At 38.9% G+C, this 144,179-nt stretch overlaps 1 protein-coding gene across 3 annotated transcripts; it reads right to left on the bottom strand.

Annotated features, from left to right (window-relative positions):
- Window positions 1–23,027: 23,027 nt before the first annotated feature.
- LOC116584934 (cytosolic beta-glucosidase) lies at window positions 23,028–139,465 on the bottom strand. 3 transcript variants are annotated; one of them, XR_004283387.1, is made up of 6 exons: window positions 139,298–139,465; window positions 98,214–98,441; window positions 86,456–87,255; window positions 85,610–85,733; window positions 75,075–75,163; window positions 23,732–23,813 (listed from the first exon to the last, which is right to left on the bottom strand). XR_004283387.1 is itself a non-coding variant. In XM_032333986.1 (5 exons), the coding sequence occupies exons 1-5, from the start codon at window positions 139,353–139,355 to the stop codon at window positions 23,599–23,601; spliced, it is 1,425 nt and encodes a 474-aa protein (XP_032189877.1). In that variant the 5' UTR covers window positions 139,356–139,465; the 3' UTR covers window positions 23,028–23,598. The 3 variants fall into 3 exon arrangements, 2 of the variants coding, with proteins under 2 accessions (XP_032189877.1, XP_032189878.1); XM_032333986.1 differs by lacking the exon at window positions 75,075–75,163 and having other exon boundaries at window positions 23,028–23,813; XM_032333987.1 differs by lacking the exons at window positions 75,075–75,163; window positions 85,610–85,733 and having other exon boundaries at window positions 23,028–23,813.
- Window positions 139,466–144,179: the final 4,714 nt, after the last annotated feature.

The raw sequence follows: 144,179 nt of genomic DNA, 5'->3' as shown, positions 1-144,179 counted from the left end.
TGCCTTCCAGGTGACGGAAACCTAGTGGGGAAGGCAGGTAAAATCAGGAGATGAATAATTGCTCTACAAAGGCTAAGTGTCATGATAACAGTACACAGAGTGGTGCTTTGGAAATACACAGGAGGGCTACTACCTCATGGTGGAGAAGTCAGGGAAGGCTTCTAGGAGGAAATGCCGGGTGAAGTGAGCCTAGGGAGTTAGGAAATACAGGCAAATACTGTATTTTAACTCACTGCTCAGGCTATAACCTAAGGTTAAGAGATCATAACTGATTCTTATCCAATGGCATGTATTTTGGGGAACATGGCAGGGTATACGAATGAAAGTAATTAATGTAATAAATCAATAAAATCATAGGAACAGCATTTAATCTTGTTAAGCACAAGGAATGTTTAACTGATTAATCATGCACAATGAACATTTATCAAGGGCTATGCATCAAAGAAGCTTCAAGATAATTTTCAGAAGTGCCAGGACTGTGTCCAGTGGGATTTCCACCTTGAAAAGGGGTTAGAATGGGTCCTGTTTCCCTAAGTCCCTTTGAATACTGAGGTCCCATTTCTGCCACCTCCCTGCTCAAGAAGCTTATAACCTAATTGGATGAAGCAGATTTTTCATGTTGGAAAAGAACAGAGGGCTAAAAGGGCTTATACAAAAGTACAAGTAAGTAGTTTGGTGCAAACCGAAACTTCCATGGGGTTTCTGAGAGATGAGCTGAGAAAAGTGGACTAAAGCATCCCAGACAGAGGGAATATTCTGGGCCTGAGGACCTAGGAAGGAGCAGAAGAGTGGCTCTTATCTCTCTCTTCCTTCCTGCCTTCCATCCTCCCCCTCTTTCTTTTCTTCTTCCAATGGGTATTCATTAAACCTCTAATTCCTCTTTTAATCAAAACCTATTTCTTCACCACAATTTGCTTACAGTTTCCACAAAGCGACACCAAAAGGAGAAATTATGCTGCCCTTCTTTTCTCCTAAAATTAATTCCAATCTTCTGGAGACAGGAACAGGGCATTGACCAGGGGATAGATCCCAAAAGAGCTGATGCTCAAACTAAATCGCAAAGGAGCCTAGAAGCTATGCCAGGCGGAGCAATAGCTCACACCAAGCAAAACACAGAGCGTGGCATATTCCAGGAATTACCAGGATCTGACTAGCGCAGAGGCTTAGGGTACTAGAAAGAGGAGAGGGGTGGGGTCCAAGAAGCAGTGCAGTAATGACTCCCAGGACAGGAGAAAGACCAGGCTCAAGGCAGGAGCCGTAGGAGAGAAGGCTGAATAGGTCATCTAAGGTCCTACAGGCTGGAGACAGCAAACAGACTTGCCATAAACAGGTTCCTGCTAGTCCTCCAGAACTGTGTTTGCTACGCATTTTTTCACACTTAAAAGCAATCTGGGTACACTTAGGCCTTCTGACTATAGTTGGTATTACCTGTAATTATTATTAATTAAGGCAGAGATTCGCGTATATGAAAGGAGTGTGGAAATCTGCAGGGTTCATTTTTGTATTTGTCAACTTTTATTTGAAAACAGCAGGTGAAATTCTGATTTGAGCAATGTTTAGCCTCAAACTATCATGCAGATTGTTTTGGTATCTATGTAATTGCAAAAGGCTGCTTTGGTCGAAGCTCCTGAACACTTTTTATTGCTAATTTTGGCAATAAACCTGTTAATTAGTTAATTGTAAAACATTAGTGAATCAAGCAAAAAGAATCCATCTGTTTATAAAATTTCAAAGATCTCTTCTGGGCATAACATTTAAAAACAAGAGCTGGCTTGCACTCTCTTGCCTACCAACTACAAACCATCTCTTTGGAATATTGGTTCAGCCTCCACTTAGGACTAAGAGGTGATATTTGAATGCAATCATTTGCCATATTTGAAGGCGATTTTGTAGGCACATGGTGTTGCATACAAAGTTTTCCAGAAAATGAAAAATTATTGAGGGATATACAACATTTTCATCTATATCCCAAGTTGAACGTAGAAATAATTAGCCAGGCAGGAAAAGAACCAGAAGGACATTCCACACAGAACCGCACACTTACAAAAGCCAAGTCAGAAAAGCAACAACAACAACAACAGAAAACTGCAAAAATTCCTAACAAAGAAAATCTGTAGTATACATAGGAAAAGTACAACAGAGAAGACCAGTGAGTGGGACAGGGACCATACTGTAAACGACTTAAATTTCCGTAAAGAAGAAACTTCCTGCAACTTTACCAACAAAGTTAGGGGAATCCATTGAAAATCTTCCCTCTAGTGAGTGTGATGAAAAATTTGTTTTTAAGAAACTTTGCTAATCTTCCATCTGGAAAGCTATGAAGAGTCCCAAGGTCTTCCTTGCCCCCGTTCCCAGAGGGAGGTGTAGTGGGAAGCCCAGGAAAACCCTGGGCACCCATGAATGAAGTAGGAGAAAAGGTCACCAACTAAAAGCCAGACTGACTAGCCAGGGGGCAAAACCGTGTAGTTCACCTTCCCCAGAGCTCTACTTTTCTTTATAAACGGAGAAGTTGTTTGAGGACACATTTAGCGTGGGTTTAAGGGGCTAGGTTGATATGGTTGTCTTCACAGTCCCTTCTGTGTAGAGCTACGTTATTGTGAGCCATCAGGATGTGAGGATGGCTTTAAGGAATTCCTCCCATCCAAAATAACAATTAATCCAATCTCCCGACATGAAGCTGCAGGCCCAGAGGCCTTATGGCAATATGAGCAAAAGCACCCATAGCTGGAAATATGGAGGTTTAGGGGAGGAAACAAGGTTATGAGTGTAAGACTACCAGAAGCTAGTCTGTGGCCTAAAATCACATACAGATGATGTAGTTTTGATGGGAACCTATTCATAATGGAAGTTACTATATTTGCTATAATCCAAATTTTTTATTGTAACTTACATCTTAATATCAGAATGATTTTCTTTGTTGTTGTTTTTTTTATTTGCCGATCTTCTTCATAGATTTTTTTTTTATATTCCATTAATTATCTGAATTTAATCTTGGATCTTTAATAAATAAAAGTAAAGATAACAAAGTACCCTACATGTATATAGCCGTCTAAATCACTTGTTTTCTTTCTTTCAACATCTGAAAACATCTTAAATACCTTTCTAAAATGAGTATAAAGTAGGCTTCTGGAGAAGAGCATCAAAGGACCCCAAACTCTCAAACATTCTCCTTCATTTATGTTTTTCCCTTGCTGCAGACTTTATTCTGTCCTGATACAACTAGTTATTTTGACATTATGAGGGTCCCAGCCACCAATAATTCCCATGCTTATATTTTTGCCTTATCATAGATTACCTAGTTGTAAGTCGGAATTCCATTTATTTCCTTATTTTAAGACCTTCTGGCTTGACATTCCCAACTGGGGCAGGGTGGGGGGAGGTTCTAGTGGGCATTAGTTATTAAGTACTCTGATTTATTCATGAAGTCCTCACTTAAATATTCAACAAAACTTGAAGAAGTTAAGTTATCATGATGCAATGAAGTAAAAGGAGCACTGAGTTAGAATTCAGGAGGCGGGTACGTCTTGAAGGCTGGGTAGCCTTGAATAATGCATATAATCATCTTCAGCCCGGTTTCCCCAACTATAAAAACAGGGATGGACCAGCTATCATTTTAGATTTCCTCCAGTTAAAACATTCTGAAATTTGATTTCCCAGGCTGCTTTTGGGATCATCCATTTGCTTCCAGCCCGGCAAGCAGAGGCCAATGCTATTATAACCTGACAGCTGGAGAGATAGACAAAGAATAAAAGCTTCCCTAAGTGCTCCTGGTCCTCCTTTTCTGTAAATAAATGAAAAGACTTCATTTCGCAGAGCAAATCCTGAGTCACAAATGCCATTTTTTTTCTTCATGGGGAGGTAAAAAAAAAAAATTAGCATTTAAAAATATGCCAGCATGTAACATTTCGTTTGTTTCCATAATGTCTGATTTAAGGATAAAGATCTTTTTTCAACACTGAAAGCAAAACCTCCTAATTCATCTGGCTTACAGGATCATTTACATATCCAATGGAACGTTTATTTTATCTGACCAGAATTGAAGATGATACAACATTCTCAGCTGAGATTAAAAATATATAAGGATGGAATATTGATGGCAATACACAATATAGAGAAGAACGGCCCAGATGATGCACTGTGGATGATAAGAATGAAACAGTGCCTCGCTAAAGTAAGATGATAACCTCAAAAGATATAGATTAATGACAGTAGTTTCTCAGATTGAAAAAGGAGAGGCAAGGATAAAAGAGGAATAAATTTAAGCATTTCAACAAAGGATGGAGAAATTTAAAGGATAATGTTAATTGAATTATGTGTTGTAACCAGATAATACTCTATTATACAGAGATGAAAGCCACAGTCATATCAAACCATCTAGTCGCAAGACGCCAACTCGAATCTGCAAGGGTTATTTTTAAAGTGGCAGACTCTAATAGGAGTCTGAATTTCAGGAGTACAATTTTAGTTTAAGCCTTTTAATTTATAATGGTGATTGACTTAGTTTGATTGCTCAGGAACATATTTCCAGATTTATAACAACACCAGGGTAACTGAATGCCTTGTTACTTTTCATCTAGAATTCACTGATTCATTTTATGGCTATTTACTGAGTTCGCCTATGAATTTTCCATAATCCCAAATGGCCCAAAGGGCCCTGTTTTTTCAACCTTCATTCACACAACTAACCTTTCCTAAGTACTTTCTGTGTAGAAAGCACTGCGGAAGGTTCAGAGCCTAAAAGACATTGATACACTTTTTGAGGACAAAAGCTATATCATCTTTACATTTCCATGCCTAGCAAGAGGGGCTGACCTAATTTTTGTACCTGGTAAATATTAAGATGAACTGAACATTTTAGGGAAGCAGATATACATGAAACTATGAATAAGAAAATCAAATAATATTTTATGTGCTTAGAATCATAAACTAAGGAAGTTGGAAGAGATCGTATATGTTGTTGGATCTAATGTTTCCTAACTTTGTTTCATGGAATAAAAATAATGGATGTTACTAAAACAAAAGGGGGTGAGAGAGATTCCTTGGTCAAATAAGTTTGGAAGGCAGCTATGCTCACCCTTGAACCACCAGTGCTGCACAGCACAGGTTGAAAAAGTTTGGAAAAAACAGAATCAAGCAAGTTTCTTTATTTCTCAAAGACTTTAACATGCTAAAATTGTGTGTTTCTCTCAAAATCAGACACAACACATATCATTTTCAACTTTATTTATCCAGGGGGCACTTTTACCAAGCCCCATCTTGTGAACAAATATTCTGACCTGGGAAGGGCTCAACAGGTCCATTTTCCTGGCTTTATCCTTCAATCCCAACTATCTTTCACCTAGCAAAAGAGAACTTTGTAACTCTGCTTCAATAATTCTATGAAGAAGTGATTTATCCTATTTTTAAATTTAAATTCCATTGAATTAACAAACTCTGTATTATTAATTTCAGAAGTAGATTTCAGTGATTCTTCAATTGCCTACAACACCCAGTGCTCATTACTTCATATGCCCTTCTAATTGCCCATCACCAGTTACCTCATTCCCCCATCCCCTCCAGCACCCTCAGTTTGTTTCCTAGAGTTGAGTCTTTTATGATTTGCCTCTCTTTCTACTTTCATCTTATTTTATTTTTCCTTCCCTTCCCCTATATTCATCTGTTTTTGTTTCTTAAATTTCACATGTGAGTAAAATGATATGGTATTTGTCTTTCTTTGACAGACTTATTTCACTTAGCATAATACTAGTTCTATCCATGTCATTGCAAATGGCAAGATTTCATTCTTTTTAGTGGCTGAGTAATATTCCATTATGTATCTATCTATCTATCTATCTATCTACACACCACCTTTTCTTTATCCATTCATCTGTGAATGGACATCTGGACTCTTTCCATAGTTAAGTTGTTGTGGGCTATTCATTTATTTATTTATTTTTCCAGGGAAGTCCAGAGGCATTTATTGACCATCTTCTAGGGCAGCACTCAACTAAGTGCTGCAGGAGGACATGTGCCCCTTCGAATCACTATATTTGTATTCTTTTTTTTTCTTTGAAGATTTTATTTATTTAGTTAGTTAGTTGACATAGAGAGAAGAAAGAGAGAGACAGCAAGAGAAGGAGAAGCAGGCTTCCTGCTGAGCAGAGAGCCCGAAGCAGGGCTTGATCCCAGAATCCTGGGATCATGACTTGAACTGAAGGCAGAAACTTAACAACTGAGCCACCCAGGTGCCCCTGTGTGTATCCTTTGGATACATTTCTCTAGTAGAGATGTGGGAAAAGGGGAACCCTCTTATACTGTTGGAGGGAATGCAAACTGGTGCAGCCACTCTGGAAAACATTATGGAGGTTCCTCAAAAAGTTAAAATAGAATTATCCAGAACCCAGAAATTGCACTATTAGGTATTTATTCAAAGGATTCATCTCATTTTTTTAAGCAAACTGTTTCTATCATTGAATAACCATTGGAGATTTCCTGAATTTGAGCTGAAATCATCTCACAGTTCACTAAGAAAAGGTGTTAGCAAACAATGGTCTGCAGGAAAAAAGCCCCATCACCTACTTTTGCTTGGTTCTCAAGCTAAGAACGGTCTTTATATACATATTTTTAAAGACTGTAAAATAAAAAAAAACAAGAATATGCAACAATGATTATATGTTACCCACCCAGCTTAAAATATTCACAATCTAGACCTTTATAAAAGAGTTTGCAGAACCCGTGCTCTAAAGAAATAGTCTCCAGAGTTTTTGAACATGCACTCTGGGCTAAGCAACCTCAAAGGTAGTCCCAAAAGATCCCTGCATCTTTGTGTTCAAGTCCTTGTATAATCTCTTCCCCTTGAACACAGATTAGATTTAGCAACTCACTTCTATTCTATGCTATTCGATAACATTCCCTTCCATTCCACTCAATTCCATTCCATTCTACCTTATTCAACAGACTTGTTTCTATTCTGTTGTGCTGAATAGAATATGACAAAAGTGATGGAATGTCTCTTCTAAGATTAAGTATTAAAAAGACCAGCTTCTGACCTGGATGTTCTCTTGGCCTCTCTCACTCCCCCACTCTGTGGAAAGCCAGCTGCCCTTTTGTGAAATATGGCCATGTTTCTGACCCTTGAAAAGGGGAAGGAAAGCAGAAAGATCTCTAGTCAACAGCTAAGGAGGAACTATGGTTTTCAGTCCAACAGTCTGCAGGGAACTGGATCTTGCTTACAACAAGATAAGTGAACTTGAAATGGATCCACCTTTAGCTGATCCTTCAAATAGGACTACAGCACTGGCCAACAGCTTTATTTCAAGTTCATGAGAGAATTCAAGCTAGAGGCAGACAACTAAATTACACCCAGATCCTGATCCATAACACTGTAAGATAATGAATGTTTGTTCTTTTTAGACGTCATATTTTGGGATAATTATTGCCTAGCAAGAGATAACTAACACACATTCCTATTAGTAAATATTTTTAGAGTGGCTAGTCCAGTCCCAATGCATGTATATTTACTTATGAATTATAAACATGCACTCCTACACACTTTTACTTTAATTACTAGAAAAGTTTACATTCTTTAAAAAAAGTTTAAGTAAAAATAAATACAGAGGTAAGCTTTAATAACTTTTTATGGGTATGGACTTCACTGGATTGGTTTGTCCATCCCCTGATGTGCTCATGTCACTATGATAGAATAACACACAAGATCAACATAAACACTCTCCAAAGTTGTAAAGATAAAATTTTATTTGTATGATCACTATATCCTTTCCAATAGGATCAGATTTTTCTGTCTAAAATATTTTATTTGTTCAGAAGTGTTCTTCATTCTTGTTAATCAGTGGACAACTCATCACAGATGTCACCTTGGAAACCTATACTTAGGTCTGTAGAAAAATTTCAGATGTCTGAGAGAGTTTGTTCCTGTCTTAAGGGTTGCTTGGCCACTGAAGAGGAATGTTAACAGCTGTGGGAGAAGCAATTAGTGTCCATTCTATCCTGATTGACAATTCTGTAAAATGCCCAGTAGCATTTTCTATGGTTTTACAAAATGGCGACCTTCTGTTTCAGAGTGCTGGGTAGCTATTGAGTCCCGGGTATAGTTATCATCATGTGGATGCCCCATGTGGCTTCCAATTAGAGAATTGAGCCTAATTTCACTCCCAACCAGACTGAAATATAAAAGAGACAGATAAGACCTTCACAGTGAAGCATGGACAGATTTCAGGCAAGCAGAATACATGAATATCAACTTTTAGGAGCATTCGATTAAAAATGCAAAGGCAGAGCTCTCTGAGAAACTGGGAGACTCTGGATGAAAGGAGAGAGATTAGGGAGGACGCTGCCATGAATGCACTGTTTTCATACAATGCCCTAATCAGGAGGACAAGTGGCAGTCGTTATGAAGCAGTGAGATTCAGAACAATGCCTTTCCCAAGGAAGTAGTCACTACAAAACAAGGCCTGCAGTAGGACAATACTGACTTGTACACGTGAAAAAGAATAATTAGTTTAATACATGAGGCCTGATATTTAGTGAGCTCCCTTAGTCAAAAAACAAAAATATAGAAACTGGAAAGTAGTGGGTTATTTTTCCCTGGCCTCCGAACTTCCTTATTTCTCACTATGCATTTCATATTATCCCAATTATCTAAGTTAGTGCATTAATATAGAAATACTATGATCTTCCATTTTCCCTAATTAAGACTATTAGGAAGACATTTTATGCTCTTATTTTTTTAATGAAATTCAATTTAAAGTCACTGTATCAGATCTTATTAGCTGCTACATTGTAACATATAATATTTCATTGGGGGCAAAATGCCTAAATCAAAAATTAGATCCAAACTTCAAAAATACAAACTATGATAGTAACATAGTCATGGCCCTTTGCATATATTTCATCCTGTATAAAATAAAACTTTCCTTGTGTCAAGTTTTAATCAAGAATGTCCCCAGGAAATACTATGGCATGGAAGATCTAGGAAGAAATTGTACCATTCCATCTTTTTAATAATAGGGTGTCCAAATTAAAGGTTGTGAATATTTTAAAGACGGTCTGAGAGGTGAATAAAGGAGTTGAGCTACCCCATACTGTTAGGGTCTGTGATCAAAGGAGCGAGACTGATACAAAGCGAAGGTCAAGCAAAACTTTATTTTGCACCAACATCGAGAATCAAACAGACTGGTCGGGCCCGCCTCTTACAGAGAGAGTGACCCCTCCCAGCCTCACAGACTAACTTTTATAGAGCAAAGGCCATGTGGTTGAGCCTGGCCACACACAGGTGGCCAATGAGATTGTAACACACAGAGAAAGTTGCATAGTCATGCTAGGTCACACACGGGTGGCCAATTGAATTACAATTTACCCTATAGTAGCTATTTGAACTAGCTTATCACCTTGGTCAGAATTGGCACCCAAAAGGCGCCCAAAAGGCAGGGCCCACATTCTTTGGTGATTAGGGAGGTGCTTTAATGATGGGATGTCTCCACCTGGCCTGACTTGTACTTGTATTGGGGCTCTGTTATCAGGGACTGGTCGACCATATTTTACTGGTTTCCCGGACTTGCTTCTAAGTAAGTTCCCCGGGGGGCGGGGGGGGGGGGGGGGCGGCAGGGTCAGTTTAAGTTTTACTGCATAAACAACAAAATTACTGTTTAACTGAGATGGAATCGCTCTGGCTAAATAGGCCCTTACAATACCATTTTTTAAAAAGCAAAGTGGGAAAATTTCATTTGGTTATACTGAAATATTAAGTGCATGTCTAGCATGAAACTAGTCACAGTGGGAAAGGATAACATCTTGGAGGAAGATGCCTCCTGTGTCCAGCACACAGTAGTTGCTCCATACAAGATTTTTAAATAAATGGATAAAGACCTTCCTCCTTTTTCCAAAGAAATATACAACCTAGTTGGAATTAACAGACATTTCTTCATGTAATCTTCACCAGATGTCTGTGAGGAAAGAAATATTTTTAAGCTAATTTTTTTAAAGGAAGAGACTGAGGTTCTGCATCTCAAAGTCAGGGACCTAGAAGGTGGTAGAACAGGGACTTTCACCCTGTCTGTCTGCCTCTGGAGTCCAGGGATTAACATGGACTTGCATCTTCAGCTACTGGTGTATGCTGTTCTAAGAGAAGGACTGCCCTCGGTGATCTCCTGAGAGTCCTTCAATCCTGGACTCTTTCTCATGTTTTCTTCCCTTGTCTATTACTCTCCCTTAGAAATGCTATAGAATAACAATTCAGTCTCCTGCGGGAAATCTTCCAGCCGTAATTATTAAAACACAAGTAAACATGTACCTCTGAAGCTGGAGGGAAAACCATATTTCAAGTCAAACCTTGGGGGCTACCTGAAAAGCCACTTGGCATGTACCCAGGTCTCAGAACAGCCACCACCAGAACAATTGATACTCAGGAATGTTTTCTTTGTCATTGCTGGACAGGAGGGACCTTTCTCAATGATTTTCTGTCACCACGTGGAAGTGATAAGTTCTATGAACGGTTTAATGGCCAAATAAAGGATTTCTGGATACCCCATAGAGGGGATTCTCAATTTTGCTGTGCTCCCAGTACATCTCGAGGACACATCGATGTTCAAATTTCCACGAGGGCTCAGAATTGTCTATTTCTCTTGGAACATCTCAGCACTGGCAGGGCTCAGCTGAGACAAAGGACAAAGCACCTTAGGAAGTTGACAGTCAATAAAATATGGGGCCTTGTTTCTCGCTAATGGGCACAAAAATATTCTCATATAAGGTCTGATTTTTTTAAAGCCTTAGTAAATTTGAATAAAAGGAACTTTACATTAGGTAAATATGCCAGAAAATAAAAGGACCCCTGGGATTCCTCAGCTACCAGGAATGAGTGACCTCACGTAGCCACAATAGCTTCTTGCTTTTTATTTTTGTTTTTGTTTCTGCAACATTAACTACTCAAATTATACCTTTCCTTGTTAGCACTTTACCACTCTTGAAGGAGGACAAACCACTCTTGGCCAATAGGTTTCATTCATTCACCCAGAACTGAATCTGACTGAGAATATGGGCAACTCTGATTCCCAAAAAATTAACAGATTGCCAACTATAACAAAGATATGACCTTCTAGAAACACCAAAGAATTGCCATACCCAAATTTCTTTAATGTCTGTTTGTAGCATATTGATATCTGTACTGAATTCTTCCAATAACCATGGTGGTTGGAGGTTACAGTTTTGCTCTCCACAGCCTCTAGGTTGCATTATCCAGTCTCTGGACCTCTGTTTTTCAGACATGTTTGATAGAGGGATATAATGATGACGAGAGTTAAGCAAAAGTTTTAAATCTCAGAAGTTATTTTCTAAATTTACAAAAGGCTTTCAGATATATAATTTGGTTCTTGTAACAACTTTATTATGATAACATGCATTCTTCAATGAGGGAAAAAATCTGGAGACATTCAATGACAAATAAAGATGAGTAAGGCATTGGAGCTCCTGGGTGGCTTAATGGTTTAAGCATCAGACTCTTTCTTTTCTTTTCTTTTTTTTTTTCTTTTTTTGTTTTTTTTTTTTTAAGATTTTATTTATTTACTGGACACAGAGAGTGAGTGTACACAATCAAAAGAAGCACTAGAGAGAGAGAGAAAAACAGTCTCCCCATTGAGCATGGAACCCTGTGTGGGGCTCCATCCCAGGACCTGAGCTGAAAACAAACGCTTAACCAACTGAGCCACCCAGGCATTCAAGCATCAGATTCTTGATTTCAGCTCATGTCATGATCTCAGAGTCATGAGACTGAGGCATGGAGCCTGCTTGGGATTCTCTCTCTCCCTCTTCCTTCTATGGCCCCTCCCTGCTTCCCCTTTGTGCACTCCCTCCTTCTCTCTCTCTCTATCTCTCTCAAATAAATAAATAAAAGATGACCAAGACATTTAAACAGTGGTGCTGGGAATCTACTTAGGTCTTCTGATTCTTAGACCAATACTGTTTCCACGTCCCTACGACTGAGGTTAGTTGACTCAACGACATATACCAGGGGCTCTCAAAGTATGGAGCAACAGCAGCAGCATTTGGCGACTCGTGAGACATGAAAATTCTCAGGTGCCTCCCCAGACCTGCTGAGTCAGAAACTCTCAGACGGGGCCCAGCAATCCAGGTTATTACAAACTCTCTGGGTGATACTGATGCCCACCAATGTTTGAGAACCACTGGCATACAATTCCTACATATATGGTATCATAAAGTCATCCCAGAGACAGATCTTCTATCAGTAGTCCTTCTAAGACTTTCCAGAAGACTTCAAAGCCATGAGGGAGCAGAATGTTTAAAGCTCATCCATATTATGCAGGCGCTATGGCCTTTTCTTGCAGCTTTTCTTCCTGCTATCTCTATCATCTGTGAATAAAGGAAGTGGTTTTCATTTCTTGAAGTCAAGATCATCCAACTATTCAATTTTGTTGCCAAAAAACAAAACAAAACAAAACCTTTATTCTATGGAAGTTCTTTCTCAAGGGTCCTCATGTCCTCCTCAGTCTGCCCAGAATAGTGTTTTTATCCAATTCATGCGCCGCCAGAGGAGTGACTCTCTCTCCCACCACTCACCTACTCCAGGCACACCATAAACACCTACTTTTTCAGGGGCTTTTTCCACTAGTTGAAATGTGCATGTCTTGGATTTCATCGAGAAAATAGAGGGAGGTTAGGCTCCCCTGTCATATGCTCCACAGCACTCTCTAGTTCTCCTTTACAGTGCTCATCACATTTCTAATTACTTGTTCAATGTCACTGTCTAATTACTTGTTCCCCACATGTTCTCTATTAAGACTTTTAGAGGCCCTAAGCTCTGACAAGATAATGGTGTCTCCTCCAACACCATATGGATTTTGAAATTAGGAAAAACATCAAAACTTTCAAATAAGTTTGAAGGTGTCCAACAGGTTTTGATATTGCCTGTGATGACTGCGTCAATGTTTTCCTCCAAATAACATAGACTGAGCATACTTTTTTTTTAAATGGGGAGGTGGGGGCTACTCCTCCTTTGCTGGTGCCCTAAGCACAGGGGTCTTCCTGTTAGGTAAGCCAGCCCCATTTCCGCATAAACTGTAAGTTTCATGAGGATCAAGCCACATCTTTCTTAGTCACAGCATGGTCCCAATGCCTGAGCCAAGTTAGGTTCTTAGGAAATGTTCGATGAAAGAATAGAGTGAGTGAGTGGATGGATGGAGCAGGACGAAGAGAATGAGGTAGAAAAGTTAAAGTGACAGGGAGGAAAGGAGGAGAGAGAATTGGGGGTAGTGATGAGCAGGCAGGGAGAGAAGGCAGAAAGACAGGAGACAAATGCAGTTGGTTACTATCTTCATTTTGCGGTAGTTTAAGAGAGAGAGGTCCTAGTACTAAACTCCCTAGTCTATTGCTAGATCTCAAAGAGTCATCTGTTTCATTACTGTTTAATTCTAGAATAAATGTTGCCATCATCCTTTTATAGAATTATGAACTGGGTCTTTATTTACTTACACGGCACAATTTTCAAATACGTGGCAGCCCATTGCTCATGTCTTTGTCATGGAATTAGGGAAATGTAGCATAAGCTTTAAATTTGCAGCTGCTGTCCAATCTTGAGGAGGGCCCACCCTTCAGATAACGCTGTGATGCTTGACGTTAGCTATTCAACAGTTGCAGTCCTTGGGACTTTTGATTTCTGTCACCCTGGAAAATGAACAGCATTTGTGCTGACAGGTTTTTTTTTTCCCCAATTCACCCCTTTCTAATGAATCTATTCTAAACCATGTTACGCATTTAAATAAATTTTACACGCCATATCAAAACAGCAATATTAACAGTACTTGTCGCCACAAAATCCCACGCAAATTACAGAGAACTTCCACATGCAATACATTTAGCCAAAATGGGACTTTTAGATGACAGCAATCTTATAAGGTGTCAACACACAGCAATGATATGCAGACCCTACTTTCTACTTTTTCCTGATGAGAACAAAAGTATGCTTTGGCACAGCATTCAAATTCATCAAATAAGCACCCAAGAATGGATTTATTGCACAGGCTAAAGTTGAGTAAAGAAGGCCCATATGCTGTGTAAAAAAGCTTCTATATCTTTAGGTCCCCAGATCCTAATGTGACAAGGATATTATTATCCACTAGAGTCATAAAGCCTTTTATAGAGATATTTCCCCCCTTAGCCCTGTTATTTTAATTTGTGCACAGATTTTAGCACAGGCAATTTCCCCCTGCAAGGGCTTTTCACTAATAGAATTATACTGTCTTAGCTCAAAATGGCCTTTGGTTCTTAGTCCACTGGGCTCAAAAGATTATTTTCTTGTGTGGAGAGCTCTCCACACCACCCGGGAGCCCACCATTATCTGCACCGAACACCCCAATCCTCTACATCCTTCAAGAGGCTACACAGCTGGGCCCAGCATGAAAATGACAACCATTCAAAAGCTCCACGAGTTTATTTTCCTCTGGCTGGGCATCTCGGCTTCTGGACTCCCGTCAACGCCATCACAACACATGCCTTTCAATAAAAAGTGATCCTAACAGGATTAAATGTAATTTAGAGTCAATAAGGAGAAGTTTGCCATCGGGCGGAATTATAATAGACAGTATGATCAGAAGGTAGAAAATCTGGAAGGTTTTCAGGGGTGCATTCTACTGTAAAAAAATGAAACAGAGAAGAGAAAAAAATTTATTTTCAGCCAAATCCTCTCGCTGGTTCCATCTCTCACGCACATCAATTCACAGTCTATTAAGGTAATAAGAACCATGTACTATAATTTACAGAGAGGAAAAAAGAGAGAGAGATTTCTGGGAGAATGGAAAACACGATGGGATCTCTCCGCCCGTTCTTCGTTGGGATGTGCATGGTAAGTAAAATGCTTTCCGTTCTGTGTGACATGGAGGGCACAAAGGGCACATGGCACCCACGACAGCATTTACTTTGGCTGCAGGACAGTTCCCAAATCGTCACTCTGCAGGCAGCAGCACAGGGAAGGCCGTCACTCTTCTAGAAGGCAGCCCGCTATCTCCTGTACAGGGTGGGCCTAGAAAAGTCATGGGAGAAGCGAGCACTGGAATGAACTGTACCCCAGGGAAGAAGGAGCCTCCATTGCAGGAAGGATGAGCTGCTTCCTGGAAGCTGCCAGTGGATTCCCTTTGTTGAATCACTACTTTAGTACAGAGGGAAGAAATAAGGAAGGAAGATAGGCATGTAGCAAGAATGCATTGCCTGAAATCATTTCCCTGATTTACAGTCTTCACATTACTATTAACAGAAAATAATAGGTACCATTTATAAGACATTGTAATTACCACCTAGTGGAGAAGGCTTTAAGTTATCTGTCCTCTATCATCTCACTTAATTTTCACAGCAGCCCTATAAAGGAGCTACTTTTATTCTTTTTTTTTTTTTTTAAGATTTATTTATTTATTTTTGAGAGAGAGAGAGAGAGAGAGAGCGAGCATGCCAGGGGGATGGGAGGGGGGTTGACAGAGGGAGAGAGAATCCCAAGCAGACTGTCCACTGAGTGAGGAGCCTGACACAGAGCTTGATCCCACTACCCTGAGATCATGACATTAGCTGAAACCACAAGTCAGACACTTACCCAACTGCACCCCCCAGGTGCTCCCAAGCTAGTTTATTTTAGTTCTCATTTCAAAGATGAGGGAAACAAAAAACAGAGATATGAGTGAGTTGCTTGAGGTCCTGCAGTTCACAAATTTTAGAACTGCAATGAATCCCGGGATTATGTGTCTCGACCCATGTGCTTAACCCCCATATCTGCCCAATTGTTGACTGAAAATGAGACACTTTCTCCCCCCGCCTTTTTTACGCTGAAGTATAGTTGACACACAATATTCTATTAGTTTCAGGTGTACAATGTAGTGATTCAATAATTCTATATAATATGCTATACTCACCATAATGAGACTAGCTACCATCCGTCACCAGACAACATTATTACAATACTATTAACTGTATTTCCAATATTGTACTTTTCATCCCTATCACTTAATTATTCTACAACTGTAAGTTTGTACCTCCTAATCCCCTTCAATTATTTGTCCATCCCCTCAATTCCCTCCCTTCTGATAACCACGAAGCTGTTCTCTGTATTTATGATTCTGTTTCTAGTTTTTTGTTTGTTTGTTTGTTTGTTTTGTTTTTTAGATTCCACATACAAGTAAAACATATGGTATTTGTCTTTCTCTGGCTTGCTAACATCACTAGGCATACTACCCTCTAGGTCCATCCAGTTTGGCACAAACGGCAGAAGATCATTCTTTTTTTTCAGCTGAGTAATATTCCATTGTATATGTATACCACATCTTTATTCATTCATCTATCAGTGGACACTTGGTTTGCTTCCATATCTCAGTTATTATAAATAATGCGGCAATAAACATAGGGATGCATATATCTTTTTGAATTAGGCTTTTGACGTCTCGTACTGAAATAAAGTTCTCAGGTACTTATCTGAGCAGACATGCAGGACTGCCTCTGTGAGACACAGCAGCAGCAGCTGGATTCTACATATAGCTTTTAATTTACTTTTTGTCAGAAAAGTAAGGAAAAATTCATCAAAACATGGGAAAGGAGGGGCGCCTGGGTGGCTCAGTGGATTAAAGCCTCTGCCTTTGGCTCAGGTCATGATCTCAGGGTCCTGGGATGGAGCCCCGCCTCGGGCTCTCTGCTCAGCAGGGAGCCTGCCTCCCCCCGCTTCTCTGCCTGCCTCTCTGCCTACTTGTGTCTCTGTCAAATAAATAAATAAAATCTTTAAATTAAAAAAAAAATTAAATTAAAAAAAAATGGGAAAGGAATTACTGGATCATATTGATGAGGGAACAGAAGGCAAACTAAGGACAAAGCATAAGCCAACACCCTGTAACCTCCCTCACTCTTGGATGGAACATGTGTGACATTCTTCCAGAAATCTCCCAACTCTCTTAATGTTAATACCTTGCTAGAGAGGAGATTAACCTTAACTTAACAATGGCAAGGCCTCTGGTATCTCACAGGTAACTTGTAGGTCAGTCCTCTTTAGTACATGAGAGTTCCTTTGAAACTTCCCTATCCTTACTTCCCCCAATCCCCAAGTATGTAATCACCAATCCTCAAGATCCTGGTGCACCAGCTCTTTCTGCCCATGGGTCCTGCCCCTATGCTTTAATAAACCACCATTTTGCACCAAAGATGTCTCAAGAATTCTTTTTTTCTTTTTTTAAAGATTTTATTTATTTATTGGACAGAGAGAGAGACAGCAAGAGAGGGAACACAAGCAGGGGGAGTGGGAGAGGGAGAAGCAGGCTTCCTGCTGAGCAGAGAGCCCAATGTGGGGTTCCATCCCAGGACCCTGACATCATGACCTGAACTGAAGGCAGACACTTAAAAACTGAGCCACACAGGCACCACCATCACAAGAATTCTTTCTTGGTCATCAGCTCTGGACCTGACCCCACTCTGATAGCTGTGAGGCAATACCTCACTGTGTTTTTGATTGTAAATTCAGCACCTTTATCATGGGAGAAATTTTATTTTGGTAAAGGCCATTGCTGGGAAGAGTAACCAGTTTCTTAGAAGACAGGATTCAAAAACAACATGGCCTGGATGAGTGCAGAAGCAAAGAAAACGTTTAATATGGACAACAGTAGTCTTAGGAAAGAAAGAAACTACACATCTACCACTTTATGAAATGAGTAGGTATGGAAAATCAGCTGAACTTTTAGAGACATGGAGGATTTACACTGAAACATTGCAGTTTGGTTAAATTATGTGTCAGGATGGCCTATTGAAAATAACCAGGGAACCAGGCCTGATTCTGCCACAAGGGTATCAGGAAAGAATATGAAGTAGGTTTTTGATGTTTGGAAACAGATACATGGGTTGCAATGCTGGCTCCACTGTTTACTAGCTCTGTGGCTTAGATGAGTTATTTAACGTTCTCTCTGCCTCAACTTACTCATCTATAAAACAGGGATATTAGCTATAGAATTTACCTCATATGGCTCTTGTAAGGATTAAGCAAGTCAATCTGTATCTTGGGTTTCCATTGCAAATAAGAATTTGACTACCTAACAACCACGGATTAGTTATTTAATACACATTTATAAATTGCAGAGAATTGCCAGATATCATGCAAGGAACTGGAAATATTAAGATACATAAGACCTCAAGTTGTGGTCACCTGGGTGGCTCAATCAGTTAAGCGTCTGCCTTCAGCTCAGGGGGTGATCTCAGAGTCCTGGGATCAAGCCCTGTGTCGGGTTCTCTGCTCACTAATGAGTCTGCTTCTCCCTCTCCCTCCGTGATCTCTCTCACTTTTGCTCTCTCAAATAAATAAATAAAATCTTTAGGGGAAAAATTTTTTTCTAATAATAAAAGAAAACAGAAGCTAACAAAATTTCAAGAGTAAATTATAGGGAAGAAAAAATTAACCATAATAGGACAACTCCAAGAGAGAGAAAAAAAGGACATATCAGGACATTAACAGTGGTTATAATAGTGGTTATAAAAGCAAGCTGTCATTTATCTTGGTATATGTAGGTTATAATATATTCTTATACCTAATATATTCTCTGAATATATTATTAACTCTTCCATGTACATTTTTCCAGGCTTTTGGGAGAAACAATTTTAGATTTGTTCTAAACTCAGAAGAGTTTCAAAAGGAGTACAGAGTATTTCATGCATTCTTCACCCAGCTTTCTCTAACATTAGCATCTTACTTGACCATGCTTTATTTATTCACCTAAGGAGTTAACAATGGCAAAGCACCATTAATTAAACTAAAGATTTTATGTGAATTTCCCAGTTTTTCCACTAATCTCTTTTTCTGTTCCAGGATCTGATCCAAGAGACCATGTTGCATTTAAGATCCTGTATACTATCCTTACATTAATTAAAATTATATATTAACTTTTCATATATGTACTTCCTACCTTAAATAAAGCCCTGAACACATCAACTATATTCTGCTATAAGCAGTTTTCTAACTGGTTCCTACACCTGAGTTTCTTTGCCATCTTTCAAAATATTGCTTTTAAATCTTCACCATCCTGCTCAAAAATCTTCATCTTGTTCCAAGAGAAAACCAAGACCAAGAACATCAGACTGTCCACATCCAACCTTCTCATTCCCTTCCCTAAGGTGAACTGGCCTGGGCACTGCCTTCCACACCCAGGGCTTCGTGCTCTCCACTTCCGTGTTTTAACTTGCATTATTTATATTATCATATTGTTTTTAATATTTTTAACGTTTAAAATATTTATTTATTTTTAAGTAATCTACACCCAGCATGAGGCTTGAACTCAGGACCCTGAGATCAAGAGCCACATATTTTTCCAACTGAGCCAGCCAGGCACTCCTGCTTTTAATAATATATTATTTCCCTTGTCCAGGAAGCCATATTTGCCCATCTAGCAGAGAGTTCGTCCTACTCCTACTGTCTAGAAAATTCTCCTGGCATCATCTGTTACTGTTTCATGTCTCCGTTCTAGTCCTCCAACCCAGCCGTGAACTTCTCTGGGGAAGAAGCTCTGTCTTGTGTGCAGCTCGGTATCTCCACAACCTATTTTACAGTTTAGTTTAATAAATATGTTCTGATTGGGCTGCTAGAAACCTTCAATTCTAATGATTACAAAAATAATGGCAATTTTCTGTTTCTGGCCCAATACGTAAGGAGCTTGGAAGTTACTGCTCCTCTCCTAACAAGAAAAAAGGCAAACAAACTGAAAATTAGCCATTCTTCTTAGATCAGTACAAGAATTGAGGTCACAAGGAAAACCACTGCCACAACAACTGGAGGGAGAGAAAATCGGAGTGACAGTGAATCTCAACTGACCAGAGCAGAAACGTCTGCAGGACACGGAGGTAGAACCAGAGTAAGAAAAACCTAAACTGTAATTGACAAATTGCTGGAGGATCAGTGTGAACGAATCAGAAAGTGAAAAACAATGGCCCACACTAACTGTGCCCTTACTGTGTTCTGGGAACTGTCTAAGCATGTTACATTTATCAGATTACTTGTGTCTCCCAATAGCTTTAAGGGGAACCCATGTTACAGGTAGAAAAACTGAGGTACAGGGAAGTTCAGTAAGTGCCTTGATTAGTAAATGTCAGAGCCAGGATTTAAATCCAGATGAACCAGCTCCAGAGCCCACATTGTTAATACCTACACTACATTTGCCTCATACCAGTTACCAGTAGCCTCTTGAGCAAGGTCACATAAGCCAGTCATGTGTCAGGTGAAACTCTGGGAAAACCTAAGACAATAGGACATTTACTCTCTACAAGAAGCACTCATTACCTCTCACCATTAAGGACCACTCTTTCCAATGACCCTAACCCAGTGCTTCTACAACATCTCCCCATCTCACCGCTGCCACAATTAATAAGGTGTATTCTCACTTCATGAAGGCCACCATAAAGTGTCTCTATGTCAAATTTTCTTCTAATTTCATTCTTTAAGGCTCATCATGCTTTGTGCTAAGTACTATATCCCTCCCAGGACAACTAGAGCCTAAAATATTGTCATCGGTGATGAATATGTGTTCTCCAGGTAAGGTGTATTGCTAGTAATTAAACAGTATTAATTCCATCAGCTTTGATTTATTCTGCTCTCTCAGTAATGAAGCTCAGTATTCTATTTTCTCTCTGCCTAGCACTGAGCAATAGAATTGGTGTTTAAGGATTATCATATAAATCTACTTTTTGGTCAGTCAGTGTTGGGGAATTTTTTCAATATATTACAAATGTATTCATTATTCCCTCGTTCATAAAAATAATTAAAAGCTACGGCCGAACACAAATTCCCAGAGCACAAAAGCCTGACTGGCAGGCCACTGCCAAATACCAAGGTTGCCAGCTTCTTAGTTTACGGGTTTCTTAATGAGAACTCGTACCTTCTCATTCAATAAAGGGCTTAGGTGGACATTTCCTGCTAGTGTTCACAGGAGTTATAAAACTGAAGCCCTACACATCAAAATGAAAATGGGCTTCTGTTATTTTCTGTATGTTCTTAGCAATTCAGAAATAACTTACCCTAAAATAAAAACTACCCCCCTCCAAAACAAAATCCCAGAATTCTTTAGAAGCTATGCCCAGGATGCTAATAACATGTGTTCACATTCTCTTAAAATAAAACTAAATAAAGAAAGAAAGAATAAAGCAAGGAAGGAAGGTAAAAGGAAATACAAGTAGATCCAGTCCATCATTGTGATAGCCAAGTTTCTCCTTAGATAAAACAGACATAAAACATGTACTTTACAAGCCTCAGATGACCTTTAAGACACCTGAGTACAGTTATCTATGGATTTTTAAGTATAATTAACGACTTCTGTTTTTCCATTTAAAGAATCAGAGTTCTGTTTCCTTGACAGGCAAAAGCCAATCAATCTTGTTTTCAAATGCTAATACAAGCAATTACAAATAACATTAATTAAAATACTACAGGAGCTGTTAGAGCTTGGGTGGTAGAGCTTTTTTTCTCCACTGAAACTCATGAGGATTCTAATTTGCGGGTCGAATTGAGGAAGCACCCTTGGTTTGATCCATTTCTGGGAGGAAGAGCTGGCCCTTGAAACCCAGCTGAAAGCTGCAGAAATCCCCCGGTCTGTGAGGAATCCCGGGCCTACAGAAGCCACGATGCTTATCGTACACCTAGTAGACCAAACGTGACAGATCACTTTATTTACAGCGTGAATATTAATTTTCTGGTTTTGGTAACGAAAATACAGTGCTCATTTGTATTGTTGTAAAACTTGTAAATATGCCCCGTAGGATAAATAATATCCAAACAACATCCTAATTAAAAGGAAAACTCAGTTGTCTTGCAAGATAATGTAAGGAGGGTACATAAATTGTAAGTAAGATACATGGTAAAAATGAAAAAGACAGACTGGATAGGAGGGGAATGAAATAAGATTTGGAAATGTGCTTTTTAAATGAACACAAATTGTGAGATAATGTCTCACTGAACAATAAAAATAACAAAACAGTGGCAAAGATGTAATAGAATTTCCTGTGTACACCATTTTAATCTTAATATAATTTTCCCTAGTGCCTCCACGATTACTGAACTACTACGACCATTTCCTTCTCACTCTGTCCAAAGGTACCAAGACGGTGTTCTTTGCTGCAAATAATTCCCTGATTATGAACATGAAAATGATCTAGAATTTGACCACAGTGGTTTTTAAAAATGACCTAGTGTCTGCTCAGGGCCAAAGGCCTTAGGGAATGGCAAAGTATGGGTAATTTCCTCAAGGAAACAGAATGAGAACACGGAAAAATACTTCCCCACTTCCTCCTGATTAAGGCAACCCCACATTCTTGCTGTTGTTGTTCTTTGGCTCCTGTATTCAAAAGAAGGAGAAAAGATTTCTACACATATCTGGACCTACAGTGTGCTGGAGCACAGAGCTGATGCCAAAGAAATTCTGGGTTTGGGAAACAAGTACCGACTATATGACCTGAGGAAAATTCACATCAGTGCATCCTCAGTTTCTCATTATGCAAAATGGGGGTGATAATATTTATCTCTTAGGTTCACACATGATACACAAATGAATGTTGAGTAAATGCTACTCCAATATGGAGGTAAGGGTCCAAATATGATTGTGAAAGGTTTCCTGGTGTAGACACATTACGACCAGAGGAAACTCTACATCTACTACTGACCCCAACTGAGGAAGCTCAATAAAATATTCAACTCCAATCCAACCCCATATACATCTCAGATATGTGCAGACATCTCATACTCATGTAGGTCTTTCAAGTTATGCATGTATCCTGGGAGTCATCAATGTTGTTATAGATCTTAAACTTTAAAAAAATACTCAAAAGTAGAGACCATGCCCTACTTATTATTTTGCCTTTCATTTGGTGTCACTCTGGAGTAGGAATCCTGTTTTTGCTAAACATCCACTCAAATACTTTTTCTTTCATTCGGAATCTAATTTGTTTTATTAATATATTATTTTTCAAAAATAATTCATCAGGCAAGAGAAAGATATACTTGCTCATGCATAGAGAAAATATGTGCCAAATACATCAACAAATCCATTTTATTAAACGTGCCATCAATTAATCCCTTTGTTGAATAGAATGCATAACTATATAATGTGACTAACATTTAGTTTTGATTTTTTATACTAGATTAAACAGTAGAAGAATTTTGGACCACATGAAAATGGATCTGCAAAACAAAGCTGACATAACCAGAAAAGCTAGGCTCATAAATAAGTATTCTTATATGTGATCTTGCTATTAGAGCTGCAAATCATGAACACACTATATTTATGAATTTTGCATTATTTTTTTCTAGAAAAATTCTAAGGATTTAAATTGAAGTTTTCAAGTCTATCTGATTTCTTAATATAAAAATCAATTTCAGTGGTTTTTTTATTCTGGTTTTTTTTTTTTTAAAGCCTCATTGATCCAAATGCAAATAGAGTATAGGCTATCATTAAATACATCCCCAGGCATTCCATACTCAGACTTCATAATCATGGATCAGCTGGTAGGAGATGATTACAAAGGCAATTTGAGATTGTCTAAAAGATCACCAAAGCGGATTTCTTTTCCAAAACCAGAGTCCTCTTCTCCAGGAGATGTGGGTCAGCCATCTTTTATGGATGCTCCCTCTAGTCCATTGTTTTGGATGATCTTGGCATACTCCTTGGCAGATGTGTAAGGCACTCGAGGTCTAGCAGGATCCTCAAAATCAACATGGAAGAGACCAAACCGGCTGCTATACCCTTGGATCCACTCAAAATTATCCAGAAGAGACCATACACAATATATTTTGCAATTGACTTTATCAAGCTGGATAGCTAATTAAAAAAAAATGAGAGAAAAGGAAAGAAAAAAAGGAGAAAAATTATATCTTTGGGAAGTTTTTCTTGAACATACAAAATTGCTGACAACTAGATCTTTCTCTTGCAGAGGATCACAGGAAAAAAAAAAAAAAAAACCTCTCAATTCTCTTTTCCAATTTTCTCTTTTCACCAAGTAGGGGTTCCATTCAAGAAGTTAAATTACATATCATTCTAATTGTTTGGTTATTCATTCATTTTGATGAATATTTTATTCATCCATTCATTTACTCAATAAATGTCTTTTTCAATATCTACTACTTTTCATACACAAAGAAACACAAACACACACAGAGTTTCTCCCTGGTACCTAGAATTATATTCATTAAAGACACTGCTCAGCTCTCACTCTTCACAGATGACGTGATATGCTGTGTGGAAAACACAAAAGGCTCCACCCCAAAATTGCCGGATCTCATACAAGAATTCAGCAATGTGGCAGGATATAAAATCAAAGCACAGAAATCAGTTGCATTACATACACTAATAATGAATGAAACAGAAGAAAGAAAAACTAAGGTATCTATCCCAATTACAATTGCAGCAAAAACCATAAGATACTAGGAATAAACCTCACCAAAGAGGAAAAGGATTTGTACTCTGAAAATTATAGAACACTCGTGAAAAAAATTGAGGAAGACACAAAGAGATAGAAAAACACTCCATATTCATGGATTGGGAAAACAAATATTGTGAAAACGCTATGTTACCTAGAGCAATCAATATATTCAAAGCAATCCCTCTCAAAATACCATCAACTTTTTTCACAGGTCTAGAACAATTAATCCTAAAATTTGTAAGAAAAGATCCCAAATAGCCAGAGGAATGTTGAAAAAGAAAGCCAAAGTTGGTGGCATCACAGTTCTGGACTTCAAGCTATATTACAAAGCTGTAATCATCAAGACAGTATGGTACCAGCACAAAAACAGACACATAGATCCATGGAACAGACTAGAGAACCTAGAAATGGACACTCAACTCTATAGTCAACTAATCTTTGACAACACAGGAAAGAATATCCAATGGGGAAAAAAACAGCCTCTCTAACAAATGGTGTTGGGGAAATTGGATAGCCACATGCAGAAGAATGAAACTGGACCAATTTTTGAACCATACAAAAAAAGACGTTCAAAATAGATGAAAGACCTAAATGTGAGACAGGAATCCATCAAAATCCTCGGGGAGAACATAGACAGCCACCTCTGTGACCTCAGCTGCAGCACCTTCTTGCTAAACAGGTCTCCAAGCGAGACAAAAGGCAAGGGAGACAAAAGCAAAAATGAAGTTTTGGGACTTCATCTAGATAAAAAGTTTTTGCACATCAAAGGAAATAGTCCACAAAACCAAAAGACAACCTACAGAAACGGAGAAGTTATTTACAAATAAATGTCTTATCAGGCTAGTATCCAAGATCTACAAAGAATTTATCAAACTCCACACTCAAAAAAACAAATAATCCCGTCAAGAAATGGGCAGAAAACATGAAAAGATATTTCTCCAAAGAAGTCATACAAATGGCCAACAGAAGCATAGAAAAATGTTCAACATCACTAGGCATCAGGGAAATACAAATCAAAACTACAAAACTACAAAACTACTACACTACACCAGTCAAAATGACTAAAATTAACAAGACAGGAAACAACAAATGCTGACCAGGATGCAGAGAAAGGGGAACCCTTTTACACTGCTGGTGGGAATGCAAGCCTGTGCAGCCACTCTGGAAAACAGTATGGAGGTTCCTCGAAAAGTGAAAAACAGACTTTCCCTATGACCTGGCAATTGCACTACTGGGTATTTACCCCAAAGATACAGATGTAGTGAAAAGAAGGGGCACATGTACCCCAATATTCATAGTTGCAATGTCCACAATAGCCTAACTATGGAAAGAGCCCAGATGTCCACCAACAGATGAATGGATAAAAAAAAAAACATGGTATATACACATACACACACTCACACACACACACAATGGAATATTACACAGCCACCAAAAAAATGCAATCTTACCATTTAATGACATGGATGGAACTGTGGATACCCTAAATCTCATCCAGAAACTCCTATAGTAAGATGTCAAAATATGGAGAATTTTCTAAGTGGCTTTACACTGATTTCTATCATGGTAGGAAATTTAACTCATTTTTTAGTATTTTAAGCATTTTACTAATATTACTTTTGCATTAATATTTATTAATTAGTATTTTCATTTAATATTTCAAGTTGGTGGGGGGAGGAAAGAAAAACCTCTGGGGTCGCATGAATTGTTGCATTGAACATTTCTTTTAAAACCAGAATAAGTAAACTCTATATATGGGATGCACTAAAATCTATTTCCCAGTACAGAAATTAAATAAAAAGACAAGTTTCCCTTATAAGATAGACATACTCCTAAATAAATTGGGTGAAAATGAGCCTTCGTATGATATACTAAATTTTAACAGTATTAGGGGTCGCTCTCAACCACAATGACTCCTCTAGCATTAGCAAAGCAAGATCCACTCTACCTTTTTCTTTGTACATCTGTACTTTTGGAATCTCTTAGAGGAACTATATCCATAAACCATGACACATGTGTACATTCTGAATAATTTTGGAATTTATTTATTTATTTATTTAACTACTGATACTCCATAGACAAAAGTTTCCTGAGCAGTTAATTGGTGCCTAATCCCTCTACCTTTGTGCATGGAGGCATGCAAAATGCTGTACTTAGAGAGTGCCTTATGAATGGCCTCAAGGCAGGAATTCAGCCAAACTAGATTGGCTCTTTTTAAATAAAGTATGATTGGAAAATGAAACATATAATATTCGAGCACATCAAGCTTTGTAGGAATTAAACCATGTATAGATACTCCTTCTTCTACTGGTCCACATTTCCATTTGTGTCTCCTCCCCTCTCTGTCAACTACAATTACAAAATACCAATTCTTTTTTTTTTTTTTTTTTTAGATTTTACTTATTTATTTGACAGACAGAGATCACAAGTAGGCAGAGAGGCAGGCAGAGAGAGAGGAGGAAGCAGACTCCCTGCTGAGCAGAGAGGCTTATGTGGGGCTTGATCCCAGGACCCTGAGATCATGACCTGAGCCAAAGGCAGAGACTTAACCCACTGAGCCACCCAGGTGCCCCGCAAAATACCAATTCTTAAAAATAATTTTATAACTAACTTAAGTTTGACATGGCATATACCTCAGAATTAAAATAACCAAAACCAAGTACCAGGTCAGAAAACAACTATCTCCTTTGACTGCCTTAGAATTCAGTGTAGAGACATGGGAGAATCTTGCATAGCTTTTTTCTCATTTGCAGAACTACTGCCCAACACAAAAGCCTGCCAGGTAGAAAGCCAGACAGCTTCTGCAAACATGCACAGTACCACGGAACACGCACAAAGGATTGATTCATATGCTCAACCAGGGGATAAAAATGATGCCTAGCCTGCTTGCAAGGGAACAAAAGGGAGACGCTGACAAGTTCATTGTTAACTGCCAGGAGTTCAGCGGCAGGTACTAAACTGCCCCAGTGACACTGTGGGTGTCTCTGCGTTTTCATTGCAGGAACATTCAAATAGAGAATTACGTGGTTAGGGCTGAGGAGCTGGCCGGCTGGAATCCTTCTTGTTGTGCTACCACAGGGAAAAATGACAAAACCATGCTAGAGCCTACATGCCTCTCCTCTTCCAATCTCCTCAAGAACAGAAAGAGACCATCATCACATTTCTTGTCAATGTGATTTACGAGGTCCCACATCTGAGAAGGGAAAAATAACTTCTGCGTGTTCACTTTCTATCTTGAACCAGAGTAGCAGGCGAAGTATACACAGACTGGCAGGGACTATGGGTGGGTACAAACACACTGGGATAAAAATTACAAACATACAGAGCCAGAGTTTGGTTTGGGACACAAAGGCCAGTGGGAAAAGCCTTGAAGTCAGCATGTTGCATAAAAGATGCAAGGCAAAAATGTCTAAGACTTGCTAATATAGTAAAGTCTGTTCTAATTAGAAGAACCCTGTGCCAGAGTTGTTCTACACACACACACACACACACACACACACACACAATGCCCAGTTTTAGCCAAACTGAGAAGGTTGAGGGAATAGCCTTTCATCAGACCACCCTCATTTCTGGCAAAACTACAAGGTCATGGGGGTCCCCAAACCATCTTCAGTTTCAATAATTCACTAGAAGAACTCGCAAACCTCTCTGAAACCCACTATACTCACAGTTGTGGCTTATTATGGCGAAGGTTACAAGTTTACATCAGCCAAAGGAAGAGATGCTAGGTCAGAGATGGTGGGGGTGGGGAGGGGCACTCCAAACATGAAGCTTCCATCATCGCCTCGCCAAGGAGTCCTGGGATGGACATGTGGCAATATGCACAAAGCACTGCCAAGCAGAGAAGTTTACCTGAGCTTCAGTGTCCAGAGTTTTTATGGTGACTTCCTTACACTGGCATGATGGATTACTTGGTTGTCCATGTGGATGAACTTAGACTCCAAGCCAAGTGATACCATGTTACCTCAAACCCCACCTTCAATCATATTGTTGGTCTTTCTGATGTTAATAGCCCCCACCCTTAACAAGAACATTCCTTCAGGTATGACATAGATTTTCCCCCCAAAAGCTGAGGACAAAGACCAAGTTGTTATTTGGACAAAACCCAATTCTTTACTACACACACATGTACACATACACAGAGATATACACCTATTTTAGAAGCTCATTATTTCATAATGCTGAGCAGAATCTTCTCATATATTGCTTTATGAAGTGCCATGTTTTGCCAGTGTTTGTCACATTACAAAAGGCTAAAAATTGGGCACTTGGCTTCACTGGGATTTATTTCCCAACAATTTATAAACAGAGATAGCCTTTGCTTTCAGAATTACCTAGGACTGTATAAGACATACATGACTATGGCAAAATAGTTCAACTATCAAACAAATGACTCATCTACAGACTTAAGCTGCTGTGGTGAGAACCAGTGGAAAGGTTCCAAACAGTGTTCTAGGCAGCAGTCCCACAGTAGAAAAATGACGGAGAGAAAACCCCAGGAAGGAGTGAGAAGAAAAAATAGAAGCACCTAGATTTCTATGTTCTGGTAATGGCAGATGACATTATTTGAGCAAGCTCTCGTAATGAAAACAAGTAAGCATGATGCATAGAATTTTAAAAGCAGACCTTCAAAACAATGAAAAGCTGACAATTTCATAGGGAATTACTAGGCCAAAGCAAAATGAAGAAATGAAGATTGCTAGGCATGGCAGCTACTTTCACTTCATGGAGTTTTCCCGCCTTAGGAAATCCAAATCTTTTCCTGTTTCCCAGGATGTGAGGCTAAGTGTCAAAGCCCAGAGATACATAACAGGAAATCTGGGACCCCACACAGATAAAACTAAGATCTCCAAAGACTAATCCCTCAGGGGAAGGGTGAGCCAGAAGAAAAGAAGTCACTGAAAGTCTCAAGCCATCTGAGGGTTCAGAAAATGTAAAGTCCAGAAGTCGGACAGAGGTGGTCTGGGGTCACCCTGGTGCCTGGAAGACGCACATTTAAATACTTTCTGAAAGGAAATACCCATATTCTAAACCTTCAACCATTAGCACAAATATTTTTAAGTATAATCATCAGCTCATTATCCAATATAACCAGAAAGACATGGGAAAACAATGACAACTGGAAAACCAACAAAATGAACAGACAACAGAAACAGGGGTACCTGGGTGGCTCAGTCAGTTAAGAGTCTGACTTCAGCTCAGGTCATGATCTCACTGAGATCATGAATGAGCCTGATCAGGCTCCGCACTGAGTGGGAAGTCTACTTCTCCTTCTTCCTCTCCCTTTGCCTCTCCCACTATCCCACTCTTTCACTCTCTCTCTCTCTCTTTCTCTCAAAATAAATAAATAAATAAATAAATAAATAAATAAAATCTTTAAAAAATGAAACAAAACAAAAATAACCAGAAAGGCATGGAAAAACAATGACAATTAGAAAACCAGCAAACTCAACAGACAACAGAAACAGACCCACAAAGAAATCAGTTATTAGAACTGTCAGACAGACTATAAAATATCCATGTCACTATGTTTATATTGTAGAGATAAACTTGAAATATCTTCAAGGTTCAGGAACCCATAAAAAATGATGTGGCAAATTTGAGTAAGGAAACTAACACTTGGGTTTGAATCTGAGATGCAGAGGGGGCCTCCAGTTTCTCATGAGTACAATGTAGACACTAATATCTACTCCTAGAGCTGCTATAAAGATTAAATGAGATAGCATGGACCCCAGCACAATACCTCACTATGTCCTTTTCTTCTCTGGCCAGTCCTTAGGAGAATACAGAACCCAAAGTAAAAATATATTTTGATGTGCCCTCTCTCCACCAATCCAGATACTTTGATGAAATCAAAACTGGGTTTAAATGAGTATCTGGGATAATGTAAAAGGGGAAGAGGTGTCAGAAGGACAAACTTAAGTCTAAGAAAGTGTAAGGACAGAGGGAGAGGCATAGATCGACTGTATAAATCTGAGAACAGGGCTCCTTACATTAGTTAAGAAACTCCTTTCTTTCTCCAGGGTGACATCCCAAGGTCACTGCCTGGCTTCCTGCTTTCCTGCATCCCAGGAAGCAGTTCAGAGACCCCTGCAACTCTGAATTTCAGGTTTCCAAGCTCTTAAAATTTTAAGATGTTAGTTGAACAGCTACATGCCCTACTTTGGGCAGCAAATCTGATCCTAGATATGGAAAACACTAAGAGCTGAGTCTGAGTCAAAATCCTTAAGTAGTATGTGGCTAAGTCAATATCATAACAAGTCCAAAAGGCAGACGCAAAACAAGCTCAGATTCAAAGTCTCTGACATAGAATGGGAACAGATCAAAGACAAAGACAGAAGTTGCAGAGCAGTCTTGAGGAGTGTCTGCAAAGGGTCATGAAGTGTTTTCTATTTACATTAACTTACTGCTGAATATGTAGCACACAGAAGAACTGGGCTGATGAAAAAATATGGAGTCAAAGCAATCATCAGTATAATTACTAATCCAGCAGGGCATTGTTTCTCAATGTTGACTCTGACCACCTGAACCACTTGGAATTACCTAGGGCATAGCTAAAAAAAAAATGTGTTAACCCCACAACAGACCTACTAAAATCAGATCTCTTGGGTAGTGTTATGAGCTAATTATAGCTCATATAGCCCCAATAAATACAGCTAATTATAGCCCCAACATCCATATTGTTGAAGCCCCAGCCCCTAGTACCTCAGCATATGACCTTATGTGGACATAAAGATTTTAAAGAGGTGATTAAGTTAAATTGGAGGGGGAGACAAACCATGAGAGACAGTGGACTCTGAGAAACAAACTAAGGGTTTTGGAGGGGAGAAGGTGGGAGATGGGGTGAGCCTGGTGGCAGGTGTTAAGGAGGGCACATACTGCATGGTACACTGGGTGTGGTGCATAAACAATGAATATTGGAACGCTGGAAAAATATAAATAAATAAATAGGTGATTATGTTAAAATGAAGTTGTTAGGGTGGGCCCTAATCCAATGGGACTGGTGTCCTTCTAGGAAGAGAGAAGTCACTAGAGGTATGTATGAACAGAGAAAGACCAATGAGGACACAGTGAGAAACTGGTTATCTGAAAGCCAAAAAGAGAAAGCTCAGGAGAAATCAAAATCAAACTTGCTGACACCTCAATCCTACACTTCCAGCTTCTAGAGACCTGCAAGAAAATAAATCACTGTTATTTAAGCCACTTGGTTGGTGGCATTTTCTTATGGCAGCTCTGAGCAAACTAGGTTGAGATCTGAGAATTTCTGTTTTAATAAACAACCTGAGTGATTGTTACATTTTCTCAAACAGTCCAGTTTGAGACTACTAAGCCTAGAATAAGCTCTAATAGTCCACTACAATTTTTTGAACAGAGGTATCCCTCTCAAGGTTATAAATGTAGATGACTCCCTCAGCCCCTCAACACTCATAGCCGGAGATGCCCTATGCCAAAAGACACCACAGTGTGCAGGCCAGGCCACCCTACCTTTCAGAAATAGGAGACCACTGAGAGATCAAGGTGGGAATCCTGCAAGTTCAAGAGTGCCAAATGCCTGTCATCACCACTTAATCAAAGCCTCACCTTAGTCAAGTGGATCATGAGACACCTTCCCAATTCACCATGTGTAACTGGTTGACTGGTGTCTCCCCGTGAAGATCTATCCATACAAAACCCGTGAATGTGAACTTACTTGGAAAAAGGGACTTTGTAAATGTAGCTAAAAATGATCTCGAGATGAGAGGGGTGCCTGGCTGCCTCAGTCAGAAAAGCATGCAACTCTTGATCTCCAGGTTATGAGTTGGAGCCCCACATTGAATGTGGAGATTAGTTAAATAAATAAAACTTTAAAAAAAGAGAAAAGGATCTCATGATGAGATCATCCTAGATAATGTTGAGTCCAAAATGCAATGACCAATGTCCTTAGAAGAGAAGAGAAGGGGAGAAGACACACAGGGAAGAAGGTAATGTGAAGAAACAGGCAGAGATTAGAGTGATAAGTCTGGAAACCAAAGAATGCCAAGACAGCCACTGGAAGTTGGTGGACAAGCGTGGCACAGATTCTCTCTCAGAGCCTCCAGAAGGAACCAGTCCTACTGGCACCTTAATTTTAGATTTCTGGCCTCCAGGACTGTGAGAGAATAAATGTTGTTTTAAGGCACGTTTATAGTAATTTGTTACAGCAGCACCAGATCATGTACCATACTCTTTGTAGAGTAGTTGCCAACGGGGCTCCAAGTCCCAAACCACCCACCTGATCTTGCTGAGAGCTTGTGAGAACCTTTTCTCAAGGCCAAAGAGAGAGAAGTCCTTCCCAGGACACAGTTTGAAGCAGATTTTCTGGCAATTGCCCCCACCAACCTTGCAAATGTGTTTCTCTGAGCTTGGATGAATTGCACAGAGCCCCATAACTGGAGGACAGCTTTAGCAGGATAAGAGTGCCTGCAAGGGAACTGGCTCACTGTCTTTCCCTTTCTTCGGAAAAATAAATAAATAAATAAAATAAGGTAGAACAACACCAGGAAGTTCTAAACATAGAAAATGCACACTAAGCCCCCCACCCTAACTCCAGGTGAGTATCAATAGCTAGACAGCATCTGTGAAAAGGCCCAAATAATCCCAACACAGGAGGTCCCACCTGCACATAGGAACTCCTAGTAACAAAACCTATGACTCTCTGAAAAAAGAACCTGAAAACCAAAAGCTAAGTTTTAAATATTTTATAGGAAAATGCCAATTAACCAGAAATACACTGTAAGGATTTCTTAATTATCTGTATTGTTCCTGTTACTTACATTAGATTTGGGAGAAAAAAAGGCCACAAATAGCAAGCAGTTGAAAGGTATTAAAAAATATATTTTTATTTAGCTATAAAACTGATCTGAGGATAGGTATACACTCAGTGTCACCTTCTATAATGTCTCCATCAGTATTACTTTCACAGTTACCTCTGTGAAATAGATAAGTTCTTATGAAACCCAAAGTTCTGAGCAAGTGAAACTCTCTTCTAGGGATGCCTGGTGGCTCAGTCGGTTAGGCATCTGCCTTCAGCTCAGGTCATGATTCCAGGGTCCTGGGACTGGAATCGAGCCCTAAGTCTGGCCCCCTGCTCAGTAGGAGCCTGCTTCTCCCTCTGCCCCTCCTCCACTCAGTCTCTCTCAAATAAAATTTAAAAAAAAAAAAAAAAGAAAAAGAAAAAAATGAAACTCTCTTCTACCAGAAAACCTTCCTTCCTTCTCCTTTTCCTTCTTCCTTCCTCCCCTTCTTACTTTCCTTCCAGGACTTTCCCCTTCTTGTAAAATGGGGCTAACAAAATCTTTTTATGAGGATTATAGTATTAAATAAATTAATACATATAAACCTGTGAATAATACTAAGTTTATAGTAAACACTCAACACATTCTACTTGTTGGTATGGTATGGTTGTTTCTTCTCTCTGGAAGGGCAATGACTGAAATCTGTTTTATCTCTGCCTCCCATCTGGCTTCAAACAGCTTTCAGAGGGTGTAGAGTCAGCAAAAAATGTTCAGTGCTGAGAACCAGAGAAATCAGGGCATCAAGGGAAAGAGCAGCATCTGGGCCAGGGTTTGTGCTCTGTGGGAAAGGGTCAGTTGTGGGTCACAAAAAATAAATCACTAAAGACAAGGACCTTGGGGGAGGGGGGCAGACCACCGGGAACACCGGATGCTGCAGAAGCCTCCTGGCCTCAGTGTGCTGGGAGGTGGGGACCACATCGCTCAGTGTTTCCAGGATCCTACAACAGCCACCCCACACTTATTAAATAAATATATATTGTGCTAGCAATTGGGAATATAATGGAGAGCAAAATAAACAACCCCTCTTTTTATAGAGCTTAACAGCACATGTGGAAGACATATCTTAATCCAATTACCACCCCGTGAGCCTTTAATTACAATCTGTGAAGAGTATTATGGAAGGAAAGACATGGGAACTGTGAGAAAGAACAACGTATCAGCTCACATTTATTGAGCATTTAGGTACTGATTCCAGCATTTTGTGTACGCTGAACTCATTTCCTCTTTACCATAAACCTATGAGATAGATACTATTATTGTCCCCATTTTACAGATAAGGGAATTGATGCATGGAGATGTGAGGTAAGATTTACAAGATTCATACAGCAAGTAAGGGAAAGAGTTGGGGTCGGAATCCAAGAGAGATAACCAGAGGCTGCATGCTGAGCCACAATACTCCATTGAGTCCTGACCCCTGTAGTGGGAAGATCTAGCTCAGTCAACAAGGGTGGGAGAAGAAGGGGAATGGAGCCATCTCCTGGAGCAAACTAGAGCTGAGAGCTCAGCATTCATTGGGGTTATCTACTGCCATCAGCCAGGGTTCTCTCATAACTGTAAATGACAGAAACTGACCTTGCCTGATGAAGCATAGAAGGGTCAAGTTGGAAAAGCAGACTCAAACAAAGCTTTCAGGACCAGCCAAAAACACAACACAGAACTGGTGGAAGGAAGAAACTTCCTTAACAGCTACTGACGCAATGGGCACTAAGTCCTGCAGCGTACTGCTGCCAAGAACTAACTTCCTGCAAGCAGACCAGCCAGAAGCTTCTGCACCAGAAGCTGCACCTTATAACCAGTCATTCTCAAAAGGGGGATACCCATGCTGCTTTGCTCACCAGCACGATAGGTTCTGCCTGCCTCAAGCTGTTCACTTTCATATTATCTTCTCAGGTGGATAAGTCTGATGGGCAGAGACTAGATCACGTGTGTGCCCTGCCCTGACAAAACCTGGAGAATATCGTTCTTTACCTGGGCCAGACAAAGCTCTCAGATGTAGCCAGGGTGTTCAACAGGTGCTAGGCAACCAGAAAACATGACAAGTGTCCACTTCACTAGATGAACAAGGACAAGAGAAACCCAAGAAAAATGAACCACGTATGTGCAAGATCAGACATGGGAAACTTCACAACATATTTAAGGAACTCCCGGAAGGTGGTTCAATGGATCATAGAGACTTATCAAGAATTCATAGAAATAGAGAATAGAACAGTGGTTACCAAGGGCTGGGGAGAGATTACTCAAAGGGCACAAACTTTCAGTTATAAGATGAATAATTTGGGGGATCTAATGTACTAAGTGGTATTTATAGTTAGTTTGACAATTATACTATATTATGGACTTGAAAGTTGCTAAGAGAGTAGATTTTAAATCGTCTCACCACAAAAAAATAAACAGCTATGTGAGGTGACGGAGTGTGTTAGCTAATGTTACAAGGGGAATCATTTCACAATATATAAATGTATCAAATCAACACACTGTTTACCTTAAACTTATACCATATTATATTTTAATTATATCTCAAAAAAGCTGAAGGGGAAAAAAAATAATGGAGAGAGAGGAGAGAGAGCCATAAGGCAGGGGACATGTAGTTCCTTATAAAGATTTCAAGGATTTTGATCTTTATCCCAACCACATTAAAAGTCATTGAGGGAGTTTAAGCAAGGAAGTGACTTTAGCTAATTTGCATTTTTAGAAGACTGTGACCTCTGTGGAGAATAAATTTGAGTGTAGCAAGAATGGAATCCAAGAGAGTATTTAAGAGTGATTGCAGTAAAGCATGAGGGAGATGATGGGAGCTTGGTCTGAGGTGGTGTGAGTGAAGACAAGAGAGAATTAGATGGATTAAATAGATATTCAGATAAAATCAACTGGATTGAACAATTCACTGGAGCTCAGTGGGGAAGGAGATAAGGTAGCAAAGATAACACGATTTAAAGGATATCATTATCAGTCTCTGAGTTCAGGTATACTGGGCATAGACAAGTTTTGGAGGAAAGGCAGAGAAGATAATGAATCAAGCTTTGGTTGTGATGACTTTAGGGTTTTTTGGGGGGGGGGGTGTTTGTTTTTTTTTTTTTAATCTCCAAATGAAAAATTGAAAAAAGTCAGAGTAAAGTCTGAAATGGAAATGTGAATTTTGGAGTCATCAAGTAAAAGAGGTAATTGAAATCGTGGTTGTCAAACACAATTTGGAGACTAAGAAAACAAGACATTGGCACAAGCCTTGTGGTAGTCAAATATTTAAAAATAAGCTGGAAAGGGAAATTGAGCAGGAGGACCAGAAATATTCTATATCCTTGACCTGATACAACCATAGATGATACTTTCTGTAGACATAATTTGACCAAAATCGCACAGCTGAAGAGGGAGAATTTGGAAATGAACACTAAGGCAGTCTGACTCCAAAGTCCACAATCCTTCTATCAGAATGGAATGGAAAGATTGTAAACCAAGACTGTAGGTGACATGCAAGGCTCAAAACCACAATGGGAACATAATCAGACCATGGAGAGCATAAACTGGATAAGCACCTATAACATCAATACCCTAACAGCAAAAATCTAGTACTTACAGTGTAGGGAAATTTCTCAAGTCCTCTCCACCCCTTTCAAAATCCCCTTCTATTACTACAGGAATGATTCAGGATCAAAACCAAAAAACTTCTAACTGGTATAAGGTGATATCTCAACCCCCAAACTACTAGAACTCATACAGCAATTCAGCAACGTGGCAGGATACAAAGTCAATATACAGAAATCAGTGGCTTTCTTATACACTAACAATGTAAACACAGAAAGGGCAATTAGAGAATCGATTCCATTAACTATAGCACCAAGAACCATAAGATACCTGGGAATAAACCTAACCAAAGAGGTAAAGGATCTGTACTTGAGGAACTACAGAACACTCATGAAAGAAATTGAAGAAGACGCAAAAAGATGGAAGACCATTCCATGCTCTTGGATCGGAAGAATAAACATTGTTAAAATGTCTATACTGCCTAGAGCAATATATACTTCTAATGCCATTCTGATCAAAATTCCACCGGTATTCTTCAAAGAGCTGGAGCAATGGCCAAAATTAACAAAACAGGAAACAACATGTGTTGGAGAGGATGTGGAGAAAGGGGAACCCTCTTACACTGTTGGTGGGAATGCAAGTTGGTGCAGCCTCTTTGGAGAACAGTGTGGAGATTCCTCAAGAAATTAAAAATAGAACTTCCCTATGAGCCTGCAATTGCACTCCTGGGTATTTACCCCAAAGATATAGACGTAGTGAAAAGAAGGGTCATCTGTACTCCAATGTTTATAGCAGCAATGGCCACGGTGGCCAAACTGGAAAGAACCAAGATGCCCTTCAACAGATGAATGGATAAGGAAGATGTGGTCCATATACACTATGGAGTATTATGCCTCCATCAGAAAGGACGAATACCCAACTTTTATAGCAACATGTAAGGGATTGGAAGAGATTATGCTGAGTGAAATAAGTCAAGCAGAGAGAGTCAATTATCATATGGTTTCACTTACTTGTGGAGCATAACAAAAAGCATGGAGGACATGGGTAGTTAGAGAGAAGGGGGTTGGGGCAAATTGGAAGGGGAGGTGAATCATGAGAGACTATGGACTCTGAAAAACAATCTGAGGGTTTTGAAGGGGCAGGGGGGTGGGAGGTTGGGGTACCAGGTGGTGGGTATTATAGAGGGCATGGATTGCATGGAGCACTGGGTGTGGTGAAAAAATAATGAACACTGTTTTTCTGAAAATAAATAAATTAATTTAATTTTTTAAAAACAAAACAAAACAAAACAAAAAAAAACTTGTCCCCAGTAAGAAGCAGTAGCACTCAATTTAGAGGACAGTAATTGACCCAGGTTTTGCTGGGGGACCAGGTTATGAAGCTATGACCTACATAGGTAGGGGTCTCTCTTTCATGCACTCCTGAAGTTAGAGTGATTAGGATAGCATGGATTCTTTCCCTTTGGAACACACTTTGCCAAGGCATGTACTTTGTTGTCAATCTCTCTTTATCCTATTTGACAACAGGCCCAGAGCTTCTTGACTTACTTAGGCCCAGGACAGAAGCAGGTGGTGGTGGGGAGGGTTGCACCCTCTCCTGTTATCTGCTGCTCTGGTCCTATTTCCTAGGGTATGATATAGTGGTGTTGGTTTTTATCCTATTAGAAGGATAAATTCAGAGATCCTAAGATTATTCTAAAAAAAATTGTGGGTTTTTAGCCTGTTTTAACTCTGGGCTTTAGACTAACCTATCTCTAAGACCTGGGGAAAAAATAAAATAAAATAAAAAACTATGGGGCACCTGGGTGGCTCAGTGGGTTAAAGCCTCTGCCTTCAGCTCAGGTCATGATCCCAGAGTTCTGGGATCGAGCCCCTCATCAGACTCTCTGCTCAGCGGGGAGCCTGCTTCCCCCTCTCTCTGTCTCTGTCTGCCTCTCTGCCCACTTGTGATCTGTCTGTCAAATAAATAAATTAAAAAAAAAAAAAACCTATGCCACATGATTCAGCCTCACTCACTAAACTTCTGAAGAGAATGAAGGGCCATGACCCAAGTTAGGCCATGGGTCCTCTTGTCAAATATCATATGGTAACTCCAAAATTTATACCTCCAGCTCTTGCATCTCCCTTACCTGCAAGATCTCTATATAACTGACTAACTGACTTCCCCCCTTCATTCAAAATGACATTTAAACTTTAACATACATATTTGTACATTAATGTTCAAATCATCATTATTCACAATAGCCAAAAGATGGAAATAACCCAAACCTCCATCACTAGATGAATGGTTAAACAAAATGTGCTATACACCTACAATAGAATATTATTCGGTATTAAAAAAAGAATAAAGTTTGATACATTCTACAATGTGGATGACCCTTGTGAAATAAACTAAAGTGAAATAAACTAAACATGGAAGACACATATTGTATGATCCCATTTATATGAGGTACGTACAATGTCACATTCACAGGGACAAAGGAGAATAGTTGTTTCCAGGGATGGAGGGAAGGAAGCAATGGGGATTTATTGTTTAATGGACCCAGTTTTAGTTTGGGAAAGATGAAAAAGTTCTAGAGATGGATGCAGGTGATGGTTACACAACACGAATGTACTTAGTGCCTCTCACCTATACACCTGAAAATAGTTAAAATGGTATATTTTATTTTTATGAGTTTTAATTTTGAAATTTTAAAACTGATTTTAAATCAATTTAAATAAATACACAATTTAATACGTATAAAATAGAAGTCTTGATTTTTAACTCATTCCTCAAAACTATGCCCTCCCCCCTTCCCAACCAGATTTTCTTTTCTTTCTTTCTTTCTTTTTTTTTTTTTTTTTAACATATGAAGTATTTTTAGCCCCAGGGGTACAGGTCTGTGAATTTCCAGGTTTACACCTCACAGCACTCATCATAGCACATACCTTCCCCAATGTCCATAACTCAACCACCCTTTCCCTACTCCCTTCCCCCAGCAACCCTGTTTGTTTTGTGAGATTAAGAGTCTCGTGGTTTGTCTCCCCGCCAATCCCATCTTGTTTCATTTATTCCTTTGCTACCCCCCAAATCTCCCATGTTGCCTCTCAACTTCCTCATATCAGGGAGATCATATGATAATTGCCTTTCTCTGATTGACTTATTTCGCTAAGCATAATACCCTCTAGTTCCATCCACATCATCGCAAATGGCAAGATTTCATTTCTTCTGATGGCTGCATAGTATTCCATTGTGTGTGTGTGTGTGTGTGTGTGTGTGTGTGTGTCCATTCATCTGTTGATGAACATCTAGGTTTTTCCCATAGTTTGGCTATTGTAGACATTGCTGCTATACACATTCAGGTGCACGTGCCCTTTGGACCCCTACGTTTGTATCCTTAGGGTAAATACCCAGTAGTACAATTACTGCCAACCCAGATTTTCTAATCCTAGCAAATGGCACCATCTATCTAATTCTTGACACCAGGCACCTAGACGTCACCCTTGATTCTCCCTTTGCTGTATGCTGTCCAACTGCCAATCTGTAACTGGCTCTGCCTCCATCCACCTCTCTATCCCTCTACACTGCCACAGTAGCTTCCTTACCAGTCACCTGCCACAACTCCTACATACAATGTAGCCAGAAAGTGTAAATTTTTGAAAAACCAATTTAACTGATGTCCTTCCCTGCTTAACTCCTCCACTCAATGGTTTCCTATCTTACTTAGTGCAAAATTTGACATCTTTATATGATCTTTAAGGCTCTTTATGATCTGGCCTTGCCTGGCTCCCTTCTGCCTTCTCGTTGCTGTCTTCTACCTCCACTGTCCAGACACACTGGGCTTCTTTCTCCTCTTGAAACTTGCTGAGCTCTTTTCCATTCCATGATCTTTACCCTTACTTTCATTCTGCTTGGATCACTCCTCTAGGTCCTCACTTTATGGCTCTTTATTGCCAATAGGTCTTAATTTAAATTCCTCTCCATAAGCTATCTTGTCTGATGCCCCAACTTAAAGTTTTATTCCCAACCAACCCATTGTCTCTTATATCATCCTGTACTATTTTCTCTGTGTCCCTTATCATTAAGTGAAAATGTCTTATTCATGTATTTACTTATTTTTTATTGTTTGTCTTACCCAGAAGACTGAAAATCCCATGAGAAAGGGACATCTGTCTATTGCTTTCAATATGCCCAATCCTGAGAACAGTACTTAGCACATATTAGATGCTAAATAAACACTTGTTGAAGGAATGAAGGGGGGGACAATATATGGAAGGAAGAGAGGAAAGAAGGAAGGAATGAATGAACAAATGAACAAATGAAGGGGGAAAGGAGTCATCTTAATAGGATCTTAATAAGACTCTGGTCTCACTATTATCATCTGAATATTTGAATCATAACATCTTTAGGTTGAACAACCAATATTCAGTGGGTATTGATTCCAAATCCACACCCAAAATCTGAATCTCTGTTACTACACTGTTTCTATCGAGCCTCGGCTTCTAGTCCCAAACTGTTGATTCCAAGTCTCCATCCACTCAGACCTGAGATTCGTCATCACTTTCCATTATCCTCTTACTCTCTGACATTCCCCAAAAGCTTCACCACTATCTTACCTGCTGCTACCATACTTCACCTCTAATTCCTAATATTCCTCAAAGAACTCTTTATTTGGCCCTTAGCTGCGTGTCTGGCATAGTCCCCTAGAGTGTTTTCCCTTCTTGAGAACTCTGGAGCTCTCAACCTTCTTAAGCAATATCACTCCACTCTCCTGGACATAGTAGGAGCTTGAATGATGGCCCTTGGTCCCAGAAATCCCCTAGGGTACCAGAGTGGAGCCCTAGGAGAAAACATCTCCCACCTCATGACCTTATCTGTAGGCCTGAGGCATGTGCATTAGAATAACATCATTTTTCTTTTAGTCCATAACAATATCGATCTATTAGGGCACCTGGGTGACTCAGTGGGTTAAAGCCTCTGCCTTCGGCTCCGGTCTTGATCCCAGGGTCCTGGGATGGAGCCCTACATTGGGCTCTCTGCTCAGCAGGGAACCTGCTTCCTCCTCTCTCTCTCTCTCTCTCTCTCTCTCTGTGCCTGCCTCTCTGCCTACTTGTGATCTCTATCTGTCAAATAAATAAATAAAATCTTAAAAAAAAAGAATATTGATCTATTTGTATATAGAAATAGTCCGTTTCTAATAACTATAGCCACCTAAGAATAGCCCTCAAAGAAAGTGACTGGTGCTCCAAATAGAATTATCAGAGTTCTGGTTTTCCATACACAGGTGAAAGGCTAAGTTCTAGGTTCTATGGTTTTAAAAGTGGAAAAATAAGCATTATGGCTGATTAAAAGTAGTATAACTGCCTGTGAGGACACAAATAAATAAATCATGTGTACTTTTGTTCTGAAACTGATTTAGGGCTTTATAACTATAATTTTTAAACCAAATCTTGAACATATAGACTAATATTAACACTTCCTTCTTAGTTCTTTCTTTAATTCCTCCCTTACAGCCACAAAATATTTTATTAAGCATCTACTAAATGCAAGTTATTGTTTTAGGCAGAGTCATTCTTATAGAGGAAAGGAAATTCTGATGTAGACCTTACCCTCAAGGTCAAGTAGTCAAGTAGAAGAGAAAAGCCCCCACATATTTTCTCTGATTTGCACACTTACTCAACACCCTTAACTTCCCTGTTGTAACATCAATAAGACATGAAACTAACTATTTGTTCATTTTCTGTCTTCTACTCCAGACTCTAACCTCCATGAGGGCATTAAGCTCATGGATCTTATCCTGGTGAAGGGTAGGTATTTAATAGAATAGTGTTTAAAGGTATGAATGCTACAAATGAATATAGAATACTGAATATAATGTCACCAGTATAAGAACAGAGAAAGGGTAGCTCTCAAGAAGGTGAGATTATTTTCTTGGTCACAGTAACAAAACTCAGCTCTAAATTCATCTTATCCAAATAAGAAGAAAGTTCTTCTTCCACTCTGATCAAATCACTGCTCATTTTGTACTCTAGAATATTTTTGTGTCATCACAAGGACCATCTCTTGTCAGTTCCTGGGATTCTTATACATATATAATAAATGTTGAATAAATTATATTAAATACCCCTCAAAAAAGCCATCTTCAGAGGAGTCAATGCCACCTTTTGCTAATGACAAAACAAGAGGAAGCAAGCCTTACCATTATCCTCACCACAGTAACACCACAAAAATACTTCAAGTGTTTGCATACAGTGGCGACTAAAACGGCCTAAAGTCAGGAGATACAGGAAAGTAAGTAATAGAGAAGAAGGAACAATGGCATCTCTTTAAAACGCTACTGTGTAACTGTTCATATTGCTGGCACCAAGTTCAAGCCCAGGTGGGTACACCTCACCCAGACTGCCTGTCCTGGCCTATTGTACAAGTCTCGCTAGTCTGCTTTTTAAGGACAAGGAAGGACACTGCTTGGTGATGTGGCCACAAGCTGTTCAGGGAAGAGACTTTGCTCAGCACATTTCAGCTACTGAGCAAGGCTGGGCTCATTTCAGAGACCCACATAAAATAAATAATCATGCAAAAGCAGATTCGTTCTGATAGGGCTCTGACAGCTGCTCTGAGAGGTGGATCCTTGCAAGCCCATCTTTCAACAATGAACTGACCCAAAGATCCAGGAAAGCTCCAGACAGGACCATATGGCCTGGAATAAAAACATATTTCAAACTCTGTTTATTATGCATATCTTTCAAAGGTTCACTACTCTGTGATGAAACATTGCACCTGCAAAGCTTTAATAAGCTTCCCAAGCAAGTACAATTATAAAATCGCAGGCACCTGAAGAATTTGTCTTCTCTTACACTTAGCTATGCACTGCCCACCAATGACTGGTCTCATTCTTTTTAATTATATAGGTTTGCAGTATTTTGTAAGCTGCGATCAATACTTATTCAGAAAATAAAACTCTTTATAGACCTCAGCATGAGGGCCATGAAATATCTCTCCTCCTAAATTTTAGGGACTCCAACATTATTGCATAAAGAACCTTCCAATATGCCCGAAAGGAATAGCAGCAGCTCAATCATGCAGCCCTGCAAAGACAGGAGAGCATTTGACGTGAATTTAGGCTGGGCTTCATTCATCAGCAGTGGCAGAGGTAGAAGGGAGCATGAACAGTTTCCCTTCATAAGTGAGGACTGTGACTCTACATCCGGTCCAAATATTTGAGATGCACAGTTTGTTCATTATTCACTCAACAAATATTCACTAAGCAGCAATTATGTAGACTCTGTATAGACTCCCCAAGCTAGGTGTGGTGAATCAGCAACAAAGAACACATAATTTCTGTCTTCGGGAGTTGATGGTCTCATTGGGAAGACAGACTCAAAACAAACTAATTTGGAAATACAAAAAGACATTAAAGGAACAAAAAAATGGGGTCACTTAACTCTCCTGGGAACTTCAGGTACAGCTTTCCGGGGAAATAGGCATTTGAGTCAAAACTTGAAAGGTAATAATTCACTAGCTAGTTAAGTAAGAGAAAGTATGAGCCATATCAGTGTGGGAACTCTACCCACACATCAATTTTAATGACCTGTCCCAAGGCTAGAAGCACTGTGGTACCTTTTGGGGCCATGAGTTCTGTTTCTATCCTTGCCTCTAATCCTCTTAAGCATTAACAAGACATGTGTCTCTGAGATTATTCATATGATCCAATGATGGGTTAAGAACCGAAGTTCTTTACAGATCTATTGGCACTAGAATCCTTCTAAGGTTCTCTCCGAACTAAGAATCTACATGAAATTTGGACCTTTTTTATTTCTCTACCCTGAAACAGTGCACAGTGATATATCTTGGGATTTAGAAGTAGATTTTACACAAGATAGCTTAGCCTGAGCATTATGCAGTGTGAGGGAGTGGCTGAGTCTTATGCCAAGATCTTCTTATTCCCCTTGAACCTATAGTCTTGCATCAAAAGAGACTTTGGATCGTATTACAGGATTACATCAGACTCCGCCTTCAGGAATACAGGACCAATAATGATAGATGAAATAAAGACTTTGACTGCGAAATTACATGTATACCTAGAGACAGATTAAAAAATGTAACTGCTGCTTCCTAGAGGTGCTGATGATGCCATCAGTAATATGCAAGAAGATGAGTTTTTTGTTTGTTTGTTTTTGACCACAGGTCGTTATTTGACAGCTGCATAGAGATAATAAAAGAGAGAAACAGAAAAGAGACAGTGAGGGAGGGGAGGGGGAATAAAGGAAAGAGGAAGCAAAGAGGGAAAGAGGAGTTCGGAAGAAGTCAGGGGGAGAGGGTAAGGGAGGGAGGAAGGCAGAGAAACATTCACTTACTATAACAACAGTGTCCCTAAACTGTTTTTATCTCCAGGCTCTCAACAATGAATCATAGTATGTAGCCAGGGCATTATCTCTCAAGGCTTTTTAGATTCAAGGAGAACAACAGAGGAGTACAAAGATGGCACCTGATACTGCCAGGCGCACAGAAAAAGGGACAGCTATGATATATTGCTAAACACCATGTTGTTCACAGCAACCCTGCAAGACTGATGTTATTATGTCCATTATATGGATAAAGAAAATAAAGTTCAAAGTTAAGTGTGTTCAAGGTGAGCAAGAGAACAGTCGACAGAGAAAGGATGAAGACCCAGCAATCTGCCTCCAAAGTCCATGCTCTTTCCAAGATCCTATTTTGCCCTCTTCCTAAGTCATCTTCCTGAAACCCCTGCACAGGAGGTAGAGATTAGCCATTTTTGTCCCTGTCCTACCTATGCTTTGAAAGACTGTTGATCACAGCCATGTAGGTGGCCATAGCCCATGAAGTGCCAAAGGAATTCTGAACAGGTATCCTGACACTGAGCATGTCACTGACAGGTGCAGGTCCAATGAGTTGTCTCTTTTTATTTGACCTCACTGTCTGTCGTATATCAGTTAGTCTTTTCTGGTTTGAGAATTAAAAAGACAAAAATATTCCTAACAGGTGTCAGCAGAAAGGGAGAGAGAGTAGAGAACTGGAAAGTTGTGTTTTTCTATGAACTACAGACAGAAAAAAAACCATCATTCAAAGAGAGAATGGAGTCAACAGATTTTTTGGTTTTCCTCTGGCTTATGGTAGAACTCTATGTTCCTTGAACTCCATTATTTTTCTTGATAAATATTGACTTTATTAGAATTTTTTTATTTTTTATTTTTTTTATTTTAAATTATTTTATTTATTTATTTGACAGAGAGAAATCACAAGTAGTCGGAGAGGCAGGCAGAGAGAGAGAGAGGGAAGCAGGCTCCCTGCTGAGCAGAGAGCCCGATGTGGGGCTCGATCCCAGGACCCTGGGATCATGACCTGAGCCGAAGGCAGCAGCTTAACCCACTGAGCCACCCAGGTGCCCCGACTTTATTAGAATTTTAATGAATCTATTTATGAGTTATTTCATTGAGGTTCAGAAAAGCTACAGACCACCTTCCTCACACAATTTTTCATTGACCACCATGAAGAACAATTTTCACGAATGAAAGATGGGGTAAATTTACTCCTACTTTGAAGCTAATAAGACAGTAGTAATTTACATTTACTTTATGCTTACTGGCTACCAAGCACTGTTTTAAGAGCTTTATATGCATATCTTTTTTGCCCTTTTCAACAACAGGGTAGATACTCTTGTTATACTCATCTTAAAGCAGAGGGAAAATGAGACTTAGGGAGGCTGTGTCATTTACCCAAGGTCACACATGTGATAATACATCTCAAATATGGTCTCCTTTGTAAACTTCTTCTGGAGCAGAGTGCTTTAGTAACTTGGAAATGATTCTGGAAGGATAACTACATCATCTTATTTCTATTGGATATTTTTATAATTTTATATTGAATATAATATGTATTCTTTCAGTCAATCAAGCTTTTTTTTTCCAAGACACCAAAAATATGGAAACAAGTAGGATGAGATAAAAATCTCAAAGAGTTCCTCTGTCTTATAAAGAAAAAAAAGATACATAAAAAAAAGTAGTTATAAAACAATGCAATCAGAATAAATACTGCATGTCATGGAGCACAGAAGGGAAACTCCTGACTCAGCAAGGGTACTGGGGAAAGGAAACATCAGACCTTCTTTAGTGTAGATAATGCTAGAACAATCTTAAAGGGCAGATAGAAAATAATGAGGAAGAAAGGGCCAGAAAGTACAAGAAAAAGACATGTTCTGAGAACTATATCTAATTTGGTATGACACAAGCATTGATAAAGGCAAAAGGGCGAGGGTAACCCTGAGGAAGTGTGTAAAAAGTGTGTAAAAAGCCATGTCATGGGAGACTTTCCTTGCCATGTGCTAATAAATTGCAATTTGATGCTGAAGGCAATGAGAAACCACTAGGAAGTTTTAAGAAGGGGAATAAGAAGACTGAGTTTGCATTTTAGAACAGTCTTCCAGAAGACTGAAGACTAGAGTCAGGGAGGCCAGTTAGGAGGCTTCTAGAGCCTTCTATTCAAGAAAATTGCAGTGGGATAAGGAGGGACCAGATACCAGAGATATTAAGAATCAAATCTTATTGCCAACTAATTGGAAGAGTGTAATATGACTTCCACATTTATAGCTATGTCTACTGTGTTAATAGGAGAGAGAATTCAATAGAAGGATCAGGTTTGGGGCATTAATAAGAATAATGAACAAGGGACTTTACAGTTTACAAATGAAATTGACAGATACAATTTTATTAGTGCTTTAAACATCCCTCTGAGGGTTATCCTCATCTCAGATGGGAGCCCTTAGCAGAGAGGTCAAGTGACTTGTTTAAGCTCCTACAAGTAGTAGAGGGAAGAACTAGAACTTAAACCCTTTCTAAATCCCATTTTCTTTCCACTATATAATCCAACACACATAACAATACTAGCAGGATAGTAATGATGATAGCAAATGTATGTGGAGCCCAGGTTCTATTCCAAGAACTTTATATTTATCAGCCCAGTGATTCCTCACCACAACCATGCTCGGTGGGCATTGTTGTCTCCATTTCACAGCAGAAGCAAATAGGGCACAAGGAGATGATACAGCAGTGAGCTGTATCAGCTGGGTTATACCTATTACCACTTTTCCTGTGTGGCAGATCGAAGTGCCATGGCAAGCAGAACCACGGAGCCATAAGTCAATGACTTGACTTCTTCTTCTTCTTGCATTCTTCACCAGACATCAGGTTTCTTTCTGAGCCTGTGGTCTAGGGGAATCCAGACCCAGGTCCTCATTGTTTTAACCCATATATGAAAGAACCATTTCCCCCCCACCCCCCAATTCCTTGAGTTTATAGGCAAGGATATCCAGCACCTCTTAGATGGGCTGCTAGTGTTGCTTTTTGGAAGCTAGAACCAGTCTCTGTTGATCCAGTTTGAGTTTTCAATAGGGAACCATTTTCCAGCAGCATTACTGTGCTGGGCTGTGCTGTCCTGGAGCGGAATAAACAACCTTAGGCTTGACTGCCCAATGCATCAGGCTGTGGAAACAGCCCTCTGGAGGACACTACTCACCAAAAGCCCATTAGCCAATTACTCAGAGCCCGTTTAGTAAATGAGCTCTTTCTGTGTACTAATTGGGGCCCTGTAAAAGTAAATTTGCAGTGAGAAGCTAGCTCTCTGTGGCCAGATTCCTCTCTGGTGCACCTCAGAATGAGGGTCCTGGAGAGGCAGAATGGATCAGTGAGTGATACAGCCATTGGTGGTACAGCTGGTACTTACCAGCTATGTGGACATCAGCAAGTTATTCTGGCCTCAGTTTCCTTCTCTGTGAAATGAGGATTATAGGGCCTCGTTCATGGGATTTGGGGGGCTCAGATGAAGTAATACAACTGTGCCCAGCACATAGGAACGATTCAGTAAATGTTATCTGGAATTGTTTTCTGCCCTTGCTTATTTATGTAGAACAACCCACCTTATTCCAAAGAATGTAATGTAAAAAGCTGAGAAGAATCCATATAAATTCACTCAGGTTTGATTACTCAAGTTTTAGTAATATATTTACTCAGGGTATCTGTGATGTCTGCTATCCTCCTCATTTGGCAATTAAGACGTAATGTATTGTTAGTTTGCATTACTGTGTCACTAAGTGACTTTTCATACACCTAAGCATTAATTACCTCATCAGTTCAATTTCATGCTCCTTGAAGACAGATTCCAGGTACTTACATGCCTCCCAGTACCATCCAAACATTAAGTAGATATTTGTTTATTATTGATGTCCTTGAGTAAATTGTCATTCCTGATGAAAGTCAGCTGAAGTGAATATTGGTGTGTTACTACCTACTACAAAATACTTAATTCTTCGAGATTGAAATTTTCCAATAAATTTAATCTCTGTTCATGATTTGGTGTCAAATTAGACATACATACAGTCAAATCCATAGGGCAAAACAGTAATAAAATAAACTAAGGCAAAAACTTATTCTACTCATGAATCATAGTTGTTTAATTTAAGAGGATTTTACAAAGTTAAAGTAGATGAATACTAAAGCTTTCATGGTCTTAACTCCCCTGGAGCTGGGCAACAATTAGCCTAAGAAGTAGAATAGACTCTGGAAACTAAATTGAAGTTCTGCCTAAATTAACTGTTACTGTCATTGAAGTTGTGCAAACTCAGTCAAACAATCCTATTGTCTGATAAATGTCAAGACCATTTTAGTATTCGTAAAAATAATGTGCTTGCATATTATTGAAACTACATTAAGCCAACAGCCATTGTATGGGTTTAAGTACTTGATGATGATTTATTAGAAGTTATAGTTTTCAAGGTAAATATCAGAAATAATAACTTTGTAATGTGGTAAAATCCAACTCTATCTAATCTTTTTAAATTTCATCTTTAAAGGTATAAAAATAATATGTTAATTGTTTAAAAGAAAAATAAGAAAAAACATGTCACATCTTTCATTAAGCATAGGAAACAGCTGAATGGAAAGGTCAGAACCATATACCAGCAGACCTATCATTCAAACAGACTTAGGTAAAGAGTTAAGTTACTCTTCATTATCAGGCTTCTACGGAAATAATTTTGTACTTAAAAAAAAAAAAAGGAAAGAAAAGAAAACACTGAAATAGCTTCCTTTCTTTAGCATGGTCCTTTTCCTGATTTCACAAGCAGAAGCAAATACAATGTGACTAGCTAATTCCCAGCTGCATAAAGATTTAAATCCATGTCTGAAGACTGGACAATCAAATTATGTAGTACTACAGTAACCAGAAATAAACTCAACACATAAATGCAGTTTATTCGGTATTATTAACACAAATGAAATTTACATCTATAGTCCTATGCATTAAAAGTAACTTTTCCTATATCAAATAGCAATATTTTGCTATGCCAATCAAATTAAACCACCAGAACCATACAGAAAGAAATCAATTCTATAACAAACCTTTGAAAAGTATGGCATTTATCATGTTCAAGACAGGTTAATTCCAGTTCTAAACAAACTTTATTCCAAACAAGGGCTTTTGTTTTTATTCTATTCTTCATTGGAAATGTACTTAACATAAACATTCTGTCAGTCTAGCCACAAAATCCTTTTTCTTCCACCCTATGTGAATTAAAAAGAGAGAGGAAAACAGAAACAAAAAACAAATACACACACACACACACACACAACCTTACCAGACCCAGACAAATTTAACCGTATTGATTTTAGGCAAAAGTGGGACTAAAATCCTATACCAAGAATGAGAGGCTAGAAAAATTCTGGTGAGAAATGTTTATAGAAAAAGCTGTGTCCCCTTGTTCCTTGTCAACAGTGCTTTGGAAACTAATTGTAAAATCACCTTAGGAAATGTACTTGACTAGTGGGAAAGAAGCCATCTTTAATGGTTTCTGAAGCCCTGAACTACACAGAGCTCTACAGATGAAAACTGATAGCCTCAAGTAGGGCCCTAACCTGAACAATAACTGCATCATCCACACTACCTGAATCATGTTCCTAAATTAGCAGCCTCTGCAGACTCCATTAGTTCGTATTTGAAAGACATAGTCAAGACCAGTCTTCCAAATCATGTACCACAATAGCCTCATCTACAAGTTATGAGCAGATGAACAATACAGATGAGGCAAAAGGAACAATGTCTGCTCTAAAGCGCATACAAAGTGGAATGGAAGGAAAAGAAATGCATAGGGTGCACATTTTAAAGCAAAAAGAGACCTTACCGGTAACCTAGTCTGGTCTTAGAGCTTCCATCACATGGGAGTGTGCGAGTGGAAATGCAGGAGGCAAAAAGATTTCCCTCTGGCAAAGAAGAAATGAACACATGGTGCCAAATGCCTGTGGGGCTTCTCAGGGTTTGTGCAGATACCTGGTTGTTCTCCCCAGCTTTTCAGCTGGAGATTTGAAATTTGCGTTTAGTTAAAACCAGTCCACTGAAACATCAAAGTGAGTTTCTTTTTTTGCCTTAATTTTACCATATGCTTCCTAATGAATTCATTACACATTCACTTATTAAGTCAATAAATGTTTACAGAGAGCTACCAAGTATCAGGCATGGCCCTCACTGCTGGGGTATAGCAATGAACCAAGCAAAAGAAAAGTCTCTGGGAGGGGACGATCAATAAACAAGTGCAGACACATATATATCAGGTATTGGTGAATGATATAGAGAAAAGAAATCAGGGTGAGAGTCAAGATTGTCAGAAGATGCTATTTTATGTAGAATGGTCAAGGCAGGCCTCACTGATAAAGTGTCACTCGAGACAAGATTTACAAGAGAAAGGGAGCAAATCTTGAGAATATACAAGCTAAGCATTCCAGGCAGGGGAAGCAGCAGGTAAAACCATTTTTGACACGTGCAGGGAACAACAAGGAGGCCAGGCTGGATTTGAATGAGAGAAGAGAGTAGTAGAGCAGGAGTAAGTGGGATGTTTAGATGAGATCAGGTAGGATCTTCTGGGCCACAGTAAGGTCTGTGTTGGTAGCAGCCACTAAGAACTTGTTTCTTTCAAGACCTCAGCTCATCACCTGCTACCACAGCCACTACCAATACCTACACCCAACCCAGTAGATCTAAGCAAAACCAGGAGGAGAGAGCGGTCACCTTACGAGTGTATAGAGCAGCAAGCATCCTCTCTTCTTAGACTTCTCCATCATCTCTTTCTGTAATATTAAAGGGACCCAAATGTCCTCCCCTCCTCTGCGAAGTCAGGAACTGTGATCATTTCTTGCCTGAAGTCCTGAGCAATGGGATCCTCCGAGTTCCCAGTGTGGCAGTGGGACCAAGGGCAAGAACAGGATGACCAAGGAATGATAGGCAGTGTTGTGGGGCAGCCTGTATGCATACGGTTTTATGGTTTACCAAAGCAAAGATTGAGAAAACCCCTCTTCGTGAACAAGTGCCAGAAAACAGAAGGATTTAAGCACTTCCAGAAGGGTCATTCAATGAAGGAGAGGATCCTAAAGCAAGGGGCCACAGAGTGAGTGGCCTGCCCATGGCGTGGGCTGAGGCTGCCAGGAAGATGTGGGCACTGAGCCAAGTCTCCTGGACCAGTATACTGGGTAGGGCACGTATGAAGAGAGCATTCCCATGAGCACACTTAAGAGGTCACTCTTTGGGGCCCTGCCCCACAGAACGGTGACAACCAGTTGATAAATGAAGGCAGACTAAAGGGCTCCGAGAAATCCTGAAAAGCCCCTTACCCTACCATTGCTTCTTATGTGATAACAACATTCTAGAGATATCTCATTGAGGAATTTGCAAATACTGCTTTCTCTGCCTACAGTTTAAATTGTGAAAACACCCCAGTGAATATCTTCTACATTAAAAAAAAAAAAATGCCATAGTGAGGGAATGATTAAACAGAGCTTACATGATTCACCTTTTACAGAATTAAATTGAATTAAATTGAAAACAGTTCAACACAGAAAGTTTGAACAGTTTTCTCACAGAGTCATATTCACTTGTTCTTGGGGGTTCTCCAAATTTTTAAAAAGGCAAAAATAACAGTTTCAAAAAACGGACTGTTTTTAAAATCATGTATGATTAACCTAAGAAATATTCTCATCTATAGGAAAAGCACTGGAATGGTTCTAGGCTGCCTCTTCCTTTTTAACTATGATTTGATGAGTAAGTCACTTCACTTGTAGTGATTATGTCCTCATGGAAGAGCTGCAAGGTAGAAAGTGTTCCTAATCTGCAGTCCTACAGTCCTCTGGGAAGGGGTTCCTCTTAATATCACCTATCATCCTTTTATTACTGCACTGTATCCTGGAGCCCACTTGTGAAGTTCTCATGGGCATCTCTCAGTTTTGCCTACCTTGCATTTACCTCCCACCAACCACTAATAAGAGCACCCCAATTTTTATGGCGAAATCATACTGCCTACACTCAGTATACGCAGTCTGGATGGGACTGGACACATTCCGTGAATCCAGTTGTTAACACAAAAACTATTTCTGTTCAATCAATATTTTCCGAAACTAAAGTCACACTGATTGGTTCAAGGACGATCTCCTGATTCAAGCTGTCTAATCAAGCTAAGTTAAGCATTGCCCAGAGAAGTAAGAGAAAGTTATTCTCTTTTGATCTCTTCGAGATCAGAATCTCGATCCTAGAAGAGAAAAGCCTAAATCTGCCAGCAACAATCACAAAGAAAGAGTCTGAGGGTTGAAGAAAATCCACATAAAAGCAGAATCAGAATATGGAGAAGAAATAGATCTCTTTCAACTATTAAGTCCAATTAAGAAGAACTATCCTTGGATCTGTCACTTGAACAAATAAAATTCCTTATTTCTGGTTTTTGTAACTAAAACCAGTTTCTGTTACATTTTTTGTACCTGAGAGAGATATGTCTGATACAGATGGTCTACGAATTTAAAAATGTATTCAGATTAATATAGATATACAAATATTTCTATAAAATATGTAAATAATATGCCAAATAAAATGTAAATCAGTGTAAAAGTTTTCTAATTTTTATTAGAAATCTATAGCAATCTCTAGCAAAGGTATAGTCAGAAAATTCCAACAGTCCTTTAGGTTTTAAGATCTTATGATGTCTAAAAGTCTTTGTATTACATAACTCAAGGTATACACCTGTGCGCAAAATGGTACAGGGGACGTTTGTCTACAGAGATTAATCAAAATTAATCAATAAGCAGCTTTGTACCTTTGCCTGATATTGTAAAATGTGGTAACTTTGAGACAATGATGTTACATTGTGGGTTTTGCAGATTAGAGACATGGAAATAAGGTTGTGAATTCTGAGTAAGACCAAAAAAAAAAAAAAAAATTAAATCCAAAAGATGCCTTTTGTTTTGATCCTTCCTTTGGTGCCAGTGGAGATTTCACACTGGGTAATATAAATCAGCAACGTGCTAATTAAGCTGTGTTTCTCACTGTAAGGTCTTTCTGTGCTTCCCTCAAAGTGATAACAAATGGAACATCATCATTTTCCTTAGATCTGAGATCACAAAACGTCCATGAGTAATATATAGTTGTAGTGATACAATAGCCAGCAAAAAAAAAAAAAAAAAAAATAGGCTTTAAATATCACCCGCCACAAAACTTGGAATATAAAATGTGAAATTTGCAGAGGTATGACTAATGGGGTAATTTCTATTTTTCCAGCAACTGAACACCCAGTCCATGAACTGAGCACATATAATACTTAGAAAACAGTCTTAGAGAAAACTGACAGATATATAGGGCATTTTATCTTGCATTATGTGATTTGTAGAAGTAATCTCAACTGGAAGTACTTCAAAGGAAGGCATTAAACAAGTGTAAAATAACTAATCTACAAGTATTTATTAAGTGTTTGCTATGTAGGCAGCCAAATCCAAGGTGATTGAGGAGGAAATAAGAAAGTGCAGTCTGAGGACCCTGTTGAGAGTGACTTGCTAACTATGTCCCCCTCTCTCAGCCTCATCCCCTCCACATGTTCCTGAGACTAATTGATTCAAAACACAGTATGACTCACTTCATTGTCCAGTTCAAGCATCTCCAGGGGTCCTCTGCTGCCTCCTCAATACATACTGGATCTCTTTGGTTGGCATAAACTAATCCCAACCTAATTTCCTTGCCTTACCCCCCAGTATTCCCCTTTGGGTGACATCAATCCAGGTTAGCATTTTTATCTGAGAAGGAATTTATTCTACAATGGCTATGAAAATGCTCACAACAATAACTACAAAGAGGACAAAGATGAAGAGGAGGAAGAGGAAGAAGAGAATGGCATTCTTTGACTGGTAGCCTTGTGCTAAATATTAGCCGCTGTGTTAGGCATTTAATGGCCATAAGTCTCCTTATAACCCTATGAGGTAGATACTGTTTTCATCCCCACTTCTTTCTGCTGAGGTGAACTTGGCATAACATAAACCTAACCATTTTAAAGTGAATAAACATTTAGTACATTTACAATATTGCATAATCACTATCTCTATCTGGTTTCAAAATGTTTTCATCAACCTAAGGAAACCTAATATTCATTATTCAATTGCTCCTCATTCTCCCCTCCTCTCAGTCCCTGGCAAGGACCAATCAGTATTCTGTCTCTATCTACATTTTTAAAGATTATTTATTTATTTATTTGAGAGAGAGAAAGAGAATGAGCAGTGGGGAGGGGCAGAGAGGTAGAGAGAGGGAGAGAGAGAGAGAAGCACGCTCCCCACAGAGACACAGGGCTTAACCCCAGGACCCGGGGATCATGACCTGAACCGATGGCAGACCTTTAACCAACTGAGCCACCCAGGCGCCCCTCATCTACATTTTTAAAATGAGAAATTCAGTCTTAGAGAGGAGAGGCTACTGGTCCAAATTCTCATTGTAAGGAATAAAGGACCTGGAATTCTGTCTCTTTCTTCAAACAGCTAAGTGATAAGGCTTTTGCAACACAATTACTTGAAGAATAAAGTTATCCTGAATACAGGGACTAGAAAGAGATTGAATGATATATGTTGGGGAACTCATAACTTTAAAATAAACTAGATCCCCTGCTGCCTGGAAGAAACAACATGTCAACTGTCCTTACCCTGAGAGTCCCCCGAAATTTCTTTCTAGTCAGTGTTTGCTCCCACCATTTATGTTTTTATAATATGAATTGAACACCTACTATGAGCTCAGTGTGTAATTCTAACCTGTAAGTACAATCCACTAAATTTTTTATGCTTTTAAAGCTTCCCAAAAGGGACAAAGTTCAAGAAAAAATATTGATAAGCCCATATATGCCACACTTGGCAAAATGGGCCATTTTGTTTCTTTCATGTTGGTTTCCAAGTTCCTTTGTAGAATATAGTATGCATATTATGTAATATCTTATAGAGAGGATGTAAATAACCCAAACTATAATACGATATGCACACCGCAATATTATAATTGCATAATACTATAAGTTATGGTAGTTTAATACAAATCCAGATATAATATTATTATACATAGAAAATCATACAAATTAACTCTAAGAGCCTGATACTCTAAGACATCACACCTGACTCCAAGATGAACCCCTACAATGGCTGTCTGATTTATGTTCTTTTTTTTTTTTAAGATTTTATTTATTTATTTCACAGAGATCACAAGTAGGCAGAGAGGCAGGCAGAGAGAGAGGAAGGGAAGCCGGCTCCCTGCTGAGCAGAGAGCTGGACCTGGGGCTTGATCCCAGGACCCTGGGATCATGATCTGAGCCAAAGGCCCACTGAGCCACCCAGGTGCCCCTGATTTATGTTCTTAATTCCACCCCTGCTACTGCTTTTATTCAGGGGATGCCTGAGACAGACATACAGAACCAATGGAGGAAGCTGCAAAAAAAGATAATTAAGAAATCAGCTTGCATGATTGTGAAAACCAGAACTACAAAGTCTACTGGGCAGGCTAAGAACTCAGGAAAGAGTTAATATTGCAACTCAAGTACAAAGACAGTCTGAAGGCACATTTCTTCTTTTTTGAAGAACCTCAATCTTTTTCTCTTAACGCTTTCAACAGATTGGATTAGCCCCATCCACATTATAGAAGGTAATATGCTTTACTCAAAGTCTACTTATGATGATCACAACTAAAAGATATCTTCATAGTAACACCTAGATTGGTGTTTGATCAAATTTCTGGCCACTGCAGCCTACCAAGTTAACACATAAAATTAACCATCATAGGGTAGTTAAGTTATGGACTAAATTTTGTTCCACCCAAATTCTTATGTTGAAGCCCTAACCTGTGACTGTATTTGGAAATTCAGCCTTCAGGGAAGTAATTAAGGTTACATGAGGTCATAAGGGTGGGGCCCTAATCCTATAGGACTGCCATCCCAATAAGAGGAGAAGGAGACACCAGGGTCCTCTCTCTTTTTCTCTCCCCCATGCACACAGAGGAAAGGCTACGTGAGCACATAGCAAGAAGGCAGCCATTCTAAAGCCAAGGTGAAATGCCCCACAAGAAATTATCCCTATTAGCACTTTGATCTTGGATGCTAGCCTATAGACATGTAAAATAAATAAATAAATAAATTTCTGCTGTTTAAGTCACGCAGTCTGTGGAGTGATAGTTCTGACAGACTAAAACACACCCTAAATCTCTTCCTGGTGGAATATCCAGGTGTTCACTGAGAACACACATCTGACACTGCCGTCCTCTGTACAAAACTTTCCAATGACTCCTACTGCAGTCAAGGTAGAAGCCAATATCATCAAAGGCCTGCCCTGACCTATAGGATCTGTTCACACAGGTTCCCTTTCTTTCTCAATGACTCCTTTTCCCTCATCCATGCCTTTCCAGCTATTCTGCCCCTCCCTGCTATCTCTGGGCCATATCAGATCAGATCCCAATTCATAGATTCTGTCCTGGTGCTTCCTTCCACCTAGGAGCACTGTTCCACTCTCATTTCCTCTGAGTCAATCCTCAAACAACCCCTCCTGAGTGAGACTTACGTTGCAACCAGCCTTCACCACCACTCCCAGTGTCACTCTGCTCCCAGTGTCTCTGGCCCCCATGTTCCCACTCCACTTTATCTATCCTCTCAGTAGTCCCAGGGAGAAAGTGTTGTTATTACCCCCATTTTATAGATGAAGAGACTGAGGAATAAATGGTATAATTATCTTGCCCTTGCCCATTAATCCCCAAAACAGAGTGACCAGGGTATGAAGCTAGGCAATCCTACTCTAACACTACACCCTTCATCACTCAACTAGACTCTCACTGTTTTGCAGAGAAGGGGTGTGTGTGTGTGTGTGTGTGTGTGTGTGTGTGTGTGTGCGCGCGCATGCCAGCACACACTTTTTGCCCATTGTTTCATTTAATTGCCTAATGATTTTGTGAATTTGACATGGTTCCCTTTATACAAATGTGGTACAGCTTTTTAGAAGAGATTAGGCAACACAGCAAATGAGAGAATTCACATCTTCTTCCAAAATCTAGGTCTCCACTACTCCATGCTACCGCTGATCATCTATTGTGAAACTGGGCCCCACAGGTTAATGAGGTTGAAACTCACAGGTAGTTTAAAGCTTGTTTTTCAGAGAACTGAATCCCCGCTAATCAGCTACTGTGCCTTTTTCAGACCCCCCTCACAAATCCACTAGCTGTCTCTGCAGAAGCCTGGACTCAAGGTCAACTGATGTGGTTCCAGCCTAGAAACAAGCAAGGCCCTACAATCCTTACCAGAGTTAACAAGCCCAAGACCCCATGCATTCTGTTCCAGCTCTTGGTGCATGCCCACAGCCCCTTCCCCTTGTCCTAAAATAGTCTTCCGATGTCAGGGACTGAATTTTGCCTCATTCTGATGTTAAGTCTCCACCCTAATGTGAACATGAGATGCATGGTACATACATGCTTGCTCAATACAGGTTCTCCCCAAATTCCCTCATGAATAATCTTAAATTTCCCTAGCCTTTTATCAAGATGTATGTAATCTCAACCCTTATGGTTATACAAAACTTATTCTCTTCCCCTTGAGGATGCAGATTTGAGGCTTGTCCTTCCATCTTCTCATTTGGTTGCCTGTCAAACGGTTTCCTTGCTGTGTGTCTGATGTCTCTGTGGTTGGTTTGCTGTGTATTGGACTGATGGACTTGGGTTCAGTTTTAGCTATGGATAATATGGATATTACATAAATATGAATCTGGAATGAGTTTAGAGATAAGACTCCCATATGAGTTAGAGCCTTCTCAAAGACAGAAATTAGTAGTTTTGGTGTATACTTGTTGTATATAGGGGCTAATAGACATATGCTTTATAGGATTCACTCCTTGTGATCAGAGCTAACCTTTATATAATCTACATATTTTGAGCTGAGGGATCCTAGAAAATCTGTTATAATGCATGTAATTCCAATATTAAAAATGAAATCTATGAATTATGGTATTACTATATTCCACTAAACCTTTTAAAATTACAACAGAGTATTTTCTAGAACTCTTTCTTTTGTAACTAACAAAGACCCAGACCTAGAAAATGAAGGGAATATATAGACCTAAGTTGAGAGACAAGTCAGCCTAAGGTAAGGTTTGATCAAGCAGCTCAGATGGTCTCACCAAGAATCCAGGTTCTCTCCATCTATCTGTTCTGAATTCTTTATACCTGCTTCAGTCTCAGGATTCCCTCAGAGCCCCTGAAGCTCCAGGCTCTCCCTAAGTGAAGGTAACGTAGTGGCCAGAGGCTCAGACTTCTCTTTCCCATACCACATGAGGAAGACCAAGCATCTCCTTTCATAGTTCTAATGGAAGGGAGAAAAATAATCTTTGTGGAAATGCCAACAAATGATTTCTTGCATCTCTTTATCTCTAATTAGGTTATACCTATTTTCTATGTCCCAATCACAGTGTCTCAAGAACGGGATTCTCTGATTGACTTGAACAAATTAAGAGCTCCTCTTTGAAACTAATAATGGAGCCATTCTCGCTGAAATTAGGTGGCTGAAATGGGGACCAAATGAATTGCTTGGAGGAAATGTGGGACAATGTTAGAAAAGCTACCACATGTCCACTGGAAAAGAGTAAGGTATAAAACCATTTGGGGTTTCTAATACCTTATCGGGGTATTGGTCTCTCCACTGATTGCTAAGTGTGGCACCTCGCCTGATACAAGACAATGAGGAGAGTGTGCAGAGGATGTTAATGAGGGTGGGTGTTGGGGGGGTGGCCTTTCATCTCCTGAAGTGAGAATTAGTAGAGCAGGCATATGCAAGAATTGGGACAACCTGAGGGGACTCAGTGCCTTAGGTCACCCCTGAGTATCAAAAGTTATGAGGCGGAGAAATAGGAGGAAAGCAGAGAAGTTCAAGAAAGAGGACGAGCTTTTGCCTATTTGACAACTTTGCCTTCTCTGGGAGGAATGAGCTGTAGGATGGGCAGGCTACAGAATGAAAAGAGAGAGTTTCTGCAAAAACAAGCATACATTATAGAAATTCTCAGATGGGATGATCCTCCAGAGAATTTTGTTATATCCTAGCTAATTAGCCAAGGAGATAATTCATTTTACTCTTGAGAATCCTGTTTTCCCTGGGGGAAGGGGGGAAATATTCAAGGTCTGCAAAAAAGAGAGTTCCAGACTACTGAGTGTTGCTAAATACCAAACATTCCTTCTCCCTGGCTGGAGCCCAGCAAGGACAAAGCAAAGACAAAAGATCTGGCTTTGGGAGTAGCCACTCCCCTCACACTTTGCTCCACCTCCATCCTTCTAATCCTCCTCTACCCTCCCCTAGCATTTAGCCCAGAGATAGCTCACATCCTGGGAATGCAGATCCTGGAGAGAATTCCTTTTGCTACTGCCAAAATACACAGGAGGGAGAATCATGCAGTACAATGTGGGTGGAACACAAGGGAACAAAAGGCATGCCCAGTGCTCAGTGAATCGGAAGAGCCTTGCTGTATTAAAATGGGTGATAGCAGACAACTGCAGAGATGGTCTTAAGCAACAGAGTCCCCCAGTCCCCCAGTGCAGAACAAAGCTGACCAGAGTCAAAATGAAGGTGTGGTTATACCTAAAGAGGAGATATAGCAAGAGAAAGAAGTTCAGTCATGAAAACATAGGAATTGGGCAGAATTTTGGATCAAATGTGTGCTCAGCACATTCAGGGACTAGAAGCCCTAGACAACTAGTACAGTTTTTTGTGCCTCCCTGCCCCCATCCCCAACCTTGGAGGAATAGCATCATATTAGAGATGGGTGCATCAGGCTACAAGATGCTTTTAGTCCTTGCTATACCTTGATCACCTAGCCAGCTTTTAAGCTTTTCTTTGTTTCACTTACAGCTTTCTTCCTGAAAGAGAATGTGTTGATTAATTGCTATCTTGTGTCCTTGACAGTTGTATTTCAAGTCATAAATTAATAAATTGGCATTTGGTTTTATCTATCAGTGTCTTGCAAGTTGCTAAATATGGGTCTATTACATGAAAAACTGATATACTCTGGGAATACTGACAACAAACACTTCATTTTCTTTTTTTTTTTTAAGATTTTATTTATTTATTTGACAGAGAGAGATCACAAGTAGGCAGAGAGGCAGGCAGAGAGAGAGAGAGAGAGGAGGAAGCAGGCTCCCCACTGAGCAGAGAGCCTGATGCGGGACTCGATCCCAGGACCCTGAGATCATGACCCGAGCCGAAGGCAGCGGCCTAACCCACTGAGCCACCCAGGCGCCCAACACTTCATTTTCTGAACAAGTACTGTGGAGGAGCAGAGCCATCTCTGGCTAAGATAATGTCCTCTGAAGGGTCCTTCCCAGCTGTCTGGATGGACTCTCTAGGTGTTGTCCCTTTTGCTCACGCCTTCAAACCACAACAACAATGCAGGGTAGTCAGGAAAGTCAACTTCATTGTAAAGGATTAGCCTCCACTCCAATTAGAAGCTTGGGAGAGGTGTTTATGTGAAATTTGAGGGTCCCTTCTTTCAAAGTAGTCAAAAGTCAAAACATCATACGGAACTTAAGAGCTGTAGTGAGTCCTCATTGTACAAGTGATGCCAAAGAATCTCAAAGAAATCAAGTGACTCATTTATGGTCACGTGTTTTTGACAAAAACAGGACCCAGGATTCTTGGTTTAAATCTCAGTTTCTTTCTATTGCACCACAATGGTCCCAAAAGACCATCAAAGTTACCACTATATCCACAAAAAGTCATCTTTCGCCTCCACGGTTGTTATTAAGTGAACTAAATTTGTAAATATAGCCAATCCCAGCTGATGTCCTCCCTCCACCATAAACTGTAGACATTTTTCACTGCATTTCAAAGGTAAAATGCTCTAATTTGTAATCAAATTATAGTTACCCTGATGGGTCTTCCATTTCCTTATTACAATGATCCTAAGACTTCACATAGAATTTCAATGTAGAGAAAGTGAAATACTAATTTAATAAATTGTCAACTTAACTTGAGTTCTCATTTTTACATGACACACAGTAAGTTGCTGATAATGTCCAGATGGTCAAGTGTTAATTTTGGTATGAGGAGATTATACTGTTTGGGTTCTTGAAGAACTGGCATGGATGCTTTTGTTGGGTAAAGAAAATTATACAGCCCATGGTATTTTCCTTTTTCGTTCTGGCTGACGGGTGACTCAACAGGAAATGTAATGCTCAGTCACAGGAATTATTCTAGGTATGTTTTGGGATATTTGCATGCTTCACTCTGAGCCAGCCATGTGGGGCTCAAGCCACCCTCAGGCAGAGCTGCCCAAGAAGAAACTATACAGAGATGATCGAGAGTCCGATAATGGGTAACCTATGCTACATCTGGGATGAACTAACTAAAATCTCAGCAAGATAAACAGCCAGAAAACTAGAACAAATAGTGTATTGGGCTAAGAAAGAAACCACAGACAATAAAATAGGAGAGAAACACGTTAGCTAAAGACTGAAATCTAAAGAAGAAAGGGGCTAACCAGGACAAAAGTCCTGTGAATTCAGTTAAGCAATCTTACATCTACATTGTGAGTGTCTTAATCGGTTTCCCAGCTCAGATGCCTAAAGAGTCAACTTCCTTTAGTGTGACGCCTTTGTTACTAATCCATCTAATTGACTATGTTAACTTTGTTTTAAGCCACATCTATTCCTATATGAAAGTAAGTAGACAGAGTCTAAAATATGTGGATGGACTTCAATGACCTTTCTTTAAAAATCTTCACTCGAGGCAGTCATGTGCTTGGAGAGTTGAGGAACAGCTAGTAAGAAGGCAAGTATTGCTGGAGTGGAATGAGGCAGAGAGAATAATAGCAGAGAAGATTCAAGAGTTTGAAAAAGAAAGGTTTTCACTGTTATGCCGTGTGAAATAGAAAACCATTAAAGAGCTCTAAGCAGGATATTTATATGATCTGACTTACGTTTTAGAGGATAACTTCTGCTGCTGTAAGACAGAGAAATGGGGAACCAGTTAAGAGCCTATGTCATTAGTCCAGGAAAATATCGGCCTAGGTATTTCTAGATAAAAGAGAAGGGAGAGACAAAAGAAAGAGAAAAGACGAATAACTCCAAGATTTCAGCCTCAAGTCATTATTAGTAAGGAGTTGCTATGGAATAAGATACTGTGCCAATTTAAAGGACGTACATACAGAGGATGAAGAGGATACGGTGATGAACAGGGCTAAGAACTCACAGTCGAGACAAAGAGATGGACAAAAAGCAGGATATTAATAAAAGCAAGTTCCATTTCTTATATGCTCACTTTGTACCAGGCACTGAATTAAATAGTCTACACACACCACATAATTCTGTCTGTATAATGACTTGATGTGGTAGATACAATTAGCCTTATTTTACTGAAAGAAAACTAAAACTCAGCGAAGTAAAATGACTTGTTCTAGATCTAGAAGCTGAGAGATAGAGAACTGGTTTGAACTCATGTCTGTCTAACCTCAAACTTACACTCTTAACTAATATATTTTAGACTACCTCTGGCTCAACTTAATCTGAGAAAGGTGGGCAGGATATATGAAGCATGCCCGTGAGTACAGGGAACAGTTTACCTATGACAGAGTGATTGCATGATCACTTTTAATCCATAAAACAAGAAGGATGGACTCAATGATTTCCATGGTTCCTCTCAGCCCTAAAAGCCTATAATTTTAAAACATGGTGATGCTTCTCTTCACTAAAGTGAAAGTCATTTTTACTCCTTAAGATTGAATAGCATAAAACACAATTCTCTTATTTATACAAAGCTATTCCAAGCCAAGCTGAATTGAGCCTCAAGCCTTATACTTTGCCCATTTTAAAATGGAAAGGGCATTAAGGTTAAAAAAAAAAAATAGCAGTGAACATAGAAGAGTAAATGAAGAAAAGGAAAAGGCACATCAAGGAAGTAAAGGCATCATCATAAAATAAGCAAAGGAAATAAAACGAAGGTTTGGAAAATTGTCATGTTGCAGCATTTTTTATACAGAGACACCTCGATTATTGACCAAAAAAAATCAGTGACAACTAAGAAAGAATACTGTATGTAAACAGAAACTTTAATTTTCATAGTCTTTCTTGTTCCCAATCCTAGTTTGTAATATCACACCTTCAATTTATCACAATAGCAAAATCATGGGAACATATTTTCACCCGGAGAGGACATAAATCATGTAAAGCCAGAAAAAGATAATGCAATATAGTTATGTTTGCCTCTGATTTGGGATATGTCTGTGAGATTAAAGCAAAATTTGGCCTACATTTAAGGAATCATAAAAACAACTTTGGGCTTAATTAGGATGTAACAAGCAGTGTGTTTTTCTTCATCATCATCACTAAATTTATAATGGGCTTCCAGAATGTATATATCTCTGCAGCAGTAGGCAGCTATGGGCCACTTGATTTGCTGATGTTGGAGGCAAATAAAGTTACAATGAAATGGTAACAAAGTGTTCCATTAGCATGAAGAGGAAAGGAAAAGCTCTAAACTTTGGATTTTAAACCATGCTTCATGGAACCAGAGCATCCCAGTTCCTTTCTCTCTTTCTCACTTCATCCTCCTTTAGAAAGCTCCGTATGAGGTCATTTACTTAATGACACCTCAAATTTTTATTTTAGCTTTTAAAAATCTGTAAAACTGCATCTAAGATTATAATAAATAAGTCAGATGTTTAAAGATATAAATAGAATTGAAGACTTTAACCCATATATTGGAATCAGTATTGTTTCTAAGTACTTTCTGGGGATGGACAGGGGAAATGACATTCACTTATTATAATGGCTATTATTTTCTTAAAACACATGCTAACAGGATGAAAACCTGAACATGAAAACCACAACAGGATGTTCAAGTAACATGAACAGACACCTCAGACAAGAAATTCAAATAACTGATAATAAAACATTTGGTCTTCTTTGAAATTAAGTATAAATGAAAACATACATGCAAATAGAATGTCAAATTAGCAAAGTGTATGTTGCATGTATGTGTCTGTTTTAAAGACAGCACTCAGTATTGTTGAAGACATGGCTAAACAGGTATCTTAACAAGAATTAAGGAAAAAAAGTTATTTTCTACAAATCAATTTGAAAATATATATCTAAACACATTAAAGGGCAAAATTTTGACCCAGTAATTTTCCATCTAGAACTGCATCCTAAGGACGTAAACAGAAGCTGCATCTAAAAGATATTCTCCAATAAATAAATAAGCTAAATTAAATTAAAATTAAAGGTATTCTCCAAAGATTTCTCATGATTTTAGGTAAACTGTCAGTGTGAGCACATGTATCTAATTCTCCCAATTCTCATATTCATATAGAATATTTCAAAAAATATATATCAGTGATTCTCAGCATTCTCTGTACATTAGAATCTCCTGGGGAACTTGTAAAGTCCCAAATGCCCAGACTACACCCCAGACACTAAATTAGAATTTCTGTTTTTCATTTTCTTGTCCATTGCAGCATTATTCATAATAGCCAAGACATGGAACCAACATAAATGCCCATCCATAGATGAATGGATAAAGATGTGGTATACATATACAATCACATATCATTCAGCTCTGAGAAAAAATGAAATCCTGCCAACTACAACAACATGGATGCACTTCAGGGCATTATGCTAAGTGAGATAAGTCAGAGAAAGAAAAACAAATACTGTATGATCTCATTTATATGTGGAAACTAAAAAAAAAAAAGCCAAATTCATAGAAACAATAGAATGATGGTTGCCAGGACATGTCAGGTGAAGGGAGTGGGTAGATGTTGGTCAGAGGGCACAAACCTGTAGTTACAAGATGAGTAGGTTCTAGGGATCTAATGTACAGCATGATGACCACAGTAAACAATACTATATTACATACTTGAAAGTTCCAAAGAGTAGAACCTAAATGTTCTCACCTCAAAAAAAAAAAAAAAAAAAAAAGGTAATTACATGAGTTAATGGAGGTGTTCATTAACTCTACTGTGGTGATCATTTCATAATATATATATACATCTAACCATCACCTTGTATACCTTACAATTATACAATGTTATACATCAATTACATCTCAATAAAGTCTGAACTAAATTAGAATCACTACATGAGGGGTGCCTGGGTGGCTCAGTGGGTTAAAGCCTCTGCCTTTGGCTCAGGTCATGGTCCCAGGGTCCTGGGATCCAGGCCCGCATCAGGTTCTCTGCTTAGCAGGGAGTCTGCTTCCTCTTCTTTCTCTCTGCTGCCTCTCTGCCTACTTGTGATCTCTGTCAAATAAATCAATTCAAAGAAAAAAAAAAAGAATCACTACATGAGATGATGATGTTAGTTTAAAAAAAATATATACATATATATATATATATGTACACAAACACACATATATTCCCCACCCCCGACTGGAGGTGGAATTCAAGTGTATTTGTTTAATCTCCCCAGTGTTAGGGCCAAGATTAAGAAGGAGTGCTCCAAAACTTTGCTCTAAAGTGAGCAAAAACTAGACTATTAAAAAGGAGTAATGTAGGGGTTCCTGGGTGGCTCAGTCAGCTAAGCATCTGCCTTCAACTCAGGTCCTGATCTCAGGGTCCTGGGATGGAGCTCCCCACTCAATGGAGTCTGCTGCTCCCTCTCCCTCTTTCCTCCTCCCCCTCCCACCCACAACCTGTGCTCTCTTGCTCTCTCTCAAAAAATAAATAAAATCTTTTTTTTACAAAAAGTGGGGTAGCGATGTAGGAGCAATGTTTTCTTCCTGCTGAGAATAGACAAACTTCTTTTTTAATATTTTTAATTCCTTTTTTTTTTTTTTTTTTTTTTTTGCTTTTCCAGCTAAGATCCTTTAAAAGTCTTTGCATAAATATTAAATGGACACTCGAGGCCCTTCTGGCAAATCATTCTTAGAGACTTCAAAGCAATGGCTTGGGAAGACTGTCTCCCTTATGAGCTCCTTCTGTACTATATCCTTTACTCAGAATATGTTAATCTGAACTACATTTGGAGAACGTAATTTTAATCTGGATTAACTTCAAGGTCAACAAATGAAAAGTAAGCACAGATAAAGAGACTTTGGCCAATGGAGGAAATAACTAAGTCTCCAGAATATATAGCAAAGGAATATATTTTAAGGACTGTTCAAGAAAGCCTTGTATATTTACTAGCAAACATAGTATGAAATCAAACATTAAGTATCTGGGGCTATGAATCTACTCAGGGTCAAGGTTCTGTTAAATAGCCAAAGGAAGCATATTAATCCCTCAGATCACTGTGATGACACGTGACTTAGTAACTACGGCAGATATTACCTACATTAATGAGGTTCCAAGACACTTGTTTCTGAAGTGTGTAAAAGAGAGAGAGGCTACATCCATGTGACAGCTGATGTAGGAGAAGACGTTAGGGTTCAAACCTGATGGCCAAGAAAGAATTCTTGCAAAAAGCTGGTTTTAGTAAAGCATGTGGACAGGAAGTGTGGGCAGAAAGTGCTGCAGTGGGTTCATGAGGAGTGGCCCATTATATACTTGCAAGTTGGGAAGGGGTTAAGGATACTATAAGCACCCTCACCCCACCTAGGTATATTGGAAACAAGGTTTCCAGGATCCTGAGGGGGCTAGCTATTGTTAGGAAAGGTCATTTATTACTGCTTAATAAAAATTCAGTCATGAGATCTTTCAACTGCATATTGTTGGGTCATATGTTCGGGGGATGATTGCCAACATGTATCTTAGGGGGTAGAAATAAAAGTTTCCAAAGGAATTTTTATATGTTAAATTTTAAAATTTTTTAAAAATATTTTTATTTATTTATTTGACACAAAGAGAGAGAAAGAGAGAGGGAAAGAGAGAGAGAGAGAGAAAGCACACAAGCAGAGGGAGCTGCAGGCAGAAGGAGAGGGAGAAGCAGGCTCCCTGCTGAGCAGGAAACCCAATGCGGGGCTCTGTTCCAAGAGGACCCAAGCCGAAGGCAGACACTTAACTGACTGAGCCACCCAGGCGCCCCAGGAATTTTTATATGTTAAAGTAGGCTTACAGGATTCTAGAGGTTGGGCCAGGATTGCCTCGTGCCCTTAGCAAAGTATTAACACTGAAGCAGCTAAGTCCCTAGAGCAATGTCACTCTGCCTGTTTCAAAGACTTGTCAGTGGGCTGTAGATAGTAAGGAAATTTAATAATTTTTCTTCTGCCTTTGTTTCCCACATCAACAGCCAACTTCATGTCATTGACAGAGACCAAAGAATTCAAACCAAAATGTTAGGTCATTACCATATCCAGATCTAACCCCCCAAACTGTTCCATCCAGACGTTTATTTATTAATGTTCTCTACTGTGCAGAAGGAAGTTTCCAAGTCAAACACTTTGTGATTGATTGGGGCAGATATGACTTTAAAGAATTAAGTGTGCTTACTTATAATTCAGTAAAGTCTCTACTTTATAATTCATGTTTTTGTCATTGGTGAGAATCACAGAGATCCAATTCTAATGCAAAAATATTTATCTTGACAAAGTTTGATTAAATAAAGCCAACACATGTCATCCTGAGCTCTGAACTCATATTAAACTTTCAAAACCAGAAGAGAAGTGAACCAAAGAAAAGAAACTAACTTTCATTTGCTAGAATCTTTACTGTCACAAAAGCAAAGCCAGGGCTTCAGCTGGGGCACAAAAGCAGGACTTGGCTATGAAGTGGTATTCTGCACCATGTTCGTCCTGCTGCCATAAGGTTAAGTGTGACCAGTAGGTTAGCGATGTTTGGGGATTTCATAACTTCAGACTGCTCTAATGTGGAGGATGTGAAAATTCCATTAGGTCCTTGGCTAAAACTGCCTGAAATTCACAGAATTTAGGATTGGAAGGTGATCATGTCCAGACAGCAGCTGTGCCTTATATATTTCTGTATCCTCCATGGAAGCAAGAGCACTGTGGGTACCCAATAAATATGAGGCAATTGCACACACTTGTGGAATGACCCTCCCACATGGGGCAGACGTCCTCTCAACAGCGTCTTTGACAGATGGGCATCTGGCATCTGCTTTCATGCCATCTATTGACAAGTATCTAATGATCTCCTGAGGACATGCATTCCCTTATTCAGCCCCACTAATTGTTCGAAAGCTGTGTCTTATGTTAAACTGAAACTTGCTTTCATGAATGGGCCCCCACTGGCCTGAGTTCTGCCCTCCCCAGAAACACAAAATGAATCTTTTTAGTCTCATACCTGATAGTTCTTTAAGAATTTAAAAAAAAAAAAATAAAAGCCCTTGCCCTATTAGGAGATCATCTTAGACAATATCTTCCGGGTATGACTTGGGTTGTTAATGTTAATGTTCAACGGTGCCAAGGATGGAAGATAATATTCCAGGCAAAATTAAGAGTGATGTTATTATACCTTATAATCAGGAGATCTGATACCATGAATACAAGTAGAGTAAATATTTTAAAAATTACAACACACATGTTTTCTTCCATAAAGCATTTTCAATAATGCATACTAGGCTTTTATTCTTCCAAATTTCATTTCTGAACCAGGAATATGATCATGATACTTCCTTGCCTAATATTCTTCAATGATTCCCATGACTTTCATTCAATCAACAAAAATTTATTAAGTTCCTATTATGTGCCAGGAACTATACTATGTCCTGGGCATGGGGGCGCAGAAACGATCAGGGAAGCATGGTCCCTTCTCTCATCAAGCTTATAGTCTATGGAGATGTGTCAGGAAACCATTAAACAACTAAGAAATACTATTTTGGATAAAGAAAACAGGTAGAAACTGATTGGAAATGAAGGTCATACATTAGTTGGCTCCTCAGGGAAAGCCTCTGTGAAGAGGTGAAATTTAAGCTAAGACCTGTTTGATGAAAATGAACAAACCACCATAAAAGTAGCAGCAAGCTTGTTTTTGCTCTCTTCCCTAATGAACTTTTTGTCATCAGCAAACTGGATGGAATCAGCATTCCCTCAACTCATTACCCAAATCATTGATGAAATGATTTCATCGTTGCCTGGGACAGGGGTCAAGACGAAGGGAACTTCAGGCAGATAAGAGAGTTTCCTGCTAGACTGTTATGCAACGTCTAGTTACAAGGACCTTGCAAAGCAAATATGCTTTTAAGATTTCAAAAGCAGGACAGAGTCTGTCCCTTCTAAACTCTCATAAACAATAGAGGGCACACTGCACTGCCTCTTGTGGGATTGTTTTCCCCTCCAGCAAAACCAGCCAGTGAGTAACTTTCCATGAATGCATTTCAGTGTACTGGCACTTGTACCTCCAGCCTCTGTGGGAGTCTCACATGATGGCACCTCAGTCCAATACAATTCAAACTTCTTTCCCAGAGCAAAGACATCTAAGCCTTCCCTGGAGAGCTTGCCTTCTCTTATACCATAGTGTTGAGTTAGCAGAAGAAGCCTGGTAGGAGCCTGTGCTGTATATGTGTCTACATAGGAGGGGCCTGAGGGCAGTGTTCTGGACAATAACACCTCTATACAATATCACTTGACCCTGCTGCTGGTCCTCTGTGACCTGGAAAAGAGAGGAAGCCTATATATCTTCCCTGGGTTCCTCATTTGCAACGTATTATCTCTGAGGAAAATACAATTTTTCCCAGCCCCTGACTTCGGCTGTAAAGATCTCATGTAAATACTAAGCATAAATCTTTGATTTAGATCACAGTTGCCAACGTGTTAAGCACACTCGTCCACCCAAACTCTATATCCTGTAGGTTTCCTTAGTATGGGTTCCCCTGCATACAGGGTGACTGCTATGATCATGCAAGTTCTACTTTGTGAAAGTAGGGAGAACACCCTCAAAATGAAGAGATTACACATTTGCTTAGTCTTTGAGACCATTTCCCAGGAAATGTAAAGTGTTTTAAGGAAAAGGAACCTCATTCTATATGGTACAAAGACACCAGGTGGGCTAGCAGGTCTGCTTCATAAACTCCCATGTAAGAAATGCCTTTCAAACATGAACTTCTCAAGGATATTCAGTGCAATACTGTTTGTAAAACAAAAAACAAAACAAAACAAAAATGTCCATCATTTAGACTCCAAATATCCACCAGCCAGAGATGAATAAATAAATGTGGTATGTTCATAGATCAGAATACCATAGATCCATTAAAAATAATGAGTTAAAGCTAAAATTATAAACATGGTAAGTCTTCAAGAATGTACTGTTGAAAACGGGTATGTATAGTGTGAAGCTATTGTGTAAATGGTATAACGCACAAAACAATATACAAATGGGTTATGGAAACATACATTTGTAGCCAGATGTGTATCTTGTGCCCACAAAGACACTCATCAGCCTCAGGATCTGGGTTACCTAAGGTCAGGGAGGGAGCAAAGGAGATCTGGACAAGAGGGGTACGAAGGGGTTTCATCAGGGTCAATTTTATTAATTTTTTAATGTAAAATACATGTGGCAAAATATGAACATTTGTTAAATCTGGGTGACAGTTACACAGTTACACTGGGTCACAGTTACCTGTATTTTTCTGTATGTTTGAAATAATTTTTTTTTAAGTGAAAGAGAAAGGCAGTTAAGCTTCATTTCCCCAAAGGAGCTACTATGTTGCTTCCCCTCTGATAATGAGCTCCCTATTATTCAGCGGCTTTCCAATTTTTCTTTTTTTAGCAACAGAGTTTTCCTTTCAAATTAAAATTTTTATGGATTCCTAATATATACAACCAATAAAAGCTGAGGTGCCCTGGAGCCCCATTTTCTCACCCTCCCTCTATGCAAACTAACAGTCCCCAAAGATATCTCCATGGAACCCGAGACTCCACAGAGCACAACTTGAAATTAAGGTAACTAATGCTAAGTCCCCTTTGACCTGGCTGTCAGGACACTACAAGCTAGTTTCCCACCTTTATGTCAACAATCTATGGTCAGAATGTTTGCATTCCCTCTTCTTTTCCCTCCTTCACCTTTATGAGCTGGTATTTCTTTTTATCTAGAGCCTGAATATAATAAAATGGCCAATCTTCAATAACTGACCAAAATTAATACTTCTCAACAAGTTTAAACTGGCCTTACTTAACTGTTCTTCCTACCATTATTCTCAACAACAAATTTAACGTTGCTCATGTTAACAAAAAAATATTTTAAAAAATAGAAACACAAAAAGATAATTTTTTCAAGAAGCAATCTCCCTTAAATAAAAGGAAAGTAATAAAAGACTTCAGGTGAATACAATTACACATATTTATAAGACCATTAGGAATGTCAAAAGTCAAAAAAATAAGATACATCATATAAACACCTTTCAACTACTGACCAACACAAATATTTAATATGACATTTTTGTGACTAAAGGTTTGTTGGTGTGGAAAGCTAGTAAAGATATTTAAACTTCAATGTTGTGAATGTTAAGTTTTAGCATTACATTTATATTAATATATATTCATTTGTTCTGCCTAGTGGTCTTATACTATACTTAGGAAAATGTCACATTTTGTTATAAAAGCCTATTTAATAAAACATTGCAATTGGCCATTCTGATATACCAAAGTTCAAACCCATCGTTCCCCAAAGATTCAAAATAGGCCTATAATGCAAATATGGTCTGTCAAACATGAAACATGTTTGTGGTAGCTAAAGATAGAAGTTCAGTATAGCTAAAGAAGCAGTGATGGTGATACCATTGAGTTGCTGGCTTTTAATATATGTCTATATAATGAGGAAAAAAATCACTTTGGGGTGAAATTACACACAATAACATGAAACTTACCTTACCAACTGAAGGACAGCTACCTAGAGAGTTGAGTCTCAGAGAAATCACAGGATTACAGTAGAATGCTAATTGTTGCTTTCTGGCTACGGATCCAGGCTTCTGGATCTTAGTGCTCACCCTGACATTACCAAGGGAGACATGGACATTTTGAAAGGAGTACCTTGCTAATCTTGCCTTCACTCCAGGGCCAAGAGTTGCCTGGTCTTGGAAAGCAAAATGAAATCTTCACCAGCTATTTTTCTGTTAGCTTTGCTCTCCCTTTAAGGCAGACAATCAGCCTCCTTCTACTGCCACTGTTGAACTCATGTAAATAAGTACTGAGGATGTGAAAGACATTATGAAAGAAAAGACTGGTTGTGTTGGAAGAGGGATTTCAGGGCAAGGAAGGAATTTAAAGACAGGTAGAATGAGGACAGAGAGAAACCAATGAATACTATGTCTTATGGTGATCAATTAAACAACTAAAATCAATCTGCTTGCCTGAAAATGAACCTTATTAACTGAGATCACCACAAAGGGACAATAATAGAGATAATTTTTTGAGGAGACTATTTTTAACTCAAGTCAGTTGTTAAGCCATCTTTTAAAGTAGCATATGACCTTATGTGGGGTGGGTGGGGGGGGGGGTGTGGAGATGAGGGGGAGAGAATGTGGGAAGTTCAAAAGACCACAGAAATGATAAAATGCCTGGTGAAGTTTTCATCAGGAAGGTTATATCGCCTAAAAAGCCCAATAAAAATAAGTCTAAAACATGATTGGATAAGAGTAAAGGTTGATGAAACACCAAGCTAGATTGATTACTAATGTCAGTTGTGATGTTCATCTCTAGAAATCTGTAGGAAAAGAACAGACAACCCTCAAGGCCAGATTTAGTTACTCATGTGCACAAAATCAGACTGGATGACCAGCATTATGACCTTGTGATAAAAAAAATGAAAACAGGGTGTTCTATAGAGTATTGTTTAAGGATATTGGAGGACTAATTCCAGAACTTCCCAACAGACAATAAGTCAACACATTGGGTCTGAGAATGGATAATGGATATCAGACCCGTGTGAAGTGAATCTATCCAGCAAATGCCCAGTTTAATCTGTAGGGCAGAGTTTGAGTTCCAACAATATACAATAAACTCTTCATTAGTCTGACAGTCAGGAAGCGGAGTGCTCCAGCTAATCAAATATTTTTTGTTAATTGTTACCACATGCAGTAGGGTTACAAATTTTTTAAAGAATGAGAATAAATTAAAATACACTTAACACTGAAACTAAACTGATTATAATTTAATCTTTCTCTAATTATTCAGAATGCATTTCAGGGTCATCAAGAGAAGCATAAATTATCAGTGCTTGATGACTGTGCAGGAAGTCACAGTTTTTCTAAAATCCTAGTTAATAGACGCTGGGTAACAAAGAATTCACTGCAATCGTTATCATTTGGGGGGGTTATGCGCTAGACATTTTTCTAGAATCTGAAGTATGTCATCAATCCTCACCAAAAATAAATTTTCACAAATGATGAACTGATATTCATAGAGTCAGGATAACAAGTCCAAGGTCACACAGCACAAAAGGGTGTCAGAGCCAGGTTTTGAATGCAGAACCATTTGTCTTTAAAGACTATGTTCTTTTGCTGTGTCATATATACTAATCCTTGTTGTGTAGAAGTATTCACACAAAGTGCTGCCCGTCTGTACAACACTACCCACAATGGGTCATGCTGTTTGTTCTTCCAGAAATGCTGAAAGATATTTCTGAGTCACTCTTGACATTATTATCATACATTCATGAGGGCAGCAAACTTTGGCCATGAAATATTTTTGAAGTTTCTTTGTAAATGGAAGGCCAACTGTTCATTCAAAGGATCAACAACACAGTCTGAACATTCTTGGAAGAAAAATATTTTAAGAAGACTAAGCCAGCATAGCCTCAGTCATGGAACAAAATGATCTACCAATAAAGGTATACACACTTCATACGCACTCATGTGCCCCCATTTCATGCAGTGATCTAATTTTTGTGTTATTTTGCTTATTTTTAACTATAAAACCTATTTGACTCAGTTATTAGTCAAGAAACAAAATTTAAACATTTAAATTTAAATAATTTAAACATTTAAATTTTTCAAACATTTTAGGCTGGGTTTAATACTACTAAAGAAATGAATCCACTTGTTAAGGGAGAAAAAAGTTACTGCATCAACAGATGTGAGGCATCCCTCCTCCCATCATCTACATTTAGCCCCAAGCTCATTAATGTTTTCACTTGAAACATTTATGGCTTCTTGTTCACCTTCACTCACCAGCACCAATTACAATTCTTCAAGGTTCAAATGCCTTTTCTTCCTCCACCCATAATGGTTTCACTTATCTCTAAAGCAGGCAGTGATTCCTATAATGGAATTTCACAAACAAGGGGGGGAAATGTGGCTGAACTTTAGAGAGGTACAAAGTAATCTCAGGCCATGATACTGTTTCATTAGCTAATCTCATTCACACACAGGAGACTTTGCTGTTGCTGAGATGACCCTATTCAGGGAGACGGGCCTCCCTCCCCCTCCTCTTCACATAGCATTTCCAGATAAGCCTTAAGAATTTCTTTCAATTCTGAAAGAAACTACTTTCATCTCCAGCACCAGGCTGATATTTTCATTGTATTGAAGAAAATTTCACCTAAACAGTAACTTGGGGTAAAAGAAACCCTGACTAGAGTAAACTCTGTGCTTAAAAGTTCCAAATAGAAGAGATTTCCAGCTATGAAGTCTCCACAGAATCATGGTGGGAAGGTAATTTTGAAAATGGCTGCAGCCTTATTCTCTTTCTAATTCAGGATCTTGCCCAGACACAAAAGTTTCATGCTCAAGCCAAATTTGAGGAAAGTGAAAATCACTGCACTGCCTAACTGAATTACATTATGCAGTATGGCAAAGCTTGGAAATCATACTGAACTGTCTTAAAACTTGATAGATTAGGTGGGGCTTGGCATGATCATGTTTTGAAAGGTGATTCTACTACTTGTGATTGTAACTGCCATGCACTTGTTCAGCTGGGGATTTTATTCTAATGTTCTGGACTGATTTGTTCATTCTACTTCTCCCTGAGATTTTATATTCTCTACAATAACTGTGTTAAACTTGAATCTGAGGTGACCCTTCTAACTCTGAACTCCAAGGGATAACTTTCTCAGGGGAGGAAAAGTAAGGTTCATTTTCAATATGACTGAAGAGAAGAGGAAACTCCCAAATTGAAGGTCAAGAAAATGTTACCTGTAACCTGAATCAATAGCAATAGAAACAGTTCATTGAAGAGCAAGGTCTTATTTTATGTTCAGCTAAGAAAGGTGTTCACATTTCAAATTAAGGAGCTAAATGAGAAGAATGAAGAAAGTTAAAAAAAAAAAAAAGATGTTAATTATAATTCCTTAGACTTAATTTTATAGCCTAAGAAATTATTGAGAGTTCCAATAAAATATGATCCTTGACACACCTGAGTTGAAAGGATATTTAGAGGGTCACAAAATTCTTAAACTGGAAGGATCCCAAAAGAAAAACTAGTTCAACCCTTTTCTTTTTCTAATGAAGGACCTGAGGCTCAGAGGAGTTGTGTATTTATATAAAGAGTTTAAAAACCTTCAGCATAGATTTCAATTATTGTCACAGCAAAAACAAATTTAGTATCAAAAGGGTATAATTAGCAGCTATGCATAATCCCAAAGCATGAAAATTATTCTCATAATAGCAAAAACAATCCTCTATTTCTTTAAAGAAGCAAAATGGTGGTATAAATCTAATATTTGGTTCAAATTCCCAGGAGTGATTCTGTTTTTCTGCTTATTTAGACTCAAATTCCTAATCGGCCATTAGGAAATTTACTGACCGGCCACTGAATGCTAAGTATATAGCTCGAAAAATTTAATTCTGGTCAAATTTTGTCATTTAAAAAATGGTAAATAAAATCTTTATACACACTGATCCTGCCTATGAGTGCTTGTACCTTTTAATAATTTCCATTTCTTCTGATGGCTTTCTTCCTTACTTCCGTGGATTATAATGGGTCTTCAAGACTCAAAGTGTCTCTCAACTCCCATCTATTCAACTGTGTTATTCAACATGTGCTTAATTGCAACAAGGCTGCAATTGCACAAGGAGCCCATGAATCAGTGATGGCACCAATTTTTTAATGTCCTTATTCATAACATTGAGGATTTTCTTCTACATGGTGGCAGGCCTGCTATTGAAAAACTAATATAGGATGCAGTTAACCAGTTACTCACCCGATTACGAATCTGGAAGAGCTGACAGACACAACATTTATGTCACTATAGGGCAACTGACCAGCATAAGTCATGTCAAAGTTATAAACAGGTAAGATAAGAAAAAGAAAGGAAGGCTATAAAGCTGTGATATTAGCACTGCTTATAATCTAATTACCGACACTGCAAATGCAGACACTCATTTCTTTTGTGCACCCAGAGTTAATTCCCACTGATGAACTCACAAGACCTAGATTTACAAAACATAATGTCGATGTATTATTTTATAATGGAGAATATTCCTTTCCAAGCACTGGGAAACTTATGTTAAGCTTCCTGAGTAGGAATGGCTAACACCTGGGCATCCACTTCTCTCTATTCTTTCCATGAACCCACAGGTATCCAATAGAATCTTTATTAACACCATTATTAACTTTATTAACTCCCCTGCCAATCACACTAAGATAAATTTTACTAGCTTTATTCCAAAGCAGTGCCTTTTCATTCTCAAGATAACTAAAGGTGGGTAATAATCAGGTACTAATCAAGTTATTTTGGAGATTTGGAAATAAGAGCTAATGTAAGCAGATGCTTGAGGACCACTTCACCTTGGCCCAGGAGAAGACCTCAGAAGTTCACCTTCTCTCAATTCCAACAGCTATCTTACCACATGAATATTCCATCATTGTGCTCTCCTGAAACAAGTTTAAAAAATCATTATCTCTTTAGACCCATGTTTTTATTTCCTTTGAATATATACCCAGAAGTGGAATTGCTTGATCATATGTTAGTTCTGTTTGTAATTTTTTGAGGAACCTCGCTACTATTTTCCATAATGCCTGAACCAACTTATGTTGCTGCCAACAGTGGGTAAGAGTTCCCTTATCTCTACATCTTTGCCAAGATGATAGCTAGAGATATGCACTCCTATGTTTATTGCAGCATTATTCCCAATAACCTAAGATATAGACACAATCTAAGTGCCCCGCAACAGAAGAATGGATAAAGGGGTTGTGGTATGTGTGTGTGTGTGTGTGTGTCTGTGTGTACAATGAAGTACTATTCTGCCATAAGTAAAAAGGAAATCTTGTCATCCGCAACAACAGGGATGGAACTCAAGGGAATTATGCTAAGTGAAATAAACCAGACAGAGAAAGAGAACTACTGTATGATATCATTTATACGTGGAATCAAAAAAGGCCAAACTTAAAAAACAGAACAGAATGGTGGTCATCAGTGGCTGAGGGATGAGGGAATTGGGGATACATTGTTTAAAGGTACAAACTGGGAACTAATAATAAATAAGTTCTGGAGAGCTAATGCACATCGTAGTGATTATAACCAATAATACTATATTATAAACTTCAGAGTTGCTAAGAAACAAAATCTCAATTATCCCTAGCAAAAAAAAAAAAAAAAGAAAGAAAGAAATAATAATTATGTAACATAATAGCTAACACCAGGGTGGTAACCATATTACAATATATAAATATATCAAATTAACATGTTGTAACGTCAAACTTACAAAATGTTATATGTCAAATACATCTCATTTAAAAATCATTACCAGATACATCCTCTTTTTTCACCTTTTTCAAGATTCCACTGAGTCTACTACTCTTCATATAGGAAGAGTACATTTTCTCCAGATAAATTATGCCTCAATTATTTTACAGGTCTCTTTTACAGTTATAAAAATGAAACTGAGCTTCTGTTTGCTGCCACATCACACAAAAACTACTGGACAGATTGTCATAAAAAGTGGAGAGGGTAAGTTTGAGATAATCTGAATATTTTTTTAGAAGGCTCTAGAGTAGTCTTAAAATTCACCGGGCTTGAGGTAGTAGAGAACCTTAAGTAATTATTCCTCAGACCTGGTGGAGCTGAATTAAAAAGAAGCTCAAAGGAATGTCCATCTGTAGGGGCACAGCGTAAGTATTAGAATGTTACTGAAGGAGAAGATGAAGAGTGGTTTTCAGTCAAAAAACACAAGGGCAGATTCTCTGAGGTGTGGTTGAGCTGCTTCTCACTTGGGCAGCCCCATGAATCCTATTCCCATGAAGCAGGTGCACCAGGTTCTTTTTCTCAGAGGGTGTGTCTGCTAAATGGTCTATGTCCCTAATCATATCAACATGTGCGTCACCCAGGTAATCCTGGCCAAGGAGCTTAGCAATCACCACCTGTGTGTGTGTTTGTGTACATGTGTGTGTTTCTGAGTGTTACCAAGCTCTACACAAGTCATTTGGTCATAGCACATGTTCTCTAAAACCCCTACACAGATCAAATCATCACAGCAGTTTAGCAATTTGCAGGAAAATAAAACCATAGAATCTGGGAATTGCAGATTTTGGAAGTAACTGGATAATGAGCACCAATCCCTTCTCTTACAGTGGAGAATACTGAGGTCCAGATTGTGGATTTTGGCCAGAGTGACAGATGTCCTTATAAGTGTAAATAAATGTGTCAATTTGAATATAATAGCTAATATTTTAAGGTATTTGAGTACATAGGGACATAAATCATCTCATTTTATTCCACAACTGACTTTGGGTTAAGCAGAATAGTAATTAGCAGTAGTCCCATTTAACAGGTGAGGAAGATGACATTCAGAGTCCTAATGATAACTGACCCAAAGGCACATCACTCAAACAGAGGACTTAGTCTGTCTTCCCTCTCCAAGCCCTGCAGACTCTTTACTTTGTCATGCTTTACATGAACAGAAAGTAAGGTAAGTGTGCCACTGAATGGAAGTAGGGGAGAAAAAAATCAGGGAAGGTCATTGGCCATCACTCTGTTTAAGGTGAACTTTGTAATATCTGACTGAGTTTGTGGTCTCTGTGTGCAGGCTGGTGGACCACAAATACATTGGAAATTGTTTTCTTCATGACTTTTCAAATTCCACAAGTCTATACACTAGCACACACTAACAATTCTTGTGCACAGCCTTCTAATCTTGTTCTTTCTTCTCTACTCCGACCTTGAGTAGCTGTCATCCAGTTCATCCAGGAGCAACAGTACCCAGTGGACCTGATATCCCACCCCACAAATATCCAAAACTGTGGGCTATCGGTGAGCTCTGAGATGAACTGCTTCATTGGGGCTAAGTTGACAAACATTTACTTTAAGAAGCAATAAAGCAATAGATAGGGAGTGGAAACCTGTATGTAGGTACTTGGGTCTCTGTTCTGAGCTTGCAATGGATTTTTAATTGGTTAGTTTTTCTAAAAGGTCAATGTATTAACCTTTGAGATCTTTCCTTAATTCTTAGGATTTTTTAAATGCACATTGAGAAAAACACAGGTGCTTAACACATTTTGTCCAGTTAAATGGGCCTCTGTGATCTGAAATTGACATAGGCAGGTGGCTGCCAGGTCTGCTCTACTTCGGGAAATGGATGTATTTCTCCTTTACTGGCTCTCCATGGGAAGGAGAAGAGGGAAGGGGAGGGAGGATGCTGACAGACAACAGCAGGGTGATTCTGTGCTCAGCATCTTGTCTTGGTGGTATACCCAAACTGCAAGATTTATAACCTTCTTGTTACAATGCATCAGCTTCAACACTTTCAGTGAAGTCTTCAATAACTTCGATGACATCTTGCTGAGGGGTTTTGTCATTAAAAGCCTAAAGCTGGTCATTAACAAACCTTCTCTGCAATCATCTACTGCTGTGCTAAGTCAGGCATGGATCTGACTGGAAAGTTGGGCTGGCTCAGAAACTTTCCAGAAGTCTGCTGCTTTCTTTCTTTCTTTCTTTTTTTCCCTCCCCTCTATGGGGTATATTTCTTTAGGGAAAGAAAATACAGTTCCCAATTATTTAATCATTTATTTCTCATTACGCATTGGCTAACTCTTCTCTGATAGACATTACCAAATTCAACAAATGTGTAGAACACACTACTACATGCCAGAAGGGGAGTCAGGTTTGATGATATAATCATAAAAAGACACAGCTCCAGAATGGAGTGTCCACAACCCTCTTCAAAAATTAGCCACCGTCTACAGATGCTTTATAATGTGTCAGATTCTGTATTTAGGCTTTATAAGGATTACTTTGCTCACTTTTCACCACTCTTTACAAGATAGATGTCTTATTATCCCCATCCTGAAGATTAGAGGGCTGAAAATTACTGAGCTTGTGAGTGGCAGAACCAGGTTTGAAACCCATGTCTTGTCTGACTTCCAGCAAGTTCACGTACTCCAAACAACAGGATTTGGGCAGAACACAGGCTCAAATCCCCTTTCAGGAGGATTTAGGTCATGGCTGGAGTATTACAGATTGGGAGTAACCTCCCCTATTTCACACACTTCCTCACCTCCCTGGCAACATTCAGGTTATTGAGGCATCCATTTGTGTATATTTACAGATGAACTTAAACTTGTCTTCTGGAGCAGCAAGGACTGGTGAAAATTTTATGAATATAATGGAGATTCATATGAAATGAGAAAGGCTTAACTGTTTGAAGATCCGTGCTTTCTGAACTTATGCAAAAACTTCATGTGGTTGAGCAATTCCAGCTACCCTGTTGCATATGGTTATTTCTGCTGCAAATGATTTAATTTTTCACCTAATCTGGCAACCTCTCTGATGGAAGTAATGAATGGAGGGAGGCGGTTGTTGCTTTCTACTCCACAGGAGTCAACTGTAGATAGCCAGAGGGCTAAAGTTACAACATTCATTCATCCCAAAAAGAAAAATAGAGAAACCTGCAAACATGTAGGAAAATTCTCCTATAACTTAAAAACTTGGTGGAAAAAAAAAAAAAAAAGTCTTGGGATGACATGTGTGAAACAACAAGTTAAATAACTGGGGTGATAAATTAAGAGTACACATTTAATAATAATTATTATTATTACCATTGGTTGAGGGCCTACTGTGTGCGAGGCAATTGCTGGTTAGGGGTAATTCCATATTAGCTCATTAAATGGAATCTTTATAAGAACCCTGTCAGGGGAAAGTGTTAATCCATTTTTATAGATGAACAAACTAAGAGTTTGGGAGGTTGAATAATTTGCCAAAGGCCTCTCATTGAATAATTTGCAGAGCTGAAATGTAAGCCAGTTATGTTATTGCAAGTTTTTTGTGTCTCTCCTGTGTTGCTTTTCTCTTATCTATATCTACATTAATTAAAATACAACCTATTTAAAGGCATTTAAATAATGCAATGATTAAAAAGGCATTAGCTAATTTCTCTTTTTTTTTCTTGAAATGACATTTTTCTTTTTTTTTTTTTTTTTTTTAGTTTCCCAATAGGAAACAGAAACATTAGCTTACTTTTTACTGCTCAATTAATTGCTGTGGGATTTTACCTGAAGAGATCAGTGAGACCTCCAGGCAGATGTCATTGATCCCACTATAGTGTCATTCTGTGCCTGTCCATATGTGTGATGTTAGAGAGGAAGCTTTGTTTATGGGGACCACAAAGCCATCATCCATCTGACTCCCTGGGTTCTGACCAGCTCTCACCTGCAGCACTTCCCACGAAAGTCTTTCTTGGCCAGTTATTATTTTTAATTGCTCACGGGGTGCTTCTTACTAGTAGAGTTCTTGCCAATCGAGATCATCAGCACTACCTCAAAGGAGTCTCAGGAAATCGATTATAAATTAAGCTCCACTCCCCTGATGAGATGCAAGGTAAGGTGGATGTCTGAGTGGAGTCCAAGGTCATAGGATCTATTGGCTCCTGCAGGGACAGCATGGAGCCCTTTCGAAGACACTATGCAAGTTCCGAGTACCAAAGATGAGGAAAATGTTCTGTGTGATATGGACAAGCAACCACTTTGGGTCAGAAAGCCCTAAATTCACAGACCTCATCAAACACCAGAATAGTAGTAGCAGCAGTAATAATAATGCATGCATTCTGCTACGTTCCAAGAAATAATACTTAGTCACTTAGTGATCTTAAACAAATGACTTAGCTAGCCTCTTTGAAGCTTAGTATTCTCATCTGTGTAATAGGAGCAATGACCTCGTCTCACTGTTTTAAAAATGAAATGATATGATGGTATCAGTTAACACTCTTTTTGTTCCAAGTGATAGAAAACCAATCAGGTTCAGGTAAGCAGAAAAAGCATTTCATTGTAAGTAAAAGTAATGTCTCTCAAGATCATGCATGCATATGAGGAGAACTGGAATTAGAGGCTTAAGAATCACTCTAAACTCTCCTGGTTTCTTGTTTTCCCTTCCCTCGATGCACAGACAGCTCCCCTTTGTACTTACTACTCCTTAGCTTCTGAGGCGGGACATGGTCACCAAATGTTCACAAGGCTACATTCCCCTGCCCAATCTAGGCTAAAAGACTAAGTGATTGGCCCAAATCCTAAATCTCAGGGAAGAACTGGGATTGTCCCTATGGTAACCCTGAGGATAAGAAGAGGTGGATATTTCATAGAAGAAAAGGGAGTAATTACTAGAAGAGTTTCACCAAGATTAAATAATTGGTATCTACTACAACAATATATAAGAAATAGCTATCACTATATCCACTCCAGAAGAGATAACATGTCTTTTTTTGTCAATAAGTAGATTTCTGCACATTTGAAAGGCTACATTTTTTTAAAGATTTTATTTATTCATTTGACAGAGATGGAGAACACAAGTAAACAGAGCAGCAGGCAGGGGGAGAGGGGGGAAGCGGGCTCCCTGCTGAGCAGAGAGCCCAATGCAGGGCTCCATCCCAGAACCCTGGGATCATGACCTTAGCCAAAGGCAAAGGCTCAACCCACAGAACTACCCAGGCGCCCCAAGGCTACATTTTTTAAATGTAAAACAAATAAATTACATGTTAATTACAATAAGTATAGATCCTCTAATATTAAAAATCAGAAGAGAACACACATACTGTGAACAATTAATGTTTTAAGTGCCTGGTATCTTTTCCATCTGTTGGGGTGCCTGGGTTGAGCCCCACATCAGGCTCTCTGCTCAGCAGGGAGCCTGCTTCCCCCTTCCTCTCTGCCTATTTGTGATCTCTCTCTCTCTCTGTCAAATAAATAAATAAAATCTTTAAAAAAAAATACAATTGAAATTCAACAAGTAGAAAAACAGAATTTTGTTTCTAATCCTATCTCCTCCCCTGCCCCTCAGAAACCCAAATCTTCTCACATTTTCCACTTTAACTTTCAGTTACTTTACTACTCCCTTAAATTGTCTTAGTTTTGGGGTCTACTATCAAGTTTTTAGTGTTAAAGATCTAAGGGACTGTATTAAAGTACTTGAAACTATTTCAAAGAACAATGAAACTCCCTTACATATTAGAACTAAACAGAGTACCAAGCTGGAAATGAACAAAGTCAATTTCTATTTTTCTCTCTTTTTCCCAAAAATACACAGACAATTTTGGAGAAGTCATTTGTGGTCCTCAAACCATCCATAAATCTGCCTCTTGGTAACCAGCTTACTTTCCTCTCAGAATGAAGCTGGAAACATCAATGGATTAACTATGAATAGGGCCATTTACCGAGAGAAGGGGGAGTGGAATCTCAGTCAACTAGACATTTCCTTTTTTTTAAACAGAAAGTGAATCTTTACCTAGAGAAAGCGTCTGTTTTGCATGTGATACAAAATAATTATTTCACTGGGCTCAAATCATGGGAATCAAATTGCCTTATGCCGATAAACTCCAAGCCAGAGTGAGGGATTAAGTACAATATATTTTAGGTTTGGGAAAGAGACCATCTTGTGTCACTTTCCAGAATTCCTTCTGGCTGATTTCAGCATATTACTGATTAATTTTGGATAGAATAATTTTGGACCTTTCAAATAGAATGATGAGAGAGAAGTGTGCCTATCCTGGTAAGAAAGGAAATTGAAAGTCACATTTTTGCATTGGATTTTCTGTGATATGATTCCTTTATATGGAGGAGAAATTAAATTTACAAAGCAACAGTGTTCCATGTAGATGCTGAAATGGGGAAATTAACTGGTGTCGAAATGTGTGTTACCAGTTAAAGATTATTCTTTCACATTTGTTTTCAAATATGAAAAGAATTTCATGGGGGAAAGAGCAGTTTCCAGAATAATAATCTTGTCTAGAAATAAAATTCACAGATCCTATATGACAAAAACACATTCCTAAATGGGGCTGTTTGATTACAGCCTAAATGAAACATATAGTGATGTAAGACTCATTTTAGGCCAAAACTCATCAAAGCCCATTTAAATGTTTATTGCGTAAATGCTTAATTTTGATCCTTCAAAAATTCTGTCAGTTCATGTCTTGGTACCTGGGATATTAAAATATGCAAATAGGCATGATGTAGTTGATCAGTGCTAATCTTTTTGTAACAACTAAACTTCTCTTTCACCAGCCACCACCCTTCTGTTCATGTCACCTTCACCGAGGAGTCACACAAAATGCAGAAGACAGTCACTTTTACTTGATTAAATTTTGGGAGGTTGAAGCTAGGCCAAAACCCTAACCTTCCTCTTTACTAAATACTTTTTCTCCTCTCTCTTAATTACATGGCTTTACACTGATTTACATGAATTTCAGCTTTCAAAATCATTGGTCTTTGCTGAATGAAAACAGGCACATGGGAAAATTATATTAAGTTTGCACAATTGATCTTTCATCATTTCAAATGGTACCTTTGAACAGTTCCTGAAATGTCTGTCTGAAATACTCCCAGCGCTGAGGGTCATCAAGAGATGCAGGGTCACCCTGGGGAAACCCATTCTCAGTGATGTAAATTACAGGGTTATTATACATATCCTAGAACAAGAGAACTGAAGTTTTATTCCAAAGAGATGTAACAAGAAAAAAAAAAAAGACTCATAAAATCAGGTGTTTTACCCTCTATCTTCTCTAAGCTACAACCCAAAACTAGTTTTTGTCAAATTGCACTGACCCTATTAACTTAATTTTCCCCACACTGACCTTTTATGACTAACAATGGAAAAGCAAAACTGCAAATGTCCATGAAGATGGTCAAATGACTCTTATCATAATGAGAAGACAGAAGTATCTTTCTTTCATCAGTATCTGCTGATTGTCACTACACTTTAACCCCTTGGTCCCACCAATGGCTACACTCTCTATCCCCCCAGAGCAAGGGTCCTAAAAATCATTAACCTAAAATTTTAATTTCAGCTACCTGGACTCCATCCAGATAACAGAGGCCCAAAAAAGGATCCAGCTATTTCAGCCTTTAATATGCCTTTTAGTAATTACAGTTGTGACATCAGCCTGGAAAATATGTCCAAGCTACTCCTATGCCCACAACTGCCTTTAACAGAGAAGTCCAACTTTAACCAGTGTATCAAAGCCCCTTATCAGCTAGTTACTCCTCACCAGCTGAACACCTAATCTCTCTTTCCAAGCCAACAAATGTGTAACCTACTGCCTAAAATCATCCTTTTTCCAAGTTCACACATACATCTGTCTTCCCACTTCTATATATTTGGGTATACATGAATAGAAACACTGTGTTTTACCTTAATGTATTTCAGTACTTTACGTATTCCCCATGGCACCACGTAGATCCAATCCAAACTTCTTATCCAAGATGGGTCTGGAAAAACTTGAATCTCCACATCCTGGAAAAAACCCAGTTCTCCTTTCTTATTCTCCTGGTACTTTACTAAGCGAGTTGTATAATAATGCACAGCAAAGAAATCAGCAGTGCCTTTAATCATTCTCTTCTCTTCTTCTGTAAATTCTGGAAGCCTTGATGATGGATAGCCTTGCTTTTTACTCATGAAGGCAATCTGGGACTTGACGACTTCCGGATAATCACCATCAGTAAATATGGGCTTAGCAAAGAAATCCAAGCAGAAAGCAATGGCTCTTTTAGCAGCTTCCCTGTCGGACACTGAATTGGGATCTGCAGGTTCCATCCAGGTAGCAAAAATTGCTAGGGACACCACGCCCTTCTGCTCTTTTCGGAATAAGGAATTGTAGCTGTGCCAGGATCTGGCGTGAGCTTTAATCAAATTATGAGCTGCCTGATAACCTCCAGTTCCAAAGTGAGGTACACCAGGAGGATATATTCCAAAATCATAGGCCAGCAGGGCAAAAACATTAGGCTCATTTATGGTGATCCAATGCTTGACTCGATCTCCAAAAGTACTGAAGCAAAACCGGGCGTATTTATCAAAGGATTCAATGATTGCCTCTGACAACCAGCCTCTTTTGTCTTCTAAGGCCTGAGGCAAATCATAGTGGTAAAGGGTCACTATGGGTGTAACCCCATTATTTAACAAATCATCAATGATCTTGTTGTAATAGTCAATTCCTAGGAGAAAAACAAAAAGGAAGCATAAGAAGAAAAGTTATTTTTAGAACACTGACAATAAGTAAAGAATCAGGAATAATTTCCTAAATAACTTTTACCCCAAATAAGATTTGTTAGTTCCTACATATCATCAAGTAAAGTTTTGGAGGAACCATTAAAAATTCCAAGGAAGAATGGCTGATTGGGAAGTTGGGGGTATGATGGAAGACATGGAGCACAGATGTTCTGGACAAGTTGCTACCACATAACTTTGGGTTATGGCCACACTTACTGAAATTGTTTTATTTGTCTGTATGTTTGATTTGTCTCTTAACCTCACTAAAATTCAAGCTTCATAATAGCTGGGATCTTATCTAATTCACTTCTGGTTCCCCAAATCCTGGAACAATACCAGGAATTCAATAGATACTCAATAATATTCGTTGAATGGATGACTGGTTCTCAGTGGTATCAAATATTAAGTAAACGAATTGATGGCTGCCTCAGTGCTTCTCCAGATATATCAGTCTTATAAGTCAGAAAAGGAGACCGATTGAGCATGAATAAGAGCTCCCAGAACATGGGTTACAAAGGCAGTTGGCCAGAGGCTTGACATGTTAAGGAACATGGTCGGAGACTTTGCTCTAAGATCCTGACATAGTCCTGTGAGAATGCATAGCCACCCCTTGCTTTCAACTAATACTCCAGCACTGCAAGTGTGTGGGAGAATTGTTAGGATTGAGGCAGAGTTCAGAAAAATGTTATTAACTTAGAGATACTCTGCCTCAGAAACCAATGCCAAGAAGATGTTGGGTCCAACCTAATAATGACTCCTAATAGGAAGAGACTTACTGGGGGAGACCAGTATTAGTGCTTCATGTGATTTTATGTCTAAGATTATAGAAGAAACCTAAGCTCAGGAGAGAGAAGCTATCTTAGTTTGCGGTTGTTTCTTGAATAATAATTATAAATTCATATGTAGAATTGTGTTGCTTTCAAAGTTTGTCTAGAAGTAGGGTCCTTTTCTCTTTCTTTTTTTAAACTTAGTATCCTCCGATTAAATAATAAATCAGATTTTTTAATTTGTTTCATTCAATTATTAATTTATTCATCCCTCAAATGCACATGGAGAAGCTACTATATGCTGGACTTCCAGATATATATAAGATAAATACTGTCCTTGGTCTAAGGGAGCTTCTATTTTAGTAGGGATTACAGATAAATTCATAAACAATTATAATACAGTATCATTGGTGAAGATCAAGTACAGAATTCCATTTAAGCATATGATAAAGAGTACCCACTACAAACTGAGAACTTATGAAAATCTACTTGGAAAACAGTATAGCATTATGATTTCAAAAGCAAACTACAGCAACAGGCTACGTAAATTCTACCCCAATTCGTTCACCTATTTCCGTGACCTTAGGCAAGTTACTTTCTCTCTCTGAAATCATCGTTCCCTGTCTGTAAAATAAGATGGACAAAATAAAATGTGGACAATAATAGAAAACTACTTCAATAATTTATTGCAAGAGTTTTAAGAGTTGATAAATTGAACATGGTTAGAACAGCTCTTGGCATAAGGTAAGGGTTCAGTACAGGTTACCTATCATTTTAGTAATTATTGTTATTGTTGTCATTAGTGGCATCTAAGCTGACAGTCAAATGCTGAATATGAATTACTCATATAAGGCAAGGAAGAACAGGTGATCCAAGAAGAGAAAAAAGGGAAACAAATATGTGAAAGAGTAAAAGAGTTGTGAAAATAAGCAAAGATCACCTAAATGTAAGCAGTCTATTTATTCAGACTTGCTGAATTCTACTCCCTTGCTGTAGCAAGGGAGTCAGCCATCATCACTTGCTTTTGACAGATACTTGAAGGCTGTCAGAGAAGAGGGAAGTTTTTATGGTAAGGGAAAAGAAGGGAAGGAGAAGGCTTCAGTTACCTTCTGAATGGAAGTTGTTGGCACAGGGAGGCTGTGCTAACTAGAAGTCAGACATCCCAAGAGATTGCTTTGGGTTGCTTATTTGGCTATCTCTGGTTGGTCCTAAGTTGGAAGCAGGGAGCAGGGAAACAAACCAACAATAACAAAAACAAAAACAAAAAAACAAAGAACAAAAAAAACAGCAAAGTTGGCAGATGTTGATCAAGTTCTGACTATTGTGGACCAATTGCTATAGCGGTTGTAGTTTGGCTCCCTGGGTTTCTTTTGTAGATCAGAGTCTCATTATCATATGGACTGGCCATTGTTTTGCTTGTCTACTGTAATTTAGCCAAGTATGGCTATGTCTGGGAACTCTAAGTTAAGCATAATGAGAATGTATAGCTGAGCAGAGAAAGCATAAGAATGGTGAGAGAGAAGTAGGGTAAGCAGAAGCCAAATTATACAAGGTCATGTGTTGTCTACCTATCTGGAAGAGTGGATATTTTTAACAACAGCTTACTTTTTTTGCAAACCAGAACATAATGTGAATTATACATTAAAAACTCCATTCTTGGAAGAACTATTTGTATGCCATTTTCACTTGGTAGACAGAATATCCCAGCCCCAAGAAGATATCCATGCCCTAATCCATGCAACCTGTGAATATGCTACTTTACATAGCAAAAAGGATTTCCAGACGTGATTAAGTTTAAGGATCTTGAGACGGGAAGATTTCTCTAGATGGTTCAAATGGGCCCGGTGTAACTACCCAAGTCCTTAGAAGTGAAGCAGTAGAGCAGAGGAGTGGATCAAAAATATGTAACATAGAAGAAGAGGTAGGGGAATTAGCAGCATAAGAAGGACTCAACCCACTATTGCCAGCTGTGAGGGTAGAAGGAGGGGGCCACCTGCCAAGGAATCTGATGGCTTCTAGAAACTGAAAATGGCCCTCAGTTGATAACCATCAAGGAAATGAAGACTTCAGTTCTACAACCATAAGAAACTGAATTCTTCCAGCAATCTGAATGAGCCAAGAAAGACTGTCTCTAGATCCTTTGGAAACAAATGTGACACTGGAGGCATCTTAGTTTTAGCCTAGAGAGATCCATCTCAGACTTCTGATATCCATATCTCTAAGGTAATAAATTTGTGAGGTTTTATTGAGATATAATCTATATAAAAAGTTATATTACTTTCAGGTGTAAATTCTGTGCTTTTTTAAGCAGCTAAGCTTATGATAATTTGTTGCAGCAGCAACAGAAAACTAATACATTCACCAACATTTATAAAGCTTTTCTTATCTCTTGCAATGAAAGAACATTCCACCATCCCATCTCTGAGCCTTGGCAAGCCCACATGTCCTCACTTGTAAAATGTAATATCCAAAAATGGTATGATGGAATCATTTTGGAGTTTTCATAGCCAATTCCTTCCATTGGCTCTGAATATAAAAATAATATCAGCTTCCATTTATTTCATTCATACTGTATGTACCAAATGCCACAGATTTTGTTTACTCCTAGCCCTAAACCCAAGAAGTGGGCATTTTTATCCTCACTAAGCATCTAAGAAAACCAAGATTCAGAGAAAGTGAATGCCAGACTTAAGTGATAATGTTGTCATGTGGCACTCCCAGCATTTAAGCCCAATAACCCACTCTATCTCACTACAAAGCCTGAACCTGTCCTACCATGACATTCAACTTCCCATAAATGTTTCAGAATCAGAAACATGGTGACTGCTTTACTAGTCTTCACAATCACTTATTTTGGAGCTGAATCATAATATCAGATCCTTTTTTTTTTAAAAAGTTTTAGAGGAATCAGTGATTTATCTCTTGTAAACATCATTAGATATGGCGCAATCATTAATGATGGCAATCAATGTAATTCCAACAACATGATAATCTTTAGTTGAATTGAAGATTTAAAAAATTTTAAATAAGACTTTTTTCTCACTCATCAGCTTGGCAGAGCAACAAAGCATTGCATAGTTAATATTTAACATCCCCAAATCGAGTACTTCTGGTTTGTACAGAGCAATTCTGGTTTGGTGCTCTAATGCAATTCTACCGTGAAGCAGTGAAGTTGGGTTTTTAAGAGCAGAGCTCCAGAGTCAAACAGTTCCACCAAAGAATCATGGAATCATGGACAAATCACTTGGCCTTCTATGCCTAATCTGCCACCTCATGAGTGTTTCAAGTATCAAATGAGAACAAATCATGAAAGAGTTCTTTAGTTTATCAGCACAATTCAGTGGTAACTAATTCTCTGAACAAATGTATAGTTTTAAATGATCATTTGTTACCAATCTAGGGATCTTGAAACTGACAGAATATTTGAACTCTGTTTTGCTTTTGGATATTTAAGACGTAACTGATTACTTTAAGTATTAAAACTTCAATTGCCTTCTTCCATAGTTACTACCACTTTCTCTGATTTAATTAAGCCCATTTCTTCTTGTTTGATCTTTAGAATTATAAATCAATTTGAGTTAAAGCTCTTTTAGGTATAGAGAAAAGTAACCCACTCAGATTAACTCAAATATAAAGGTAGGATGAAGGGCAAGTGGGTGGATGGTGTGGGATATACGGGCATTATTTGAAATGATAGACAGCTATCAGATACTCAACAGAAAATTGCAACTAAAACTCAAGGGAATTGGGGATTGGGACTGAGAAAGTCTTTGCCTCTCACTCAACACATCTACTCCATTCCTCTCCTTCTCCCAGAACCTATTTTCTTAGCACCCAATTTGCTGTGGTCTCAAAATGGCCATCCCATCTGCCGAAAAGCTACCTTATAGTCCTGTTTCCAAACCAACCAACTCAGACTCTCAACTCCTGGATTCCAAACATCTCTGAGATGTGAAGACAATTGGGCAAGATTCTCTTTTTCCATGAGGTTAATAATAATACATCACAAGGAAAGAGGTCTTTCTCTTGTTTGGTCAGCAATGGCCAGGAGCAGAGCAGGTTTATGTAGAACAGAGAAATGAGAAATTCCCTTAGAAGAGGACATTACTAGGATTTGCAAAGATGATGTTTCAGTACAGAAAATAACTGAACTGGAATCTCACTAGTCAAACCATAAATGTCTTCACGTAGAATTGACTTTGGTCAAGGGCCTATCATGTATCATACATGATAACGAGGTCACTCCCCTCTAGACTCATACCACCAATTAATTTCTTTAATTGCCCTACATTCTTTTAGAACAATGCCTGTATTGGTCTCCTATTGCTGCTGTAACAAATTACCACAAACTTAATGGCCTAAACCAAAATAAGTTTATTATCTTATAGTTCTGGGCATCAGATATCCAAAATGATACTCGTTAAACTAAAATCAACACGGCAGCATGGCTAACTTCCTTCTGGAGGCTCTTAAGGAGAACCCATTGCTTTGCTTCTTGCAGCTTCCAGAGGCTGCCTGCATTCCTTAGCTCATAGCCCCTTTCCTTTATCTTCAAAGCCAATAGTGTCACATCTTCTCTCATCTCTGACCTCTGTTTCAGTTCCTCTATCTTCTCTCTGACTCCAATCATCTTGCCTCCATCTTGTAGGGCTCCTATAATTATAAGGGGACCATCCAGATAATCCAGGTTAATCTCCCCATCTCAAGATTTTTAGTGTAATAGCTATAAAGTCTCTTTTACCATGTAAGAAAATTTGTTCACAGTTTTAAGAATTAGGAGGAACATCTTTGGGGAGCTATTATTCAGCCTAATACACTGCCCCATATGGAGTAGGAGGTTAATAAATGTTTCTTTAGTTATTTACTTTACCATTCCTGCTAACTGGGCTCATATTTTAAATACTAAAGTGAATAAGAAATTCTGCATAAGCTTTCCTTTTTTTTTTTATTTCCAATACTTGGGTTCCCTATTAATCATCTGAAACTTGCGTTTGTTGCAGATAGGAAAATTCAGTTGAACAGTTGAGAACTACAGAAAAATGTGACTTCAGTTGCCAGCTCAATCTCTTCTTGTTAAACCTTGAAAACCTGACATTTGAAAGAGAAAGGCTGTGTAACAATTCCACTTCGTAAAGTATTCTTCCAGTTTGGGAACACAGAATTTTACAAGTTTCCAAACAACCGCTAATCAAGCTTTTAAAATAGAGTGTTGAACACACACACACACACACACACAGAAAATGGGGGTACCTTGTAAAGGATTGTGACAAGGGTTATCCAATTCTTCACATGCTCTTTGAGAAAATGTTTAGACAGAAAAAACAAATGATGGCCTTTCTGAGTTAAAACAGTTCCAGTTGCTTCAACAGATCACTGCACAAGAGTGAGCAACTGCTTATTGAAATTCTGCCTCCTGGAAGCACCTCCAGTGCCCTCTCGTTCATGGAAAAGTCTGTAATATTAATCAGCTATGACTTTACAAAAGCTGGGACCAAACATGAAAAGCTCAGTGCTGAGGCACATGATCCCCACGTGTGCATGAGTGATCTTCCCACATTTTTCATGTGGCCCCAGTATCTCCCCACCACCACCCTTCAGCTTTTCTGCTGCTCTGCTCCTAGGTTGCTGATCTACAGTGTGCTATAGTGATCTCAGGTTCATTTTAAATAGCTTGATATGTTGACATAGTTGTATAGTAATTCCCTGTCTGAAAATCTTGGGGGCAGATGTATTCAGAATTTTTGAATTTTTAGAGAGGAAATACAAAGCAAATACCATATATTCAGTTAACACTCCCAGTGGGTCTGGGTCAGCCTTCCTTAATATTTCTGTAGTAAAATATGTAAATATTCTTTACCAGTGAAATCACCTGAGATTATAAAAAAATTTTCACAAGGGTTTAACATCCAAAATATATAAAGAACCCGTAAGGCTTAATATCAAAACACAATCTAAAGAGCCGATAAAGTTCAATATCAAAACACAGCCTGATTAAAAAATAGGCAAAGAACCTGAATGGACACTTTTCCAAAGAAGACACACAGATGGCCAACAGGCACATGAAAAAAATTCTCAATGTCACTAACCATCAGGGAGATGCAAATCAAAACCACAATGAGATATCACCTCACAACTGTCAGAATGGCTATTATCAAGAAATAACAAGTGTTAGTGAGGATCGGAACCCTCACACAATGTTAGTGGGAATATAAACTGGTATAGCCACTATGGAAAACATAATGGAGATTCCTCAAAAAAATAAAAATAGAACTACTGTATAATCCAACAATTCCACTTCTAGGTATTTACCTGATGAAAACAAAAACACTAATTTGAGAAGACGTATGAACCACTGAGTTCATTGCTACATTATTAACAACAGCCAAGATATGAAAGCAACCTAAATATCTATTAATGGATGAAGGGATAGAGAAGATATGGTGTGTGTGTGTATGTGTGTGTGTGTGTGTGTGTGTGTGTGTGTGTGTCACGGAATATTACTCAGCCACAAGAAGGAATCAAATCTTTCCATTTGCAACATCATGGGTGGACCTAGAGCATATTAATGCTAAATGAAATAAGTCAAAGACTATATGACTTCACTTACAAGTGGAATCTAAAAAACAAATAAACAAACAAAACAAGGGGCGCCTGGGTGGCTCAGTGGGTTAAAGCCTCTGCCTTCAGCTCAGGTCATGATCCCAGGGTCCTGGGATCGAGCCCCGCATCGGGCTCTCTGCTCAGCGGGGAGCCTGCTTCCTCCTATCTCTCTGCCTGCCTCTCTGCCTACTTGTGATCTCAGTCTGTCAAATAAATAAAAAAAAATCTTAAAAAAAAAAAAATAGAAACTGTCTCGTAGATACAGAGAACAAACTGCTGGTTGCTAGAGAGAATAGAGGAGAGAGGATGAGCAAAACAGGTGGAGGGAATTAAGAGGTACAGTCTTCCAATTATAAAATAAATAAGTCGTGGGGATGTGATATGCAGTTTAGGGAACAGTATTGATAATATAGTAACAACTTTGTATGATTACAGTACCTAATTAGTATGGTAACCAGACTTATTGTGGTGGTCCTTAAGTAATAAATATAAAAAGCAAATCACTATGTTCTATACCTGAAATTAATACAATATTGTATGTCAATTGTTCTTCAATTTAAGAAAAACCTGTCCCATCAATTGAGGTTAGCTTTTGTTGCCACATTAGTTTTAGACCTAAAATTGCTAAAAAGGATTCAGTATTCAAAGCTTTTGGACTTTAGAATTTCAGATAAGAAGTTATGAACCTATATTATAAGTTGGCAAGGGGGTGGTTGTTTTGTGTTGTTTTTTCAAATTTTTTCATTGTGTACCATCCAAATGGAAACTCAGTGAAAACTTCACACTCCTAGAATCAGGAGGGTAGATACTCAGTGAATACAGCTAAGGAAAGGCCATTCCAGGCAGAAGAAAGAGCTTAAGAAAATTCTTACAGAGGTGGGAAATTGCATAGTATGTTTAGTATGTAGTGGGCTATGTGTTTAGGGAATTAAATGGAGCAATTGCATGGGGGAATTTCAGCCTGTAGTGCTTCAGAGATGAATTAAGACTAAGTCAAATAAAACCTGGAATGATATATGAAGGAGAGTACACTATATATTGAGTCTTGGGATGACTAAATAAATTTTTTATAGGGGTGCTTGGGTGGCTCAATCAGTTGAGTGACCAACTCTTGGTTTTGGCTCAGGTCATGATCTTGGAGTCATGAAATCAAGCCCCAGTTCAGGCTCTATGCTCAGCAGGGAGTCTGCTTGGGATTTTTTTTTCCTCTCTCCTTCTCCCTCGTTCCTCCCTTTTCAAATAAATAGATGTTTTAAAAAAAATTTTTTTTTTATCTTACTTGGTTTTTAACAGGAGATGATGCAAGCCAACAGAACTGAGGCAAAGCTTTAGACAAATTGCTGGGGTAGCATTTTGTACGAGGAATTAATGGACAGAGAACGAGTGAAAATAGGTAGACCCAGCAAGGGTATATCAAAAAGTCCTTGATGAGAATGATAAAACTCTAAAGCAGGGCAGAGGCAGAAAAAATGGCCAGGAGGGAGAAGTGAAAGAGACCTAAGTGGAAAGGATCATACTTAGCAACCAGTTAGATGTAGGAAACAAAGAAAAGAGGAGATTCAAAGATTACTCTTAGTTTTTAGTCCTTGGGGGTGTGATGGGCCTGGAGAAAAGAGAAGGTATAGATTATGGATGAGGAAGGTGGGAAATTATTAATTCACTTTTACACTGAACAACTAATGAACTTCTGTTCAAAGTCAGAAAAACAAAAACTGGCCAGTAATATATCAAGAAAGTAGATATTCAACCAGCAGCAGTTAGTCAGGGGAGCTAATGCCTTTAGAAACAAGCAAAGGACCTGGTAATCTTGTGTTGTCCCCATCTGGGGGACACATAAGTTGCAGCTGCATTCCACAATGTCCAGCTTACCCCACCTCACAGAAAATGAGCATTGCAAGGACACAAGCTTACCTAAGCAGTTGTTATCACTGGCTGTTCTTACTATGTAGGAAATCAGATGATTTACTCAAATGGAATCCCTGAGGATTAGGGAAGTCACCGCCCCTGAAAGCAGGGTGAGCAAGCAGGTACCCTCCCTCAGGATTCTGCAAGTGTCCGTCTTGCATTTACAAGACCCTGAGAGTCAACGTCTCCTTAAATTTTGCATCTTAGGCACATCATTTGCCTCACCAAGTCCCAACGGTAGGAGGAGTGTGAAATATTTTCCAGGACAAAGTAGCAATAAAGGTTCTTTATGAAGAAACCTTTATGTTGGGGCGCCTGGGTGGTTCAGTGGGTTAAGCAGCTGCCTTCGGCTCAGGTCATGATCTCGGGGTCTTGGGATCGAGTCCCGCATCGGGTTCTCTGCTCAGCAGGGAGCCTGCTTCCTCCTCTCTCTCTCTGCCTCTCTGCCTACTTGTGATCTCTCTCTGTCAAATAAATAAAATAAAATCTTTAAAAAAAAAAAAAAGAAAGAAAGAAAGAAACCTTTATGTTGTAGTACAGGGGTCATAGAACTTCTCTCGCAAAGTACCAGGTAGTGAGTGTTTTAGGCTCTGCAGGTTCTCTGGTCTCTGCCCCAACAACTCAATTCTGCCATGGTGGTGGAAAAGCAACCACAGACTAAATGTAACGAATGGGTATGACTGCGCTGCAATAAAACTTTATTTACAAAAATAACAGTCAGATTTGGCCCTTGGGTCATAGTTTGCCAACTCTGGTGTATGGAAGGAACTAGCCAGACCCTAGGTTTACATTCTAGATCCACCATTTACAAAATATCTGGATTTGGACACGCACCACTGTAAAATGTAACTAATTACACCTCCTTCACTGATTGTGGGGATTAGAGAAAATGTATGTAAAATGCCTCATAAATAACAGGCATTCAAATAGGACATAGTCTTTTTAATTACAAAACTTAATATGAATAATAGCTAACACTTTTTGAATGCTTTTGTATATACCAGCTATTGTGTAAAGCACTTTGCAAAAATTATTTCATTTAATTTTCCAATAGCTCTCGAACTAGGAACTATTTGAGTATTCTTTTCTACTTGTGGAGAAACTGAGGCATGAAAAAATGCCCAAGCGATGCTTCTCCAGATAGTAAGTGATACAGCTGGCCTTGCATCCCAAGTTAAGCAGATTCCAGATGCCTCGGCGCTAATCTCTGCCCTAGTTAATTTGCTCTACTAATTCAGCTCCATTTGAAATGCTCAAAATCTTCTCAAGTTCTACAGGGCTTTTCATCACTTTTCACAGCATAACACAACTGAAAATAGTTTAATACATAACTTTTGGAAACTCAGCTTCAGGTTAACGCTCAATAATATCTTCCATAAGTAAAACTCTTATTCCCGCCCCTTTCCTGCCCATCTATTGTCCCCTCCCAACACATATCTCCAATTCAGGGAGAACAGAATATTATTAAGAAAGCTAATGCAAACCCATTTCAAAAAATTTATCCTATAATCACCCTAAAAACTTGCAATTTCAAAGCTCCACTGCAGAATAGCATACTGGATTAATTATGCCAGACTGCAGCAGTAACCTTGAATTAAAGCTGCAACCTTCTATTTTTAAGAAACACTTGCCTTTCTGGTTGATGAAACCTGTCGTCCCATCAGGTAACAGACGTGACCAGGAAAGAGAGAAGCGGTAATGAGTCAATCCAAGCTGTTTGATACATTTCAAATCTTCCTCCCACAGAGTGTAGCTGCCACAAGCTACATCGCCAGTCTGGTTCTTGAAAACTCTCTCTCCTCCCTGATGGGTGAATGTGTCCCAGACACTAGGGCCTTTTCCATCTGCATCCCAGCCTCCTGAGAAAAAAGAAGAAAATGAAACAGTTACACTCTTGACATCAAGAGGCATATGTGGAATGTAAATATTTGTCGCCAAAAGAACATACCTCATTAACTCAATGTACCATATTTATAACTTTAAAACATGCCTTTAAAATAGCATGCATGAGTGAATTATGTGTTTAGCTGTCCTTGATCTCTGAAGCTGACTGGTGGCAAATGAAAATTATTTCATAGTGCTGCCGCATAGCAGGCTTTCATGGTTCATTTTCTGAAGATTTCCCAGCTGGTAAACAGAGGCAGGCCCCAGCTTATGAATGTCTGAGTTGCAGATACCTCCTCCTGGCCATGACTGACAAGCCTTGTCCTTATTGTGCCTGACAGAGTCTCAGAACCTTGTCTTTGGCCCTCTACACTTGAACTCTATTCTCCTGCTAACTAACAATGGAGCCTGCAATGGTCCAGTCAATTATTGTGGGGAGGGCACTAGTCTCTGCTACTGTTAACGTATTAGTATCCTACCTTCATTCATGCATCCCTCCATTAATTCCACAAATGTTACGTGTCGGGATCTATGCTGAGCACAGGAGTTAACCTGGTGCACTCTGCTCTGCTTCCTGTCTTTGGAGAACTTAGCTATGGGTAACTGTAAAACAGCCAAGGTAAAAGACTTGTCAGAAAACCAAGGAGGGGCATTTATCCAGATGTGAGCTAGAGTTGGAGGTCTCTTAGAGAAATGACTTTTAGACAGACACCTCAAGGAAAAATTGGGTCATCAAGGTGAATTGCTGGGAGGTGGGAGTGGGAATAAAATAGAAAAAAAAGAGAAGCTAGGATCTAAATAAGCCCACAAGAAAGAGAGAGTGTTGCACATTAGAAGAGAGTAAAAGTTACATTACAGTTGGAATATCTGTACACATAGAGATCTTGTTTAAAATGTAGTTAGAATCCATTTTATGGTAAAAGGAGTAGTTTTAAAAATCTCATGACTTCCTCATTTCACTTCTAGGTACATACCCTGAAGAAATGCGCATGTAGTTTCACAAAGAAATTATAGGAGATCATTGAGACAGAAACATCTATAATAACAAACTCTTGGAAACAACTCACATTCTATCAACAGTAGAAGAGATAATTTGAGGTAGAAGCATACAGATGAAACACAAATCAGTAGTTAAAGGGAATGAATCAGAGCATCAATAACCCTCCACTATAGTGTTCCCCCAAATTTATGTTGAAATCTTAATGCCAATGTGATGGTATGAGGAAGTGGGGTCTTTGGCAGGTGTTACGTCATGAGGGTGGAGCCCCCAGGAATGAGTTAGTGCCCTTATAAAAGACCCCCCAGAGTTCCCCAGTCCCTTGGGCCATGTGAAAATGCAGACGTTTTTGATGCACAAGAGGATCCTCAACCAGCCATGCCAATGTTCTCATCTCAGATTTGCAGCCTTCAGAATTGTGAGAAATAAATATATTTGTTGTTTATAAGCCATCCAGTTTATGAGTATTTTGTTATAAGCCTCCAAATGGACTTAGCCTCCAAACAATAAAGCTATACAATCAAAAAAAAAAAAAAAAAAAACACCACTTGAGATTCAAAAGAATGTATCCAGGGACAAAGGGGTGGAATTTAGATTTTTAGGGCAGTAAAAATGTTCTACATGATATTGTAATGGTGGATATATTATCAAAACCTATAAACTTATAAACTATGAACTTCATTTAATAGTTTTATATTGATATTCATTCATCAATTGTAATAATTGTCTCACAGGAATGCAAGCTGTTACTTGTAGTGGAAGCTGGGGAATTGGGTATTTGGAAACTCTTAGTAGGTTCTGCTCAATTTTTCTGTAAACCTAAAATTATTCTAAAATATAAAGTCTACCAATTTTTAAAGAATATATACAATATGTTTATCCTGTCTTGTATATTTTAAATATGTAAAATAATCCATATATATTCTGAACATGTACATATGAGATAAAAATACAACATGCCTGTAAATGATCAATTCAGACTAGTGGTTACCTTCAGAGAGAAAAAAAGGGTAATAGAACAAAAAAGGAGTTTGACTGCATCTCTTATGTTTTATTCCTTAAAAGGGGCTAGGGGTATTTGGGGAGCTGTTTATTACACAGCCTTTTTTATGTGCTTAAAATATTTCATAATGATTTTTATATAAGGAAGAAGGTCACAGAGTAAATTAAAACAATTGCAGGAAGGTCTTTCATATCCTAATTGAGCATCTACTTACTTGTATTTTGGGCACAATTTAAACTGAATTAGGTACTAGTTTTTAGACCAACAAGAGGACAGCATAGACTATAAAATATAAGAGGGGATCATGGGAAGACAGGAGAGACAGATAAAAGGAGGAACTCCAACAAAAGCAAAAATGACAGTTGAAATCAGGGTAGGATACTAAGTATCCATACAAAGAAATCATGAACATTAAAAAATGATTGTATTCTGGAGTCATAATTTAGAGGCAAAAGGTTTTATACATCCCAATGGCTCTCAGTTTATGTCTGTATATGGGATTTAGAAGGATGGGGGAAAAGAATACTGATATTCAATCTTAGAATGAAATAGGTATGAGTATTAAAATTGAATTTTAGTCAAGTATGGAGCTCATGGTATCAGATAATTGATTTAATAGATGAAGAAGCTTAACCTCAGAGATTTTAAGCAATGGAGTTCTAGAAAATATTGACAAATGGCTATATGTTTAAAAATGTGGGGGCACTGGGATGGCTCAGTTGGTAGAGTATACAAGTCTTGATGTCATGAGTTCAAGCCCCACATTGGACATAGAGCTTACTTAAACAAATAAAAATAAATAAATAAATGTATACATATGTTTATTAGGAATTTTATTTACATAACAGTTGTATAGTATACAATTTCCAAATAATATACAATATTCTTTACTGTAAATTCTCAGAGAATGCTATTTTAGATTTCTGTCAAATCCTTATATTGGTAACCAAACTATGGTTGCAATCTAACAAATGAGTGCAGTTCTCACATGAATGTTAACCAGTATATTTTTTTAATTTTTTAAATTTATTTTCAGTATAACAGTATTCATTATTTTGGCACCACACCCAGTGCTCCATGCAATCCGTGCCCTCTCCAATACCCACCACCTGGTTCCCCCAACCTCCCACCCCCCGCCCCTTCAATATCCTCAGATTGTTTTTCAGAGTCCATAGTTTCTCATGGTTCACCTTCCCTTCCAATTTCCCTCAACTCCCTTCTCCTCTCTAACTCCCCTTGTCCTCCATGCTATTTGTTATGCTCCACAAATAAGTGAAGCCATATGATAATTGACTCTCTCTGCTTGACTTATTTCATTCAGCATAATCTCTTCCAGTCCCGTCCATGTTGCTACAAAAGTTGGGTATTCATCCTTTCTGATGGAGGCATAATACTCCATAACGTATATGGACCACATCTTCCTTATCCATTCGTCTGTTGAAGGGCATCTTGGTTCTTTCCACATTTTGGTGTCCGTGGCCATTGTTGCTATAAACATTGGGGTACAGATGACCCTTCTTTTCACTACATCTGTATCTTTGGGGTAAATACCCAGGAGTGCAATTGCAGGGTCATAGGGAAGCTCTATTTTTAATTTCTTGAGGAATCTCCACACTGTTCTCCAAACAGGCTGCACCAACTTGCATTCCCACCAACAGTGGAAGAGGGTTCCCCTTTCTCCACACCCCCTCCAAAACATGTTGTTTCCTGTCTTGCTAATTTTGGCCATTCTAACTGGTATAAGGTGGTATCTCAATGTGGTTTTAATTTGAATCTCCCTGAGGGCTAATGATGATTAACATTTTTTCATGTGTCTGATAGCCATTTGTATGTCTTCATTGGAGAAGTGTCTGTTCATATCTTCTGCCCATTTTTTGATATGATTATCTGTTTTGTGTGTGTTGAGTTTGAGTTTATAGATCCTGGATATCAACCTTTTGTCTGTACTGTCATTTGCAAATATCTTCTCCCATTCCCTGGGTTGCCTCTTTGCTTTGTTGACTGTTTCCTTTGCTGTGCAGAAGCATTTGATTTTGATGAAGTCCCAAAAGTTCATTTTCACTTTTGTTTCCTTTGCCTTTGGAGACACATCTTGAAAGAAGCTGCTGTGGCTGATATCGAAGAGGTTACTGCCTATATTCTCCTCTAGGATTCTGATGGATTCCTGTCTCACATTGAGGTCTTTTATCCATTTCGAGTTTATCTTTGTGTACAATGTAAGAGAATGGTCGAGTTTCATTCTTCTACGTATAGCTGTCCCATTTCCCAGCACCATTTATTGAAGAGACTGTCTTTTTTCCATTGTATATTTTTTCTTGTTTTGTCGACGATTATTTGACCATAGAGTTAAAGGTCCATATCTGGGCTCTCTACTCTGTTCCACTGGTCTATGTGTCTGTTTTTATGCCAGTACCATGCTGTCTTGGTGATCACAGCTTTGTAGTAAAGCTTGAAATCAGGTAACGTGATGCCCCCAGTTTTATTTTTGTTCTTCAGCATTTCCTTGCGATTCGGGTTCTCTTCTAATTCCATACAAATTTTTGGATTACTTGCTCCAGCTCTTTGAAAAATACTGGTGGAATTTAGATCAGAATGGCATTAAAAGTATAGATTACTCTAGACAGTATAGACATTTTAAAAATGTTTATTCTTCCAATCCAAGAGCATGGAATGGTCTTCCATCTTTTTGTATCTTCTTCAATTTCTTTCATGAGTGTTCTGCAGTTCCTCGAGTACAGATCCTTTACCTCTTTGGTTAGGTTTATTCCCAGGTATCTTATGGTTCTTGGTGCTATAGTAAATGGAATCGAATCTCTAATTTCCCTTTCTGTATTTCCATTGTTAGTGTATAAGAAAGCCACTGATTTCTGTACATTGACTTTGTATCCTGCCACGTTGCTGAATTGTTGTATGAGTTCTAGTGGTTTGGGGGTGGAGTCTTTTGGGTTTTCCATATAAAGAATCATGTCATCTGTGAAGAGAGAAAGTTTGACTTCTTCATTGCCAATTTGGATACCTTTTATTTCTCTTTGTTGTCTGATTGCTCTTGCTAGGACTTCTAATACTATTTTGAACAAGAGTGGTGAGAATGGGCATCCTTGTCATTGTTAACTAGTATTTTTACTTAAATTAATGGACAAAATAAAAGGAAAACATAACACTGTACCAGGATTTCACTTGTTCATCAGTGACATGAGCTACACCTTCACTGAACTAGAAGAATATTTCCTCAAATGTTTGTCCTACTCACAATGCGACACTATAGACATGACACACTTTTAATTTTACCCTGCATTATTAACATTTTCTCTATCACTTTCTTAGGTCCTAACAACAGAACAAGGAATCAAATACTGATTTGCAGCAGTTGCCAATTTCTCCAGTGTAAATACTTCCACCATGGCCAATTTCAAGCAACCAATAGGTTGGTACTAAAGGCAGAGTGGGGAAAAGATGAGCAATAACACACCATTATATAGTATATAGACAGAAGAATAACCTCAATGACTTTTGGTTATATGTAAGAGCATAGGGTATAAATGAAATTTAGTAAAATAATGAGGAAGTAACGATTTTGAGCCTTAATTACCTTTCATTTTAATATAAATTATGTCCTTATAAGTTTCTATAATTTAATTTTTAGTAATGAATATGTTTAAGAATCAGTTCACAAGGGGCACGTGGTTCAGTAGGTTAAGTAGGTGGTTCAGTAGGTTAAGCGTCCAACTCTTGATTTTGGCTCAGGCCAGGGTCATAACATTGAACCCATGTCAGTTCCTCACTTAGTGCAGAGTCTGCTTGAGATGTTCTGTCTCTCTCACCCTCTGCCCCTCCCCTCAACCATGCATGCTCTAAATAAATAAATAGATAAATAAATAATATCTTTTTTAAAAAATAGAATCAGACCACAAAATTACTGAAAGCTTAACAATAGGTACTGGTGAACAGTACAAGCTGGCTTCCTGAATCACTGATAAGTGACTTGTCTAAGACCACACTGCTAGTAAGTAGGGAAGTGAAGGTATATTTCCAGATCTATGTGATATTGAAGTTCAAGTCCATTCAATGAACTATGCTACTTTTAGTAATAATGAGTGATGAAGGAATAGTCAACTAGTGCCCATGCTACTCAATTTATGAAGCCTAAGATGTACATAACACATTTAGGATACCTTTTGGAAAACACTTCATTGAAAGTGCCTAAAACAAGCAATGACAATTTAAGAGGGGTAAGTCAGCTATCAGGAAGATATACTTTTTTTTTTTTTTTTTTAGGAAGACATACTTATGTGGAGCACTTCATTCTACATGTATACCAGCTAGACAAAGCATGTCTAAGCAACACTGTTTCCAAAAGAAACTAAAATTTAAATTAAAATCAACCATTATAATTGGAATTTTGATAACAAAACATATAGTGGCTGGTACTCACTAGTATTTTAATGCAAATTTGGTGAAATCAATAATTCACTTGTTCATTAGGGATATTCTGTAAATGCAATTATGTCCATATGATTGTCCTTTATGAGGAGTAAGACTAGCATTTCCAGATGGAAGACATACCCTAAACTATCCTTCAAACAACTATAATTGCTGGATGAAATATAGGAACTACATTTTTAAATGTGTCATTGATCTGGTGGGATGGTAGGCAACTCAAAAACAAAGTGGGAGAGGTGATTCAGAGGCACAAATGAGCAGTGATGCTGGCTTCTGTCTTGAGCGCATCTGCCAAGCCCAGATGATGTGAGCTGCGATTGTAATGGCCTTATGGAACAAGGCAGAAAGGAGCTGAAGTCTAAAGCTTACCAAGGATGGGAAGCCTCCATGAACATGCTTACATCAGGCTGGCAACGCAAACACTCTACACCCTGTACAAGAATAAACAAGAAACAAACCCTACCTGAGAAAGAGACAACAAAGCAACCAGCTTGAAACAAAGTTAGGTGGAAGGGGGAAATGACTCCTCAATGCCTGCAACAACAATCTAGCCCTCCAGCCATTAATTGTGACAAGGGGAAAAAAAGGTATCAGACATATGAGCTCTCATTGGATACTGAGAAAAAAAAATCTGGTCTGACTGATCATTATAGGAGAGTAAGTTTCACCGGAACAATTAGGCAGACCAAGAAAGATAAAAATCCAGGACCCAGGAAACAGGAATTCAGCAGAAAAAAAATCAAGAAAGAGAAATCTCCAGCTAGTGGTAAAAGAAGACCTCTAAGGATACAACTGTGCAGCAAATGTAGGTACTAACCCGTCCATGCAAGCACATCACAGGCTGTAGGAAATAGTTCTTCATGAAGATTGAACTAATAGAATATATAGTATTTTTTTAAGATTTATTTATTTATTTGAGATAAAGAGAGTGTAAGTGAGAGATCATGAGTCGCAGGGGTAGGGGGACAAAGGGAGAGAGAGACACAGGCTCTCCACGAAACAGGGGGCCCAGAGCAGGGCTTGATCCCAGGACCCTGGGATCATGACCTGAGCCAAAGAGAAGCTACACCAACTGAGCCACTTAGGGGCCCCTAGTATGATTTTTTTGTAATTATAAAAATTTATTATGGGGGAGCGCCTGAGTGGCTAGGATGGTTAAGCAGCCAACACTTGATTTCGGCTCAGGTCATGATCTCAGGGTCATGATAGGAGCCCCACAGGCCCTTTGTGCTCAGTGGAGAGTCTGCTAGACAGTCTGTCTCTTTCTCCCCCCTCTTCTCCTCCCCCCATGCTCATGCTCTCTCTCTCTCTCTCTCTCTCTCTCTCAAATAAATTTTAAATTTAAAAAAAATTATTATGGAATTGACAGAATGCACAAAAATAGACAGAATAATACAGCAAAGCTGTATATACATGGCTCAGCTTTAGCAGTTTTCAATATGATGCCAATCTTGTTTCATTTGTATCTCCCCAAGCTCCTTCATTCAATCTGTAAACATTGCAGTATGTGCTCTGACAAGAGTAGTTGTTAATTGTGGTAAAATACACACAACATAACCAGCTTAACTACTTCCAAGTGTACAGCTCAGTAACATCAAATACATTCATGTTGTGAGACTGTCACCACATCCATCTCCAGAACTCTTTTCATCTTGCAAAACTAAAACTCTTTACCAAGTTAGCGGTAACTCCCCACTTTTTATGGTATTGGAATCACGCATGGGATCAGTGAAAGGAGGAAGGTAAAGGGAAAAAAAAAGTGGACAAATGGGTAAATCCTCACTTTTCACAGTGAGAAGTCAATAAATTATGCCTGTAACAGGACGAAAATCAAGAACTAGTAATATAAGCATGCTTAAACTACATAGTCAATGCCAAAAGGATGAACTAAAACAGTTAAAGGGGTTCCTCTAGGGAGAGGAACATGGAAGGGGACCAGGGATTGATGATTTCTGAAACATTCTCATTTTGGTTCTTTAAAAGGTTTTAGTTTATAAACTTGAGTTAGCATGAAACTTAATTTAAGAAATAATATTAAATGAAACACTAAGAGAGAGGATGGTCAATAAAGACATTAATAAATATATGGATAATCTAAACAAGCTCTTAACATATAAAAGGATAATGTCTATTTTGTGAGAATTAAGAATAACTAAATAAAACTAAAATACTAGACAAAAACAACATATAAGCACGGAAGGGAGAAATCAGAGTTAAAGTATCCTCAGGTCCAAAGTGGAATTTATTGTTTTAAAGAAGAGTCCAGGGCGCCTGGGTGGCTCAGTTGGTTAAGCGACTGCCTCAGTCTCGGGTCATGATCCTGGAGCTTAGGATCAAGTCCCACATCGGGCTCTCTACTTGGCAGGAAGTCTGCTTCTCCCTCTGACCCTCCTCCTTCTCATGCTGTCTCTCTCTCTCTCCCTCTCTCTCTCAAATAAATAAATAAAATCTTAAAAAAAAGAGTCAGGGCATCTCTAGCAAAAGTTTTGTACCAGGCTCAGTTCTACACATTTTATATATATCTTAACCCTTCACAAAAATATTATGAAACAACAGCCGTTATCACCCCCATTTTCAGATAAGGAAACTGAGTGAAGAAGGTAAGTAACTTGCTCAGATTACCATGAACCAGAGCTGAGATTCTAACCCAGAATTCCAGAGCCTAATCTCTCTCTCTTTTTTTTTTTTTTTGTAAAGATTTTATTTATTTATTTGACAGAGAGATCACAAGTAGTCAGAGGCAGGCAGAGAGAGAGAGGAAGCAGGCTCCCTGCTGAGCAGAGAGCCCGATGCGGGACTTGATCCCAGGACCCTGAGATCATGACCTGAGCCAAAGGCAGAGGCCTAATCCACTGAGCCACCCAGTCGCCCCAGAGACTAATCTCTTAACTGGCAGGCTAGAGGGGGGAAACTAAATAAATGAACTAAAAGAAGGGTAAGAAAATCAGAAAAAGTAAGCATAGGCATTGTAAGAAAAATAAAAGCATAAAGCATAAAATAAGATGGTATGACAAGATATAAATTATCACTTATAACAGTAAAGTCAATGCACTCTATTCCTCAGATAAAAGACAAAGATTACCAGATCAGATTTTTTTTTAATATAGAAAAATTTGAAAGCCAAAATACGGAAAAAGATATCCCTGCTCTTACTTACCCCACCATCAAAAAGCAAAGGACTTCAGTGGGAAACTGAACATTCCTGGAGATAACATGGACACTACACGACAGCACTATTTTAAATATGTATGCACCCAGGAATCTGGTTGTCAAACATGTAAAGCAAAAATTAAGAAACTGAAAAACTAAATTGACAAATCCATTTCCATGATGGGAGATTTTGATAAATCTAAGTTCTATCGAACATCTAAAAAGCAAAACAAGCTAACAACAACAACAACAAAAAAAAACTCTACTCCTACAGAAATTATTCCAGAAAATAAGAAAAAAATTACTCAATTCATTTTATGTGATTAGAATAACGTTGATACCAAAAACTTTCTCAGAACTGAAAAAACAGAGAATAAGGACAGCAGACATCAGCGATCTTGATCTAATGTATATATATATATGACATTGCACAACAATGAATAATACAACTGAAGAATACAATTTTGTCAAGAAGACAAAATCTATGAAAATTGAGCACAAATTAGTCCATAGATAAAGTCTCCAAAAATTTCAAAAGTTTGGAGAAACAGAGATGACAAACTTTCACCAGTTATATTAGAATTCAAACACTAAAGAACATTAGAAACGTCCAAAAGTTGGGGGATGCCTAAGTGGCTCAGACCGTTAAGCATCTGCCTTCGGCTCAGGTCATGCTTTCAGGGACCTGGGCTGGGGTCTCAAGTCAGGCTCCGTGCTCAGTGGAGAGGCTACTTTTCCCTCTCAGTCTACCCCACGCCTACTTGTACTCTCTCTGTGTGTGTCTCTCTCTCAAATAAATAAAATCTTAAAAAAAAAAAAAAAGAAAGAAAGAAAGAAGAAACTTCCTAATGTTAAGGAAACTAAAAAGGTACATCTGAATAACTTAAGGCTTAAAGAAGGCATAATGGTGGTCACCAGAAAATATTAAAAACTACATAACAGAAAGATAAATATGAAAACATTATGACATCTAAGTGGTATTTAGAGAGAAAGCCTTAATTCATGCATTAGAAAAGATGCAAGCCTCAGAGTCAATGTGCTATAAAAGAGAGAGAAAGAGGAAGAGGAGAAGGAGGAGGAGGAGAACAAAGACAAATAAATAAGAAAAAATAAGGTAATATCAGAAATAAGAAAATAGAAAACAAACCAGGATAGAAAGGATTAATAGAGGCAAAAAGTCATTTTTAGAAAAGTCTAATAAGCTAGAAGCATCCCTGCAAAATATTTTTTTTTTAATTGGAGAAGATAAAAGTATTAGTAATGCAAAGGGGAATAGATCTACAGAAACTGTAGAGATTATAGGGATGAAAATAGTGTATTACTTTTAAAACTTTATTAAAACATGTTTGAAAATTATTTGGAAATGACAAATTTTAGGAATTTGAACCTTAGCAAAATTGTTTCAAGGAAAAGTGAAAAACCTGAAAGATCTTAACTATCTCAAAATTTAATCAGTAGTGGGGCACCTAGGTGGCTCGGTGTTAAGCGTCTGCCTTTGGCTCAGGTCATGATCCTTGGGTCCTGGAATGGAGCCCCACATCTGGCTCCCTGTGCTTCTCCCTCTCCCACTTCCCCAGCTTTTGTTCCCTCTCTCTGTCAAATAAATAAATAAAATCTTTAAAAAAAAAAAAAAAAAAAAACTTAAGTCAGTAGTTAAAATGTTCCCCAACGAAAATACCATGCCAGTTGGTTTTAATATTGAGTTCTATCAAACATTTAAAAACAAACCAAAAATGTCCGCTGTTGTACAAATTATTCCAAAAAAAATTTTTTTAAGAATTTCTCAATTTATGTGGTTAGAGTATCCTGGTTCTAAAACCAGAAAATAACAGTACATGAAAGGAAAAATTAGAAGCCAATTTCACTCATAAACATAGTTGTAAATGTAGAGACATGGAAATTTTTTAAAAAAATCTAAATTAAACTTCAAGAGATAAAAACTACAATGTCTGAAACAAAAAATACACCAGATGGCATTAACAGAAGATGAAACATTGCTTAAGAAATGATTAGTGTATTTGAAGACATAGCAACAGAAACTCTCTAAAATGAAACATGAAAAAAAAAAAGGACTCAAATGTAAACAAAGGATCATGATGTCTGAGACAACTTCAATCAGCATAATATACATGTAATCAGAATCTCCAAAGGAGGGGGGAAAAAAGGAGGGGACAAGCAAATTTTTTGAAGAAATAATGACTGAAAAAAATTTTTTGATGTAATGAAAACTATAAATCTAGAGATCCCAGATCAATGAAACCCAAGCCCAAGACAAATGAAGAAAACTATGCCAAATCATAACCAAATTACTCAAAACCAGTCATGAAGAGAAAAATCTTAAAAGCTGCCAGAAGAAAAAGATATATAATGTCTAGAGGAACAAAGATAACAAAACAGTGGATTTGTTGTCAAAAAACAATGCAAGCAAGAAGAATCTTTTTTTTAATATATAATTTTTAAAAAATATTTTATTTATTTTGACAGAGACACAGTGAGAGAAGGAACACAAGCAGAGGAAGTGGGAGAAGCAGGCTTCCCGCTGAGCAGGGAGCCTGATACAGGGCTCAAACCCAGGACTCTGGGATCATGACCTGAGCTGAAAGCAGATGCTTGACGACCGAGTCACCCAGGCACCCCTGGAGTAACATCTTTAAAAAATGAAAGGGACAAAAACTTGTGTAACTAAAATTTTATACCACCAAAATATCTCAAAAATGAAGGCTAAATACTTTTCCAGACTTGCCAAAGCTCAAAGAATTCGTCACCAGCAAACCCTCAATACCTTAAAGAAAGTCCTTCAGGCAGTCAGCAATGGATGCCAGATGAAAGTATGGATCTACACAATGGAATGAAAAGCACCAAAAATGGTAATTACATGGGTAAATACATAAGATTCCTTTTTATTATTCAAATCTCTTTAATAGATAATTTATTGGGTAAAGAAAAATAATGATAATGTAATATAAATTTTATAATATACATAGACATGAAATGTATGGTGACAATACCACAAAGACCAGGGAGGAAGAAACAAGTGTGTTGTTGTAAGAGTCTTTAGATATGCATGAAGTAGTATAATACCACTTGAAGATAGACTGTAGCAAGGTAAAGATGTATACTATAAATCCTACAGGAAACACTAAAATAATAAAACAGAGAGTTATGGTTAGTAAGCCAGCAAAGAATATATAATAGAGTCATTAAAAATAAGTTATCTGAGAAAGAAAAAGAGGGAAATGAGAACAAAAGACAGATAGAAGAAATAGAAAATAAATAGCAAGATAGCAGATTTAAACTCAGCCATATCAATATCATTAAATGTAAATGAGTCTAAACAATTGAAAGGCAGAGATAATCAGATTGAATAAGAACATCAAACTCAACTATTTACTGCCTATAAGAAACCCACTTTAACTATAAAGACAAAAGAAGGTTAAAAGTATCAGGATGAAAAAAAGACATACCACGCTAATTCTAATCAAACAAAACTAGAGTGGAAGTATTAATACCCATGTAGATTTCAGGGTAAGAATATTACTAGGTATATGAAAAATCATTTCACAAAATTAAAGGGGTCAATTTATCAAGAAGATTTACAATCCTAAGTGTTTATGCGCCTAATAACAGAGATCCAAAATACATGAAGCAGAACCTAATAGAACTGCCAAAAATAGAAAAATCCATGATTGTATTTGGCTATTTCAATTAAAAATAGACCAACAAGACTATAGAAAAATGGACAAAAGATGTAAACAGTTCCTTCACAGAAGGAGAAACACATGGCTAGTAAACACTTAAAAAAATGTAAGAGAACATTAAAAATCTGGAAAATGCAAATGAAAATCTCAGTGAGATACCATTCTACACCCACACAGTTGGCACAAATTTAAAAATTGGGCAATATCCAGCATTAGAGAGATTGTTACATGGCAGCAATGTTTATATGCTGCCGATAAGAGAGCAATACGGAAATATTTAGTCAAGTTGAAGAAGCACGTAAACCAAAACCCGATGATTCACATAGCACCATATACCCCGTTTCTACAAAGGTAGACCAAGAAACGCGTATATCCATGACTGCAACAAACAAAAGCAAAAACCCCCACTGGAAACAGCCCAAATTTCCTTTGTCAGGATAATTAATCAATAGAGGAATAAGTAAACTAGAGAATAATCATACAGTGAAGACTATACAGGACTAAGAGTGCATGAACTACATCTATTCAGATCCACCTGCATAAATTTCCCAAATGTAATATGGGAAAGGAGAAAGCAAATGGCAAAAAACATACATGATCTATTTCCATTTACGTAATATCCAAAACATGTAAAACTTACAATCCAGTTGACATCAGACTAGTAAATTCTAAGACCACATCAAGATAAAAGTTGCATTAAGATCACATAAAAACAGTATGGGGGAATCAAGAAAAGCATCTGAATTACTTTTGTCATTGAGAGTCAGAGAGACTAGCCCAAGAGAACCATTTTAAGGCAAGCATTGAAAAAATGAGTAGGAGTTCTCACAGTGGACCTGATAAGGGAAAAGCAAATGCATAATTCAGTGGCAATGCTCAGGGTGAATTGCAAAAAGAAGGCACTAGGGACCCAAAGACCCACAGTCAGCAGGTTATTGCAATATTTTTGGTAAGCAATGATAGGTTTCTATATTTTATTTTTTTAATAATTTGGAGGAATATAAAATAGTCCCTGAAGTCCTTACCATGTTAGGACATGGAAGGGATTCCCACAAAAACGTAAAATACTGGTATTACCTACCAACTTAAAATAAAAAATTTCTAAGGCTGCAAAGTATGATGGAAAACAGCACAAGCTCTAGATCCAGTAATAGGGGAGCTTAAATTTTGTCTCTACCCCTCACTTCACGTCTCTGTACATAGAAAGTGGGAGGATAAGACCTGCTTCTTGGGGTTCTAGTAAAAATCAACTGAGCCAAAGCAAAGATACTAGCAAGGTACACAGCGGAAAGTGTGTGCTCAATGAATGTGCTGTTTCTTCTCTTCCAGACTCAACACAACAAACACTAACTATACAAAAAGTGACCAGTTGCTCTTTCTTTTCCTTCTCTCGGTGGCCTGCTCTTGATGCCATAGTGCATATGTCGGAATTACTCTAACTAAAAATACTCGCAGACTTGCCTGGGATTAAGATCCAGCATCCAGGCTTGCGTGACTTGGTCTGCAGAGCCCTCAGCTTCCTGATTTGGAAGTCATCAACACAAACACACCATGTCATTTTCACTTTTGCCACAATAATGCCCTTTGAGAAGACAGAGATTTATGTAGACCTCAGTCCTCTGCCTAAGGAAATCATGTCAAATAAAAAGTAAGTAAGTGTGGGAGCCTGTGTGTATGTACGTGTGTGTGTCCTCTTCCTTCAAAACCCAAAAGTGGCATTATCACGACACCCCTTTTTAGAAGTATTCTCTGACTCCCCATCAGAATGACGCCCTCCTGGGTGCACCCTCGGTACAATTAACACAGAGGGTTGAGTCATCTTTAAAAATATCTTCGCCTCCTTCACACTTGGAGCTCTGACAAGGCGGGGGCCAGGTTTCACTCTTATCTGTGTCTCCCCAGGACCATGAATAATGTTTGGAAATAAGGTTTCTCAGCTATCTAAAAGTGGAGCGTTCTTAGGAAACCTTTCATAACCTGAAATGGCGTAAAGCAAAGAGTACCCCCTGCTCTCCTTAAGGTCAGCATTATGCCACTTTGCTTTCATGAAAAAAAGCCATTACCATACTAATGCAGGTTAAGTGGCATACCATGAACTTTAGGAAAGTGGAGGTTACCTGTAGTAGGTGTTGAGTAAAAGAGTTTCTGTGAGGTGTGTTTAGCATAAAACATAAATATTGATGTTTGCTATCTCATCGTTTCACAGATATACGCAGAAGTTATTTTAATGCTTATACATTATTGCAAATTATTTGAGAAATTAAATGTGGCTAAAAATTCAAGTAGTTGCTATGATAAGTTATGACCTGGTGTACTTTCAGACAAAAAATATTTGTTTATTTTTGCAATTAACATTCAAATGTATTAGATGTAACTATTCTATGTGGAACTTTGAGGTTATGGTGAGCAAAGATTCCCTGATCTACCAACAATACTCTGTGTCCAAAGCTAATTCAGAAGGGACAGAGCCTCCAAAGTGACAAAAAAAACCCTCTAGATTCTATGGAAACACATTTCAATATCGTGTCACAGGAAGATGGAGGATCCAGAAAAGATGTCTCCAAGAAAAAAAAAAAAAAGAGAGAGAGAGAGAGAGAAACTGATAAAGCATCTGATGTGTTTGAACATGTCAAGAAACAATTTACATTTCTGGCTGCCAAGAAAGGGATGAAATAGTGAAAGAATCCTAGAAGAAGAAGCCACCAACAACAGACAATCATTAACTCTCAAGCAAAATAAAAACTATAAGAAAAGAAACTCAGTCACAGGACATTAAGGTGGTTCAGTTGTGCACCATTTCTACATAAAACAGTGATGTAAAAACTGAATGAAGATTTAAACAAAATTTGCTAAATAACCAAATGGGGAAAAAAATGGAGACGAAAAAGTTTGTTTTGTGAGGATGGTGCTAGAGCGGGCTGAAAAAAAAACCTCACCTTACAAAGTCGGAAGTTGATATGTTGTATTTTCAACTAGAATACCAAATAATGACTGTATATGCATGCTATTTAGAAACACAGAAGTAAGTACTAGAAAAAAATGGTGAAAAGACTCAAATATTTTGGCTTTAGGGAACTAAGAAGTTGAGAGATGTGACATAAAAGATCTTTCTTTGTTGTTGGGTGTTATAATTCTCACAGTATTATTTGAGTTTTTAAACCATGTTCTTGTTACCAAGATAAAATTGAAAATCAATTTAGAAAAATCAAGGTAACCACAAGAGAAAAGAAATGACAGACCTAAGTCAGCCCTGTTTAGAGTGAGGAGTGGAGTAACAGAGGCATGTGAGACTACGCAAGTATTTCCCATTGTCCCGGAGACTGGGCTGCTATGATATTTAGTAGCAAGGCCAATAACGAGGGTCTCCCAAGTGCAGAACGACCACACACAAAACCAAGAAATGACCAGGCCAAATGCCAATAGCACCTCCAGTGGGAAACACCATACTCGATGGGAAAAAGAGTAAAGAAAAATATAATGGGGGAGGGGGAGGTAGAAAAGAAGAGGGGAAAGCAAAAGGAAACTATCACATTAGAAAACATAAAATAATAATGGCAGAAAGAAGCTGAAACCTTAGTAATCACAAACCCACTAAATAGTCCTGTTTGGACAAAGTAAAGGTGAAGAGGAAAAGATATTTACCATGTAAATGCTGATAAAAATAAAGTAGACTTAGGGATATTGATACTATGTAAAAAGGCATCTGGCTGGCTCAGTCAGAAAATCATGCAACTCGATCTCAGGGTCATGGGTTCGATCCCCACAAGGGGTGGAGAGATTATTTAAATAAATAAGACTTTAAAAATTATATAAAAATGAATATAAAGAAAAAGCACTAAATGGGATGGAGTAATATTCTCATATTAATAAAAGTTAAAGCCTACCAAAACCATATAGCAATCATGAACTCTCATGCATCTAACAATAGAACTTTGACAAATACAAGAGAAAAACCTGTGATAAATGGCAGGGATATAATGAAAACTCCACTAACACAGGACAGACTCTCTCAGAAAATGACAGAGAAAGAGAGACTTTAATTAACATGGTTTATAAACTTACTCTCTTATGGACAGATATCTCTGTATGACTTTATGCATATAGGTACATATGCATGTATGTGTATATAACATATGATACACACAGACATACAAGAGACATAGATTGCTACTCAACAGCAGAAAATTATTTTCAAATACCTTGAAGTACTCACAAATATTAGAATTCATACAAGTACATTCTTTGACAAATAAACATAAAAAGAAGAAAGAAAAAAACGGAAGAGCAAATGAAGAGAGGGAGAGGAAGATTAACAAGAAAAGAATAAGTCTGTCTGTCCACTTGTTTTTTTTTTAATTCTAACTAAATCTTATAATAAAGAGAAAATAAAAACAGAATGATTTTGAGGGAAAAAAAAGTGACACAATTTTAATAATTGGGTCAGGAAAAGGCAGAAACCCGAAAATAAACATCTTCAGTGCAGCTAAACTTTAAAACAGACTTCCGCTCAACAGGTGGAAGCTGAGGTACACAACTGGAGAGAGCCAGTGGTGAGCGGGACCAGACAGCTTCTTGTGCGTCCGGGACACTGGAAGCTCCACGGCCACGGGCAGGACTCTCAGCATGTCCATGAGAAGAAGACTTTATTCTAAATATCTGCCAAAATCAGAAGTCGTGAAACGCCTTCTGAATTTTCCTTTTGATTACCTTGCCTTCACCCAGGTCAACCAGATTCAGAATCCAGGTCAGAAGGCTGAGTAAACAAGCAGTAAGAAGAGAAGCAAGGATGGAAAGACGGTTGACCACACCCTCTCCTCCAATAGAGCTAAGACCAAGACAGCCCTAAATCAGATTTGAAGTTTTAACTATTTCACAGACTGATAATTCTAAATACAAGACGAGCCTGTGTTTTGTAACTGAGAGTGGCCATATGTATCAGCCAGGGTCCCAGCAGGAAACAGATGGCACTCACACTGGGTAATTGAGGGGAGTTTCATAAAGGACTATTTACAATGGTGTGAGCAGGGCTTGGGGAAAGCAACAAGGGACCGTGCAGAACCTCGGGGCTTGCAGCAGCATGAAATCATTAGCACTCCGGAAGGGGCTGGGGTAGAATCAGTTTCCAAAACCTTAGAGAGTAGTTACTGGCCAAGGGCTGCCTGGCAAAAGAGGAGGCCTTTATAGCTCAGGGACACAGCCAATCCTCCGCAATCCAGCAGGAAGGGAACCAGAACAGTCAACATTCTGGCTTCTCTCCTCCCCTACCTGACTCTACGACCTCCTGCTGATACTTCCCATTGATCAAATCCAAACTGAAGTCCAAGGACAATGACATCAATTGGATTGGCTGCCCAGGCCCAAGAGCAGAGGTGCTGGAGAGCAGATCTAACAGGCAAAGAAAATACAGTAAGCCTTAAGATCACTGAGCCCACCTATGCTGATTTCTGAGGGGAAGGGACGAGCCACCCCCATTAAGTCCGGAGGCAAAGTGTTTTCTAAGAGTGTGCCCCGCGTGTTCTCCTTGTGGACGGCACGGTGTAATGTATAACAGAATGTGGATATAATTTAACTACTGATTTAGTAATTGAGGGAAGTGATAAATTCCTCTGGAAATAAATAGTGAAAAGAAATATTTCAGTCCTGGTTCTGGGACTCGACCCTTTGGGCTCCAGCCCTGCCCTTGTCGTGTTGTTGTTTTCTGATGATCTTAATGTGCTCAGCTACGGAAGCTTCTCAGACCCTTTTTCATTTACTTTAGTCCTGTTTAACATATGCGGCTTTTTGTCTTCCCTGCCTTCGCCTCTGCTATTCAGCTGTAATTATTCTTCTATCTTTCAATTAAGTCTCTTCGCGTTCAGCCATGTATGCATCGAAACATGCTATCTAGTGAAAGACACTTTTCTCTGTCTTTGAAGAAAAATCTCTGCCCTCCTCTTCATCCATCAGAGCACTGTAGTAATCTAAACTGGCTTCAGTTTCTGATTGCCACTATGCTAATCTGAGCCCCATTTGGAAGGATGGAACAGTACACTGGAAAAAGCATCATGATAATAATAATAGCTATCATTTATTAAGCCTTACGATGGCATGGGCACTTTGCCAAGCACTCTACATGTGTAGAGAAGGAAAAATCGTTTCCTCGACCCTCTTAGGGGTCCCCGGCTGGGGCTGAAAATTAAACTGACAAAGACAGATTAAGAGGCAAAAAGCATACAGATTTATTTAAGTTTTATTTGCCCTGGGAGCCTTCACAAGAAAATGAAGATCCGAAGAAATGGTTAAACCTGAGTATTTTTATGCTAAGTTTGATGATGAGTGGAGGGTTGTAGAGGAATATGATAGGTCACAGAGCATAAGGTAAGGGGAGGAAAATGGGGGAAACTTGGCAAGGCCTGTTTACTCAGATTCTGCTCAGCGTCCCTCTGTCTTCAGAGATAAGGATGCTCCTTTCCTCCAGGGAGAGGCATCTCTCCCATAAGTGTTTTATGACGCGTTTCAGGGGAGAAGGGCAGGGGAGGTTAGAGTAACCTTCTCACTTGTGCTGTTTTCTCAAATTCCTTCAGCTTCCAAAGTATTGTACCACACCCCAAATCCCATCCCGTAATTTGCACCACCCATATCACCCCCAGTTAAACTGGAAGAATCTGGGGTTTCCTTGAGGAGGAGAGCATAGGTCACAGATAAAAGTAAAACTGTAAGCCGGCTGTCACCGAATAGAGACTGTGCTCTTATTCATATTCTCTATACGTGTGTCAGTTTCTCTCTCCAGCCTTACTATCTCTGTGACCTCAAGCAACTCGCCCAACCTCTCTGTACCCTCAGTTTCCTCATCTGCGAAAGGACAGTGATAATAACACCTGAGTCTTCCTACCTGATAGTGGTGTTGAGGAAATGTATTGGATGTATTATTGGAGTGGATGTATTTGGAAATGACTCTCCGGGAGGCAGTGTAGGATTGCTGTTAATAAATGGTTTCTGTATCCACTGCTCCAAACTACACTGGCTCTCCTAAGAAGTGACCTCAGAGTAACTAGTCTTTTACGGAGCCCACCCTGTCTTGCTGGCCTCCTCAAGATTCCCTCTTCTGGACTGCCTGGCCCATTTGCTCTTTGTACCAGGAACCATCCAAGCCTGTTGGGCATGCAGTGAATCCTGTCCACGCAGTTCCTCTGACGCCTGTACTCGGTCGTCACTCTGGACTCTCAGCACCTTGAGAAGGGCATTCATCCTATTCCAGAACCTTGGGGCAGGAGGAACTAGCTCCTGAACAACACGTACTATAAAAGTTGTCCCCCAGGGACAAGTATTTTTCCCAGTGGCCTTTTTCTGTTTCTGTTTCCCTTTAAAAATAATAATAAAGTTCTTTTATTACATAACTGTGGGACAAGGGATCAAACATCTGTGCTTAAAATGCAAAAGGTGCCCTACATTCAAGCCTCTCCTGCCCAGAAGAAATACCCTTTGCAACGTTTAAATCCTTTAACTCTTTCCTCCCTTTACTACATGAAAATTATAAAGAGCACCGTGCTATTAATCTGTAACTTCCTAGTGACCTCACGGTAGGCATGAAATACCCCTAGAAACCTCAACCCTTACTGGTTTGCCTGACTGGGTTCTAGTAGCAAATCAACTCAAAAATTTTATGAACACGAGTTTGGTTTTCATTGTTTTCCTATCAATCACCAATGAGATTTTCACTATACAATAAAACTGAGCAAAAAGGAAGGGTTGGAGGACAGCTTCCCATACCTACTCTATGAATTGCATCAGGTAAATTGATTCTGTTTGCCAGTTAAATACAAATGTCTTCTTTTAACTAATTCCATTTTAATGTGTTTTCTAGAACACCTCTATAAATCTGGCGTTTGTGAAAATGAGCTAATGGCATCCTTTTTTTGACTAATGAAAATCACAGGCTTGAGCATTCGTGGGGTATTTGAGATCGTACCAACAAGTATTGATGGATCTCACAATGCTGCAGATACTGAGGCAGGACTCTGGACCTTCAGTCCTGGCTCCCATTTCCCAAGACAAGCGAGAAGACGTGGGGGTGAATAGAGGTGGAGATGCTGACCTGAAGAGAGGCGGGTCGTGTCCAGATATTAGCACCCTAAAGGTTTCTGAGCCCACCAACCAGCAGGACAAGAATTCCTAAGAACTGGCCTCAGCAGGAATTTGGGGTTGTTGGGTTTTAGAGGGTGTTTTCTGTATTAAAAAAAAGTTCCAGAAATCCCACACACTACTCACCCTGGATAACTTCACTTCTTTGAGTCTGTTGTCCTCATCTGTAAAAAGGGAATAATTATATAGGAAGTGTGTAAAATGTCTGCCATGGTGGCAAGTAGTAGCTGTTTAAAAAGGCAGCTATGAGGACACCTGGGTGGCTCAGTCAGCGAGGCATCTAACTCTTGGTTTCTGCTCAGATCATGATTTCAGGGTCATGAGATCGAGGTCCTCCATCCCTGTGGGACTCTGTACTCAGTGCGGCATCTGCTTGGGATTCTCTCCCTCTCCCTCTCCCACTGCCCCTCCCCCCCAATTTGCACACATACAATATGTCTCTAAAATAATAAATAAAATATTTTAAACAGAAGCTATTATTGTTACTGTTATTATTCTTGTTGTTCCTGTGATAGCAGTTTTTTTCTATCTGTGGTTTGCATATTTTCAAATATCTCATTAGACTTGCTAAGGTATATTTAGACTCATGCAATATACCCAAATGCATCTGATGACAGGATAGGTCATACAGCAGCTCTGCTACAGTTTTTGTCTTTTGGACAGGTGCTCTTCAGAACCAATGTATCTCAGAAATTAAAAGCCCAGCTTGAGGTATTACTGAGTCATAGTCCATTGCCTAGGAGAGCAGAACCATCCATCCCCCCCAGACAGGGCTGCACTTGGTACCGGCGGGTCTTACTAAATGTGTATGCAATCTAGGTTTTGTTATGTACTTGAAATGGTTAATTAGAAGAGGTAGGGGAATCTGAAATGTCACAGCAAGCTCCTCCTGGCCCACTGTCACGTTTCATGAATCTTTGTGCTGAACGCATTTGGATTGAGCAGTGACCCCCTCCAAACACATTGCTTCTGTGTCTCTTCTCTTTTAACACCTATTTATGTCCCAATACATCTGCATTGTGTGGCTCAGTGAGATCCATTAAGTCCTTGGGCAGTGTTTAGGGCTCCTGTTTTTATTATAATTTCTTTGAGGCTCAGATTTCTCACATAAAGTGATAGAAAACTACTGTACAGACAGTGAGTAAAACACTTCTTAAAAGAAAAGGGGAAAAAAGAAGTTTGTATAAGATTCGTGATTTCAGTCTGCGAATTCTCAGAGCAACCCTGTGGGTGAGAAAAAATAATTTCTTGTAGGTTTTAGGTAAAGATATAATTTAGCTTTATTTGCAGACACAAAACTCTAAGAAAACATTACTTGCCATCAATGCCTCAGGCTTTAAAAATATTTATGAGATCGACATAGTTACCAGGAGGCAGACACTTCCTTTCAATGTCAGAGGTCAGGCACGTTGGCTAACACCCCAGATAATATTGATGTACCTTCAAAATTTAAAATAATGTTTATACCATTTATTTATTCATTCATATATAGAGCACCCATCCTGAAGTATCTGGGACACTGAACAAGGTTTACATAAATCTGACTGTTTTTTCCTCTGGGCCATTTGGCTCAGTCTGGTAGACCATAAATATTCAATAACACTTTACAATGACAAAGCATCTTTTATGCAAACATCTCTAAGCACATTATTCACCAATATTACAATCTCCTCTTTAACCTACTGGTAAAGTCACAGAAACTAATTGACTTTCTTCAAGGTCCCACCACAAATTGTTTATTTTGTAGATTAGAGTCCAGGTGTCCTGATCTTAGCTATAACTAAAGGGAGAAAAAAAACAAACAAACACATTTTTTAGGTGCTTAAGCTGATGACCTACACTAAATATTTCTAAATTGAATCTATTAGGCAAAACGTCCTCCTTAAAGATGTTAAATGTTGTGATGCATCCAATTGAATTTTATAACTTTTGTTCTAATTTGCCCAAGGCCAGTTACCATTTTCAGAGCCCCAAGTATGACCTATTTTAATTGAATTCTGTTACAAACACTTAAACTTTCACTCTTTAATCAAATCAGGTTTCTAAATAGAAATTAAAGTTGGAGCAGAACACCAAAACTTTTCACGGAAAGTCCAGTTGCAGTAACAGCACGGCCGTACCAAAATACTTGAGCAAAGTGAAAAGCTTTTGTGAAGTGAAAAGGAATTACTGTGAGATTTAGGCAAGTCTCAAACACTTTCAGATTATGCAAGCAAAAGAAAATACCTTAAATTCGTTATTTTACAGCTCTTTTATGTTAAAGTAAGGCAGTTTAATATAGACAATAAAATATCCAAAAAAAAAAAAAAAAGGAAAGATTTTTAGAATCACTCACAATGGGGCACCTGGGTGGCTCAGTTGGTTAAGGTTACGTATTTATCTTAGGCTCAGGTCATGACCCCAGGGTCCCGGGGAGCCCCATGTCAAGATCCCTGCCAGGTGGAAGTCTACTTCTCCTTCTCCTTCTGCTCCTCCCCCTGCTTATGCTCTCTCCTGTTCTCTCTAACAAATAAATTTAAAAATCTTAAAAAATAAAATACAATAAATGACTCACAACTATGATGGTCGTTAACGCATTTGCAAATGCCCAACCTCAGGGAGCATAGCTGACCAGCTGACGAAGAGCCATCACAGGTGCAGTTTGCACCGAGGCCATACCTTCCCGAGCTGATCCCAGGCGGCGCTGACTATGGCCAGGCTACTATGACAAGCCTGTCCGTGGAAGATGTGGGACTTTCCGACAGGAGACTTAGCACTTCCCTGAAGACTTGCAGAGCTCTCCCTTGCTCTCTTGCAGTATAAATGCTTCACTCAAACCGCCTTCTTCCTTCCTTCTCTCCTTCACTCATCAGACCTGCATCCCAACCTCTCTCGCTCTCACTCATTTCTGTCATGAAGAATAAACTTCTTGCATGTTTAACACCATCCTGGCCTCTGCTTCCTGCAGGACCCAGTCTCGTGTGCTATCTGATGGCAGTGATGATGATGATGGTGAAGATCAAGATGCTGGTGATGGCGGTGGTGTTGATGGTAGTCAAGATAATGATAAGGATTACCGTCTACTGAGTTCCTTTTAAAATGCCAGACCTGGGGCGCCTGGGTGGCTCAGTGTGTTAAGCCGTTGCCTTCGGCTCAGGTCATGATCCCAGGATCCTGGGATTAAGTCCCGCGTCGGGCTCTCTGCTCATCGGGGAGCCTGCTTCCCTTCCTCTCTCTCTGCCTGCCTCTCTGCCTACTTGTGATCTCTCTCTGTCAAATAAATAAATAAAATCTTAAAAAAAAAAAAATGCCAGACCTGGGTGGCTCAGTTAAGCACCATACTCTTGGTTTTGGCTCAGGTCATGATCTCAGGGCCTTGAGATCAAGCCCCACGGTAGGCTCTGTGCTCAGTGCAGAGTCTGCTTAGGTTTCTCTCTCTCTCTCTCTCTCCCTCTCCCTCTGGCCACCCCACCTCAGAAAAAAATAAATTGATCTTAAAAATAAAGCCAGGCCACGTGCTAAGAGGCTGCCTAAATTATTTCATGTACTATTCCCCAAAACCTCCAAAAGATAGATATTACCCACCTGAAGGACATAAGTCTTAAAAAGGTTAAGAAACAAAAACAAGATCACATTGCTCATGAAAGTCAAATATGAACTCATGTTCTTCCTCAACCAGTAGAGCAAAGAAGCACTGGTGCTAGCAACAGCTATATTATATCACTTCTCTGAAGTAATATGTTGTAGTATAATCTTCCAGCCCTTTTTCTGGATAGGTATTACAGTTACCATTACACTCAAAATAATAATGCATGAAGTTAAACCTTTTTTGGTAAGAAATTGAATTTTTATTTAAAATTTTTGATTTCTTAAAAATTTGCAATTATTTACTTCACTTTGGTTGCGTAGACCTGACCCAATCATTCTGATACTGTTAGTTAACTTATTCAAACATTTTTCATATCTGTATCCCATATATGAAGAGCCAGTACATCAACTCTGAGTAGTTGGGAGAGTTTTCCCAAACCCTTAAAACAAACAAAGGTCAAGCAAATGAGTCAAAGCCAAGAATTTAAACAATTGGGACCATTAAAACATCCAAAATAACAATACCCAGTCTCCAATTTTAGAATTTATTGACACTATTAAATAGATCACTTAATAACAAACTAATGGGCTTTTTCTAAATGAAACAATTGGTACCAAAAAAATGCACTTAACAAGATTTATACCCCATAAGCATCTTTCTAAGAAAGAAAACCAGCTTGGAACTCATAGCAGCTTGCTAATTCAAGAACAGATCTTTCTGATGGCAGCAAATGCCTTTTAGAATAATTTGAGGTTTCTTTGACTCATATACTAATTGACTTTCCTCAAGGTCCTCCAGGAATCACTGGGTCAGTTTTCAGTCTTGACAGATTTCTGTCGATGTCTCACAACAACTCCCTGAATAGTTTTCCAGACTTTTCATGTTAAGGACTGATTGTAGCTGCCACATTTCCACAGTATGTCAATTGGCAGTGTAAAGGGATATTCCATTGGTAACTCCCCCAAAATAGCCTTCAGAAGTCAATATCCCTTCTACTAAGAAGAGCATGCTTGCCTTGCAAATATAACTTCAAATTAAGTTACCAAGACATTGCCTTCCAAACAAGCTGCCCCTCCCGAAGTCCCTTCTACAGAGAAAGGAAAGCTACTGTTGCCCTTTGCTCTGACTCTTCAGCTTGTCCCATCATTGAATTTCCATTTCTGTTGGAACTGGGAAGGGGTCTGAGCAATAATTATGATGTCAGGTGCTTGACAATTGCCTTGATTTTATAGAAGCTGGAAAGACTCACATTTTAACTTTCTCCAACCTAACACAACTCTTAAGCTCTGACTTTTAAATGGGCAAGAAACTAAATTCCTAAATACTTTCTTAGCCTCTAAAAATCTACTACCTTGGGGCGCCTGGGTGGCTCAGTGGGTTAAGCCTCTGCCTTCGGCTCGGGTCATGATCTCGGGGTCCTGGGATCGAGTCCCGCATCGGGCTCTCTGCTTGGCAGGGAGCCTGCTTCCTCCTCTGTCTCTCTCTGCCTGCCTCTCTGCCTGCTTGGTCTCTCTCTGTCAAATAAATAAGTAAAATCTTTAAAAAAAAAAAAAAAACTACTACCTCTGCAACTCCTTCCTATCACAACACAGAACATTAACCCTCTGCCTTGTACTCATATCATCTGCACCACTCATTGTGGCCATGAGTTCCACATAGCCTCTGTTGCTTTGTTTCTTGTGGACCTTATCCCATCATATTCCTCGCCTGTCACTAAGGCATTATGCGACATTGATCATATCAATCCATCTCTGGCTTCTGTAACATGTTTTAAAAACAACATTCCCGAGAATGGAGTCAAGAGTCACCATTTGGGGAAGAAACATTCAAGAAGGAAATGCTGGGGGAACAGTCCACCCACCTTCCCTTCAACCAGAGAAGCTCCATCACTATCTCTTTTGATAGAGTTCTGAGTTAAGCTTTCCTAGTTCTGCTGCATTAAAATATGTTTTAAAACCACTGGATTAGACTTATTTCACTCAGCATAATCTCTTCCAGTCCCGTCCATGTTGCTACAAAAGTTGGGTATTCATCCTTTCTGATGGAGGCATAATACTCTATCCCCAGGGGTACAGGTCTGTGAATCACCAGGTTTACACACTTCACAGCACTCACCAAAGCACATACCCTCCCCAATGTCCATAATCCCACCCCCTTCTCCCAAACCCCCTCCCCCCAGCAACCCTCAGTTTGTTTTGTGAGATTAAAAGTCACTTATGGTTTGTCTCCCTCCCAATCCCATCTTGTTTCATTTATTCTTCTCCGACCCACTTAAGCCCCCATGTTGCATCACCACTTCCTCATATCAAGGAGATCATATGATAGTTGTCTTTCTCTGCTTGACTTATTTCGCTAAGCATGATACGCTCTAGTTCCATCCATGTTGTCGCAAATGGCAAGATTTCATTTCTTTTGATGGCTGCATAGTATTCCATGGGGACTTAGAGTGGAGAAGGGAGTTGGGGGAAATTGGAAGGGGAGGTGAACCATGAGAGACTATGGACTCTGAAAAACAATCTGAGGGTTTTGAAGGGACGGGGGGTGGGAGGTTGGGGTACCAGGTGGTGGGTATTATAGAGGGCACGGATTGCATGGAGCACGGGGTGTGGTGCAAAAATAATGAATACTGTTATGCTGGAAATAAAAAAAAAAAAAAAAAAAAACCACTGGATTAGAAAGTTTCTAAAATTCTTTCTAGTCAGTCTGACTTCCTAAAAGAATGTCAGTTCCATGTGGGCTCCTTCTTAGCTTATGAGTTCCTCTATAGCACTTGATCCAGACATTGCAAACTTTGCTCCTCTTTGCACGTCCCTCTATAACTATTTCAAGTACTCTCATCCATTATGACTTCAGCCATCAGCTAGATGTCGGTGATTACCAGCAAATCTAACCTGAAGAGGAGATATGAATTTCCAATCACCTTCCAGGATTTCCATTTAAATACTCTGGGAAGGAGGGGATCACTTGGGTGGCTCAGTCCATTAAGCATCTGCCTTTGGCTCAGGTTGTGATCCCAAGGTCCTGGGATCAAGCCCCAGGACGGGCTCCCTGCTTAGGGGGGGAATCTGCTCCTCTCTCTCCCTTTGCCCCTCCCCCCCCACCACTGTGTGTGCTTGTTCTCTCTCTCTGAAATAAATAAAATATTTAATTAATAAATAAATAACCTAAGGGAATCTCAAGCCCACATTGAACCCATCTGACTGCTACCACACCAAGTCCAAACCTGCTCTTCCTCCACTGTACTGTGTTTCTATTCATAGTGCCACAAGGCCACTGGTCACCTCAAGTATAATGACAAGGATCACCTTAGTTGTTCTCCTACATCTTTCCTGCCCTGCATGATATTCATGAACATATCCTTCCAGGTCTCCCTCATTGTTGTCTTTTTATGCTTTCTCCTCCATTCGGCTCCCTCCACCCAAATTCAGGCCTTCATTCTCCCCTGCTTCACCTACTGCAAGAGCCTAATGGCTGCTCCCCAGCGCCCATGTCTCCTTCCTCCAGTTCAGCCTCCACACGACAGTCAAAACTCCTTCTAAAATACAGACTTAATCACATTTTTCCTTTTGCTTAAGAATATTTTATGGCTACTAAGAACCTATTGCCCATGATCCTAACACTAATGTCTTAACCTGGTACCTTATATACATCACAACATGGACCTATCATGCCTTTCTAACTTCAGGTCCTGCCTTTTACCTATCATCAGAAAACAGACTGTTGCAGGCTTTCTCAAAGCGTGAGCCATCATATGGAACACTTTAAAAAAAAAAAATGTAAATTCCTGGACCCTATCTATAAATAGTGGTGTTGTATAGGCCCCCCAAATCTACATTTTAACAAGAACTCTAGGTGATTCTAATACATTCCAAAATGTTAGAATCCTACACCACTTACCTACTTTACCAGATGTGACTATACTATTCCTCAAAAACTACATATTCATAATATCATGCCTTTGCTCAAAATGTTTTCTCTGCTGATATGCTCATCCTGAAAACAAAACAAAGCAAAACAAAACAGAATAAAACAAGCTTCTTATTAAAAGCCCAATGTAAATGTCCATAAAGTGCTTCCCATTTTACTCTTGTATCCCCACCCCTCCCACCAATGCTCCACTAACATCTGGTTTGTTCTGCCACTAGGATCATCACATCACATCACAGTTCTGCATCTGCTTCTCTCCCTTACTAAAATGTGGGATTCGAATGGTTTTATTACCTTTTTACAGTACTTTTACAGTGGAAGCTCTAATACAGTGAGTCAATGTCTAACTGGGAGGAACTACGTAGCAGGGATTCAAATAAATATTCATTCAATTTAATTTAATTATTAACTCACGTGAGGCACCTGGGTCCTCCAATACCTCATGGAAACAAATCTTTTCTGACTCTTCTGGCACATTTTCTCCCCCAAGTCATCATCCAACATCAAGCCAACTACATCACAGTTTCAGAATGGCTGTACCTTATCTTTATTTGAGCCACAGAGAGTGTACTAGGGTGACCCTGGCAGATGTCTGGCCTCAGCTGTACAATATCTATGCTTGAGAAGCCTTCAGCTCTTCCTTTAGCAAGTCAGTTGAACACCAAGAATTTGTTGTGTACCAATATTTGCCAAGTTCTCAACATTGCAGGGGACCAAAGGACACATTACGGTCTCCATCACCTCCATTCCCATACCCTGTTCTTCACACTAAAAAAGAAATTAGGCAATGACCAAAGTCCCTTGCAATATTTCACCCTGTGAAAGAGCCTTAGTCTCCCACACTCTGTTACAGAGTGGTTGATGTGCATCTCTAACCTGTGCCTGCAATCTAGACCCGGATAATAATTTATAAAACATATGAAGTAATGGACCATCAAGAGAAAATGTTGCTCTTTCAAAGATCCCCAAGTATGCATCTGTATGATAGACTACAATGACTCCAAAGGAAGATTATTGTCTTTAGAGTAAATAATGCTCTTTTCCCCCCAAGTCTCAAAGCCTGTATTTAAATGATTATTCATGGGTGTTGTGGGAGACTTTAAGCCTTAGCTTGGCAATTCCCAACATAAAAATGGGTAATGTTTCAAAAACCTTGTTTATGAGTCACCTGCCCAGAAACTCACTATTGCCTCTTACATTATGTCCCAAATTCCCAGGCCAACCCCCAAAATCTATTTATCTCATTACACACCTGAAGGGTATTCAGTGACACCTACCCCTATTTACAACATTGTTCCTTTGAGAAAATGTCCTCTAAATTCCCAGTCAAGTGACATGTAAATACATTTCTGCCTGCATTCAGAGGCACATGGGGAAAGACAAGGGGATGAAAATGAGAAGTGAATGAGCACAGACATTCAGACAGGGATCAAAACCCTGTTAATCTTATATATACATTCAAAAAATGCCTTTCTCTACATGATTATTGCTCGTTAGGGGCAAAGAATTATAGCCTCCACTATCAAGAGAGAGATTTTCAGAATTTGAAGTGACTACTACCCTCTCCTAGCTACCTGGTTGAAACATAAACATAGTTATAAAAAGATTTGACATTGACTCTGGAACTGTCCAACCTCTTCTCTATATTTTCAATTTTCCCCTAAATCCATTAAGTGCCTCTTATAATTAGCATATGCTTGAAATGGGCTTTAAATGGGTACACCATAGAAAGTATTTTCTTATTTTGTGTCAACAGAAAAGCAAATAAATTTACAGTTTCAAAATATAAAATAGGCCCTTTTAGATTAAAAAAGAAAAGAAAACTTAACTTGGTTTTTTTTTTCTATTATTAAAATGTAAAGGATTTTTAAAATCTCATTTATTTTGTCAACTGGTTCTGCTTAACATTCTTCAGCCCAGTCCACTCTCAATTATCCATGCTAAGGAAGGGGGATCAGTGGCCTGGATAATCTAAAACAGCAGACAATTTTAAAAGCCCTTGTATTTGGCCTGGGCATACTTTACAATCAAACTCTGATTATCCACACTAATGAAAGGAAGAACAGGCACCTTGAGAAAGATCCAAAGCCAATAAAGATGTGCTCAGCCAGTTCAGGGCATCTCGAGGCAGAGGCCCATGGAGCATAGCAGAAGGAAAACAACAGAGCCCCAGCTACTACCTACGATGATCACCCATGCCATCCAAAATACCAACATACAGCTACAGTGTCTATATCAACCCCTCTCATGAGAGAAGTCATCTTTAGAAGTACGGAGTTATAGGACCCCTGGGTTGCTCAGTTGGTTAAGCAACTGCCTTCAGCTCAGGTCACGTGCCCGAGGTCCTGGGATTGAGCTCCCCACATCAGCCTCCCTGCTCAATGCCGAGTCTGATTCTCCCTCTGCCTATGTTCCCTCCCCACCCCCCACTCCTGTTTGCTTTCTCAAATATATAAATAAAATCTTTAAAAAAAAAAAAAAAGAAGATGAAGAAGAATCATGGAGTTATGTCCAAATGCCCCTAGGTAAAAAGGCATGCTGCTTCAAACGGTTAATGTAAGAATGTGTGTACTAAAACCTCTTTTAGGTGTTCCCTTTGCCCCATGCCACTCCCTCGCCTCTTACTCTACCAAGTTCATGGGTGACATACTCAGAAGAGGGGTATAAAGGCTAGAGATGAAGGAAACAGTGTGTGGGAGGAGGAAGTACTCCAGCTTGGATGGTAGGAGGCCTGGATCTTTGTCCCCTGTTGGTTTCTGCTCATGCCAGCAGTCAGGTGTGCACCCAAGCAGAGGGAACACAGCATTCAGCAGGACATGAAGGTCATGGCACATTTAAAGAATGGCATGTGCTTTATCTTGGTCCAAGAAGAAGATACAAATGAAGAAAGGAGCAAGAGGTGAAGCTGGGAATGTAGTCAGAGGTGAAAGTACAAAGAGTTTTTCAGTGCCATGCCAGAAGTTCAGAAATTACTCCATGGAAGGTAGGAGGACAATAAAAGTGTTTTTAATCATTGTTAAAACTTACTGAACACAGTTTGCCCAGGACTGCTCTAAGCATTTGATGTTAATAAACACAGTAAATGTTTGCAACAACTATTATCGCTGTTCCCATTTTACAGATGAGGAAACCTTAGACGGCAAAGCCCAGGAGTCTCCGAAGATCGCAGAGCTGATAATTGCTGGAGTCAGGATTCCAACCTGGCCCTTTTGCTTTCAGAGCTCTGCCGTCTCTCAAGAAATGGAAGGATGTCATCAGAATTTTAACAGACCGCACTATAAACAATGTGCTGGAGGGACTGATGGACTAGAGGAGGGTAGGGTATTTCAAGAAGACAAGAGCCAGTGAGTCCCAGAGCTAACAGAAAGGTAATAGTAATGGAGAAGAGGGGGTAACCAAGAGGTTGAGAGGAGCTAGAATCAAAAATCATAATAATAATTGGTTAAATAAAGGAAAGAGGAGAGTCTAGCAGGAGTTCCAGAGTGCTGACCTGGCCACTGTGTAATGGCCTAATAATTTTTAAAGACTTTGTGCACTGGAAAGCAATCCTTACCAGATGGGCAGGCCCAAGAAGGAATGGCACAAGAAATGCTTTTTGTTTTCCAGTGCAATGCTGGCACATACTCATCCAAATAAACAAATGTCCCATCTTAATTGATGAATTAATTGACGAATTAACAAAAACAAAAGAACTTATGTACAAATATTTAAGCTAATATATGGAACCCATATTCCAAACAAATGATTGAAGTACAGCAGATTTTTTTCTTGTTTTTCCAGGTGAAATATATTAACTCACATCTCGCTTTTCATGTAACATCCATAAGCAGCTATAGAAAGACAGATAAGAGGGGTACCTGGGTGACTTAGTGGGCTAAAGCCTCTGCCTTCAGCTCAGGTCATGATCCCAGGGTCCTGGGGTTGAACCTCGCATTAGGTTCTCTGCCCAGCAGGGAGTCTGCTTCCCCTCTCTCTCTCTGCCTGCCCCTCTGCCTACTTGTGATTTCTGTCTGTCAAATAAATAAATAAAATCTTAAAAAAAAAAAAAAGAAAGAAAGACAGAAAGAAAGATAAGAGAGAAAAAGCCCAGCATGAAGAGGAAAGAAGCAGACATGTTATAGTTTATCAAGATAGCTGTAGGGGTCATTAAAAAAGCCAAAACCATTTATAGAACATTCCTATTAGGATGAAAAATATAAAAAGGGTATGTGTACATGAAAATCTGTGGATATATAAAAAAGGCTAGAAGCATATACTCAAAATTTGAAAACAGTTTTCTGAATGACTCTTTTATTTCTTGCTTATTTACATGATTTTTAAGTGTTCTGCAATTATCTTGTATTACTTTCATAACACACACAAAAAAATTTTCTAAGCATATGTGATAGGCATTTCTATTTGGAACAATGCTGATACAAAAGAATACACAGGTAAGCAGGTACTTACCTATACATAACCCACATATGTCAATAATGATGCCAGTGGGTACCTTTCAACAGTGTCCATGAAGCCAATGGAGGTGTGGAAAATTTTGTACATGGAATGTCTGTGTGTTGAGAATAAAAAGAGGTAAGAGGGGGCGCCTGGGTGGCTCAGTGGTTTAAAGTCTCTGCCTTCTGCTCAAGTCATGATCCCAGGGTTCTGGAATTGAGCCCCACATCGGGCTCTCTGCTCAGCGGGGAGCCTGCTTCCTCCTCTCTCTCTCTGCCTGCCTCTCTGCCTACTTGTGATCTCTGTCAAATAAATAAATAAAATCCTTAAAAAAAAAAAGGAGGTAAGAAATGATGCAAAGTGCAAATGGCTTAGAGCAGCTGACCTCAGAAGCAGATGCCTGAACATGGGGCCCACGTAGGTCATAGTATTCCTCGTCCACTGTGCCTTTCTCACATTGTCTGAATATTTCACTTTCTCCCATTACATTGTCTGAAATTTGACCAATTCCATGTTATCTCATCTTCTTTCTAAAAAGTACAAGACTAGACAACGTCTGGAGGTTGGAAGCGTTAGTGATGAGGAGGAAAATGATAATGGTAAGAAGAAGAGAGAAATTCACTTGCTAACTTGGAACAATGCTTCATAGTTTATGAGGCACTTCCATATATTAACTCATGTTAACAGATTTCAACTTCCAGGTGGGGATGGAGTATACATATTTAATTTCTCTCCCTTACAACCTCACTGAAATGATAGTAAATAAGAAAATTCACAACTGAGCTGAAAACAAAAGGAAAAAAAAACAAACCTGTCCCAATAGAATACCACATTTACTAAAGTATTTCCAGATAATAGAAAGAAAACGGAATTGTCTAAATGGTCTGAGAAACTAAAGGATTAAGAGGAGATCCTCTGGGGAATCTCCGTTTTAACCAAGCGGAGAGCAGAGCAGGTCTCAGAGAGATCATGAAGATAATTAATTAAAGAATTATCTATCATACTGCTGGCTTGATTGGTTCTTCTCCCGCATACACAGAGCAGTTGGTACTCCCTTAGCCTATGTTAAAATCCTAAGAAATGCTTAATAAAAGTGAGAGATGTGCTAGGAAGGATCCTTATCAACAGTACTGAAATGGTCAAGAGAAGTTGAACAAACTCAAGCCAAACAAGAACTCGAAAAGGAGTAGGGACAAGAGTCATAAAAGTAACAAGCAAACAGTTAGACGGGGAAAGACAAACAGTATGAACTCACATGGAATCTTAAAACAAACAAAGCACATAGAAAAAGAGACCAGAGGCAGGAGGTAGGGAGGGGTTGGAGGAAGGAGCTCACTAGGCACCAACTTCCAGTTATGAGATAAGTAAGTACTGGGAACACAACGGACAACATGATGACTATAGCTAACTCTGCTGTATGATGCACTGGCAAGTTGCTAAGGAAGGAGATCCTAAAATTTCTCATCGTAAGGAAAAGACCTTTTTTTAGGGGATGGTGGATACCTATACGAGATGATGCTAACTGGCCTTGCTGTAGTGATCATTTCCCAATATGTGTAAGTCAAATCATTATGCTGCACACCTTGAACTTATACTGTATGTCAATGACATTTCAATAAAATTGACCTAATAAAAATGTAAAATCCTAAAAAAAAAAAGCAAACAAAAATATTCTTCCTTAAAATCCTTGAAATCTGGCAGTTATTGAGCTCTAAATCTTGGCTCTTTCCCCTCATATAGTCTTATGAAAAGATCTACTGTCAATAGGACCCATTCACTTATACAGAACACTGCTTCTTACAAAATCAGCCCTGTTTCAGTTAAATAGAACTATTTAACTTTAAAAAACAACCTAATTCAGATGCTGATTTTTTTTGTTTGTATATTTTATTTAAATGCAATTAGCCAACATACAGTACATCATTAATTTCAGATACAGAATTCAATAATTCATCAGTCTTACATAAGACCCAGTGGCCCATCGCATGATGTACCCTCCTTAATGCCCCTCACCAAGTTATCCTATTCCCCCCACCCATTTCCGCTTCAGCAGCCCTCAGTTTGTTTCCTGTAGTTAAGAGTCTTTCATGGTTTGTCTCCCTCTCTGATTACTTCCCATTCAGTTTTCCCTCCCTTCCCTGATGATCCTCTGCACTGTTTCTTATATTCCAGATATGAGTGAAACCATAAGAAAATTGTCAACATACTCTTTCATTCATAAACATGAACAGACTCTCAAGGGTCACCAGACTTTGGGCAAAAACAAATAGCATGAAAGATAAGTTCCCCAAAAAGCAAATAACCCCTAAACCTCAAAGTGATACAGAAAGCAAGCAAGAGAGAGAGAGAGACCGAAAGCAAGAAAGAGAGCTCCCTTTTTTAAACTAGCATTCTTAAAAACATTTGAAAACAAAAACAAAACACAGCTTCCTAAAAGTGGAACAATCAAAGAATAATTGGAAAACCTAAAAATGTAATTGCCGCAATTAAATATCTAACATTGGAGTTGAAAAATAGAATGAAAGAAGCGAAAGTCTAAATTAGTAATCTGGAAGAAAAAGTTGAGAAATCATCCCAGATCCAAAGAAGCATAAAAGTTAGAAAAATTCCTCCCATATTCATCCAGTGAACATTCAAAAAAAGAGATAAGCATTAGAAATTCTACAGGTGAAGGGTACCTGAGTGGCTCAGTCAGTTAAGTAACCAAAGCCTGGTTTTGTTCCACTTCATCCTTCTCATGTGTCATGAGCTCCAGCCCTGCAATATTAAACTCAGAGCTCACAGGGGAGTCTGCTTGAAGATTCTTTCCGTCTACCCCTTTCCCCAATTTGTGTGTATGCACACACACATGTGCTCGCTCTCTCTTTCAAGTAAATAAATAAATCTTTTAAAAAAAAAAAAAAAGAAAAAGAAAAATTCTTTAGGTGAGAAGTCTAATGCTTAGAGACATTAAGTGACGTAATTCTTCAGTAGTTCACCAATAGAGTCAGATATACTCCAGATGTGTCCCACTGATAAGCCCAAGCCTGAAATTCAATCCGTACATGTCAGTGTGGTCCCCATACTTGTTTATAGCTGGTATCCATTCTGATTGGTTCATGTGGATGCCAGCGTAGTCAATATCAGTTTTCTATAGCTCTATTCTTCATGGTCTTAATGGTTCCATACTGGTTTTCTATGACTGGTATCCACTCTCACTAGTCAATGCAAGTGCCAGTCTAGCCTATACCCATTGTTTACAGTTGGTATCTGCTTGGGTGTTGAAGGAGTTGATAAATATTTGAATATCATTCCTTCCTAAGCCCATACTCTTTCAATGATGCCTACAAAATGTCATGGTACGATCAAAAAAGGGGGATAGGTTAAATTAGGGATGAAGATTAAGGAGTGTGCTTGCTTGTGATGAGCCCTGAGTACGGTATTGAAGTGTTTAATCACTATATTGTACACCTGAAACTAGTATTACACTGTATGTTAGTTAGTTGGAATTTAAATAAAAGTTAAAGGCAGGGGCAATAATTAAGACTATGGTAGACAACAGATTTGAACCTGGGGGAAAGAAAGGTAGTTTCTGTCATATCAACCTTTAAGCTATGAAAAATTTCATGAATTCATGATTCCCTCTGTTTTTCCTTTCTCCTTACGTATTAAGAAATGAATAAGCATGCTTCAATGTCTATTTTCTCTCCTACTTTTCTAAGTGCTCCAGACAAAGCATAGATATCCCTGGTGAGCCCTTTTCTAGAAATTTCTACAGGCAGTCATCCCAAACTTGGATGTTTAATGGAAGGGCTTTAGCAGAAAGCAGGAACCAAGATAAACAGGCCAAATTTGTTGAGTGGAGAAAGCAAACAGGAAGTGACCTAATGAGTCTATAGGCACACCACCCTGAAGGCACTCCAGCCGGTCTGATCTTGGAGTTTTTAAAAGGGACTAGAGAAGATTAAGCCTGAATAAAAATCACCAGAAATGGGATCTAAAACCAACTAATGCAACTACGCTGTTTACTCTCCTACTTTTTAAATGCAAAAATAAGGGGCAGCTGGGTGGCTCAGTGGGTTGAAGGCTCTGCCTTCCGCTCAGGTCATGATCCCAGAGTACTAGGATCGAGCACCCCATCGGGCTCTCTGCTCAGCAAGGAGCCTGCTTCCCTTCCTCTCTTTCCACTTGCCTCTTTGCCTGCTTGTGATCTCTGTCAAATAAATAAATAAAATCTTTAAAAAATAAAATAAAATAAAATAAAATAAATGCAAAAATAACTCCACATTTCTTAGCTATAGGATTCCATCTTTAACATCCAAAGGCAAACAGAAAGCCAAAGTTTGAGCCCAGCCCTAATTTCTTTCAACACAAAGCCAAAATCAAAGTTAAATCAAACTCCAAACATTATATTGGTACCCAGTGCAGCATCAAAGGTTGAAAATGGCATTCATAAAACTGAGGCCTTTGCTTCTCTAAGAACCATAGACTCAGATCCCACCAGGAAGTGTTAATGGAGTAGTTTAGACTTTGCTTAGGATTTGTGGGATTTTGCAGAACATGTTCATCCCTTAAGAGCCTTCCCTGAAATCACTGGGAGTTATAAGCTCATAAGAGCTGTAGAATTGGGTCCTAAATGTCATTTTCATAGCTCCTCCGTGGCCGACCGAGGAAATAAACAAAATGCTACTGAGCTACCTGCTGTTTTCTGTTTCATATCCCCTCTAGCAGAAAACAGAGGCAAAGGTGGCTCCACAAAGGGTTAAAACTCATGAGAATTGTTTTTGTAGTTTAAAATATTGTATAAGACTCACTCCTGTACAAGCGATGATTATCTGCATTTTTTTCCTGCCTCTTCATCTAACAAATACATTTTACAGTTTTTACAACATTCTTTACAACTCACCTAAAACACATAATTTTCCTCCTGCTTATATCACTTGTTTATTATTTATTTATTAGATTTATATTGTGCTTTCCTCCAAAAGGCTCGAAGCACCACACAGCCAGCTCTTATATAATAAACATTTCATTAAACTCTTCTTAAAAACCATAAACGGGGAAGTAGCCGGAGTGGAGGCAAAAGGGATATAAACAAGGTCAGGAAGAAGAAAGAATCTTGGGGTCTGGTGAAACTGGCAACCAAGTAATCAATATATTAGCAAGCCCGGTGATCAGAAAGTCCTGCCCTGCCCCTTTCCATCAGCCCCACCTGCAGAGACCCTAAGGAGCCTTCTATTCCAAGTAACAGAGCCAAAATATCTCCATTTCGGGGGGGGGGGCGGTGAGGCATAGGTATGCAGGGCAGTGGGGAGGTGGGAGATGCACTAGTTATCTATCAGGATTCTCAGCATATGTGAAAACAAAGATACCTACACAGACAACTGTGCTTTGAAAACCAGGGGAAAGATATACATGGTAATGCTTCATAACAAATCACCAAATTGTTAGATTTTTTTTTTTCCAAATACAATTCATGTTTAGTCCTCAGTTCTGAATGTATGTGATTTCCAGTGATTCTGTAGACTTTCAGGACCAGGGCAAACTTAAAGTTCAAAGATTCTCAAAATCACAAAGTGACAGGGCAACCTCAGCTTTTAAATCCCAGGCCACACTGACTTGACAAAGCCATAGAACAAAGCCATTGGCATCCCCCGTATGTGATCTCCACAACAGTGGAGGGGTAGCTAAATGGGAACTCTCTCAGAAGCTGCTGGTAGAACCAGTCCAGAAGGAGTGAAGAGGGAATATATTCCAACATGCAGAACAAAGAAGAAATGACTATTCCCACTATGTGCTGCAGACAATGTAACTCAGTAGGAGAGAACACAGCCAGGAGAAAGAACAGATAATAGTATTATCATTGCTGTTACTATGTGTCAGGCACTCTCTCCCTCTGGTTACATATATTAACTTCTGTCATCCCCAGAACAAACCTACAAAGTGAGCAGAATCATTTTCCTAATTTTAGAAATAAGGGAACTGTGGCTTAAGTTATTAGCGGAGGTCACTCAGTAAGTGCATGACCTAGGATTCAAACCCAGAGCAAAAAGTTAGATAAGGGCTCTTAGGTGGAAAACAGCAAACATAAAAAAATTCTGAGTTGACAAAGAGAGAAGTCATGCTGGATCAAGTCTCCCTACTTCAAAGCTGCTGATATAGAGTTAACAGCACAATAGCAGTTAGAAGCCACAAATAAAAACCTTAAAATAAGGCTGCAGCAAGCCTGGTGCAGAAAAGCATGAAACAAACTGACAGAAGAAGTATGGCAACCTGGAGACCCCATGAAGACAGGAGCTCAGAATGGACCAATGAGGTCATTCCTGAGTCCAGAGTGAACAGGACCTGGAAATCCACAATATTGTCTTATGTAACCGACTGCATATTTTTGCCAAGTTAACCGCTGAGTCCTACAGAGTCATCCTCAGAAATCCTTTTGTGACCATCCCCATATAAAGACCATGCATTGAGCACTTACTAAGCACCAAGCATTTGATACACATCATCTTATTTAAGCCTCATGGCAACTATAATATAAAGACCATAATTATCCCCATTTTGCAGATAAGGAAGTACAGAGAGGTTGAATAACTTGCTCAAAGTCACACAGAACTAGTAAAGAGTTCAGATGGACCCCAAGTCAGGGGAGTCCAGTGACTTGTTCTGGCCCCCAGAACAGCGAGGAAAGGAACCTCCCAGTTCATGATGATTTGCCGCAGCTGCTCTAGGAAACTACTGCAAGAAACTCTCTAAGCTTTGTTTAAGTCAGGGTTTCCCACATGTATTTGACCAAATAAATATTGTTCCCATGATAGAGATGAACAACCCTTAATTCCTTAAGTGGGAAATATATAGGTTTTGGGAAAACTAGCCTAATCTTCCTAGTTTGCTGATGAGGAAGCTGAGACTCGGGAAAGAGGATGCACTCACATGCTCCTCTGTGGTAGGACAGAGACCAGACTCAGCCCTCCAGCTCCATTCTCTCCCATCTTGCAGCTGTTGTACTCTTCAGCTGCCCAGGAGATGGGGCAGCACATGAGATTAGGCTCTGCTTTGTGGCCACCAGAAATAGAACAGGACACCGTTCCCTAGAGAGGAACATCCTCCAATCAAGTCTCCTGGATACTTTGAAGAAATTTACCCAGTATTTTTCCAGCCAGTAGGGGAAATTATGTTTTTTGTTGGGGGAATTGGGACAAATGTGTTCAAGAAACCAACAACAAAGGCAGCTAGTCCAATGTAAACGGATGTCTCAGATGAACTTGAACAAACTGAGATTATAGGTGCCGCTTGGCGGTCCACCCCTCACTACCACGACTCCTGCGTAAGGAAAGGTACAAGGGAAGATGAGCTTCTTCTATGTAAAAGGTGACAGTTTCACTGATACAGTTATGGGCTCATTTATCCCTCTCCTTCTTTTCCTTTGGCTTCCTCACCCTCACCCTCTTTCTGGCACAGAGGACCCAAAAAGGTCATTTCCATCCCAGCCCTAGCAAAGGCGAAGGAGCTTCTCTTACCTTCCACTTGATAAGCTGCAGTGGATGCCCCCCATCCAAATCCATTGGGGAAAGCCATGCTTTCAGAAGATGGCCAGCTAGACCATTCAGCCCAACAGGAGCTGTGTGCCCTTTAGTTAGTGGAGTCCAAGAAATTGTGCAAACAGTCAGTGGACTCACTCTGACCAAAGTCTGGAATACAAATGTGTATGCAAACAAGAAGGGAGCCAGATTAAATGATCACACTTGACTGGCCATGGCCTTGATATGAATCCAAGACACTTTGTAAAGGCAAGCATTTCCACTTTCTTCTCTGGGCACTTGCAGATTCTTAACAGAGCTGGACCAGCCTGGATGCTTTGACAAGACATCCATTCATCTAATCTTATCCATTTTAATAAAATACGTGGACATTGTTTTTAAAAGACACATAATCTTACTAGAATTTTCCCTTAATCTATTCCTCCCGATTCTTAATCCCCACTCCTTAGAGATAACCATTTGCAACTGTTTCTTCTGGAATTTTCTCCCACATTATTTAAAGAATAACCTGAGATTACTACTTCTTAATTTGCTTTCAGTTTTAGGTAATAACTATTAAATTCTGGATATAGAGGTAGAAGATCTAACTTACTCTCTCTGTCTCCCTCCCTCTTGCTCTCACTCCTCTTCCCACAACAGAATGAGATTCCCTTTGTTGTTTAAATAAATACTCTATATTTACATTACTATGACTATATATGGTCAACACTGAGGCGTGTAATAGTAGTCCATGCTTACATGCAACCTTTTATTTTCTCTGGGGTTAATCAACTGTCTGGTTTTTGTATTGAATTTTCAGTATACCTATCACTAATTCATCTCCAAACAGTCCAATAGAATTCTGACTCTTCGGCTTCCAAACACCTCTGTTTCCCTGCTTATTCTGCAGTTTGTTTTTTAGGCAAACAGAGCGTCAGTTAATCTGCACCTTATATCCCCTCTCCTTTGTGCTTTCTTCCCCTTTATCTCTCCCTTTTAGAGAAGCAAATCCTTGAATAACTTTCTGATAAAGGGGGCACGGAAAGTAACTTTTTGGAAACTCTGTGGTTCTGGGATTGTCTTTATTCCAATGTCACGCTTGACATGCAGTTTGACTACTCTGGGATTCTATGATGGAAGTCATTTTCACTGAGAATTTTAAAGGCATTGGTTCATGCCCTTCTGGTTTCTGGTTTGGCTCTTGAGAACCTTGATGACAATCCAAGTCTTCATCTTTTATATATAACTCATTTCGTGCCCCAGCCCACTTTCACTGCTTCCCAAGCTTCTATTTCTGAAATTTCACAGCCATGTGCCTTGAAGTGGGACTTTCCTCCATCATGCCAGGCAGGCAGCCTATGTACCATAGTAATGTGGCATGCTGGCAATAGGCGAAAGCGGGTGAGGGGGGACATGGGAATGCTCTGTACTATCTTTTGCAACCTTTCTGCGCATCTAAAATTGATCCTGAAACTAATATAACACTGTATGTTAACTAAGATTAAAGTAAAAACTTTAAAAAGTAAAAAAAAAAAAAAAAAATGGAGGCAAATTTAACAGCCTTTTTTTTTTTTTTTTAAACTCCTGTGGAGAGAGGAGTTAGGCAAAATCATGGTGTGTAAAGTTACTTATTCAGTTCCCCTAAAACAGTGTTTAAATCATCCTACACTGTGTCATGACAAAAACACAAGACTAGATATAACTAGAGGGGAATCCTACCCTGTCCAGTTATTCTAACCCTAAGAAGAAAAAAGAAAAAAAGAGGTTAAATATAGAAAGAGATGAGAGAAGACATTTAAAATATTTAAAGGTACGTGCTTGGTGAAATACACATTAAAAATACAGGGCATACTATTCAAATAAGTCCCTATGGTCATTCAGTTTTGAAGCAATCATCATAAATTGAATGAAAAAAATAAATATTAAAATATTTTCATTATGATACACTAGATGGCAGTATTGCAATTATTTTAGATATACACCTTGCTGTATGCAGTGTTATTAACATTTAGTTATCCCAACAATGACCACCTACCCCTGCACCCCCTAGTTAATTGCTACTGCTCTTCTACGGATTTTCCTCCAGAAAGAACAATATACCTTCTTAGCACCACAGCCTCGGAGGTTACTTGACCACAAATGGCAGAATTTAATTTTTTTCGCCTCTGATCTAATTCTCTACTATAGCATTCTGAAACAATTTGGTGTCGGGACTTCTTTACACTCTTAAAAGTAATTGAGGCCCCTAAAGAACTTTCTAAAATGTGGGTTATATTCATTAATATTTACTGTTTTAGGAATTAAAACTGAGACTTAAAAAACTACTGATGACTTCATTTAACATAGCAATAAATAGCAGGGAACATAAATAACATATTTTATGAAAAATAATTATATAATCCAAAACAAATAATATTTAATGGAAAGAGTGTTTTACATTTTTGTAAATTCTTGTATGCCTGGTTAAAGGGAAAATAGCTGTATATTCATATCTGCTTCTTATTCTATTTGTTGCCTCTGTAAAACTCCACTGTGCATTCATAGAGACAAGAATAAAAAAGGGAAATCATGTCTTTGTATTACGAAAATAGTTTTGACCTTTTGTACCTCCAAAAGAGTCTCAAGGGCTCCCAAGGGTCCATAGCTTTCCTAGCACTCTCTTCCTTCCTCTCTCTTAGTACCTCGCTTTTCTACTTACAGTCCCTCTGTATTCTTTTGCCTTTACAGAGGGCTCACTCTAACTTTCCCTGCACCGAAGTCTTAATGGTTATAAAACATGTAAATACATAGCGACAGTCTTGAGTACAAAGGATTATCCTGTTTATTTTCTTTATGCAAAAAGAATTCTGATTGTATAGCTCTAACTAGCAAAGCTGGCCCATAATTTAATTTGTCATTCTGTGGATCCCCTCCATTCCATTTTAGGGCCATTGAAGAGCATTTAGATCATATGAAGATCAAATTTAAAGACACTTAGTGTCTCCATTCTCCCATCTCTTGGTTTTGAGCCATTTTGGTTAGTGCCAAGATCTCCACTATCCAAGCCTGCCATGGGTCCTTCAAGTCCACTTACTCTCATTCTTGAGGCACTGAAACCCCTCTCTATGGGTGTAAATCTGAGACTTTAGGTTCAATTACCTCCTCAAAACCACACAGTAATTCCTTTGAGATCCTGCCCCCTTCTTGGAGAACAGCCTCAGAATAGTACTCCAAACCACTGCCCACCTTCCAATTGGAGAAAATTAGTTACTTGCATTATGGTTCCTCGAATAATGGCTACCATAATGTATGCTCTTGCTAGAAGTCCTAGGAGGGCCAAGAGACTATCAGTGACCTCTGGGGTAAAAATACATCTTGCAGAGACTCTTCTCTTTGTTAACTGCAAAACAAGCTGTTCTTCAATAAGGCTCAGCTCATTACTAAGACCTCCCAATTTAAAACACAGAAGTAAGTACTAGAAAAGCTGATGCAGGGCTTGATTCCAGGACCCTGAGATCATGACCAGAGCTGATGGCAGAGGCTTTAATCCACTAAGCCACCCTAAATATTTTTCTGTCTGTAACAAAGACTCCTATGCATTAGCCAAATGCTTTTCCATCTGGACACATGATCAGACCACATTTGTTAGCTCTCTTACTGTTAGATGAGAACAGGACTGTGTCTTGACCAGTAGCATGTAGGCATGTGGACAGAAATAAAGTGCACCTCTTCCAGGCCAGGTTGCTGAGATCTGCCCACACAAGCATCTGTGTTTTATCCACATGCCATCATTCTACAGGCTCCACTGGAAAAACTGAGGTCCCAGGAACTCCTGAGATGGAAGGAGCCTGGTTCCCTGTATCACCACATGGAGCAGGGCCTTTACAGACTCCAAGAGCAACCCACTTCGGACTGTGGTACGAATGAAAAATAAATGTTTACTTTGCTAAGCCACTGAGACTGAGGAGTTACTGATAAACACACTTTCTGAATAATGACTGTGTTTTTAAAAAGGTCAAGGAAAAAGCCTATTTACTTCAAAGTATTTTTTTTTCTTTTTACAGGGAGACTCTTCAGTGGTATCACATGGTTGGAGGAAAAAGGCAGTGACAGGGAGCGTGTAGGGGGTGGGGCTGGTATGAGACACCAAAGGGCAAATCTACCCCAGGTTGTTTGTGCAATGGATTATTCATCTTGACTTTCTCCATTTGTCAAGAAAGATCTAGACAAACATTTTACAAGAGTGCTTCCAAACAGAGCCCTTGATTCCTGAGAGTCATCAAGCTATTTTTAATATTTCAATAATTCTAATTGTAATTGTACATTTACTTCCTATCGAGTCTCCCAGTCTTTCTAAAAGATCAATTTTATTACTTTTAGGTTGGAATTACATGAACTCGTCATGGTAATACCAGTGTCTCCTACATGAAAATGCAAAGACAAATTTGTTATAACAACGCTCTCAGTTTCTTAGTAGATAGAATCTGTCAAAACATGAAGTCCAGAAAGCAAATCCATTATAAAAGGAAACTTTGATTGTGAAATTCCTAACGACCATGATGTGTGAACACACATGTGTAGGAGACAGGGGGAAGGGGCATTTATTAATATGGGCCACCCACGATTCAATCAACTCTCAGGCTTCTGTCAGTAACAGAATGTGATTTTCCTTTGACTATCCGTTTTCCTCTAGGCAACCCACATTCTCCCAGAAGAGCTGACACTGCACCCCACCCACTAACTCACCAGCTCTAAGGATTAATTTTAGGCCATCTTCACACTTCTCATTGACCAAGGGATTGGATTAAATGTGGGCTTGAAGCCCAATCAAACAATAATATGTGAGAAAAGGTACTTTCAGGGGTTCTGAGAAAGAAACTTTTTTTTTACTCTTCCACAGAAG

This window comes from Mustela erminea, chromosome 2, assembly GCF_009829155.1.
Source record: "Mustela erminea isolate mMusErm1 chromosome 2, mMusErm1.Pri, whole genome shotgun sequence".
In the NCBI taxonomy this organism is placed as follows: domain Eukaryota; kingdom Metazoa; phylum Chordata; class Mammalia; order Carnivora; family Mustelidae; genus Mustela; species Mustela erminea.
Note: the sequence above shows the minus strand (reverse complement) of the source record. Positions and strands in the feature narration are given on the sequence as shown.

Excerpts from the sequence above, each read along its gene's own strand:
- LOC116584934 (XM_032333986.1), bottom strand. The coding sequence starts at position 139,355 with ATGGCTTTCCCCAATGGATTTGGATGGGGGGCATCCACTGCAGCTTAT. Across the intron at positions 87,256-98,213 it reads AGGTTTCATCAACCAGAAAG|GAATTGACTATTACAACAAG; the intron begins GCAAGTGTTTCT and ends TTTTTCTCCTAG. Across the intron at positions 85,734-86,455 it reads AAGTACTGAAATACATTAAG|GATATGTATAATAACCCTGT; the intron begins GTAAAACACAGT and ends CTCTTGTTCTAG.